The sequence below is a fragment of the Agelaius tricolor genome, unplaced genomic scaffold, assembly GCF_023055355.1.
Source record: "Agelaius tricolor isolate 1412-34295 unplaced genomic scaffold, bAgeTri1.0.p SCAF_6, whole genome shotgun sequence".
Lineage (NCBI taxonomy): Eukaryota > Metazoa > Chordata > Aves > Passeriformes > Icteridae > Agelaius > Agelaius tricolor.
The window spans coordinates 44,965,797-45,080,185 of NW_027269266.1; the positions used below are offsets into that span (position 1 = coordinate 44,965,797).

A 114,389-nucleotide genomic window follows, 5' to 3' on the forward strand; every position below is an offset into this window, starting at 1 on the left:
CAGCATTTGGGATTTGAAGTGGAAGGACCATTTATGGAGATCATTCTGCATCATCTCAGACCTCTTTTGTTATTAAAAAAGCCACATTGCTGTCTTTAATTCTATTTTGTGCAAATGTGAACAACCACCTCTTCAGCCTCTGGTTAATATATAAAATGGTGCTTGCAGTGTAAGCACCATTTTATGAATTAATCAGTGTAAGCTGAGCTGCAGTAAGGGAGAGAGTGGCAAACCCCCCCATTTCTCAAGAATGTTCTTAGAGGTATAAGAGTCATTAACTAAAAAAGCAAAATCAGTAGTTAAATGTGGGAACCAGTCTGTGAAAACTCGCTCAAATACATCATCCTGAGAAAACTGCTGCACTTTCTTTCAAATCCTAAGTATCTTCTTCTCTCAAAAACATATTCTCAGTTAAATCCATATCCAAGAAGGATACTGCAACACAGGCTTTGTATTTCATGGTCACCTCTTTGTATTTCACAGTCACTACTACAAAAAGTGCAGCAAATTGCTTCCTGTGCCCTCTCCTTGATTTGGTCACTTTAAGTGTTTACAAATCATTATCCTGCAAAATAATTGACTCAGTGCCATTAGGACTTGAAACTTTGAACAAATGCTGAAATTACAAACACTTGAGATGTATAAGAATAGTGACAATGGTCATTACCATCAACAAAAATAAAGGGAAGACAGATTTTACTGATTGAGCATTTTGCCTCAAGACTAAAGAAATAAGTGTGCTGTTGCAGAACAGAATGTTCTCTGGGCATTGAAAATGATGCATTTTAAATTAGAGGGGGGTGTATTCCCACTGTGTTTCGAAGTTAAAATTAATGCAATCTCTCATAAAATTCTTTTAGCATGATATGTATGTCTCCTTAAATACCATACTGTGTTCACCACACTGTTCTCCTATATTCTTTCCTGTCTTTTGCAGGGGAGAAGCCACCATGTGCAGTAAATTGTTCATGCAGTTTGGTGGCTGTTCCACGCATTTTGGTAGCTTCTGTGTGTACTCATCTGTGTATATGCTGGGTGGTCTTTTGTTGCTCAGGGAAATGGAAAATCACCCCAGCAGAAAAAAAAGCATTCTCCTTTGTGGGTCCTCTGTAAAGACACCAGTACTTTCTGTAGCAGGTGTTTGTGAGGTTGCAGGATCTTTATGTCTTGGACACATCCAGCACTCATGACTGCAGTTTGCTGGTGGACTCAAAAGGTAAGAATTGGAAAGATGTGCAGTGTGATTACAGGTTTTGGCTTTTTTTTCTTTCTTTTTTTTTTTTTTTTTTAGAAAATCAAGCTAAAAACCCTCTTAGTTTGTCTTACAAGTAACATTCAATTTAAAGTATTTTTAAGCAACATTTTGAGCCCATGGATTCCTGCCATGTTATGAAACACCTGTCTGCAACATAAAGTGATCTGAAGTACACATCCTGAAACAGAAATGAGCATAGGATAGCACCAAAGGAATAAGTGATGAAGCCTGCTAAGACAACAACAAAGACTCTCTGATGTGAACAGTGCCATGAGGAACCTCATGGTATTTTATTAAAAGGTCAGCTGTAACCATCGGGTTGTTTCTTCTACTGAAGCTTTATAAATGTCATTGGAAAAAAAAAGGATAAAGAGCAAAAATTGTATGAGCATATGCATTTCATCAGATGTGTATAGTGGTCACAGATAGTAGTCCTACTCTAAAATTTGGGCAATGGTAGCACAAAATTTTGTCTAACACACACATAAATTAAGAGAGACATTCTTTGCTCATAGAACAAAAATAATGACACCACAGAATCAATGTTAAACATAGCTGATCTTGAAAGTACAGTTAAAGAACTGAAATTTCTTCCAGTTTTAAGGTTTCATGAGCTTTATACAGAGACCTCAATGCTTTGAAAAAGAATCCAGCCAATGCATTGCAGATGAACCAAATCTCAAGAAGCAAGAAGTGACACTAAGTCTCTGACACTGCTCCTGGAAGGATGCAACTTGGATATATCAACTACCAAAACTTATTCTGCCTAGTCCAGCTATGTATGCATATGTTGCTGGCATTCAGTATTGTCTTTTTTGAGGGGTAAAAAAACTGAGCAAATAAAAAATATGTTGTATCAGGCTCCTTATTTTTTTTTCTATTAATTTCTCAAGTACATTTTCAGTTGCTAAAGTCTTGTTACTTGTGAAGTTTAAAAATAGTCAAAAGACCTGTAATATTTCCATTTTCATTTCCATCTGTTAGTTGAATGGGGACTGAACCTGAATCCATTAAATACGAATTAACTAAAATCTCTGCTAAACCTAAATAAGCATAAACCTGAACTCTTTCCTCCCTGTATTTACAATAATAGGATATCCCAGCCTCTGGATATCCTGGCTCAAGACACCCTGGCATTTATTGCTCTCCAGTGGAAAATGCTTGCATCCTTGACTTCGGTAGAGGTAAGAGGCTCCTGTGGCCTTCCCTTATGCAGTTCCACCATGCAAAGCTCTCAGAGCGTTTAACAAACCTTGCATAACTTTCACAAAGGTGTGTAAACAAGTCTTTTCATTGAAGCCAAATTAACTTTCTGTATTTTGCGATTCTACACGTAAGTCCTTTGCTTGATCATACCCAAAAGTGTATGTGTGTTTTGTGTCGTGGTTCAACCCCAGCCAGCAGCCAAGCCCCATGCAGCTGGTCACTCACTCCCCCACCAGTGGGATCAGGGGGAGAATGGAAAGTGTGAAAGCTACAAAAGCTTGGGGGTTGAGATAAAGGCAGCTTGATAGAGAAAGCAAAAGCTGCATGCACAAGCAAAGTGCTTCCCATGGGCAGGCAGGTGTTCAGCCATCTCCAAGGGAGCAGGGCCCCACCACATGTAGCAGTGACTTGGAAATACAAACACCATCACTCCAAATGTCCCCCCTTCCTCCTTCTTCCCTCCACTTTATGTACTGAGCATGATGCCATGGTCTGGAATGTCCCTTTGGTTGGTTTGGGTCACCTGTCCTGGCTTTCCTGGCCCCCAGCCTCCCATGCACCCCCAACTTCCCGACCAGTGAGCCAGTATGGAAAGCAAAAAAGGGTCTGTGTAGCCCCTGCAATAACAGCAATAAATAAACCCTCTCTATATTATCAACCTGTGTTCAGCACAAATCCAAAACACAGCCCCATGCCAGCTACTGTGAATTAAATTAACTACCCCAGCCAGAGCCAGCAGAGTGTGAAAGGGGTTTGCTTTTCCCTTTTCTTACTTTTTAATTTTTTTTTATTTTTAATCTGAGTTTGCTTGGAACCCTTAGAATGAAAAGAAGACATTCTGTCTGCTTCCCTTCAGCTTCATTGTATGCTGGGAACCACAGAGAGATTTTCTCACTGAGCATTGAGACTCAAAACTTTCACAGCCTTGTAAGCCTGGCCAGTTTGGTTGCTGGAAAAGGAAGGAAATTCTTGGAGGTCCTGACTTGAGGTTCAACCAGCTGATTAGGAAGCCACATGCCAAAACTTTGAACAGAGTGTAATAACTGTTGACTTAGTGTTAAAGAAATGATGACAGACCACTTAGTGTTAAAAGTTGCTGACAGACAGCAAATATTTTTGTCACATTCTTTTGCCCATACCTTGGTGGGAAGAGAAAGAAGTAGAGGAAAATAGGAAGGACAAAACAATATTCCATTGCAGATAAATGATGAAAACGTTATGTTTGCATCTTAGCAACTCATTTCAAGATTGATGCCTTGCTGGAGGGTAGCTGTTGACTTATGGCAGTATTTGACTGCAGCACTGAATTTATGTTACTTGGCAACAGTAACACACATTAAGTAGGAATGCAGCACACCTCCTTGGCTGGGCCCACCTGCATCCCTTTAATCATGCACACCAGCATATGAGACAGCTTGGATCTGTGGCTTCTGCCAAATTCTAGTAAAATTTAAGTGCAGATGCCTCTCACAAAATTAAAGGTTATTTTAACTATATTTATAAATACTTGTCATAACACAGGGAGGACCCTTACTTTTCTTTCAAGGACATGAAATGCTTAGCACATCTGAGCTTATAATGTTTCTCTGCAGGGCACAAGGCACTGAGCTACCCAAACTCTCAGGATACAGCTGACCTTTCATGTGCTTTTGCCACCTTAGAGGAATTTTTCCTTTCCACTGCAGCTGAGGAGGGAAATGTTTCTTCTACTGTTAAGGGACACTCACAGATGTATAAAGAAAGTCACATAAAAAAGAAAAATAACTCTAATTAAGAATAGCTGATGTTTACCAGTTTGTTCAATGAATTCTCCTATTTTTATGTTGGACCAATTTGCTTAGGTCCCATATTTTTTAATTTGTTGCTGTAATAAACAGCAAGCAAGTTAAAGTTTAGAACACCAACGATTAGCAGGTACTGCTCAGAGCAAAAAGGAGAAAATGAGTCCCATGCATCCCTGGATGAAAGCAGGTAGAGCAGGACCTCTCCACCCACCCTCCACTCATCTCTCTGCCTATGATGGGTTGACCTTGGCTGGCTGTCATTTGCCCACCAAGCTGCTCACTTGTCCCCATCCTCAGCAGAACAGAAGGAGAAAATAAGATGAAAAAACTCCTGGGTTGAGATAAGGACAAGGATGTCACTTATCAATCACTCTCATGGGTGACTCACCTTGGGGAATAGCAATGTAATTTACTTCCAGTTAATAACAAAGAAGGATAATGAGAAATTAAACATAATTACCTTCCCCCTACTCCCCACCTCAGTCTTCCCAGGCTCAACTTCAGTCCTGACTCTTCCACCTCCCCTTCACTCCCCAAGTGTCACATGGGAATGGGGAATGTGGTCTTTTAACAACTCTTTTCTCCTCTTCTCCTTCCTCCTCTCATATTTTCCGTATGTCATATAGGGTTCCACCTATGGGAGACAAACCTTCATCACTCTGGGTTCTTCCCACAGGCTGCAGTGCTTCAAGAAGTTCTCTAGCATGGAGAATTTCTAGATGTCCTGTTCTTTGGGAGTGGGCTGCTCCAGTGTGGTGGGTCCCCTATGGGCCACAAGTCCTGCCAGAATGGTCTCTGAGCAGTCTTAAAAAACAGTCCTGGGAGAGGTGTTGCAGCTGTGCACCCTTCTGGCTCCCTGCTATTGGTGGAAAAAAGCTGCCTGGAAGGACAAATAAGTTGCATCTGACACTTCAGATTGGTTCAGTGTGGCATTTAGGGCTGTATAAAAAGATGGCCTCTTGAAGAGAAGAGGAGATAAAATTCAGGAACTTTAAGCAATGACAATTTCAGCAGCTGAGTGTATCCACGTCAGAGATTTAAAATTAGTGGGCAGAGAAAATAGATACCAAAAAAACTTCCACATGTGGAAGAGAGGGGGAATCTTTCCTCTCAGACAAACCTCATTTGAAAACATTTGAAAACTATTTAGTAGAGTTGCAACCTAAAAGAGGAGGAGAACTGAAGTTGAAATGGAGCAAAGAGTGAAGAGCATTAACATTTCTCTCTTGTGCCATTGAACAAACATATAAATAAACTACATTCTGACAGATTGGCTTATAGCAGTGGATCTAGAGGAAATGGAAAATGAGAGAATCATGACAAAACATTTATTTTGCATTTGCTTTGCAAAATGAGAAAACTATGTAGCAGTTTAATAAAACATACTTTTATTAAATAAAACAATTTGATCAACTTAGCTTCATTTGCATTACAATGCAGTGCAGCTTGAACACTCTGCATATATCCTAAAGATTTCATGAGAAGATCAGCTTTTAATCAGCTAAGGTATAAAGCTCTACAGGTACACTGAACCAAAGTTACATTGCCAAAGCCACTCACTGGAAGTTTTCTGAATGTCATTTCTATTACTCATTCATTAAAAATCATTGGCTTTCATTAGAAGCAGGATTGAGCAAAGCACTTCAAAAACCAGAAACCTGATGATTCAATCTGAGGGATCAAAATATCAGAATTTCTTGAGCTTTGCTTGCATTATCTCAACAAAAGTTGAGTGTGTCAGTTTAGTTTAGAAAACCAATACTTTTTTATTTTCTTTTTTCAAATAAAGAAGAAATATTTGTGGTTAAATTCTGGGTGTTTGATCTTATGAAGAATCTGTGCAAATAAAATAATAGGAGCAAGACAACTGCTGTGACACACTAGATTTAAAAGAATTCCCACCTTGAACACAGTGAGAAAAAGAGGGGAAAACCAAAATGCCCCCCAAAATAAATATAATAGCAAAAACCCAATAATAAAAGGTGCTTCTTGAATACATTTTCAAGCTAACATAGCTGGTGGAAAAAATCTATTTGAAAAAATATTGGAAATCTGATGTGATTAGACAGAATCCATGTGGATATTTTTTGCTTCTTTTCTGCAGAAGGGTATTGCTATGTAGGTTTACCTTATCTTAAAATGATTTCCAGTTTGAAACTTCTAAACAAAAAGACTGCTTAGAAAAACTACTGGAAAGATGATGCTTCATGATGTTAGATTTAGATTCAATTTTGAAGTTATGACTAAATAGCTTTTAAATTAATGGAAAAAATGGCAATCTATTTTTAAAATATACTGCCTTTTTCTGACAATACTGTTTTCGCTGTGCTCTTTCTTATTCTCTGGCTGACTTCTCAGAAAAGAAGAGATTAGAAGAGGAGAATGGAAGCTGAATAACAGCACATCTTGTTCTTTGGGAAAGACCAGAGAGCAAACAGCTATAGACTAGCTACAAGGATGGGGAGAGAAAAACTGTCAGTATTGTGCAAAAATCTATAGCAAAATTAAAACTATTTAAGAAATGTTATAAAATTAATCAAACTTTTTATCTTCCTTTTTTTTAAAATTTCTGCTTGATAATAGCTTGTAATTGGAAAATTATTTATTATGGTGACAATTGGGCACCAACAAAAAGGAACACAATCTGCTGGTGAGGTGAGAATGCTGTTGTTGTGTTTCCAGGCAAATTAAAGGTCTTTGATTAAAAGTTCTGCAGCTTATGCAATTGGTGTGAGTTTTGGAAAAGCAAAATCATACTGAAGTTGTCTTTCCCTGCTCAAAACCCTGTACCTGCCTACTTGCAGGGCTCTTGTGGAACACTCTCTTTGGATGCTAGCAACTGTATAACAGTGGCATGGTGGCAGGGCAAGGGTTAAGAGGTAGGACTTTCTGATGTCCATGCTGAGATGCGTCACAGTTTCACATCTGAGATGCCTTTCACAGCTGTCCAAGAACAGAAAAGATTCCCTGTCTCATCAGAGGAGGTGTTATGTCAGAAATGTGCAGTAAATGGACTGAGTGGAGGTAGAGGAGAGAATCTATGACAGGCACAGTTTTATCTGTTAAGACTACATTAATTGGTGTTTACAAATATTTTAATGATGGGTTTTGTCGGATTTCTTGGATGGTTAATTAATATCTCTCTCTCTACAGTGCCTATTACTGTTTTAAATTCAAATAGTGTGTTGATTGTAGATGGAGACATTAAGGAAGATATACATGTGTAAAACCCAGTGAAAAAAATGTATCCATGTGTGTCTAAAACCATATCCATGGACCAGCACTAGAAAACATGCTGTTTTTTGCAGGATGGAATTGTCACCCTACTGGATTTATTGGGAAGTTTTCCGTACATTTCGGAAGGCCCTTTAGCTTTTTTTTTGTTGTTGTTAGAAGGTAATTAATATTTTAATTCTAGTTCTCCTGTGAGATGCAGGTTAAAAAAAAAAAGGCAAAAAGAAAAATATCCAGATCCTTACCCATGAAAAGATCCAGAAGAAGGATGAGGCAGTTTGCATAAAGAGAGAAGACCTAGATGGTGTCATGGATTAAAATAGCTCTTTTTTTGAAAGAAGGAAATGAAGTCATTATGAAAGTGATTCTGGGTAGCATAAAACACATGATCAAACATGGTGGATTTTCAAATAGAATTTACAGCTTGAATATGAACCTGGAAGTTTGCTCTATTTAGATTTTGACCCAGCATGTGAATGGAAACTCTCTAAATTGAGTAAATTTGAAGTGAATTGCTAAGACAGAAGAGGAATTATGAAAGCACATCCCTTTCAGTGCCAGACAGAGAAATTCAATAAATAAGGATTACTAGCCTGTCATATTTTTGCTATCAGCAACATTCCCTCTAAAAATCCAACAGTTCTATAATGATCTCTAATATCTCTGTGCTGCTTCTGGGTGAAAACTGTCTAATATGTACATAGGTTGCAACATTTAAATAAAATCACACCACATTTAAAATGTATCCTGAGGTACAGCTGAAGAAAATTACAATAATGTTCTTTGTATTGGAAAATGAAACACTATTTATTAAATTAAAATCAGATGCATAAGGGATGTCCTACTTGCAGGAAGGTCAACTGCTGAGAACAGTGTCGCTTCACCTAGATAATTTCAATCCTGTTAGGACTGCCAAGCACAGACCATTTTTACAGCTCTGTATGAATAATAAATGGGTGGTAAAAAGCCCCAGATGAGGGCACAGCAAATCTCATTGTCTTCTCTTTGCAGTGGGTTGTTTTGTGCAGCTGTTCAGAGCATGGAAAAATAGCTACCATGCCGTGTTCTGTTGTACATCACTTCTGCTGCGTCGCTGTAATGGGCTGATCAAAGCACCAACTGGTGGAGAGGTAATGTCTGATAGCTGAAGAGTGAACCTTTCTTTTCATTGCAAAAGCTCTTCAGAATACTGCACTGAGTTCTTTCCAGGGTTGCACACAAGGTTGTGGCCTTTGGTGGCCAAAGTCCTATAGATTCGCACACTGAATGAAGCAAATTTTGAGGAAATAATTTAAAAATTTGGCTTGTTGTAATTGCAGCTGGAATGAGTTAACTAGAGAAGTACCTAGCATTGAGAAAATGTGCAAAATTGCCCTGAATGTATTGGTCTTTAGCTAATTGTTCACAAAAATCCTGCAACTACTTGGTCTTTATTGTTCTTTAATATCAATATTAAGATCACTGATTTCAGCTGATATTGGAATAGTAGCCTAAAAACCTTCTGAAATGAATTTAATATAAAAGTATAAGAAAAGCTGCCAACAGAAATCTTACTTAGAGCCTAATTCTGCTCTGAAATACACCCGTTCTGGCATCCCTAGGTGTTGTGTCTTTGAGGGGAAAAGGTTGTTCATTTCATATTACTTACACAGAGCAGGATCATCTTTCCTTAACTGCAACCAAAACAGCGAGGTAATTGCAAACATTTTCAGGCAGGCTTGTGAAGAACATAATTTTTGTTCCCTTTTAAACTTCACTGAGTTTAAGGAATTCACATATACCTGTGTTCTTCAACTTCTAAGGGATCAGTGGGAGTATCAGGCAAAGCAAAGCTATCAGCAGAGGATGAAATTCACTGAAGACAGTACACAGCTTCACTGGGAAACTTTTATGGGGTCTTCAAACTGAAAAATACCAGTGACTTACATCAAAGACCAGAAAACATTTTCTCCTTCTGGCCATTTCTCATTTGATTCATAGAGTTCTGCTTTATTTCTGTGCGAAGGAGGCTGTGTGCTCAGATTCATTATATAACTGAGTCTGAAACTCATTTCATGACTCACACTTTGATACTGACCTCTGCAGCTGCTTGGATTCTCAGCATTTAAAGAGGGAGTATGAGTCAAAAGGCTTTCATTGCACAGATGCTGTCACATTATTATAGACTCAGGCTGAAACTAATTTAATGAATGAGGATGCTCTGTGTATCAAAGATTGCTTCCCACGGTCAGATACATCACCTTACATCACCAAAGACCAGCAGCAGCTGCTAGTTTTGCTAAGCTAAAACTTATATATGTATGTATATGAAAATGGCAAGGAAACCCCCATGGTCCCTCTTGAGCAGAGAGCAGGCCTCTAGTAACACACAGGAGGTGCTTTTGCATTTATCTCAACAAATGGAAATTACCAAGAGGCCTGTCAAGTAATCTGTGGGAGATATCTCAGCCTGTGCCAGCCCTGTGGGGTGTTTTGCAGACTCCAGGACATCTAGGCAGCTGATTCATACTGCTGAGGTGATAAAAATGTGTGCATCATTAAGGGGTACTCTGAAGAGCCACAACTCTCCAGAAACAAAGTAGCATCTGTCTCTTCAGTCTGGCATAAAGAAACTAGCATGATTTTTCCTCCATTTTCCTTTCTCTATTACTTTCTACTTAAATTTTACCCTGGAATTAGAAAAAAAAGGCTACAAAAAGTGGATGAACGACATGCCAAGAGACACGTCTCCTATCCTCATGGCAAGAAAAATTTATTCCTAAACCCTTCCTGATGGATGTTTCATTAGCTGAACTAGAAAAACCCCTGGGATGGGCTTACATTACATCCCCAGGCAACTTGTCTCAGAGATTTCCATTGCCTTATAACTTGAGAATTCTTTATGTCCCTAATGTCCACCTTAATTGTTGCTGCAGTTTGTGTCCCTCATGTCATATCCCTTCCCATGCTGATGGATTTGAAGACTGGTTCTGTGTCTTTCTTCACTCACTTCCTCTCCTGATTAAACTGTTCTTTTATGTTATTGTATAGGCTGCATGCCCTAAGATTCTGATCATTTTTACTATTACAGATTTTTGCCTTAAATCAGTGAAAAAGTAATTATTTGTATAAAATAATCATGCTAAATATTGTAAAGACCAGATCCTTATGGCTTAATGAACAAAGCTTTTTTAATGAAAGTGATGATTATGGAGAACTCCTAGAGAATCTAAGATTGATGCTTAAATGTTATTTAAGGCAATACAAATACATTCACATGCAGAATACACATGAAGGACTCCACACATATGAACATCACAGGCAGTCTGCAAAGATAGAGACTGAATGGATAAATTCAATGTTTCATTCCTGACTGTCTTGAATTGTTGCCCTAGAAAGGCATGAAAATCATGGGTAAAGGAGAACAGCTTATCTGTAACAGCTCTTAGATATATTTAAGTCTCCTAAAGCAGTTTTTCATGAGCAAAAGCACTTTACTGGAAGGTGAAAAATGAATGCTTACAGGAATGCCACTTACGCAATCTGAAAGGAATGCTAATAGAGTTTATTTTGTCAGTGATATTTGTTGTTATCAACTGAGATGTGCCTATGTGTTTGATGGCTTTATGAATTTCCCTGAAAACATTGTTTATCCTGTGGACCTAGAGGGAAGTCACCATAAATGTCATCCTCCTTTAGATCCTGACTCTGCATAGCATTTAAGAACATACTTAATTCTGAATAAAAGTTCACTACTTCAGTAAGAAACAAATATGTACTTAGCATTAAGCACATCTTAAAGGACTTTTGCTAAATCACAGTGTTATTTTCAGGTAGTTTCATTTTCTTTAGCGTTCAATGATTCAGTGCTGTATGATTTATTGCTTGTTACAACGCATCTTTCATCACTACCTTTCCCGCTCCTTTGTTGTTCAGATGTGCATTGCTGCTATAAATAATGCTGTTGTGTGAATATGAAAAAAGAGTTTCCTCCAGGAACTATCGTTGTATGCTGTCACAAAGTTTGTGAAGGTTAAAGATTAATGCTTAAATAAGGTACTTAATACTGTTCACATCATACATCATATATCTTCTATGCACTGGCATTATTTTTTCCTCTTTTGCTAAGGGAAGATGTGTTATTGAATAATGATGGTTGCAATAGCTATTTGAAAACACTGAACAGTTGTTTTATAGCTGCAAATGATGCAAACCTTTAAAGTTTGGACCATTTATTGAAGAGATGATGGGCTTGTCTTGCTTTGTTCCTATTACATCAATTTTCTGGATGGAGAATTCATCTTGCAGTGTGCTGGTGCTCTGATACTTACCTACACCTAAAGGAGCGGCTGCAAGTTTTAAGTTTCTTGCAGCTGAGAATACGTAAATGTAGATGAGGTTTAAGCAGCATGAAAAAGTGCGCAGTTAGCTCAAGTTTTCCGTCATTTTGTTTGTTGACTTTTAAGATCTTTGCTCTAAGCGCCCATGTCTTCTGCCACAAACCATGTGGATCTTACCTGCTGAAATCAGTGCTCTCTGCTCTCCTAGCTGGGTGTCACAAGGGCTGATGGAGAGCAGCAGTGCAAAGTTCTCTTGTGAGTTTGTAATTGCTCTGACAAATTGCTGTACTGAGTAGGATCTATAGATGAGAAGATGTTTCCAGCAAACCCCTGATAGGAGGTCTAGGAGACACTGCCTTTTATGGCATTGACATCTTATGGACAGTAAAAAGAATCATTACTGACTGACAGGCAGAACTTGACAAAACAACTGCTAGTAGAGTAGGAGGTACAATTCTCTTTTACTAAAAGACAGCGATTTATTTGAAGTACTGGATCTCACATACATCAGGCTTAGTGTGTGTTTTCTGAATCCCAGGCAGTTCCAGCAGAGCCACGCCAGAGCTTGCAGTGTCTTTGTTTGAGTTCAGGAAATCGAAAGCTCATTAACTTTTGGCTCTCAACAGACAGCTGCTCACTGAAGAGCCCTCTCAGATCTTTGGCTTGTCAATTTGTACAAGAGTTTGGAAACAGGAAGTGGAAGAATAGGTACTTGGGGAGTGAAGGGAAGAAAGTTTCCATGAGCTAGAAATTCTGCTTTTTATCTTCCATTTCTAGCTAGGATAATGAAACATGTCTGTGCAGCAGCTGGAAATACTTGAAGGTGTAGGTATGCCCACAGATACAAGACAGTGGAAAATTCAATGATGTGGGAGGATTAGGTGTGAGTAGTGTGACATACTGTGGTGAGCTTTATGTAATTTGTGAGCTGTGTCCTATGTAATTTGTGAGCTGTGTCCTTCTTTCAACTTTTGGCTGCAGCCATCTGGAACCACCAGGATCGATGTGTCAGTAACCTGTAATGACCTTGAGAAACTCACCCCACTGTCTCCTGCATCTCTGGGGTATTTTCTTCTGGTTCCAATAGGCAGCATGTAGGGCTTCTGTTTGAGATACTGAGGATGAGTGCTGCTGCTGATTTTTAAACATCAGCAGAGATTGTTGTCCTTAATCTTTTTCACAGGTAAAACTCATGGAGTACCTGCTCTTCCTGCTGTCACTGATGGTCTGTGAAGCCTCTATTTGCTTTTCAAAAGAACCCATCAATGTTTAGCTGCTTTTTATATGCTGGATTTGTCCTCAAAATTCCACCTGAGTCTGAAAACAAGCATGATGCCTCACACATAGGGAGCAGCTGATTTCTGCCTTTTAAAAGGTAGACCCTGTACTCTGCGCTTAATTTTCAGAGAATGCATGGAGTTAAAATGTAAAGCCATGGAGGGGCAAAAGTGTCACAATACTGCAAAATGCTAGAAACTGATCAGCCACTTGCAAGCTGCTGTCTCCAATGTTTCATATGCCTGATTGAGGTAGTAGGCTTCTGGGAAAGTTGGTTTTGGTAGCATCAATGTACTTTACAATAAAGGCAGACTGTAGGACAGCTGTGTCTATTGATTTTTTAAATGCAATCATGGCACAATGATTGTGCACAAATGAAATTTCATCTTGTTTCTTCAGGTTAAGGAACAAAGTTTTCACTGTGAAATGGGAAAAAAAATCACATTTGCTTTGGTCTCCAGAAAAAAGGTAGGTGTCAAGACGTGTGAAGCTTCATTTTAAAATCATGCTAGTCACAAGCAGCCTTTTTCCCACTGCACAGGTTTAGGGGATTCACCAGGACAAACTTGACAATTCCCCTCCTTCAGTGGATTTGGTTTGTTTGCTCCTGCAAGCAGGTTCCCTGTCCACAGAGAGTTTGTTCTGCTGCAGCTGAAACCCTGCCATCAGAAATCAAATGCAAATGTGTTAATTAACGAGGAGTCTTTATGAAGTGAAGTATATCACCAGAATGCTGCCACTCAGGCAGTGTGGTCACTTTATAAGCTGGCTCCACTAGCAGGTGTTACCTTGGGTGCCTTTCAGGTTGCTCCATGCTGTAAAATTAACTGTTGCTCACCTCTTTCTTTTTAATTGCTGGTGTCAAATTGTTGAGTTCACTCTTCCATTTGCGAGGCAGCAGTGAAGGTGCAGAAACCACTGATAGCTGAACTCATTATTTATCCACTTAATAGTGTTCAGGAGGGACATTCTGTGGTTTAATGGTCTCTGCAATAAAAAAGCATTTAAAAACTCAGTCACTGAGTTGATGCTGCAGGTAGTGGCCAGAAACCTTAACCTACATGCCATTGGAACTCTATCCCTAACTTTGCACGACTCTGTTCCCTCAGCTGGGAAACTTGAGGTTCCTGGGGGACACCCTGCACTGGAGGTGAGCTGTGTTTCCCTTGGGCAAAGGTGAGAAAGGCAGGAGAATGCTCCCTCTCTGTTACCCAGATCTTACCACCCACCAACTTCTTACCTGGCTGACACCAGGAACAGAGGAGAGAAGGAAAAATGTTCTGCCTCTGACCTGAACTGAAGGGTGCTGCTCTTAAATGATGACACACAGATAAGATCTGGGTTCATCTGCAGGCAAACCACCAAGAACCAGTAAGAGGCCAATGTGATAAAATCTTAATGGTGTTTTTGCTTTCACAAGCAGTGTTCAAATTAGCAAAGACTTTCAGCTAAAATAACAGGTAGGAGAAATTTCAACTTCAGCACTTTCTCTATGGAATACTTAATTTTCTTCATTTTACAAGTTTTGAAACATTATTGCTTCATCTACTTGTAATTAAAGTAAAAAAAGCTGTTACCTGACCTAAAGCAACACAGCTGAAATTTTTTATTTTCATTTCGAGTGAGGTCATACCTCCTGTCCTCATAATTTATTAGCACAGGTCCAAAAAGTAGTGCAGGAGAAAAGGTACAGAAGGTGAAATGCATACCTAGTCTCAGCTAGACAGAGCTAAGGATATGCTATGATGTGGTACAGGCTCAGGTTAATTTTGGGCAGGTAACACAAAGATTTCACTGTAACTTATTTAATGTAATTGCTGACCTAGTATTGAGTATCTAGAGAGTCTGGGATGAATTAATAATATATGGTTTTTTCTTTTTTTTTTTTTTCAATTACAAAAACGGAATGAGAAATTTTACACATGTATTATACCTATGTATAATTTACTGTTCTGTCTTTGAAGTCTAATCTATTTGATAGTCTGGAATAGTGATTTTAAATTCAGCTATACCTAATTATTTGATCTTCTCCTTTGACTCTCTCTTCTTCTCCAAACAGAAGAGATTTATCTTTGGACCATATTGGGATTTGAACAGAACAAATTAGATGTTGACTGGCCTTTTTTTAAGCATAATTAAAATGCAGGACCAAGTCACACTTCCATACCTTTAAGAAAACTTTCTATTACATTAAATATTTAATGCTCAGAGAGTTAATCCATACTAATCTTACAAGACCATGCAGTGACTGTAAAATTGCAGGCCATCAATCCTTTCCTGAGCTCCTTGGATCTATGATAAACATATGGGCTAAGACTGCCTTATAAAGTTCAGGCAAACACTCCTTGAAGTTGAGCCATGTTTAAATCAGTAGACCAGATCATCCAAGTCTGTTCCCTGCTCCATCCAAGAGATGCTGTTCCCTGCTGTACTGACTATTTGGTAATTGCTGGAGTGTGCTCATCAGGAGGAGGACCACCTGCTTTTTTGGCCTTACCCGTGCTCTGATGCAGGGCAGGAACCTTGACCACTTGAGCAGGGGACACTGATGCTCATCAAACAGGGCAGCAGAAGTGAACAAGCCTTTGCCTTAGACTTCCTGCATGTTGGGACTGAAGAAATGAGACAGATGAAAGACAAAAAAATCCACTTGAGGTCCCAGGTTTTTAAGGACAGAAGCTGTATAAAAAAAGAAGGTGTGAAGTTCTCCAGTAGAGCCTTTGTTTTTGTTTCTTTCTTTAGATCTTACTTTCAGTTTGTCACTTATTGCTTTTTACTTTGCTATACTTCTGGTATGAATTATGCACCTATTACACAGATTTTTGTGTGATTGGGGGTTTTTTTTGGTTTTATTTTGGTTTGGGTTTTTTGTTTGTTTGCTTGGCTGTGTTTAGGTTTCTTTAAGTTGTTTTTTTTGTTTTGTTTGGTTTTTTGGTTTGTTTTTTTTTTTAACTAACTATCCATTCATTGTGTCTCAATGATTTGCGGTACAGGAAGCTCTGAAATTTAGCCTGAGTAATTTAAATTCCTACTATATATCTATATATATAGATAGATATACATATGTGTGTGTAAATTTATGTAAATTTACCAGATATTTAGTTTTAAAAAATGGTACAGTTAAAGGATCACAGGTGTCAAACTCCTTATAAAAAGATAAGGACTCCTTGATAAAAAAGATAAGAATCATAGCCTTTTCACTCTTGATGGCTCAAAAAGAATATATTTAGCATTTTTTTAAAATTACATTTGTTCAGTAAAATATCTATTCCTTTCGTATCAGTGCTGGAGGGAATTCAGACATGTCTACTGGCATTTCTATCATGAAACAAATAATGCAAGATTTAAAATTCTTTTTTTCACCAAAACTGTCATGGATTGCTGCTTTATAAAGAGAAAGAGAATGGAGGGGGCCAACAGGTATCCTGTGAGATGCTCTAATTTGTGTCATTCCTTTCTCAAGGTGGTGAAAGACATTTCCAAACTTTCACACCCTGAGGCAGGGCCAGATTACTTGGATTTTAGTTCCCTAAAACACCAGCTGCTAAGGTCTGCAAATTAACAAAAACCAATTGTGTGTGTGCATGCTTCAGCTTTTTGATGACAATCAAGGCCTTTTGTGGAAAGAGAAGTAAAACTTTTTGCAGTATGATCATGAAATTAAAAATGCAGTTAGGTCTATCACTAGCCAGTAGACTTTCTAACCAATTTCACTGTTAAGCATGGTGAAATATGTACAAAAGGACAGATCCTTAGAGATGTTCAAGCAGTATTTCTTCAGCTCCTAACAGCAGATTTTCAAAGTTTTCTAAAGGAGACTCCCATGATTCAATTTTTTTTGACATTTTGGAAACATGTTAAAATCCCTTCAGCTAGTCCTATGAATAAAAATATAAAATTATTCCTTTTTTTGAAGAAAAAGATATGAAATGAGAAGTCACCAAATACATTTCATTTCTGTAGAGAAAAAACTCAAAAGCTCTGTATGCATATGAAATTATTTTGCTCATCACCTTCCCAAAGAAGACAGATTTTAATTAATCCTTTCTCTGAGAAAAATATTAAATCCTCATCTAATCCCCAAGCAGCAGTTCATATAAAGTCTGGAATCTTTTTTGCATGTTCGTAACCACAGAAAACATTATTTTCTCCTGAAGCAAATTGTGCTACAAAAGCTTTGAACGCTTTGAGTGTAGAGGCATTTTCTTTTTCCTTCATTTAATCTCTCACTGGCTTGATACATGTGGATGCATAACAATAATTTTTTTCCCTTCCAATTTTCTTTCTGTTCCAGAGATAAAACCTTAGGAACTCTTCAACAATTTTGGTCTTTTAAAAAGTTCTGAAAACTTAGCTCTGAGCAGCAGGTGCAACGAATGTCTCCCACACTGATTTCTGGTTTGCTTCTAATGACTTTAGCAAATTGGGTATTGTATTTGCTACTTCATATATTCCGCCCACACCACTGTTATGCACTTGAAACTTCTCGCACTCCTGCTTCCTAGATGATACTTATTATTTTATCCTGTATTCCTTTAGTACAAGAACAATATTACCTGTTTCAGAGGTATGTTTGGACAGGCACTGGAAATTTCTCAGCTAACTAAAGGAGATGTTGTTTTATCTGTATAGACAGTAAATCATCTCTGCTTATACATATACGCGTATGTGAAAAGAATCCACAGCTTACCTCCCAAAAGCAGCAGGCCAGATCAGCTGCTCACATGCTTGGGCACAACCTGTGAGCTGAAAAGGACTGAGCCCATTTATTTGCATGAAGATCTGATGCTGCAGGTCCTCAGCTTACTGCACATAAAGCAGCTGTCCTCATCTAGCTTGTGAGGGCTGCCTGTGTGCAATGCCATTGTGAGGGTAATCATGCCCACTCCGAAAACAACACCCTAGTTCCCATTTCTCTGAGCATTTGTATCATTATCCTCACATTTACAACAGTGAGAAAAGAATCATTAGCATGAGATATCCACATCATTGTCACCTTATTCAAATGCGGGTGATCTAAGAGGCACAACAGTCTCAAAATGTGGGAACATAAAAATGCTGGATTGAGTTTATTTGCCTAGTTAGAATTTGCCTGTTTGGTCACTGGGGATGTGAACACTTAGAGCAAAACTGTATCCACAACCTTAAACTGGTTGCTAAATTTTGTATTTTTCTTTAGACAATCTTGTTTCTTTGAACTGTGCTTTCTGTGTTCAAGTCAGCATGTGAGGCAGTCCTGTTTCACTTCTTCATTGGATTGGAACCATAATTGAGTGGTTTTATTGTGCAGAAATGGAAATGATAGCAGTTCGTTTCCACATTTTTAATGAAAATATATTTCACAGTGTGATCAGGAACATCAATGTACTGCTAAGGAATATCAGATAATATATGAAGAAGTATGCCTGAAAAATATATTAGCAAAGGACTATGTATTTGGGAAATGAAGGTTTGCATCACACCAGACTAATCTACATCTACATTATACTCTAAAAATAGCTGGCTTGCAGAAGATTACTTTTTTATATACAAACTATATTTTACAGAAATTTTATACATATTTTTTGCTCCTAGTGAATCTTTTTTTTTAAATTATTTGCCAAACACTAAAGAAAAAAAATTTAAAGAAATTTTTTTATAGCACTTGTTTTTCTGGCAAACGAAGTTATTAAGCACCCTGCTTGTGCCAATGTGCAGTGACAGATAAGCATGAACAAAGCCTTAGAGATTTGAGCCATGCTGAGACAGTTTCTTCAGTGGGTATTTCTTCACTTCTTTCTGGTTCCTCTTCCTTTCCACTGCTCTGCAGTTCAGGGAATTCAAAATAAGTGCTGGTACAAAGCTGCTGAGGTTTGAATAACTCATCCCTTTTGCTGCCTGAAAATATACATAATCTCTCTTCATGAAGATGACCTGGGATGCAATTGTATATTATGGCAAATGTTATCTTCTTCCCCCCACCCACTTAGTAATTCTGACTTGGGTCATGTAATTTCATGTGTTTATTTTCTGTCTACACACTGGTTTTGTATGAGTGAGCAGGGGGTAAAGTGTATATTCTTCTGGAGATGGTTAAAAACTGAGCCTCACTACTTGAGGGTGTTACCTTGTCCAAATTGCTCTTCAGGTGCAGTAATGATAGCAGTACAGTACATTTATTTTACTCTACCTTAGATTTTTTAAAGAGAAATTGGATATCACTTGTTCCCCTTCCATACAATGACTTTTTAAATTTCTCTCTCTCTCTGTGTGTATGTGTGTGCATCCAGGTGAAGGCAGTGAGAAAGAAGCCTGCTACTGCAGAGTACTTTTAGTCTGCTCTGTGTAATTTCTTCAGCCTTTTTATAAGTGGAATTAAGCCAAAGAGCAGTAAGAATTCAACTGGCTGCTCCTGTATTTAATAAATAATAACCCTGCCATGAAATTGCAATTGGTAATAAAGGGTCCTGCAATTCATCTAATGGCTTTCTACCTCTGTTGTAAATCTGTAATTCCACTCTGCTGCTCATCGCCACAAGACAGAGTGTATTCATTACTTCAGGTACAACTTCTTCCATAGAAAAGAAGAACTGGGATGCAGGAATTTAAATTTCTTTTCTCCCCATGCTTGCTTTTCTTCCCAGTACCTCTCTATGGGCACATTTTTTTACCTACATTGTGGTTTGTACTGGTCTTTTCCTAAGGTTTTAGTGTTGATGGATTAGACCAATTCCCTTTGTTGCCCCCTTCTATCTCTGTAGCATCTGAAGTACTATTTCCTCAGAGATTAAAGATGGCAGTGTAGTCTGAAAACATGTTCTTATGTATTAATTACAATCTTTTTGCTATGTTTGGAACTTTAATTTTAAACGTCACCTAGACTTGCAGTTTTTTAAAACCTTCTGCTCCTGTTCAGCACAGTTTTAGTTACTACTGATTTCACTGGCACTTGAGGACCAATGGTGTGGTCTAATGTGAATGAGGCCTTTTACTTAATTTGACAAACCTAGCTTCCCCAGCTAGCAAAGTGTTCCATGTACCACTTGAAGTTGCAGCGCCCACTTCCAGGAGCTGTTAGGCGAGATCACCATCCTTCAGGCTAACACGACACAGGTTGCCTGCTTATAGTTACAAGTCACAACTTAACTCTAAAAACAAGAAACCATTTAACCCTTAGAACTGTTAGAGAAAAACCCAACTACTAGAAAAACAATCTGTAAATAGAAAAACCAGCTTGTAAACAGGAAAAAATAATTTGTAAACAAATGAAGCCCTTATATGAACTGTCGCTTCAAGAGTCCCCATCCCCAGGTAATAAGATCCTAAGGACCCCCACCATGTATTGGTGAGGAAGTTTCTCACCATTACCTTGGGCAAGCTAAAATCACAGGATGATTGTAGTGATAAGAAGTGATTTAAAATAACTGGGTTCTGGGATTTTCTAATACTGTTAAATGGTTCAAAGTGTAAACAGCTTTTGTTACTCTACACTGTGGTGTTTCACTACACATTCCCCTTTTTTGTTGATCTAAGATATGTTTTAAAGTGCCATGTGCCCTTTCTAAAATGGCCTGTCCAGTTCCTAAGTGGGGAGTACCAGTTTGGTGCGACACACCCCAGAGTTGTAGAAACTGTCTAGTTTTCTGTGAAGTGTATGCAGGGCCATTGTATATTCTGATGACGTGAGGAATGCCCAAAATCACAAAAGCTGATCTCCCGTGTGCAATGGCATCCTGACCTTTTTCTCCTGTGTGTACTGTACCCCATATTGCTGATGAAAAGGTATCAATTGAGACATGTGCATGTTTTAAGCGGCCAAATTCAAGGATGTGTGTGACATCAGTTTGCCAGATTTGCAAAGCATGCAGTCCATGAGGGTTTACCACCACCTGCAGTGGGGCAGTGTGACCTTGACCGTCAGCACAGGTGCTAACAATATTACAACCCTCGGTGTTTGACAGCTGAAATTGCTGCTGTAAGGCTCAAACACCTTGGTGGAAAAAAATATGTGATGCCTTTGCTTGTGCTAGTGTATCTGGTTGTGGTACTGTTCAAGCAGAGCTAGCGTATATATCTGCTCTGGTGTTGCCCTCTGTGATAAAACCTGGTAAATTTGTGTGACTCCTGATCTGTAGGGTATAATAAGGGCAAGTTCTGGCTTGGATAATAAGGCTTAGAGTTTGTACTAAGTTAAATAGTTGTGCATTATCATTTTCCTTTAGTAGTGCTTGGTCTAATCTTTGTGTGATGTCAGCCACATATGCAGAATCAATTACAGCACTTAGCAGAGTGTGGGGAAAATGTTGGAAAGCCACAGCTACAGCCTGTAGCTCTACTGTTTGAGGTGATCCATTCTCATATCCCTCCAATGTTTGCCACTCACCTTCCTCTTTCACAATGGACTTTCCTGTTTTCCCAGAACCATAAATAAACACTGTAACACCTTTTAAGGGTGTTCAGCTGTTTAGAGGTTTCAGAGATAGTGCAGTTTAGCCACTTAACTTTAGTAATATATGGCTTGGTAAGTGGTAAGTGATTTGTCCTGAAAAATTTTGCAAGGCACTTTGCAAGGCTGTACAGTTAGCAAAACACCATTCAAACTGCTCTTGTGTCACAGGAATAATAATTTATGAAGGATCTCTAGCATTCAATTGTAAACACCTGTGACGGCATTTGATGATTAACTGTGCAATTAACTCAAAGATGGTGGGTCTTTTTTGGTTGGTGAGGTAAAAACACCCAGTCTAGAATGTGCAAAGGGTCAGGCCAGTGTGTATTCCACTATCCAATAGTACCAGTAGGATGAAAATTAACAATAAGAATAAACACAGTGGCATGAACACACCTCTGGGCTTATCCGGCAGACTTGTCTGTTTGTGATAGCTTGCTCTACTATTTCAAGAGCAGCTTTTGCCTCTGGGGTTAATTTTCTGGGGGAAGTTAATTCAGGATCACCTTTTAGGAGGTCAAATAAGGGTGCTAATTGTGAATTGGTTAAACCTAGATACAATCTGACCCAGCTGATAGTACCCAAAAATTTTTGTGCATCATTTAGAGTCTGAATTTTGGTTGAAAATTGAATTGCTTGTGGCTGAGCAGTTTGGTTCATTATTTTGAGGCCCAAATATTTCCAGGGTGCTTGCTGCTGCACCTTCTCTGGTGCTACCTGCAGCCCAAATGTTTTTAATGCTTGCAGCAAGCTTGGCTGAATCTGAGAGTTCCTTTTTTGTTCAGGTTGCAATCAAAATGTCATCCATGTAGTGATAACAGTAGGCCCCTGGAAACTGTTCTCTCAGTGATGAGAGTGCTTGTGCAACTCATCATTGACAGATTGCAGGGCTGTTTCTCATGCCTTGGGGAAGAACTTGCCTTTGGTAGCATTGCACTGGTGCAGCATTATTACTGGAAGGCAAACTTTGGGGTATCATCTGGGTGCGGTGAAATAGTGAAAAAACAATCCTTCAGGTCCACAATCAGGATGTCCAGGAGGCAGGTATCATTGTATGATAAGGCACACCAGCTTGCAAAGCACCCGTGCCCTCCATTACAAAATTGATTTTTCTTAGGTCATGAAGCAAACTCCATTTACCAGATTTCTTTTTCACAACAAATACAGGGGGCGTTCCAAGGGCTCATAGATAGCTCTATGTGTCCTTGAGCTAGCAGTTCTTGTACTAATGATTTTAGGGGATCTAGCTTCTCTTTCTCAAGAGGCCACAGTGGTATCAACGCAGGCTGAGTGGTAAGCTATTTCAGAGATGGTGTGGGACACCTTATTCACTTTAACACAGTGGCCTCTGTTAAAAGTCTCTTCCCATCTGAACTCCCCATGCAGAAAAAACATCCCTTCCCCACAGGTTCAGTGGTGCAGCAGTGATGTAAGGCTGGATTGTAGCTGTTTGGCCCTCAGGATTTTTCATCAACACAGGATTGCTGCTCAAGCAGCTCTGTGTGGTCCCTCTGAGGTGTTGTAGGCCATGATGAAGGCCATATGTTGGCACAGTGATGTCTGCCCCTGTGCCAATCATTCCATTGACCTTTATCTGCAAAGGCTTTGCCTTAGGCATCGTAACAGTGCAAACCATATTAGGTCTTTGATCACCCACGACCTGGGTCGTGGTTTATAGTATTAATGCCTTGTGTCATCACCAATGGCGGCTGTGGCAAGTATATCTCAGCCAGTCCTCTCCCAGGTTAATAAGTCCGAGGAGGTCTTTTCAGACACATCGAGTTTGTGGCTTTTGTACCACGTGAGCAGGACTAGCAGAGCCCACTTGTCATAATTAATTCCTCTCTTTTATTTAAGAAAGAAAGTCCATATCTTCAGAGAGGGGTCTTCTGGTGTAGAGGTCCATGCTCCCGTGGTCCTGATGGTGATCCCAATCCACAAAGTGGGGTTTGAAACCACATGGCACACTCTGCTGCCTACCATTGGGATTTCGCATTTCTGCTGCCCACAGCAATTCCCACTGCTTTTCTGCTGTCCCACTGCCTGGTTGCAGCAATTATTCTGCTGCCCACGGCATTATTCCACTGCAGTTCCTGTCTCCCTGCAATACTGTCATTGCTTGTTATAAATGGCTGAGTTGGATCCTCACATGGGGCATCAGGTGTTACATGGAGTCGGTGGTTGGAGACAGAGACAACACACACCCCAGGATTCTCATGCGACAGCAGCCTGTTTTATTGTCCTCACCCTCCTAAAATAGGAGGATTTGAATCTCCCAATCCAGACAGCTCATTGGTCTGGCTAAAACACCAGCCAATTCCTGTGCCAGTGAGATATCTGCAGCTTATGGTGGAACATGATGGAGTGAAGTCCCTGTATGTATTCAAATCCATGCTATCATAGCTCAACCCGGGGCCCAGTTTATGGATCTGGGCTGGGTTTCTTATTTATAACTGAATTAATTACTCAGCCACAGACCAGCTGTGAAATGTACCCAGAGCTGGGGATAACTATGCAGGCAGGAGCATCCAGGTGAATGGGGAATGAGATCCAGAAGGGCCTGAGTTTCTGTTACATGTTTGCTTTCCAGAGTTCTTTCTTATGGGACAGGAGAAAGGTCGGGGTCAGAATGGGAATGTGCAAAAGAGCAAGGTGCTTACTATCTTCCCTGAACTCCAAGCCTGAGTCTTAGCCATTGGATCATCCCCTGCAGAAGAAGAGAGAGTTTTATCAGATCCGGGCATCCTCTGAAATCTAACAGGGGAGTAATTCCTATATCAGTGCAGGCTTGAATGGTAATAATGGAAATGACCTCTTGGTGTACTCACCAGAGGTAGCAGAAAGAAAGGTAAGGAGTGGGAGAAGGGGAGTATTTCTCTCCCAAAGCAGATATGATGTGGTTATCCACACTCTGTAGATTAAGATGAATTAAGAATCGGTATAGAAGTGACCAGATGAGATTATTTTCAGTTGGAAGGGACCTACAATGATCATCTTGTCCAACAGCCTGTTAAATTGGTTTTGGTTCAATTAAAAATGGGAGAAGGAAAGAAAATTTCTTCTAAACAACAATGTGAAAACAGAATTGAAAAAGATTCTTATTAATGGATATTAAATACATTATGTGTCAGAAGTGGCTAAGTTGGCTTTTGGAAATCCTGAACCCAATTTTCCTCCAATGGCCTTCCTGTACTGTGGAAAACAGAGCTTTGGACTGCTGAGGCTCTGGCCTGTGGCTCAGGAGATTTTACAGCAAGCTGCTGATGCCAGCTGTAGACAAAATAGGATCTAGTACCCGTATTTGGACAGCCTCTTGGCCCCCCTCTCAAAGTACATTGATGCTCATTGTAGTTAAATGGGACCTTAAATAGAGGGAGGAGCAGGGCAGGACAAGCATATGGCTGGTGCTTTGTTCCCTGCAGTTGCCCTGTTAATGAGCATACGGTGTGCCGGGCGATGCAGTCGGAAGGGTTGGCTGCATTCCTGCCGGCTGTGCTGGGAGCTGGCCTGGGCTCACCTGAAGCCACCTTTCCCTTTTGGCAGCTTGGCTTTATTTCTGCGCTCTTTTCCCTTTCCAGCTGCAGTGCTTTGAGAAGGGCAGACAGTACCTTGGCAATTGGAAGTAGAAGATGTTGAAGGAAAAATCTTTCTGGTGGTGATGCGAGCTGTGAATTTATTCTACCTACGTACTGGCACCTGTACACATAACTACATGCCAGCACCTGATGGATGCCATACATTTTGGCCACCTGCTCAGCTCCTGAAAAGTTAGAACACTCCAAGTGACTATGTTGACTGTCTCAATATTTTCAGGAATGCACATTCATCAGGCATCTGTTTCAGTTCAAGGGGTTTGGCTCATTTTTTGTGGAAGCTACTTGCCATTCTAGTCACAGAACAAGAAGAAATTCTGCTCTGCAACACACTAAATGAATAGAGAATCAGGCCCTTGCAAAATATATGATTTCCTTGATGGTAATATTGAGAGGAACAGAGTGAAGGGATTTGAAATCTCAGGGTGTCTGACAGTTCCACTAACACAATATTCATATTTAATGACATTCATCTCCATGTTTTCTTTATCTGCTTGCTTCTTTTCAAAGATAATCCCTTAAGAATTCCTCATTCTTCTGCAAAAGTTTCTTAACAAGAAATAAGAAATGGCTGTGTATCCCTTTTGCAAAATGAACCAGTCTGGAATAAGACAACAAAGAGTAATAAAGATGAGGAAAAATCTCCTCTTTAAAAAAAAAAGTGTTTAAATTATATAAGAAAGAGAAACAACCAACTCGCATTTTATTATTTATTATAAAAATGCTCAGTGATTTTTGAAACGCTAGTGTTTTACTAAGGGTAAAATCTAAGCATGTGCAAAAGATCTGATTCAAAACTGACATTAGAGGAAAATTCAACTTTCTGTCAGTTTGGGGATCTGATTCAAAGCTGGATAGAGACTTGACAGGTGAGAAAGATCAGTCTGGAGCCCAGCAGAGAACAGTTATCTAATTCTGTGATGCTTTTAATATTTCAAAATTAAGTTTATGCAGATTGTGGATGAAAATCCAGCTCAAACTTTTCCATCAAAGAGAAGGGCTTTTCAGCTGTACTTACTGGACTCTAACTCCAAAACCAAGAAATTTGGGGCTGCAGTGAACACAGTGTGTTGTTAGTTGGCCCGGTGGCCCAAGGTGATCCATGTGCTGCAGATGGGACAGAGTCACATCCCTGGAGTCTCTGCAGAGTGTAGCTGAAATTCACACCTCACAAAGAGCATCCTGGGAATGGCTGAGTTTGGCAATGTCAACATGCTGCTACCAGGTCCTGCTTTGGGATGAAGATCCTGAAACTAAATGCTTGGGACGAGGTTATAACCAGCTTCTGAAATCTTACTTTGACTCCCAAATTTTTAAATCCTAGTAACAGCCACTTCATTCTGGAGGGTGGAGAATGGATATTAGGGGTTTCTGTCAAGAAAATCCAGTACCTTTTTATTTGGGCTATAAAATATCATTGCTGTTTCTAGTCTTGAAGATTTAGAAATTTGATGTCATTTCCACCTGGAGGGGCACAAAAATTGTATAAATGTGAGTGCAAATGTGTGGCAGAATACTTGCATCCTAAGTAAGGCACACATGAAACCCTCTGTTTCACACACAGCAATGACCTACAAGAGTCCAGAAACATGGGCATCCCTTCCCAGCCACATCCCAGGCATTGGGATCACATGGAGATGTTTTTGGTTCCAGATTTGAGGCAATCAATGCCTGTTTGGGTATTGCCTACCCAGGATGCCCAGGTCTGCATCCCTCTGGATGCACGGCGCCAAAGGAACCCACCACATGTGCTAAGCATCTTGTTAAGTCAAAGGAGAATGAGTTTCTGACAAACAACAGGAATTGTGTCACTAATGTGTCAGTTCTGCTCTCCTGTGCAGCCGGGATGAGGGCACACAGCTGCAAAGTGGTGCTGTGCCACCAGAGCCAGCAGCTGATTCCCTCTGAATTGCACCACATGTTCAGCTTTTGGGGAGGAGCTGAGCATTGGGAAGAGCAGGCTAAATTTCCTCTTCCAAAGCTGGCATATAAAGATTTGGATAAGGATGGGGTTTTTAACAGAAAAGCAATTAACTTGCTGCTCTTCTAGAAGTAAGAAATTTCTCATTCTCTTTCTTCCTACAGTCTGATACTGTTATTTGTTCTTTGCATTTAATATGATTATGCCTAACTACTCCAGGGTGCCAAAGCTCCAAAGAGCAGAAAACCAAATATTTTTTCAATTTTACTCTGAATGATGCCTAAATACAACAAAATGAAATCTAGTATAAAGTCTCAGTAAAAATAATATACTTGAGCAGATCTTTTTTCTGCCCATTTCAGATGTACCTAATCTTTTTTAAAATTTGACACATTAGAATATTTACACTGTCTGGCTTTTGGCAGGTTATCTACATCATGCACAAAAATACTGCCACACAACAGTTTCTGCCAGGGAAGTCAAGATACAGAAACAGATAGCAGAGGAGGAACCAGATATTCCTGCATAGTCCCTCCTCCTACTGCTGCTGAGTTTTGGAGTGTAACATCCTCTGTGATGGCACCTCTGCCTGCCATGGAGCATCCACACTGTGATGCACAAAATCAACCATCTCCACCTATTGCATTTCACAGGTGTTGTGCAAGAAAGACCAGAGTTTTTGCTTGAGGAATTTCAGGCTTAAATAATCAAAATGACTAATTTTTACCTGATCTTTAAAAACTTTGATTCATTGCTTCCTGTTTTTCCTTTTATTTTTTTACCTTTTCTTTCCAGAGTTACCTACCTACATCTACCACATCACATCATCACATCACACCACATCACATCACATCACATCACATCACATCACATCACATCACATCAGTCATATCACATCATCACATCAATCTCCTGGTTTCACTTTCTGCAGTTGCACAGGGTTTCCTCTTCTTTCCAGAGGGGAATGCCATGCCAGTATGGGGAGATAAAAGATGGGCATTGCACATCTGCCCCCATGTTTGTGCACACGTAGAATATCAGTTTTGCTGTGCACAGCAACCACAGAATACTCTCTTCACCTTTCAGTGGAACCATTTATGCTCTTGGGTTTTCTGGTCCTTTGCTTCAAGGCTTTATTTAAGAAAATGAAATGTGTGTAGCTTGCAAGACTGAGATAAAGGCAACAGCAAATGAGGAGGCCTCTAAAGCAAGTTCTCTCTATTCTTCTTTCAAATAATCCATTCTTATTCCTTATGGGTTTTTTAAATACCTTTCCAACTTAGGAAGCATGCTGTGGTGCAGTACTACAATACAGTAACTTTATAAAAAGCCACTCTAAAGGTTAAGAAGGAAGAAGCATATTTTATTATACATTAGATAAAAAACTGTCTTGCAATAATAATTGGACAGCATTTTACATTAAAGCAGAGAGAAGACTGAATTTCTCTCCCTGTAAAACTGTCTCCATCTCTTAAAACATTTAAAATTCTCGGAGACTTTTCAAGGTCCCAACTAAGGAAAAAACAAAGTGACTTTACTGGAATCAATCAGCTATTCCTTCAGCACAGAGGATTTCTAGGATTTGATCTTGCCTTTTGTAAGTTTTTGAGATTCAATCATAAAATATTTTATTTTGCCATTCATTTCAGAGTTTGCTTAACATCACCATGGAGAGTGGGTGAGGAAAAAAGTCTGAACACCAAATTTCAAAGAGTTGTTAATCACTTTTAGTGGTTTAAATCCAAAGCATTTTATTCTAGAGAATTAGCTTAATTCTAGATGTGGTACCACAGACAGCCCATGGCTTCAAATTCTGTGACTAAACAGCATTTTGACAACAAAACACGGCAGTGACAGTGACTGAGAAATACTCACTGGAGGAAAAGCTAATAATGATGGAAAATCTGAATTAGCCCTCTGTAGACTGGAGAGTGCTGGAGCAGGGCATGGTATAACCTTTTGCAGCACCATAAGCACTACTTAGAGAAAGTAGCTGGCAAAGCCACAAGGCAAGTCACTCTAAGTTAGCCCTGAGAGCTGCACATGATCTGGTGTGTGGGGTAGATACTGAGAAGCCTCTTAGTGCCTGTAATATGCTTGAGCTTAACAGCTCTGTAGGAATGAAAGTGCAAAAAACCCAAAAGCTCAGTGTAATAAATTTTGACTCTAGCTAAGAGAATTCTGTAAATATAAGAAAGAAACATTAGAAGAAGGAAGAAGAGTGGTAAAAAAAATGGTAAAATATTTTCAAGAAGGTTGGATGCTAAAGGTTGGATGCTACTTAAATACTGAGCAGACTTTCAAACTCAACCTGTACAATCAGTCAGAAAAAAATGCAAAAATGTTTCCCTTCTCTTTTATATAATATATATGAGCATTTCCCCAGTGGTTTTCAGCAAAAATGTGGTTCTATAATATTTCTTTTTATCTTTTTTCTTTATAATATTTCTTTTTTATCTATTTCATGTTTCCAACCCGTGAATCATTTGTCACTGTTAAATATTGATCGCTGGTGCATATTAGTCAGAGCTGATTGCCTCCTGACTGGTACTGATTATCTGTACTGGTCTAGACTGATTCCCTCCTCTAATGACTCCACTGAATTACTCTGATGGATCCAGCATCTTCTGGAGAGTCTGATTATTGCTCAGACACACAGAGGTTTCTGCAGTCTCTAGAACAGCCTGGTCCAAAGCCCTAGATCCAGGCATGTCCTAATTTGGGAGGATTCAGAGTCAAAATTTGGACCTGAATTTCCCTAAATTTCCTCTATTAATACAGAATCTGGGAGTTGGAGGGCCCTTTAGTGACCCCTCTCTTGCTGCTCATGTAGGCAGGGATAGGCACAGTCCCAAGAAGATCAGGGACATGGATGATGTGGGCATTTTGTGGAGACCCCTGCTCCAGCACCTGGGGAAAAGGTGTGTTGTGCTAGCAAGAGAGAGGGGTTTAAAGAGTCCTGAGCTTACCCATGGCCATCTGTACCTACAGAAAGGCAGGACTGGGTTTTGCCATGAGCAGGTAAGGAGAGATTGAATTGGTGGGGTGCGAGTGTGAAACACATCGAGTTCTACTTAGGATTACACTGTCATTGGGGCAGAGCATCCTCACAAAGCTGAACAAGTGCTGTATTTACAAGTGACTTTGAGCTCTGGTCAGGGAAGGTGAGTGCACTCTCATCTGTCACCTTGGTGTACGGCTAGAGTGACGCCACTGGAGATGGGCAAAAACATCTGAATACACAGAGGGTGTGTGGGATCGGTGCCCAGAAAATCTGTGAATAGAGAGATAATTGATTACCTCATTCTGAAGAGTCTTGAGTCTCTAAGTATTTAGGAGCTGTGCCTTTGCAGGCAGGTTTTCTGTATGGAGAAGAAAGCACTGCTTTCCTGTGTGGCAGCACACTCCAGCTCTTTGCAGAGGTGAGGGAGAGGTCTATTTATGAAGTCAGGTAGATATTGACATCCCTTAAGCCTACAAACTTAATAGGGTTTTGTTAATATAGGAGAGCATGTTGGTGTTTGTTTATGGATATACCATAAGACTAAAGGTAATCAACATCATAGTGAGCTCAGCTAAGGTAAGTAAGCAATGCTGCTGAGCAGAATACCCAGGCTCTTGGGCTCAGTGCAGGGAAGAGCTCCATGCTTTTACAGGTGTGCCTGACTCCAGAGCTAACAGCTTGGGGTGCAAGGTAATCCAGAGTCCACAAAGCACATGGCTGGGGCCATGTGTGCAGACTTTGCTACTGGCTGCTGCTGTTGGGAAGAGCATGTGAATGGCTGTTGTCAGAGTTGTACCAAAAGAAAGCTCAAAGGAATGCCAGCTTGGCTTTTTTTTTTTTTTTTCCTATCACTCAGCTGCACTGAAGCCCGACACCTCTGGTAGCCAGTGAGAAGCTGGTTTTGTGCTGCGCTCTTACAGGAGAAGCCTGGCTGCATTAACTCTTACTAAAACCAGCACCTGGACAACTTCAGCAAAATCCAGTGATGGAGGTCAACTCCACAGAAGCCAGCAGCAGCTCCCAGGGAGGCACCAGCTGTCTGGATCTTACCCTTGTCACTTTCACTGAAACGGTGACTTTCACAGAAGTGGTGGCAGAAGAGGAGTGGGGATCCTTTTACTATTCCTTTAAGGTATTACTTTAGGGGTGCATTACTTTTCTCAAATGCTTGCAGCTTTGGAGCATTTTCAGCACATATGTGGGGAGATAACTAAGATTCTTTAACTTTTTTTCCCAGATATTGGTAGGTTTTTTTTCCCAGCAAAGAAAACTGACAGCATGTGTGAGGCATTTACTGAAAAGCAAAATACTTGTAGAAATTAGACTTCAGATTTACATGTCTTAGCTAACTCTATCCCCTTCCAAGAGAGGACAGTACTGGTTTTCTGTAGAGGTATTGTAATTATACATGCATCTTTAGTCAAAAGCTTGCATTATTTTAACACATTTTTAATGTAATTTCTTAGATGCATCGCCTTGGCATAAGGGATTTCTTTTCAATTTTCCAGCTGTAACAAATATTGTACACAAGTGAGACGGGGTTTTTGTTGTTTGGGGTTTTTTTAATCGTGAGGGACAGGTTCTAATTTGTTTGTTTGTTTGTTTGTTTGTGAGTTGAGTGGGGGTTGCAGTGTCTTTAGAAATCTGTTGTTAAGAATGCATTAGATGAGTCATTCAGTAGTGAATGCTGTTCAATTGAATGAGAAGTGTATTCAGTCATCTCCAAAACTAAACATCACCCTAGCAATATGTAAATGGAGGAAAAAGATTCAGGAGAAGTCCTGAAGTTCATATTTCCTTCAGATTTCTCTGCCTGTTGCTACTGCTTAATTTTGTTCTGAATGCCATGTGTCTCTTTATTTTTATGGTACATTGTACAAGTTCAAGTCATTAAAAAGTCTGGCTAGGAGTGCCCTGCAGTTCCTTCTGGACCTCAGCACCAAAGAGATCAATTTCAGCAGGAAAGATCCAGGCATTTATACCATTTGATAACATGTGAGGTAAAAGGGGATATATTCAGGAGCAATTTTTGTATCTGTGAGATTGGTAGTGCTCTGACACAATCCTAGTGGAATTGGTGGAATTACAGCAGGTTCCCAGCCCTGATTAAGAAAGAGATGATCCATACTGCCAGTCTTAATTAGTGAGGGTCTCTTTTAACATGCTGCTTATAATTGCTAAGGTAATACTTGCTACCTAGGATTTCAAGGGTAAAAATTATTTTTTATTCCTTTTTTTTCCCTCTCCATCTTAGATTCCAAAATGCTCTTGAAAAAGAAATCACAAGGGACAAGAAAAATATTTTAACAACTTTCTCTTTATCTCCTGTCTTCTTTTCACAGTTAGGGCTGTAAATCTGAACAATGTCATGGGAGCAGTATTTTATAATAGTAGAAGTGACAATTAATTCCATGATTAGAAAGTCCCCAGGCAGAAAAATGCTCATTAATAGGAGAGATTGAGTAAATTGCAATAATTAGGGAACCAAGGATAGTCATGCATGCTCATCCATTGCTAAAGGAAACAATTCTGTAGCTGAGGACTTCTCATTAGATTTGCTCGAGTCTCTGCCGGATGCCTGGCTCTGGCACATGTAGCATGAACTTTGCAAGGAGACTCACTGATTTCACTTCAATTACTAGCTGTTGATAGGCATGGAAATATTTTGACTCTAGAGACGAGTGACAGCTGGTGCAGCTGTAGGAAAGGAAGGAGAAAGCACCTGCTCTGATGACTGCAGTGCAGGGAAGACAGGGCTCCCTGCCAGCAATTTCAGCACTCAGTAAAATCCACATGTGGAAGGTGCTGCTGATACCAGTTGACTCTGCTGGCCATCCTCCACCAGCTCTGCCCATGTTGTGGCAGCGTCCTTGTCCACTTCAGCAAGCCAAGCAGCATCATCTTCCTCTTTACAATGCTGTAGTTAAGCAGCTAAAACAATTCAAGTTTCAGTATGGAACAGGCTGAATGAATTTGAAAAACAGAGTTCAGTGTTCAAAATGTGGCTTACAAATAGGGTTTGGATTTTCAAACACACTGTAACCTGTGGCTGGCTGTGAAGGTAGTGTGGGTGAGAAGTCACTACACAGGTTGAGCCCAGAATCTGTGTGCAGACAGAGCACACAAGCTATTTCTGCTTGGAAAATGCAGGTGTAACCTACCTTAGCAAAGCAGTCATAGGAAAACATGATCTAAACTGATAAAAAGAGACTAGGGAGTGACACCTTGTAACTGTGTTGATGACTTTTTAATGATTTTACCCAATGACAGCTGCCAGGGTTATCTCACATGCTGCTCAAACTCCATGAGCATGTGCTGGTGTCTTCTTTTCCTCCCGAGCTGCAAAAGGATGGCCAGTACCCACCCCAGGTAGTGTCTGTGTTATACTGTGGTGGCAACATGACAAAAGTAAAATAATGTGCATTAGAGTATTTCAGTGCCAGAAAGGCTGAGCTGTGATTGCTTCTCTTCCGGAAAAATTTGCGCTTCTGTCTCTTCTTCTGCTTAACAACTAAACCCTGCAGAGTTTAGTTTAGATTAGAGAATGCTTTGCCAGTTCATGTTTTTGTTGTCTTTTTGGGGGGAAGGCTGAGGAGAATTTTATTGATTTATTTTATCTCAAAAATGGAACATTTCCTCCACTTAGAGGAATGCAGAATTTCTTCTGGTAGTCATTACTACAGAAGGACCAGCTGCTCATCAAAGCTTTGCTAATGATGTCTAATTTTGGGGCCATGTGGGCTAACTAAACTGACTCTTGGCATACCGAATGGCAGCTTTTGGGGCAGGACTGGGTGTATCCATGCATCACTCAGCATGCAAGATGAGCTGGTTCTTTCCATGGCAAAGGCACTGCCTCATTCCCACTGCCATTTAGGTCTTGCTGCTGTGTTATGGCAAATTGTCCCTGAAAACCCAGATCATCTTGCTTCCTGGGTGCCTTTCTATCCAGGTATGTTGCTGACTTAAACTATAAGGAATTCTGCTGGCTGTTTCAGCACCTAATTCAGAACAGATGTGCAAATTGGTATTAATTACAGCTCCAACCTTCCAAGCCAAAGGAAAGTTCATTACAATCCTTTACAATCTCCTCCATATGTGCTTAATCCATATGTAGAAGCATCAATAGCGCCTGCCAAATACAGTAGTCCAAAAAGAGCAGAAATCATCTAAATACCTGCAGCCTTCCTCTACTTTAGGACCTTCTTAACTCTGCAAACTTAACACGGTACAAACCAGAAACCTGCCTGGAGAAAAGGTGGAATCTCAGAATAGGTTTGGCCTGATTTTGTGCAGGGTTTGGGAGACTTTGTCAGGGCTGGAGGAAGCATCTCCTCCTGCCAGATACTAAACAGACCGGAAGTTTTCACAATGGTAGGAGCGCGTGCTTGTCCTCAGAAAGATTGGGTAGGGATCTGTTTTAAGAGCTCTGCTGAGAAAGAAGACGCTCTGCTTTTACGCAAGAAAGTAAAGGTTGGAGTGCTCAAAAAGAGAAAGGAAGAGCAACTGTGAGTTTTCTCAGTGGGACTGTGTTCCCACCATCATTTCCTACCTCTCAGCAGAGCTGGGAATCCATCAAGTTGTACTTTTTGTTTCCTGCTGTGTAGAGTCCCCGCCTGTACAGCAGGACACAAAGGTTTTGTTGTTTACATCCAAGGTTGTTGGGAATCCCAGTGTCCCCCGTGCCAAGTGGGAGCCCCAATCACTGGTCCAAATGTTGACACACCCTGCCTCTGGCCCCATGAGCCCTGGTCCCTGTGCCATGCAGCAATGCACAGCAGTGACACTGAAGTGTTACAGCTTTCAGGAGGAACTGTGTGCCTATCAAAACAATCACAAATTATTTTAAATGTATGTCTTTGACTGTACTCCCCCAGCACTGCAGCATTCCCTGTACCTGTGTGTTTTAGCCCATGTAGCTCAGATATTAAACAGGACAGGACAACCTAGCACAAGTAAGCACAACTCTAAGAACATGGGCTGCTTATCCATGGAGCTAATGCTCTTTACAAGGCTTGGGGTTTTTACCATCACCAGCAAAGAGCTGAGGAGACCAACATGTCAAGAGGTTTTGTAGGACTGTCCAGTTACATGGATTTGGCTCCAGGTGATCTCAGAGACTGCTGAAGTCACAGTCTAATGTCCCTACCCTTTCATCCAAATGTAGGAGTCACTTTATCTCCTGAAAAGTATTTGCTTATGCTATTGCTCATTCTGATTTTCAAGCAAATATCACAGAGCATCCCATCATTGAATACATAATAGGAAAATAATAATGGGTGCTGTCAAATTTCTGGAGTAATCTCTGCAAATGCAATCACACATTTTAGAAAATAGACATATCAAATAATTCAGAGGTAACTTTGCAATCTTTCGGTGGGGGAGAGGAGGAGGATTAAGTTTACACAAATAAGGTCTCAGGGACTCCTGAACACAGCCTCTGCAATATGCTGTAATGACTGTTGCTATTCCTGAGATGCTGTGCTGAGAATAATCTCCTTAGGAAACTGCTGCTGCCGTGCTGTTGGCCAGGCTGGCCTCATCCAGTGGCTTAAACACAGCACAGAAGGGTCTGGCAGTATGACAGCCCAGCAGGGAGCAGCTCTGAGCCAACTGGTTTGGGCTGTTCTGTACTAGCAAACCTCATACTATTGTCCCTGTGCTCCACACAGGCACATGGTTTGCACCTGTCTGCATCTCCTACATAAATGTGCCTAGGAAGTATAAATTTTTTCACATTTTTTGAGATATTTAAATTTTACAGTTAGGCATACATGATAATTTTAAGTGATTAAGAAAAACAACACTTTGTAGTTTTAAATAGGGCTGTCAGAAATCATAAAATTATGGATAGACCTTTGAGTGGTCTAATATTATCTTTCTACATTGAAAATATTCTACAAAAAAATAGATAGGTACACCATTAAAAATTTATGTTTCCTGATGACATTTAAATCAGGAATATCTGTCTAATTCTGTGGAATTTTCCTAGAGTGCAATGGGTAAAACATCCTGCAATAACTGAACAGTATACTGCCTGCCTTTGTTATCTGTCTTGTACCAAATCTCAACAGAATGGTAAATAAGAACTATTTGGTGATAGAATTGAATTAATCACATTTGTTACTGACTGTCACCATCATACCTATAGAGAATTTTGGGACAGAGTGGAGGCTCGTTCAGCGGTTGTGGTTGGAAAGATCATTGCAATTAGCATTCATTAGATTGTGTGCACTGAAGGGACCCTGCTTATCCATGATGATGAAGTCAGAGCTAATAAATAGGTTTTTTTAAAAAGCAGAGGTTCACAGAAAAAAAAATGCTAGATTTCAAAAAGATGAGAAATTAATCTTGATAACAAAATTGCCCCTTTCCATAAGGAAGTGTCCCGATTTAGTGAATAGACTTTCTCAGTCTATTTCTCAGCTTTTCTGTTTCCCTAAGTCTAAAAGGAAGAAAATATTGTAGATCTTTCCTCTATGTAACATATAAACATAACAGACTATGAGTGAAATACCATATCAACACAAACTCATACAAAACTGCTTCTCAAGTTCAACAGAACAGAAAAAATCAACTTGTGTTCCTTCCAGCTGTGTGTTTTTTCCAACGATAAGGACTCCTTGGGAAGTGACTGTTGTCAGAATATTTGATACGTTGGTGGAGGTTTCATGCGGCAATGCATCCCAGCTTTGCCAGAATGTTCCATAACCTTGGGCTGGGAGAATAACCCAAGTAATCAGTTAGAAGGCAGCCCCTGCACAGGGGATAGGAGGGCTATCAAGCACAACCAGTAGCATTTAAATGAGAAAGCAGCAGTCCCAGAGTCAAACCTGAGGCTGAACTGGTGTTTATGCACTTTGAATCAGGCTCCATTCCAGCCACACTAATTAAAAACAACAAAAAAAAATCAACTCCTAGAGGGCTTGTTGCCTGTTGAAATGTGTTTCTCTCAAATTCAATCATAATGGAAGCACTTTCAATGACAAAATATAAAACTTAGCTTGGAACTTTCTTTTCTCCCAGTCTTTCTTACCTTCACATGAGTTTTCCCTGGGTTTTTAAGTGTCAATCAAATTGTTTTCCCAAAGTTTTCAGGGATATCTTGTGTGAGATCTGAGTAGACACATCTTCTCAGTTTTGCCTTGCTGGATGGAGAACCTTCTTTCAAAACATATTTGTATTACAGGGGTGGACAGTACAACTTCCTGCTGCTTGTGACAGCCAAGGCTGCAGATTCCAGTGACCTTCCCAGTTTTATGTTTCTTTCTTATTAAGACACAGCCTATCAGCAAATGAATCAAGAGCTTTTCAGCCATTTTTCTTCAGCTTTTCTTTTCTTGAGCATTAGGAGATGAATTAGTGATCTGAATGTTCACAGTCAGGTCATTAGCATTTGCTGTGTGAAGCTTACTTCTAGCCCAAGTATTCTGTGTGTTGTGCCTCTTCTTGTAAGATGTTTGGTGTCCCTTACTTTTTTCCTTCTTGACCGTTAGAACTGTTATCTACAATGCAAGTATACACAATGCATCTACAGCTTTTCTTCAAGCAGATTGCTGTCCGTTGTGGGGTTTCTTCACAACCCAACTTGTGTAGAAAGTTTCAGCACAGGAGAAAATATGGATGTTTCCTTGGAATTTTAACCAAGTTTGTTCTTTTTTTTGTGTGTATTAAAGAACCTTTATTTTGTAGGTGGTAAGCATAACCATAGTCATGACCCCTTCAGTGTCATCACACTTCATTTCTGGAAGCCCACAGTTTAAGCTGATCACACCTGGCAGAAATTCTTCATCTCAGGACTTCAAGTAAATATTTAAAAAAAGGACTTTTAAAGTCCTTTTTCTTAAGACAATGGTGGTTTTGCCATTTCCATGCCAGTAGCCTTTACAGCCATACTCTTTACTTGTAGAGCAAATTTTAATTTACGTAAAGATTCCCAGAAAGATCTGAGCTATTCATATTTCTGTGATACAAAAAATAATATGCAACGTGTGCAAACCACTAATCTGATTATGTCTGTTTAAGTATCTTCTTGTTTTAAGAATATTTGTTAAGAAAATAGGTCTTATGCTTACTTGTGTGTGTGCATAGTAATTCAAGTAGAGAAGGATTTCTGGAGGTAGCCTGAACCAGCCACTTGAATGCAAATCCAAATGATTTTAGATTTTTCAGGGCAGTGTCTGTCTAATTTCTGAATATCTCTAGGGATGGAAATCTCACAACCTTTCTGGGTTCCCTTCCTGATGCTTGACCACCCTCATGAAAAAACTTTCCCTGTAATGTCACACCAAGATGTCCCATGTTGCAAGCCTTGTTTGTGGACTCTTGCCCTTTCGTGGTGCACATCTGAGAAGAATCTGGCTCCATCTTCTCTGCACCCTCCTGCCAGATAATTGTAGGCAGCACTTAGACCCCAGAAGGCTCCTCTAGGGTTTCTGCTGTGTAGGAATCTGGCCGTATGGAAAAGAGGCGTTCTATTATTTTTGCTTTGTTTATTTAATTAAAAATTCAATCAATTATATCAGAGGATTAGTCAGTACCTTTAAAACTCCCTAATTGGGTTAATGGGTGTATTCCTTTTATTCCCCTCAGTGTTACAGTCAAAAGTGCAATTTGCCTTAGAGATAACCTGATTATAAATCCCTGACAGAAATCAGTCAAACTGCATGGCACCTGTCTGCCTCTGGAAAATTAATTCTCCTGGTTTTTTGGTTTTTTTTTTTTTTTTTTGGTCTTTGTTTGGGGTTTTTTTGGGTTTCTTTTTAAGGGTTTTAAGTTTCCATCATAAATGAACATTTTCAGTTTTTAATGTTCAAGATTCCAAATCTTCTATAGTAGGATAAAAAAAATTGCTAATCTTGACTGCTCCATTTTTCTGCATGGTCTGCAATTAATGTGATTATTTTAGAGAATGAGAAAAGATTTTTCTCTTTTTTTCCCTCCTTCAAGAAAGTGCAATGCAATCTACTAGGGGTGAACTTGACCACAAGCATGACAGTTACCCAATTTAACAAGGGGATTTATATATTCTTCTTATGTGTTAAGAGCACTCTTGCAAAATTGCTTGGCTTGCTTCATGATTACAGCTCTCTTACAATCTCAATTGCTGCTATGCTAACCCCATAATTTTTAAAATATACCAAAGGCAAGATCATTTGTGTATTCCCAGAGTTTATCAACTGTCAAGAAAAAGCTGTTCAGAGACTTAAGCTGCTACTGGCTTGTGATATGAGGGATCATTCCTCTTCTTCACCCAGGAGACCAAGAAGATGGTGCAGAAAGATGCCAGGTCAGCAGGACCAAGAAGTTACCACAGGCCTGCAGTGCTCATATTAAGAGGCCAGTCAGCCACTCCAGGCATGGAGTATCTCTCCCTCTCTTTTTCTATTTGCTCATTTCTTACCTGTACCCAATTTTTTCCAGAGCAGCCTCAGCAGCCAAAGTGTTTTAGATTGGGTCCCTGTCCAAGTACAAATAATCTTTGTCCATTTCTAGTTGAACTCTCTTTCTATTAGGCAACTTCTCTAATATTAGACAAAGGCTTTTGCACCTCAAGACATAAGGAACAGCTCCTCCACTGGAATGGGCTATCAGATATATCCCCATTCTACAATCACAGCTTCTGCTCCCCAGCAAGAGAGATACAAATCCTGAGAGAAGACAGAGCAAGGAAGTTGGCTGGGGAGAACTGGAAGGAGGGATGGCATTGCAGTACCAAAATGCCACCCAACATCTCCAAAAGGATTTAAATATGGTCTTGATTAAAGGGGTTTGCAGGGGTGATCTCTGCCTCAAATGTAAAGCAGAATACACCTCTTGTTAGACTTATTCCAGCCTCTGGATTCAGAAATTTAATTAGAGATAGAAAGTGACAAGCCTTTTTTATAGCCAAAGGAAAATGCACACAATCTTCAGACAGGTTTTCTGGCTTACATTTCACCCATGAAGAGGCATTTTCTTCATTGACTAAACCTGGTTTTAATCTTGGAGCAACATAGCAAAACCTGAATACTCTTTCTGGATGTTGAGCACTTCCATGCTCCAAACACAGCAGCCTTGTGGAACAGCAGCATGTGCAATGGCTCGAGTCAAACCAAGGAAATCCTCTTGACTTTCATTTGTTGGTAACCTTAATAATGTCAACAGCATCTCGAGCTTTTCTAACTTGAAATAACTGCTGTATGACACTAGTCTCTCATGGCATTCTCATCTAGTGTAATTATTAATGCCCATTTCAAAAGAAGCCCTTGTCAAAAGAGGTTTGGGAGATATTATTATCTTCCTTTTTATCAGAATGCTTCTGATGTTTGCACAACATATTGTTGAAGCATGTTTTTTGTAAATTACCTTGTCTAGGACTCTTATTAAAAAAGTATTTTTGTTTGATGAATGAACAAGACATGAAACTAAACACTTCTATGTCTAAACAATCTGAAGATGATGAATAAAACTAAAGAAAGTTCAGCTGGAGTGAGATTCAAAGATCCATCAGCTATCTCTCTAATCTAATAACTATTTTTAAAGACTTCACAGATGGCTTCACTGGCTCAATCAATCTCTCTATCTATGATATATTTTAAAGCCTTCTTTTTCTTTTTAAATTTTCGTCCTGAATTCTGTACTGTAGTTTTGATTTTTTGTCCAGTCCACAGTGGATCTGAAGAAGAGATTAGTCCTTTACTTTTTTGCATTAGTCTTTTTGTGTCCTCAGTGCTGTGTTCATCTTTTCCTGCAGTCGGCTTTTCCTGGATTTAGCAACTTGATTCATTCAGTCGTTTTGCCTGACTACATCCTTTATGTCAACTCGTTTGTGTGTCTCTCTTGAAGCACTGTGCCCAGGAGTGGGCATGGCTCAGTGGGAAGATTAGAGCAGAGGCACATGAGCCTGGTGTTGATCCCAAAGTGGTGGTGGCTGTTGCCCTCCTGGTAGGGTGATTCCATGATGTTCTGGGGCCCTTTGCATGTGTGCTGCGTGTGAGGGTTGATGTTTGGAAGGCTGGTCTGACCAAGAGAGATTACACTCACTACACTGCAGTCCTGCACTTCTCCTTGTTGGACAGCATGCTGCTTTTTTCCCAGTACACGTTTCCAATTCATGAAGATAATTTTGAATTCTGATCCTAGCCTCTGCAAAGGCCTTTATCACAGTGGGCATCCCATTAATAACCATGGAAGTTTTCATTCTGCAAGTTAACACAGACTGAGAGAGGCTGCAGTGATTTAAGTTGCCTATTGTTACAACTTCTTAATCCTCAGGAATGAGATATTTTTCCTTTTAGTCAGAATGGCAGCTCCCACAAATAGATTAATAGAAATTTTGGCTTTCTTTCTTTGTCTATGGCCCTTCCAGACTTACCTCTATTTTCAGTGTTTGCATTTTTAAGTTATCTTTGCAGTCTGGTTTAAAGTCTGGAGTCTAACATTGCTTAATTGTTAGGCATTGCTTTGAAATTGGCAGAAGGGATTTAATCTGACCATTTGTACTGTGCTCTTATCCTTCTAACACAGCCTCTGATGCTCCATAGCTATTTCTTCTGTGGGAAACATAAGAAGGTTTGAGTGTCAGATCCTTCTTCTATTCCTATCTATATCAGTATAATACAGGAATATAATTCTGTTTGAGAAAATGCTCTTCTGATTTTATACCAAAGAAAACCAGAACAAGTCTAGTCCCTTAGTTTTCTTCATGTGAGAAATATGTTTTCTGAAATGGAAAAACCAAAACAAACCCTGAGGAGAAATCATTGATTTCAAGGACAAAAGTGATGTGAAATGTTATCTTTTATGATTTTATTGTCTTCCAAAAAAGACATTTCTTTCCAATTCCTGTGCTAAGAAAAGCATCCCCATAAAAATAGTTTCACCATATCTCTGCCACACATTTTTAAGGAAATTTGTTCCCAAGAAATTCAAGAGATTTGCAGGTAACCCAAAAAGATAGATTTTTGTTTTTGGAATCTAAAGGCTAACTATCTAGCCCACACAGGTTGTCTCATCTAGGTCACTCTATACTCAGTGGAGACAAGTCATCCCAAGGTAGGTGAGATGAGTGGTGACTCATCTCTGAGACACTGCTATTACCTAGACAATACTAAGACAATTTAGAACAGTTGTGTCTCTTTGGAACTTTAAAGTTAGGTGAGATGACACTATGTTGGTGAAAATCATCATGCTGGGAAAAGTGAAGTCCTCTCTACACAACTAACTGCTTAAATTAATCTCTGGGCTCAGGCACAGAGTGCAACATCAAATTTCTCCTCATCAGGTCTTGCTTTCCCTGCATGACCCTGTGATCCACAAGGTACGGTGGCTCCCTACCTGGAGCAAAGCTGAGGCTGGTTCCCAGGAGAGGCTGCTCAGGGGGGGTGATGGGAGGGACAAGGAGGGACAATGACTGCTGGCCAGGAGTGGGGCTAAGTGCTGAGAAGGCACTAAGGCTAATTATAAATCAGGAAGCTCCATGTCCCTGCTCCATTCCTTTCATTTTACCTTCCCTCCCCATGCTCACAGCGAGCTATTTTCTTTGCAAGCAGAAGGAGCTCTGGTTTCTGCTTACCCACAGTGGCTTACAAATGTTTTTAATGAGTGCTATCCCTGGTTTCTCCTCTACTATCAGCCTAGTCATGTATTACTGACAGCATCTTTCCCCCAGCCTGCTGAGGCCACGTCTGTAGGGCCAGCATCTGGCACCTCTCCTCAGCTGCAGCCCTCAGCTGCCTCCTCCATCTTCCTCTAACTCCCATCTTGTGGGTTTGCTGTCTTGAATGGAAAGATCCCAAACGACTGCATTGACAAAACGTAAAACGGTTGCTAGGATGTAAAGATTGGGAGTGCACTCACCAAACAAGCAAACGTGGACACACACATACGGTATTGATCCTGCAGCCAGAGCATCCTGATGCTTTGAGAGCACGAACAGCTTTCTTACCTTGTTTTCTTTGTATACACGCCACTAGGGGACGTTTTGTCATCACGTTTCAGTCGCTACACAAGCATACTTTTCTTTAGTGGGTCATGCTTCCTTTTCAGTCTTGGTGCACGTCTAGATCATGGACTGGATGTCTGAATTTCATTAGGGCTCGTGAATGACCCAGACTCACTGAAGTCGGGGAAGAGAGAAGTATTTATTTCCTCCATTTCTCCAAAGGAGCCCATCTATCAACATTCCTTATGAAGTGAGGCAGCTGGTTATTTCACAGCTTGCTGGAGCAGCACAAGAAAGCTGAGAGCTGCCTCTCATTTTAGCACTAAGTGCAGAATACAGACACTGCTAGTGGTTTTGTGAAGAGAGAAGTAATATACAGCCACTGCAAACCAAACTGGAAAGAACATCACTAGCAGTGATGCATGTTAAATACTTTCTGAAAACACCCAAGAATGTCTTTTAGACTAAATAGTTGAAATCAATTGGCAAAACTCAAATTTCACTCCTGTTTTCCATTCTCATCTCATTTGTCTGAGGATAAGTCACTGTCCATCCACCCATCAATACGTTTTTTCCCCTCCTTTGCATTGCAGACAGAGCAGCTGGTGACTCTTTGGATTCTCTTTATTGTCACAATTTCTGGAAATGCCATCGTGCTCTTCTCTACCTGGAGGAGGAAGCGGAAATCTCGAATGACCTACTTTGTTACTCAGCTGGCAATCACAGGTAGTGTATGGGAGGGGAAAGGGCACCTGACCTGCACAGGAATCACTATTAGAATGACAAATAAGGAAATGTGAGTTGAGTGGTGAAGAATTCAGTTGCCACCTAATGTCCAGTTGCAGTTTGCCATAAAGCAAATGGATGGCTACTTATCTTAGGGCTCAGTCTGACTCTGATCTAAAAAGATGTTGCTAGATGTAGTAGTATGCAGCAGCTGCAACTCATTGGTGTCACTAAATTTTATCTTCCAGTCTGAGTTTGCATCTGCATTTCCCAGAAGCTATGTCTCCAGCTGTTGTCATGGAACTGCTTAAATTAAACTAGTTTAAGATGAATCTCCTGTGTTTTTCTACTAAAACTACTCCATCAATCATTCTCCTGTGGTGAAGAGTGAAAATAACTTCATGTTGTCCAGTTTAATGAAGGGAAATATAACAATATAAAGGTGGAGAGCAATGCATTTAGATTTTTTTTTAATGGACAAAAGGATGCTGATCCAAGGACTTTGTAGTTTTTAAACAGAATGTGAAATGTACAGGAGCCTGGTTTGTAAAATGTCAGTCTCAGCAAGAAGGAAAGGAAATGAGCATAAGCAGCACATTGTTTCTCTGTGGTCTTGAATGGACTACATTTGTGGGGGTTTAAGTTTCCCAAGGGAAAATATGTGCTGTTTCTATAACAGTGTCCTGCTACTAATCCCTGCTTACAAGACATCTGTGTTGTACTGTTTGTGTATATAGGATATATTTATATGCTTCTACTGTTTTGGTTTTTTTTTTTTTTCTTCCCCTAAGCTATGGTAGGAATTATAGCATGTTTTCACTAAAGAACCATTTAATATATGATTTTCCAACAATACTGCTTCCTCCTTTGTTTCTGATGTACCTGTGTTTAAACTGGAAAAACAAAGCACTACACTGCCCAATTTCCAACATGCATTTTTGTAAATAAATGAACTCCATGGTCTTAGCCATGTCTGCTCAGGAGCATGTTCAGTTTGAAGAACTACTCTTAGCTGAAACAGACCAGGGTGTGCAAATAGATGCAAAGAGGCAAGCCTGTAACAGGTGATGGAAGAATCCTTGTAAGGTGAGGAGGTGAAGGTTTGCAGTGACTTCTTTTCTGAAGTGCTGACAGCTAGTTTTCCTGTTTGCCTGAGTCATCTGTAATAAATAGTTTTACTTCTTATCTCAGTTGTGACCTTTATTGCCACTTCCTTCATGAGGCAGCAGTATTATCCATCAGGTAAGGCAGGTCAATACAGCCTCACCCCACAGCCTGGAAGCATCAATCACAGATCAAGCATTACAGTGTTCACAGGAGTTTCAAAATAAACAGTTTCTGCTCAAAGAGCTCCCAATCCCAGATGAATGGAATGTACTCAGGCAGCCAAGCAGAAGCACAGGCAAAGAAAGAAGAACAGAGGAAGCTCCAGATGGACATCATCCATTTCATATTTAATGTCAGGTGTACTGGGAGGAGTCTACTGCTGTTTCTGTGCTGGAAAAGTGTCTGAGTGGGAATTTTTCCATTTTGTACCCATAGGAAAGAGGACTTTTTGTATTAGAATGGAGGTCTGTGAAGAACTGTTCACTAGGGATTTAAGTACTGTCAGCATGAAGGGAGAGGAAGGCATTGCAAGTGCAGTTTTGAGGGAGCTGAAAGAATCAGTGACAGTGGCAAAGACAACAGGGCAAATATACCATTAGATGTGGGCAGCAAATAGTGCTATACAGCTGATGCTATAATTTGACTGGGATTTGTGTGTTCCACTTGCTGATTCTTCTGACTTCCCCTTCCCTAAAATTATCCTTGACTTTTAAAATTGCCTGAGTTCAACAGTCTGTTCCATTTCATATTACAAAAATTCACATAGAAAACTCACTTGACATTCACATCTGCAACGTTAAAAGAAGTAACTTCAGCTCTAACAGCAAGGCTCCTTTCAAGCAATGTCGATTTCTTCTTTGTGATGCAGGAGTCAGAACTCTAATTTATCTTCCCGCACCAAGACTGCTTGTCAGTATTTTGGCACAAGGAAATTACTTAATTCCTGAAATGGAGCCATTTTACTTTCTTATCTTTAAAAACATTATTAAGAACAAAGCAAGCTGGCAACAGCCATCATCCTTTCACAACAAGTTATGAGGTAGACGCAGAACATTATGAAAACACCGACTCGTCACATTGCTTTGACATGCCAAGCATATTTAAATCCTTCCAACTAAGGCCTAATCTCCTGGCAAACAGTTTCTGCTTAGTCAATATTACTACTTCCATCTATTTTGAGGTCCTTAAAATATTTATTATTTCTGCCCAGTAGCAGAAAGAAGAATAATGGATATAGCTTTGTCAATGCAGACATTTCAAAGCCATTTAAAAACTTTTTGTCTATTGATCTGTGGCTCAATAGTTGAGAGGTGCCCTCAATTCTCACATTTTCCCACTGATGTAGTACCAAAAATGAAATTAAAATACAGCCTTTGTGTTAGAATAAATAAGGTATTCAAAGCAAAATTGTGCATAATACATGAATAGGAAGTGAGTGCTGTTGTTCTTCTTGACTGGTTGCCAAGCCAGATGCAGATGAGAAATAACTAACTGATTGAGGCTTATTTCAACACTGACAGAATTCAGTGGTTCAACCCACTCCACAAATCTAGAGAATATTCTTACTGATCCTTTACTACATCATAATTCAACATGGTGCTCAAGGTTGCGGGGATCTGTAGGAATGTGAGTAATCCCTTCAGCTTCAGAATGCTTAAGGATGTTGCTGAAGCCTGGATTCACAATATTTTACATTAAATATACACTTATACAATGCTTGTGTCAGTACAACGTTTAAGTCTATGTCTAACTCTCAGTTCATGCATAAATCTCTTTGAAATTATCTGGGAATTAAGCACTAGGAAATCAGCTAAGAGTTAACAGCTGAGCTGAACAATAGTACTAATCACTCAGCATCAGCTAATTTAATGAAGAGGAATATTGCCATATTTGCCTTGTGTTCAGTTTTCAGTTTGCCTTTGGGCATATTCCTCTTCTGTAAAAATGTTGTTCTTAGAAATAAGTTTGTCTGTGCAGACGGAAACTAAAACTAGGTTTCCTACAGATTTCTATCTCCAAGGTAATTTAGTTTCTCAGAAAGAGCAAGCTCTGAAGATTACCCTGTGAGGAGGGTATTTCTAAGCACTTTTCCCCAAACACTTTCCTTCTGAGCTTAGCACAAGTTATGCTCATGGCATAGCTATGTCTCCTGGCAGGAAATCTCTACATCTTCCCCTACCCGATGCCATTTCACATAACTTCAGTGTCTTAGTGTATTTAAGATGTTTGCCTCCGACTGAAATCACCAAGTGGTTCAAGATCAAAGACTGGGATGAGTTCACAGGAGCTGTATAAAGCTGGAAGTATTGAAGTGAAATATTGTTGTTTTCTGAAAAAATGGTTTGTCCACACATTTATATCTGTATAGCTCACATTTATATCTGTATAAATGAGCTCTGTATAGCTCATTTATATCTGTGTATCTACTAAATGAAGGTCTTCTTAAGTTTACTCTCAAAATGTAAAAGCAGTGGACATGAGGCATATATCAAAGTATTTGAGTAGCATAAGTGGATAAGAAATGTAATTTATGGGCCAAAGAGTTAGTACTTTGTAACAGCAAGAGCTGCTATTATTTGACCAATTCCAAAACCAATCAAGCAATACATTAAAAGTCTATATTTGAATGAAAAGAAATGAATTTAAGAGAATGAATAAAAAGAAAGAATTTTGCTTCTCATTATTTTCCATTCAACTTTAACTACCACTGACAGAGGAATGTATTTAAGTTCTTTTTATTGATGAAAAGTAGGTAGTTTATTTAGATCTTTTTCTCCAACATTACCATCCAGAAATTTGGAACTTGAAATGTCATGACCTTTAGCTCAGTGTGCTTCTATTCCACCATTTAACAGAAATCAGTAATTTAAGAACAGTGTTACATTTTGTCCATTGTTAGGGGTAGAAATACATGTAGGCACTTCACTGCATGCCAAATTTTAAGCTATAGCCTGACAATCTTGTTTGGAAATGTGTGCTCACATACATATTGCTGTGGCTGTAATGAAGAGAGAAAATAGAAAGAACACCACAAAACTTTTATGGTAGCTTACATATAAACAGGAAAACAAAAGATTTTCTGTAAACATATGCAGCTGTACAGTCCATATTATGGTATAAATACCAAATCCTAAGAGATGACTTGAGAATTACATTAAAAAGGTAAGGAGGTAATTTAAAAAGTGATATAAAGATATTTGTATCATTACCTTCCTCGGTTGCTCACAGAAAGTTGAAGGCCTTGGTCCTCACCAGCTGCACTCATTTTGTTCAGTGTTTGGTAAAAAGCTGATACACTGAGAGGGCAACACAAGCATATAGGTGGAAATGGACCCTGCTAAAGCAAAGAGTGATGCTTTATTTCTGTGCTGCTTCTGCCCAGAGAGAGCATGACTGTGAGACTAAAACCAGCTGGGCTCAATCACCAACTTCTAGGGGGACTTTGGATTAGATGACTGAAGGCAGAGACTAATTTTCCAGTTAAATGCACTAAATGAGTGCATCTAACTGTGCAGCTACAATAGCTAAACATCAACAAATTTTGTTCTTCTTTTCTTCTTTTTTTTTCCCCCTACACCAAAACCAGCAGGGTACTGGGTACTGACTGCTTTAATGCACTGTGCCTGTCCTTCAATAATTTTCTTTATTGTTCTACATGACTTGAAGGAATGAAGATGACTTGTTACTCCATGATCTGTAGAAAAGCTTAATATAATAACACCATTACCAAAATTGACATGTAGAACATTATTAACAGATAATGGTCTCTGTTCCAGCTTTTCATTGGGAAAATGATACTTGGAATATTTCTGCACTTTAGAGAAATCATACATACAATTTCATCAGTTTTACAAGTACCTTAGACATCACAGTGATTATGAGCATTGCAAGTTAATTGCACAGAGGCAATTAGCAGCTAAATCAGCAAGTCACCTTAATGGAGGTGGACTGTTGGCAGCCAAAAAGTCCATAGAGTTCCCAGTTATACTAGAAAACTTGCCTTTCTTGCCAGCTGGGTCTTGGCTGGAACCTACCAATATGATTTACATGATTGTCCACCTAAGACACAGAACCTTAATGCACAAAACTGAACTAATTCCCAGAAATCTGTCTTCCTCCTCTTTCCACACTAATTGTCTGCTATTTGTAGGAAAAATATGAAGGCTGAAGAAAGGTGAGAGATTTCATCATCGTACCTGAAGAAAAGAAAACTTAGAGGAAGTTACAATCATACTGCAGAATTCATTGCTGAAATTGAGAGAAGGACATGTGCATTTCTTATATTCATTATGATCTAAAAGCTCTTGAAAGTGTAATTAATGTAAGGAAACTGTCTCTGCTAATGGATCATCTGTGTTCTGCACTGCATGCTCCCATCACTGCTGAAAGAGGTTTGTCAAGATTGGGAAGAAAGAGTGTAATTTGTTAATATTTCCTCAGGCACAAACACTTAAATTTTACAGAATACCCAATGGCATCCAAATTCCCCACTTTTGCAAGCAGCTTGATTCCCAAACACCTATCTGGAAGTCTAAGAATTCTGCAAATCACCTGACTGCACACATTGCTTGATAAATAGGGAAAGAAATAGATTACATCCACCTTTCCTCTGTAGGCTATGAAAATGATAGCATTTAGTACAACTTTCATTTTGCATTTACAGAATAAATGTGCTTCAATTTACCAAGAGCAAAAATGGTCTCTGGGAGTAAACACAGCAATATTAGTATTGCTTATTCAATGCATCCCATGAAACTATGTGAATAAAAAAATTGTTTCATGGCTGCATTAGCTGCCTGGAAAAGCAGCAATCATTTTTCCATGCTGATTCTGCCAAGAAGATGAATTCAGTAAGAGGAAAGCAACATGGGACGTTAAGTGAGGTATGTATTAGCATGCCCCCACAAACTGAAACATAATGGAGGATAAGATAAATGTGATCACAGCCTGCAATACTCTGTGGCAGCACAAGACAAAACAGATTTGCTACCCATTGCCATTCCTTGTGATTCAATAACATCTAGGAGAGACTTGAATTCTCCTTTGAACTTTTACTCAGATTTGAAGATGAATCATAGTTCCCTAGTTTGTAATATGCAACTTGGACACTGGTGCTGCGCAATTCCAGCTTGATATTATGAATCATCTTTTACTATACTCTAATATTTCTTATGTAAAGAGCCATGAGTATTTCTGCATGTCTGTATGTATTCATTTATCTCTGCATAAATGGTTAGTCAAAATATAATTTCTGTTTTCACCAGGAAAATATCCAATACATTCATCCCTCTTAAAATTCATTTTCTCCCCAAGCAGTCCTGAAGTAGATGGGGTAAAAAGTGGAATATCCTCAGAAGGTAGGAAAGGAAACCAGAAGTGAACTTCAGGAGAGACAGAAAGAAGCTTTATGTGAAAGAGAGATGTTCTCTTTAGGGGTATCAGGGCCTCTATTTCACAGTGTTTGGTCAGCCAGCCAAAGGAAAATGCTCACAGAAAACAGAGTAGATTTTATGTTTTAGAGGTGAAATCATGAAGCAAGATGGTCTGACACAGAAGACTTGGCATCCTGAAAATACTTTGTTCCAGTCCGGTCTAGTAGTGTAGGAACATTGAATTTGGGACTAGTGCTCAAACAATCTATGGGGTTACCCTACTTCCCTGTGAGGTCTAAAGCAAAAGAAAAAGAAACTTATTTTGGTGCAATATTTACCTCCTTGAAAAGGTAAAGTTATGATACCACAAGATTGGGACTATAAGGAAAAAAGGTAGCCTTGGAGACTTGGCAGTAATCCTGGGGTCTAAGGCAGTTGGATCACCTTTGCCTTTCTTGTATGCGCCCAAAAGGATTGGAGCCAAGCAAGTATATGAGGAAAGACAAAGAAACAGCAATGGATCAAATCTTGATGCAGAAACCAGAGAGTTTTAGGCCAGAATGAGATACCCCAAAAACCTGGCTGGAAGCTATTGTAGAGATGGGACATTTGGAGAATGCAGAAATGAGCTGTAGGTTTGCTGACAACAACTTCTGCTTCAGAATTCAATTCCAAACCAAATCCTAGGAGTTTGTAACCAGCCCACAGATGGAAGCCTGTTATGCTATATTTTTCTTAATGCTCATGTAGTTTTAGATAATTAGATATTTTCTCAGGGGATCACTGGAAAGCCCAGGTATGGACACAGTATTTGTCTTTGCTTAGTTGCTTAGACTCTATCCACTGGAGCTCACTGCGGTAGGAAACAGCAGCACTAGCACAAAAAAAAAAAAAAAAAAAGCACTGATGTGCAGTAACTATAGGAGTAGAATGAGTAGAATGCAGTGTCCCTCCCATTAGTGGCAATATAAAGGTAATTTGCTACTGGAAGCAAGCATGATCATTCCCTTAAAAACCCTGTAATGACTTTTATTTACATAGCCTACTTTAATCTTACAAATGCAGGAACAAGATGTCCATGATTCATGATTTGTAATTAATGCAATCACAACCCACTAGGCAGACATCCTTAAACCAGTGGTTTTCTGTCTATTTTCTGTGAACAGTGGTCTTCAGATCCCTTTCAGGTAGCAAAAATCACTCTGCAGCTTAAAACCAAGTACAGAGCTGACGTTCACACAGGCAAGGAGAACTCATGAAAAAAGTATTTTCTTTCCTCAAAGTACCTAAATGCTGCACTAAATTGTTCTGGAAGGGGACAGTTTGTGTGCTCATCATACATAGGAACTCAGTGTGGAATTTTCAGAGTGCCTAGGGATAGAAACTGTATCTTCCTCTGCAAATGCAAAACAGCAGACACGGTCTGTCTGCTTGTCAGTAGTTCCAGTGTAGGATATGGTCATGTGGGGTTTTTTTCACATTCCAGTGGACCACCTGGGACCTAAGAATTTAGCAACAAAGATGATATGCCCTCATTTCATCTGCATCTCAATCACTTTAATTCTCTGAAGCCAGACATATCCTTCTTTAATCTGGATTGATTTTTTTTTTTTTGAGTAATGAAGTATATTCAATAGATGTGTTGATTCTTCTACAAAGATATTATTTCCTTATACAGCTTTTAGGGACTTAATAGGCTTCAGTTCATAAATCCTCTTGCTTCTAAAGCAGGGGAAAAACTAACTACAACATGCCTATAAATATGTAATACAGTGTCCAATGATTATTCCTTTGCAGTGTATGTGTATGTTTAAAATCACAAGCAGGCACCAGACTTCTGTACTAAGTCATCTGGGAGTGTTTCTGAATGCCATCTCTAAGGTTTGGGCCCCTGTACATCCCCTGAAAGGAAGTAAGAAATATCAGTGTAACATCTCAGTGACAAGCCTATCTTCCCAAATTCACCCTAGATCATGCAATTTTAAACTAAGATGGAATCAGTTCTTCTGTTTGCTTTTCCTGGCTAATAAGTCATTTCTGAAAGGATTAAAAGTGATGAATGAGCCTTATATGTCCTATCTTTGTCAAAGGCATTGTTTTCTCATTTCAACAGACACACACAGCCTAAACTTGATTCCACTTACCCACCTACAGATTTCTGCGCAGGAAGTCCACATTTACCATGTCTATTCTTTCAAAAGAAGCTGTCATTCCTTCAGATCTTTGCATACAAATGTTTTTCCTGACTAGACAGCTGTGTGACTAAAATGAAAGCATTTCCTTTCAGCTGGTTGTTTTGTTTTTTTTTTGCCAGTAGCTTTTTACTCTCCACTTTTACCTGCAATATAATTTCTCGAACCCTCTGCTGACACTTGCACTGTGCAGCTAAGTTCCTGCACTGTCACAGCTCTGCTGGTACCAGCAGGGCTCTGTGGAGTTTATAAAGGTTTGTACAGGCAACTAGAGCACTTTGAGGGCTGTAAGACAAAAATGTACTATGGTCTGGGCTCATATGCTAGAGCAGCTGTGTGGCATTTGAAAGAAACAGCAAAAAGAACAACAAAATTCTAATCTTGGTAACTTTTCCAGTCAGCCAAGTGAAATGCAGACTAGGCAAGTATCTTCAGATACCTTCCTTGTCTTACAGCTGGGTGGTGACTATTTACATTTGCAGGTCTTTGACCAAAGCAATTTTAATCTGTGACCTTCTCCACCTGAGGAAATTACTATTATTTGGAATATTACACCTTTTGTTTTATACAACATCATTAATACTGAGATTAGCACAGCCGGTAAGAGTTTGGTGCTAATAATGCCAATTTTGTGGGTTTGATCTCTGTATGAGGCCATTCATTTAAGAGCTGGACTTTGGTGATCCTTGAGAGTCCCTTCCAACTTAGAATATTCTGTGATTCTTTCTAATAGCAGGGAGGGTGAAGGGCAGATGCCCTGTTAGCCTCTTGCCATGTGTACAGAAGTAGGTCTGAAGAAAGCCCACACCTTGACATCAGTTCTGGGAAGAAAAATGAGACATAATTATCACAGAGATAATTGGATTAAATCTCATAACTGCATTCTTGCACACTGGTATTCATTTTAGGGATTATTCATGCCATCTATTTTAGATCTCACTGTGGGTATGTAAGATACAAAGTCACCCTTCCCATGCTCAATTTATAGCCAATAGAGCAAAACACTCCATGCAGCTCTATACTTGGGCTTAAGTTTCATTGACTTGCACAGAAGGACTCAATTCCTAATTTAGATCTCTAAAGTTGACTATATAAATCCCTCCAGTGTTCGTTCATCACCAAATATGTCAGGATTACTATTCATTTTTGACAACTAAGAACCCAATCTTCCTCCTTTTCAATCAGACCTCAGAAGGCTCTGACTCAAATCCCATCCCCAAACACCAAGTTTTACAGGGAAGGTATTTCTCAGAACCTTTCCATTTGTTTATTTTTAAGCACAGCAAGGCATAGCAATGTTACCTGATGGAAAGTGCAGGATTATTTCTTTTGAGCTCAGAATTGCTTCTTAATTGCCATGTGGAACTTGTCCCAGATTTTCTAGGTGCTGCCCAAAAGACAATTTTTTCATGAAATCACAGAATCGTTTAGGTTGGAAAAGATCAAGTCCAACCTAACACTGCCAAGTCCATCACTAAATCATGTCCTTGCATTTCACATCTACATCTCTTTTAAATACATCTAGGCATGGTGATTAACCCCCTTCCCTAGGCAGCCTGTTCCAATGCTTGAGCACCTTTTCTAAGAAGAAATCTTTCCAAGTATCCAAACTAATTTTCCCCTGGCACAACCTGAAGCCATTTTCTTGTCCTATTGCTTGATACTAGGGAGAATAGACTGCCCCCCAACTTTCTACAGTGTCCTTTCAGGTAGTTACAGAGATCTAAATGGGATATGGAACAAAAGTGACAAATTTAAGTGACAAATATTACTCCAAACCTGTGCATTAACACTACAGCTGCATGATTAGCCTTAAAGGAGAATCTTTAGGATCATAGAATAGATTAGGTTAGGAAAGAACTTCAAGATTGTTGAGTTCAGTGCATGTAAGTGCTGTGCTCCACTGTGTTGGTGGAAAGAACCACCTGAAATCACTGAAGGATGCAATGGGGATCTGGTTCTGTTTCTGCACACATGTAATACAGGCACAGCCACATCCACCCCCCCACACCATAGCCCTGAAATCCAGAAAAACTTGCAGGTAAGTCACACATTTCTCCACTCCTATTATGTTATGTTGCAAGCAGTAGCAAGCAAGAAAGAAGAGTGAAGACCTGCTTAACAAGAACACGATCAGTCAAAATATCATGGAAATTACATCTGGAAAAATCTCCAAACATTTCATTCACAAGTCAAATTTTTTGCTCGTTCCTAAGGAACAGGGATAACAGCAGTGAAAAGTGAAGTGTTTGATTATGCCAGTTTCTTAGAGGTTACTGATAACAAATGAAAGGAATTTTTTCTTGAAAGGCATTTTTTGCTTTCATTGTAAACTAGCAAAATAGAACAAGAGACAAAACGTAATTCAAATATGCCAGAAACCTGCACACTAGAAGTGGGGAATAAGGGGTTGTCTGCATGAGGAAACAGATTGCTTTGAAAGTCTGGGAATTTGAAGACGCATGACAAAAAAGAGATGTTTATTTGTTTCCTAAAAAAAACCTCCACAATCAAAAACCCATCTACATTTTGAGATGGTATTGGTTTTTTTGATGGACATTTTCTAGTCTTAAATAGAAGAATGATTTCTACACATCTTCATTTCCAGCTCCCATAGTCAGAGAGAAAATCAGGAGCTGATGTCACATCTGGAAAGGATGGAGAGCCCTCCTAGAAAAATGACTTTTCCATGCTGCAGTGATAGGGACTGTATAATCACTGTTTAATCTAATGTGTTACGGAAATGCTGGAGTTACTGCTATATTACTAGTAAGTCCAGAGAAAAGATTTAAGGTATATTAAGTATGGTAATTTCAATGCTCACTTTGAAACAATCTCTCCTGCTGATAAGCCAGTTGAAATACACGAAATGTCTTTTGCTGCTCAGTCATCTTTGTTTAATGAAACATGCAAAACTTTTAGAAATCAAGGGGACATTTTTATTTAAACCCTTTTCTTAAGAACTGCAAGGTAACAGCTGTTTGCTCATGGAAAAGTAGCAGATTCCCTCTAAAAGAGCTGAAAAGCAGAGTGGCATTTTCCGTCATCCTTGGCATGGAATCCAGTGTCACCACTCCTGAGGACAGCTTTGTACATAACCCTGGTAAAGTAAGGGTCTTTCAGTGTTTTGTTCATCTTTTTGAAAGGAGAATACCATAAACACTTCCATGTTTCATTCAGAGAATCAATTTAAATTTGGATTCCTTCTTATCCCTGTCAGAAGCACATGCAGGCACACAGCAAGCTTGACACATTTTAAGTACTGAACTTGTTAAATGGCACAATCCATTTGAATAATCCTCACAATACTGGGAGCATGAGACCCAAGAAGACTCTACTACAGTACCAGTACCAATCCACTCATGGAATCCGTGCATCTCCAATCTCTGACGATCTGCTCTGATGAGGTTTTATAGTGTTGTGTTACTCAAATAAAGAATAAGTTTCTTTGTGTCAAAGAGTTATTAGTGGCAAACCTCATTGCTCTAAGACAGAAACTCTAATGAAATTTTAACGCACAAAAGACAGCACAGTGATAAAACTATTCACCTGAAATCTTTGCTTTGCCAAGGTGTCTAATCTAATATTAATAAGTGACAACCACATCAGTTGCACATCAACCTAGTTTCTCTGAAGTGCCCTCTCATAATATGCTGTAAAATCTTTTCTCTCAAGCACTGAAACTTAGACAAACAAATCAGTAATGCATCCTGTGCCTTTGCAGTCTGGCTGTAAGTCTCCCTGCGTGGGTATTCTGGTACTCACAGTTTGCCTAGTTCAATGGGACACCACAACATGGTACTCAAGTGCCTCCCAAATTCCCAGTTTGCCTTCCACACAGTAAATAAACCAACTGGGTTTGTTCAAAATAGAGCACTTTTGGTATTTCTCAAAGGCAGTCACATGTCTACCAAATGCTTGTTAAGCCAGATATTTTTGAGTAGTGTGGGCATGTAGCACCGCAGCTTACTGGGACCAGGTTGTAGAATGAGTGAGACAAGATTCAGTGTTGGATGTCTTCTGAGGCCTTGGAGAAAATGGATGGTTAATGGAAATCAGCATGGAATTGTTTTGCACTGTGTCTAGGGCAGGGAAAAGTGTGTGTATATTGCCTCAAGTATGGATTTTCTGTCAGTAATGGCATTAAAAGCATGTTTTGCACTCTGAAGTTACCTTACTGTAAGTACATACCATGTCCAAAGGCATGGAGCATGAAACAACTTATATACTTAAAACTGAATGTCAGCCCTCTGCCTAACTTTTGTTAGTTTTTGTGGGTTATTTTTTGGTTTTGTTGTGGTGGAGGCATAAACTCCATCTCTGAAAGTAACTTTTAAGTGCTCTTTTTGGGCGGAGCTCCCACTATCTAGACCAGTTATGCAAATCAAATATCTCCATTCAGACCTGGAAGTGGAGAAAGGGGAGGGGAGCAGTGAAGAGGAGGAAATGAAGGCAGTACAGTTTACTCACTATTAAAGAGGAGTCCCTAATACACCAAAATACACCAGAAGGGAAAGTAATTTCCATTTTAGGGGAAGTTGTGAGCCAATAGAGAAATTGTTTTTTGGGATAAAGCTCTTGAGTCCAACTGAAAAAATAAATCCTATGTTGACAATTTGATACTGACTAGAATGGTGCCTATTGTTGGTGTGAAGGTTTTAGATGTTCCAACATATCTTGCATCCTTTTTGACTGCAATTTGCAGAAATACTTCTTAAGACCACAAAATCTGGATCCTGTAGACAGTATAAAGTTAATGCTTAGTTTACAAAAGAGCTAGGCAAGATAGAAAAAAAAGATGATGATAATAAAACAAACATTTACAGAAAATAATAAATGATAGAAGAATTCCCCAGCACACTGTAAGGATTAGCAATACTTATTCAGCTGTTGAGCTCTACAGCAAGTCTTGTTGCTCTTCTCTTTCTGGGGAAAGCTCCAGGTCACCTGCACAGGTTCTGATTTTGAGAGAAAGCACATCCTCAGATGTGGTGCCAGTTCATCAGGTAAAGGAGAAAACTCATATGTCTGAATGTTATGTCTGAACATAACATTAATGGATGTTGCTGGGTGAGGGATGACCTTAGGAGATGGGAAGATTGCTGTTTAATGCAGCCAGAAAATAAAGCACTATGCCACTTTCTTAGTGAACATCAGGATTATCTTTTAAAGGGTTCTTTTGTTATTCTACCTGGTAAAGCACACACAGCACATGGGCACAGAAATGCTCTTGTCCTCTGTGGCCTTTGCAGGTCTCCAGAACTCTCACCTTGGGAGCCAATTCACATTAGCAGGTGAGCCAAAGCCCCTTTGCAGGACTGGGCATCTCCAGAGCCTCCACGGTTTGAGAAAACACTCATCAGTAGAAGGGAAATAGTTCAGGATGCTCTGAAAAGGTTCCTTCTGTAGAAGATGAGATTACTCCAGAAAGGATGCATATGCCGCCTGCCAGCCACTGAGCTTCCCAGCAAACCACACTCAGACCCCTGACTTCTTGAACTGGAGGGAGAGCCAGAGTCAAACCAGACCACGGTGACTGGCAGGAGAGCACAAGCTGTCAGCAGGAAAGCCACGACACCAACTCCAAGAGAGCACATCTCAATATATTAAAATGCATTAGAAGTATTAAAGCACTTCAGCTTGTGTGCTTTAGGAGTTATGAGCACAAAGGGCATTTGCCTTTTAATAATGTTTTTTATGAGCTACCCGAGTGGCTTGCAAGCAGTTCAATATCCACTGCTGCATACCATTACTGCTGTAGTTTCTAGAAGACTGCTTGGGAGACTCAAGAAAGAAAATTACTGTGATCAAAGTCAAATTACAATACACAATTGCATTTCTGTGAATCTTCTACCCAGCTAATACAAATAGACTGGAAAAAATCAATTCAACAAGATTGTCGGAAAAACAAAGCCATGCTTCCAAAACCATGCCCCTTGAAGGTATACTTTTAAATAACTCTGTGCTCCACTTACAAGGTTTATAATGTCAATGTGAATTTGAAAGGATCTGTAAAAGGAAATGGTTTTGAATTCTTCTATCGGACCTCTTTGTATGCAGATACTATCACAAACAAAATGTTTTGCTCTTGCTCAAGACTAGTTTGATCATTCTGAAATGTTACAAATGAATGGACTCCTGTAAGATAGAGTTTTTCATTTTCAACTCTATTTCCAAATCCTTAAACACTCACTCATTAGTATACCAAATACATTTCAATATGAGTGCTTTGGTAGGTTAGCATTGTTTTCAGCTAACAATATTTCCACAATACATTTTTGTGCCTTGAGGAAAATGTTCTTGAAATGATAGTGGTTATAAATTCTTCATATTGCTGAATTTATGAAGTCTGTTGATTATGCCATTTATTCATCACAAAGATTGTTTTCAACCTAAATAATTCTATGATTCTAGCATGTTTGTAAAAATACTCACATCCCTTTCTTGACCATTCATTGCTTCAGATATAGATAAACATACTTGGATTTTCGTTATTTTTTTGCCACAGTTACATTTTCAGTGTGAATTTTAAATAAACACAAAACTTCACATTCATTCATCATTTGGGAAGACATTCCAATTTCAGAAGTACTTTGCTAGGTTGTTGACTGACAGGATGTGGAAAAGGCACAAATCAATTGATTTTAGCTTTCAAATTAGAGTTGTTTACAGTCTTTATAGTCAATCAATCTCAGTGAATTACCTCCAGGGAAAATCCAATATCTGGTTATTAATCTCAAAGATTCTCATGTGTTTTTGGTGGGGAAAAGAAGCCAGGCATTTTGAAAAAACTAATGTCTTTTATGATTTTAGCATGCTGGGGTTTCCACTTTGGGCTGTGATTGCAACCTTGACACAGCTTCTGGCTGGCTGGCTTAACCCTTAAACTAAAATTCAGATGCAATCCAAATACTTTTGACACTGGTGGGGGACTTTGACTCCATTAGAGCAAAGCTCTGTGTAGGTCTTGGAGGTTTTTTGTGCCCTCAAATTGGTCTCAGGTGGAACGCTTTGGGAACCCAGGGAAGGAGTCAGAGAGGTCTGAGTTGGCCACACTGACAACATCTGATACACCAGCTCCATGCAGTGCCACAGTCCAGATGTGCTGTGTGTAGGCACAGCCCTCATTCACATCAGTAACATAGTTTGGGAAAACAGAGCAGCAGCATCTCTAAGTCTGGCTGCAAAAACAATGGTCCTGTTTAATACCTCTTTTCATAAGTCACTTTCTTCAAAACACTGCATTTTTCGAACAAGGCAGAGTGCAAGAACAGGTGGGGTTTTATTCTTGTTGCATGTAATGAGGCACAGGGAAACATGAAGGGCAGGAGGTGAACTCAGGGTTTTCTATGGGGCTCCAGAGCAAAACCAGACATGAGGATAGTCTAGGAAGGTTGTTTTGATAACCTTAGGAAGGTAATTTTAATAGCCTTTCCTGTAGCCCAGTGGTGGCCTTGAATATGTTTTGTAGATACACTTGACAGTCAATGAAATGAACCATGCATTTTCTACATCAGCAGCAGTCAGCTTTTGCTGTGCCAATTTATGTCAGTTTATAGGAAGCCTTAATTCTTGTTTTGACAGCTACAGAATTGTTATGTGGTCCTGAAGGACTGATTATGGCTTTCCTATCTTCAGCCTGTTTCAGACATTCAAATCCTAATGACAGTTGTGTTATGTTTGTTTTTGGTTTTGTTTTTAATAAAAGGTGCTTGGCAGATAAATTGCATAATCCTCTGGGTCCAACATTTCAGCATTAAGGGGAGAAATGGATTTCTTTCTGAATTACTTGGAAAACATTACCTCTAAATTTTATGGATGCCTGTTTGATTCCCTGATGGCTATCCAGGCAGGTTTGTCACCTGGCATAGAGGATATTTATTTTACAGTTACTCTACATGAGAGTTTGACTTCCATTGTTAACTATAGGTAGGTGTGTGGAGTTTGCTACCTTTCTTCATGTGCAGCAGTAATTGCTGAGAAACAGGATTGCATGAGTGTGGTGCTGCCAACAGCATGGCTATAACGACTATGCTTTACCTGGAATCATCACTTAGGATCTCATTATCTCCCATTAAAAGACATGACTTTAAACTTTTGACATCAAAAGTACAAATACATCATTAGCACCTTTTAGTCCATCATCTGTACTGCAGCACATCTAGTTGCAATCAAACAGAAATTATTCTGGAAATAGCCTTTGCATACACTGAAATTACATTAAGAAGATCAGGGTTTTTCTATTCCCCTCTTGCATATTCAAGCAGTGATATTTATTTACTTATATTGTCTTTGTGTCACTAACAATAACACCGACACATTTCCTTTTACCCATCTTTGCAAAGGGCTGTAGGATGACACATCTAACATTTTCATGTGGTAGTTCATCACCTGCCAATATGTCCAACTCATGTTCACGTGTTTTACAGGTTTTCCCTGGAGAGTCACTCCCTTTAGCTCCATTGCCTAGATGCTTACCAAATGTTTACAAATGATTAACAGGATTTATGGAATTCAGGCCAAAGATATCATGTGGCACTGCAGACACCTAGTTGCTCTATTAAGACCAAATGCTTAGATGTCCGTTTTGGCCATGTTCAGCTCAATTACAGGACTGAGATCCAGACCACATGTAATGAATTTTCAGCCTCTTCTGGCACTGCAGCATATTTAATGGAAAACAGCTCAGTGAGGGTTTGCCTGATCTGCCTTTTCCACATGATGATTTTACATGGGAATTTGCCAATGAAACTAACCAGTGTGCTTTTGTTCATGCTATGAGCAAACACCAGGGGAGACAAAGCAGATACGAAAATGGGAAGGAACACTATTCTACTATTCTGTAAAGGAAAGCCTAAGCTTCAAGAAAAATTGAGCAGCAGCATGCATTGTCACTGCTTGAGCACCATGGGAGTCTGATTTACTGTTTGCTGTGAGGGGAGAAAGAAGGCTTCACCCTTACTACTCCTACTTAAACTAAAGTATCTGCATCAACAATATCTGAGCCAATTAAGGCAGTGTTGGAAGAAGTGTGGGTAATCAAAGACCCTAGTGACCTGGGTGCATGAATTACACCAACTGAAAGTTGATGGATGATCCACATTTTTAGATGACAATAGTCACACAGTTTCTGTTGTGACCAATATATAAACCTGCTGTCCTTCAAATACTTGAGGTAAAGAGTTGGCAAAATGATCAATACAGAGGATTCAGAAGAAATAGCAGAAGGTTGTATGTACAAGATGGTGGGGAAGCAAATAATTAAAAATAGAATTGTTTGGTACTTGCTATCTCAGAAGGTAATTTTTTTTCTGGAAAACACTACAAGTGTTTTCCAGAAAAAAAATTGAAATATATACAGCAGCAATGTTTTTGAAATATATACAGCAGCAATGAATTACAAACAGTGTGATTCCTTTGTCTTTTGAGGAGGCATATTCTTGTTTTTCTGTGTTTATGTAAGACAAATTGATCCACAGGAGTGTGTTTTCTGCATTTACACTGAGACACATTCACTTTACACAGAATGAACCACTGAATGAACCATTGAATGAATTTACACAAAATGAACTGCATGCAACAAAATAACATTTCATCTAGTAGAAAGTGGTCTCATCTACATGCAAGTAACACAAGATGGGATGAGGAAACTTTTCCCTAGGATTTAGAATTATCACCAACTTCATCTGCCCCTGCATATTCCCCCTAAGGGCAACTGCCATTCCCAAACCACAGTATCTGCAGAGGTCTGAAGAAGGGGGCATCTGAATGAAAATTACTTGCCTTTACTGTTCTGACTGGTTCATAATACATCCTGGTTTTACAAGGAAACCATTCTCCAGTAATTTCTTCAACTTTGTGGGAGGAACCAGTTTTTCTGAATAATGAGACAAAGCCCTCTGTTTTGCCCACCTCTCCCCACTGTATTTGATGTGCTGCTGCTGTTCCCATTATCCTGCCCTGTTTTGGTGGGTGCCATGCTCCTTCTTATCAGAACTGCTGGATCAGTCCAGCTCCCTCCAGCTCTGTCTCTAGAGCAATGGTGTGGTAGGAAGAGATATATTAATAAAGGTAAATTAAACATAACTTTAATGCCTTTCACAATGGCAGGACATATTAAATTTTAATTCTTGGAGGTCTGATCTCCTTGTAAGTGCTGTTTCTTAAGAGGTTGGTACTGTGCAGTATATTCTTTTCTCAGCCCTTCATCTTTCAGCCTGGATGAGCTATGGAGTGAGGCTGGGGCATCACTGAATCCATCCTTTACAACATCTAGCCTAACAGGGCCTGCCTCATCTCATGAGAAAGTGGACTTCAGAGCAGAAATATAAGAAATGCAACAAATAAATTAGGTGCTCACACAGTTCAACAAAATTTCCTGTCACTTCCAATGAGCCAGAAAGAGAAAGAAAGCACCACTTCTGCCACAAAAAAATCCACATAGCTTTAACAGGTCAATTGAGCAGGTTTTCTCTTGACAATTTTCAAGCGGGTTTTGCTTCATACATTACATTTGGAGTTCTGTTCCAGGCTGCCAGGCTTGAAGGATAAAATGCCCAAGAGCAGCATAGTACACATTGTTAGCACCTGTGGCAGAACTCCTGCTCCAATGCAAAATGTGTGCTCCAATGCAGGCACCACAATGGAACAAAGCACTTGTGGGTGTCCTTGCTGATTCCCCACAAAAACTTAGTGCACCCCACATTTTGGCTCACACTTACTGTCCCTCTGCCAGAGTTTCTCTGGCAGAAACCTGGGATCCTCACACTGCATTAGCACAATCACATCTGCTTCATATCAACACTTCTAAAATAGTTAAAATCAGGATTGGCAGATTCATGGCAGCTCCTGGGGTTGTCAACCATCCTCCCCATTGGCCCTGCCTCCAGCATGGTGCCCAGATGTTCTGCAGTGCTGGAGCAAGGGGTTGCAAACCACCATAAACTCAGATAAATGCACCTGGAGGGGTTGTGAAGAGGAGGAATCAGTTGTCAAAGCACGAGGGCAACTCTTGCACCCAGGCCCCCTGCACCCACCCTGCTCCACACGCAGCCCCTTGCTGCTCCATGACTGCACAGAGAGGCCACGCACCAGGCTCTCCTGGCTCAGTGTTTAAAGAGCTAAAATGTCATAATTTGAAAAGGCATCTTGTAAGTATCTTGTAAGTATCTTGTCCTACAGATGCCCAGAGCAGGGACACAACCTATTTCACTATCAGGTCCTGAATGAGAACAGAGTTCTGGGTACATTTTTTAGGACATGTGGTTACAAAATTATTTCTAGTTCAGTAAATACTTGCAAAGCCACCTGTGAAATTTACAGGGGAAAGCACAGGCTATGGGAAGAGTGGGAGAAAATGAGCTGCAGGGGTGTCTGCAAGAGGTAGGGCAGCTTCTCCTGCTCTCTCTGCCCTGTGCCTGAACTAAAGCCAACCTCCAGGACCCCTAAGAACACCTAATTTAAATATCTTGCACCCACAGGCCTGTAGAAATATCAGATATGAGTTTTGCTAACTGGCAAGGCCTATTCACAGCACTGACTCTGGTTAGCTGACAGCACATAAAGTGTGATACACAGCAGCAAGGTCAGAGAGCAGTGGCTGCCTCATCAGTTCAAAAATCATGGACAAGACCTTATTTTTGCCATAGGGCAATGAAGCCACTTTTGTTTTTATGGGTCTATCACTTAGTCACAGGCAGGTGTTGGTGAACTGCTGTTTCTGATGCTTCCAGAGGATACACTCCTTGAGGAGTGGTGGGTGATGGGAATGTACATCATGAGGTCCAAAAAAAATGAGCCATATGAAATGCTCAGCCCTGACCAGCAGCTTGCACCCTTTTGTCTTGCCTTACAAAATGTTGTGTTTCCTTGTGCAGCTTGGTGCTGTTTACAAAGCAGAACAAAATGTACCTTGTTAAAATGGAATCACTCTGTAAGTGACACGAAAAGAGAAAGGGTATTTTAGTAAGAGGCACAGCTTCACCAAGAAGTCATGGATCACCACATCCAACTTAATAGAACTGTTCTCATCAGGGGAAAATGAAACTGCAGCTGAGATGACACGTGGAGCTTTTTAACCCATCACAGCTTACCAGCAATCTGCTCTCCACTTCTGACAGAAAAGACTTTCATCCTCAGGGTGAGTGTCTTGAGGGAAGACTGGTGTCAGTAGTAATAATAAAATGATAGAGATATTTTCTTGTAGACTTGCTAGTGCAGATTTTTGATTGAACCTCCTTAGTTGCAATGAAGGGAATATCCTCAAGTCTGCACAGGTACATCCCTGTGGCAATACCATCAAGTCAATGAATTTCTATGAACATATTATCTGAGACAGTTGTAACCTGCCTGTTCCCAAGCCAGATTGCTAATTACCTCCATTTGCTTTCTATAATGAACTTCTTTCTCTGTGGAGGGCTTTTTGACAAAAAATCTGTTTCACTCACACCAACAGCAAGCTGACATTCAGATTTCTCCCTCCAAGGGCAGTGATTTCTTTTTTACACTTCTGAGATCAGTCATATGAGGCAGCACCCACTACCCAAGCTACTGCAATCACCTCCTGAACCAAGTGGTTCCTGGGCTCAAAACTATAGAGGCAATGCCTGCACTCACTCATGCCTGTAAAAAAATCCAAAGGCATTTTGCTAAAATGATGGAAACCTGGGTTATGTTGGCCTTTAGGACCCAGGATTTTCACAGGTTGTTTCAGTACCTGACATATTTCCCAATGACAGATGCTGCAGCTCTATATTCAGCATGTTTCAGTCTCCTCTGGGAACAACAGGGCGCTTCTCCTTCTCAGGCATTTTCTTGGCCTTTTTGATAAATGCTGTCTAAAAATGCTGCATTTTGAAATGCTGACAGGTTTGTAGAGGCAGACACTAATTCTGCCTTTGAGGACTGTCTGTGGCCATGGCGGCAACAGGGAGGAGGCCGATAAAGGTTTGCAGACCTGTCCAGTTGCACAAACCCCACAAAGCTGTTCTTCCCTCCCTCTGCCCAGGCAAAGCTTTCTTTACTCCCTTTCTCCCTCTACTTTTTCTTATTATTGAAATCTCATGGATTTTTTTCTTTTACATTTGTTTATAGAAAATCCACTCTCCCTCAGGAGCAAAGTTCTTCCATTGCTGTCACACTAGTACCATGTTCTCTCTTCGACAAGGAATTGTTTCATCTGTATCCTTCTTTGAATATACATTTGGCTTAAAAGTCACAAATTATCACTTGCTGGCATCTTTATTTTGTATCAGAAGAGAATATATTTCATTATTTGAATTTCTGCCTATTTTTCTGAGTAATTACATGGGTCTATAACCCCACTGTTGCCTAGCAATGCTGCCACAGTACCACAGTAAACACACTGCTGCTTAGTAAAAAAATTTAGAACACTGTTAAGAAGGCAGTGGGAATGACAAGCTTGTACACAGCTGTGAGTGAAGATTGTTTAGGAGAGTTTTCAGAAATTATCTTGGTGCTGTTTGGCCCAGGAGCATTTGTCAGTGAAAGAGCACAAGTATCTAACACTTGAGCCACCAGCTTTGTAAGGAGTGGTGAGCATAGTCAAAGTAATGAGGACACTGAGGTTTAGACATATTGGCTATGTCAGCTTTGTGTACCTGACATTCACCACTTAGGATGGCAATGATGCAATCCAGTGACACGGTTTGAGGTGCAAGCTTGCCAAAAGCAGCCAGGGAATGTGTGATCTGCTGAGATCATTGCTGAAACCAGCTGACTTCCATGCACTGACCTCTACCACAGCAATTCAAATTACACAGCAAATGAGGATTTCAGGATGCTGTGGTCATGGATATAATTGCATCTGAGATGATAGAAGGGTGAGAAGGATTCATCTACCAGTGGCAAAAGGTCTGCTGGCAATTCATTATCTCTGTACCAGGTTTATAGTGCTGGCATGTCAGGGCTTTGTGCAAAAAGAGGCTTGTAAGAAAAACTGCTGTGAAGGTGTGAAAAATATAAAGTCTAGTTATTGAAGGTGTGATGAGCATAAGAGAACAGATTAATGAGCAGCACATTTAGTGTCTAAATCACTAATAAAGGTTTGCACTAGGTACTTGTGTCTCTGGAGAGTATTGAGCAATTCTTTGTCATAATTTGTAGGCTTGTTGCATTTTCCCTTTATGCTGTCTGATGACCAGCACAAAGCAAATTATTTATTTGGTGGCCCTGTGTAAATTCTGCAGTACAAACCCTCGAGACATGTGTGTTCATACTGAGAGAGCCTGGTCCTTTGCAGAGATGGGATAAGAAACATTCTCTGGAGCAGGCAGCAGAGGACTGAAGGATCCTCTGAGAAAAGTTAGTCTGGTACATTTAGGATTGAAAAGACAAGAGATATTCCTAAAACCTGAGGAGGGCATGAGGGCATTGAGTGGGAGAATGTTTCTATAATTAAAGGGCATTGAGAAATCTGACTAAATTTGGCCCACAGAGGCAGCTGGGTGCATTGGCTTTGGTACACACGTGTGTGTTGTGTTCAGGGGCACGTGCTTGGAGGCTCATGCTGAGCCCTCCACAATTCTGAAATTCAGCACAAGGAGCTCTTAAAACATACTGCTGGGGGAGAGGAGCTGAGGCTGCCAGCACAAAAAAAGCTGTGAAGTTTAAGCCTCATTTAAAAGCCTCTGCAGTCACCTGAAAAACCTCACTCAACGGCTCTCAAGGGAATGACAATTCTGAGTTGTCTTTAAAGCTCCTGAAATACTTAAGGCTATAGATACATTTGTAGGTAATGACGCACAGTGGGTAGAGACCGGTAGCAAGAAAAGGACGGAGCTGATACCCACATTCCGTATTTCTGGAGAGGCATCTGCTTCTGCTGCATAAACTTTGCCATGGTTCCTGAGCCTGAGCACTGGCTGGTAGCTGCACGAGTGGGATGCATGGAGGGCAACCCTGGAGAGTATTTTCGGGCTGAGCATCAGCCAAACAAAGGCTCATTTCCCTATGGATCTCCATCACATCTCCAGTGAAGTGGGGGCCATCCACAGGTTAAAAATCACACTCCTGATGCAAAAAAGCTGAAAGGTGTAAGCTGAAAGTGTGTTGCCTGGGACTGCCGAATTGCTTACCTGAAGGAAACCACCAGGATGCTGTCCCATCTCCCAGCACAGCTGCAGGGTGCACCTCTAAAGCACTCTCCCATGCACTGAAAAGAGATAGGAAGATGGCCGTGAGGAGAGGGGAATGAGGAGATAACCCAGGTGCTGTCCTTTCTCCCTCCCTTTCCTCTTCAGAGCACCGAGATTGGCAGGAGGGAGGGCAGCCTCTGCGCCCTCCCCCTCCCGAGGAAAGCTGAGCCCTGATTTAGCACCTGCTTGGCAGATGCTCAGACCATCAAAAGCCGGAGGATGCCCTGAGGTGAAGCTCTATTGATGTGCAATACTTTGAACCAATATATATTTCATTACTGTAGAGAGAGAGAACATGAATCAATAATTCAGGGGTAAGGCAAGGGAAAGGGATCGGTTGGAACCACTGCTGGAGGATGCACTTCACTTTCTGAAACACTTAAACTGTGTGGTTTTTTCAAAGACCGCCTTAATTATATACCTACAGTCTTTTCAGTAAAGTCTTAAAGCCACTGTAGTCATCAGAGAAACAATCCTTCCTTGGCCCATCACCCTACTCAATGAACAATATTTAACATAATGTTTCAAACCACAGACTTCCTTCTGGAGATTGCCTCTGATCCAGCCTCTCTCTGGAGGCAGGGGAAGAGACAAGAGAGAGAAAATGGGGCTGGAAAAGGCTGCGAGAATAAAGAGCAAACCAGTATTAATTGAACAGTAGTCATAAGGAGGGAGGCAATGTAGTTACACTAATTTAATTTTGAACTGAGACTTGAAGAGGAAGATAAATGAAAGAAGAAAATGAGGAGATAAAGGACTACTGATACAGAAAAAATAACCCTGATTTTCCACTGAAGCATACCAGGTTGCTTTTTCTGAAGCATTAAGCTGAAATCTCAATTTCCAGCTAGAAATATCTGGAATTTCTGTAATTTCAAAGGGCTTCGAAGAAATCGATTTTGCAAAACACATGCCTGTTTGCTTGGAAATACTGACCCAAACTGTTTATTTCTCAAAAAAAAAATTAATTGCTGAAATAGCTTGTTTCCAAAGGCATACATTTCAAATCAAAATCTTCTGATGTGGGGATTAAAATATCTTTATCACTAAAATTTAGAGATGGTTTCTGAATGTGTAAAATGGTGGTAGCAAAATGAAACACTTTATTTTTTTTTAATATAGACTGAAGTTTTTTCTTCATATTGTTGATTTTGTCCTGAAAATTGCATGAAATGTTTTCCTAACCTGTTTTCTCACTTTGTGGTAATCTGTGCAAGAAGAGCAACACGACACGTTACTTGAAGTGGCAGGACACTGGACTGGTACACATTTTCTTCCATGGACTGCACTGAAAACATTTATCTTGTCCATGTGAGAGAAGTTGATTTTGAAGACAAAACTTAATATTACCTGTGTGTAAAACAGGAGTACCAGTTCTTGTGATTCATTTGTAAAACTTGCATCTCTCTGAGCACTCACTTGTTCAATAAGAAACAGAACAAAGGCTGGAATTTCTCTTTAGATTTTCTTGCAGGAGAAAAAAATGGAGAAGAAAAAAGAAGAAATAGCCTGAGGTGTATTTTATTTGGCAAATATAAAAGTAAAGGCATAAGTAGGTTAACTTCAAGCTGACAAGGCACAGTTAGTCATTAATTAATTAAGTTTGCAAATTAACTCCTGACAGAATTTCCACTAACTTTACCAGCATTTGGTTGCCACTCCAGGTGATTTCGCAGGAGACTTTTTAAAGTGAAATAACAGATAAAGAATAAAGGAGGTTTAGTGGTTCAGTATTTGTCACAGCTGTAATCAAGCTGACACACTTAAAAAATAATTATGGGGTGTTTTCTGAGGTTTTCCCAGCTCCTCTGGCATACTGGGCTGAGTGGTCATGGCTTGGATGCCCCTAGGACTGATACATCCCAAGGGTCCTACCTGCCTCTGGGATTCACCTGAAGTGATGTATTTGCCTCTTCCAATGCTTCTTCACTTAATTTCTTTGTAGATTCGTTCACAGGACTCATCAACATAATGACTGACATCATTTGGCGCTACACTGGAGATTTTATGGCCCCTGATATCGTTTGCAGGGTCGTTCGCTACTTCCAGGTACAAAAACCTCGTGCTCTGTGCTCCCATAGAGTAAACTCTGACAAAAACCCTGCGTAGAATTTTTTCTAGCAACAAAAGTGCTAAATGTTGAAAATGTTCATTTAAAGGTCAAACACATTAAAGCATATTAAATATTTTAAATTTTGTGGACAGGAAAAAGGAAAAATACCTGGGTGAATATACAAGGGAGTGGGAGGATTTCCTTTTCTTTTTTTTTTTTCCCAGTAAGCTTTGAAACATTCCTAGTTCAGAGTTCACACTGACATTACTTTCTGCAATAGATGTGTCTCAACTGTTGTCTTGTTATACTTTCTGCCCCAGGTGGTCCTTCTCTATGCCTCAACTTACGTCCTCGTGTCACTAAGCATAGACCGGTACCACGCCATAGTTTACCCCATGAAGTTCTTGCAAGGAGGTAGGAGAATTTCAGTACCTTGTTATTGCTGTAGACATTATTGGGTAATTTTTTAGTTCTCAAAATTCTAAACCTTGTTGCTATGAATTATTCATTCCTGCTCTAGCAGTTCTACATTTGAACTCTGTTACAGTTTTCCAAAGGATGAAGTAGCTGTGGTTTCAGGATTTATTAAACTCCACTTAGCCCTCAGCAGTTTTTATAAGTGTTGTGTTAGCAAAGAATGAAATGACATTTTTAAAAGTATAATGGTTTTCATTATATTCCAGCATTTTTAGAAGGTTTTAATGGACAAAAGCTATCCCTTGTTCCACTATACTGACTGTAAAAGCTGCAACATCTATAATGTCTATTTATTCACATTAAAAAATAACTTGGATGAAAGGTGTACTGAGAATTCACAAAATAATTTGATGTATGTTCAAAAGACTTAGCATATAAGTTTGGATATCTATTGTTTCTTATCATTTCCTCTGTTTGGTTTCAGTTTTTTTACAGCACTCGGATATATCCTGGCCTCTTAGCAGTACAGTTTAAACAAAATTATTTCTTCCCCACAGAGCCAAAGTGGGGTGTTAAGAATGTTGCACTGAGTGAAGAAACAGAAATTGCAGGTGTGGAGGAAGAAAAACATTACAAGAGCCGTGAGGTCTGGAGGCTGTGCTTTAATCAGATGCAAATATCATTCTTGTTTTGGAGTAATGATGGCTTTTGCCAGACGGGTCTATTCAGGGGATCAGATTAATGGTCCTTCCTGGCCTTAAAAACCTGTGAGTCTATCACAGCTCAGACAGTGTGCAGCTTTGGCAGATGTTAAGGTCTGAAAGCTTCAAAAACTTGTGTGAAATTTAGCTTTAGATTCCCCAGAGTGTGGATCAACTCTTTCAGAACAGGGAGATGGATATCAAGGTTTTCCCAGTGGGTTTTGGGAGGGGTGGCATTGCTCTACAGCTCCTTCAGGAGGGCTCATCAACCAGGCAGGGTGGGGGCTCATAAACCTGCTGGCTGAGCAGGATGAGCTGTGGGACAGACCTGCTGGCATTTCTTCTTCATGCATGGCACAGGAAAAGCGGTGCTTGTTAAATTACTGCCTGGGTATAGTAAAGAATTCGATGGGTAATCTTTGAAAAGCGCTTTGAAGTTGAAAAAGAACCCATGAAAAATCACTTCAAATCTTCATAAAAGCCTTTTTAAAATCCCATTTCCTATACCTAGACCATAAAGGTTTTTTTTGTTTGATTTTTTTTTTTAACTGGAGAAAAGCAGATGTTGCCTCAGTTGAGGGTAGCAAAACCATCAGCTGGGTGCAGCTCTGGTCAGGGGAAAAAGGTCACAAGCAGAGAGAACACTGACAAAACCCATCTGCCTCTTGCAAGGTCTGGCTACACACTGATGCACAAGCAAAGTCCATGTTCAAAGGAAAAAAGAAGAGAGCTGTAAATCCAAAAGAAGGCTCTAGAGAGTTATATTTAACATAGCAACTTTCTGGAGCGTACATAAAATAATCACCTTTTGCACCCAGGTATTCCTTGCAGAGGTGCTGTGTGGGACGCTTTTGAAATGCCCTCTTAGCTATTCTACAGATGGAGAACAAAGAGATTTACAAATCTTTGTCATTGGTGATGACACAGAGGAACTTCATGAATAGTTCTGAGTCAACCTGTGGCAAATTTCTTTGCAAAATGAAACACTCATCCCCCCAAAATCCTTCAATCAAGAAACAAAAGAGTTCTTTCTTCTTATTGATTTGAAAAATTATGTTTCCATGTAGCCTTGAAATATCATTTTAGAAAAAAAAAGAAGTCAAACATTCCACTTCGAAAATGTCAAACAATTTTTTAAAATTGTGGTTTAGTTACTAGCCTCAAGTCTTGTTAAAAAGTATTTGCAATGAGCTGTTCTTTGCATGGTTTTTAAGAAAACAAACTTCAACAGCTGAATATTTTATACATTTCAAATATATAAATGACCAGAGAAAGTGCAGTATGGGAAAGAAAAATGCCTTTTAATCATAAAGCTTTTACTATGAGACACCTAATTCTACAACCAAAAGGGTATTAAGAAAAACTTGTAAAATAAAGATCAAAAAGAAAAGAAACTGAGAAGTTATAGCAGAAAATATTTTATGAATACTTCATCATCTTGGAAAGGTATATGCAAACAACATGCAAACTAAACAGCAGGTGAAAAAAGAACTGCTGAAGAAAATGACAAAACCCAAAAAGGTGTAAACTGATCCCTGTGGGGCTTTGGGCTGAAAACAGTGCTGTCACTGAGATTCTGGAACAGCTCTGCTCTCTCTGGGTTTAAAACCTAATTTTAAGGTAACACTCAATTTATCAAAGGATTGCATAGCATTTTATATTCATTACATTTACATTACATTCTTGATGGCAGGAAGCAAAGTTCCTTCCAAGAGGTGACCCCCTGTCCCATATTGCTGGGAGCAGAGAGATGTTCTCAAAGCCATTGTGACAGTGCAGGGGTGGTGGGTGGTGGGAGCAGAGCAAAGGGGACAGTCACAAGGAAACATCTTTTAGGAGAGTCAGAGCCAGAGCTCACAGCTGAGGTTCCCACTCCAACCCTGGGAGTTAGTCTTGGCCACCACAGTTTGAAAAGCTCTAAAGGAAAATTCTCAGACTGGTTCAAGAGAATATTGTATTTCAAAAGTTATTTGTTTGATTTCATTTATAACTGATACAGCTCTAGTTATGTGATTTGCTGGCATTTTGAGCATATTAGAGCAATTATTAAAAATGCAGCATAAAAAAAGTCCTGCTGGTGAGGCAGAAAATTGACATTATTCTTATAAAACAAAAACCTGCTTACCTATCAGTGCTCTGTAACACCCTTTAGACTAGCAAGGCCATATTCTACCAAGTGCAAGGGACATTTAAAAATAAAAATAAATTAACATTGCAGGAAAAGTGTTATGAAACACAAAGAAATAGCTCTATTGCCCAACCCAAATTGCCCAGTTCTGTTCAATATACAGTACAAAAAAAAAAAGATTTCTTTTCTAGCTCTGATCGTTTTTAGTTAGAAAAACACTGAGGCTTGCATGACTGTAATTTAAGTAGTTAGCTCACATTTGAAATATCCTTTCTGTGAGGAAATATTTTGTGAAATTTATTCTTAATATTCCTTTTGCTAACTCTATTCCCTTATGCTTTGGGAAATTTCACAGTTCTCTTTTGCCTGTACAATATTTATAGCCTTAATCTAACCCTCTCACTTAGGCAGATGTCATCAGAGTTCCCTTAAGCCTTAGATTAGCAAGACCATACTTTCCTGAACGTGGGTAGCATTTAAAAATGAGCAGGATAACTGAGTATTTGCAACTGATGTTTTATAAAGCATAAAATTACTTTTTGAATGTTTCGCCCACATGCTTTTGTATTGCTCTTAGAGTTTCAAGGAGGAAAGACATTCTTCTTGATATGCATAATTTAAAGTGGTTTTCGATTTCACACACAACCTCGGGTATTTTTTAGGACAATAAAGTATTTGAACACTAAAGCTCCCAGATTAAAAAAAAAAAAAAAAAATCTGTCCCCATATGTTCCTCTTGCAATCTGGCTGAGGAGGAATAAGTGTCACTGAAAACCATGGGTACTCCACAGATAAGCCCTTTTTCCCCACACTTTTCAGCTAGAGCTAACTGGATTTTAGCCAGAAGATGCAGGTTTTTGAAAATTAAAGCCTTGGAACTTTCTGCTCCAACCCACTGATATTTACAAAATCTTGTGGGTGCCACCAGATGTCATCTCGTTTCCCACTTGCTTTTCCTCACTTGGCAGTGGCCAGAAATCAAGAGGATGCAGTAGCCCAAACCTGCTGGAGGTTTTGAGGTCCTTTGGCTCCTGCTCTTCACCATGAAGTCCAGGAGGATCTCCCAGTTCCTGTATTTTGCAGTAGATAAAAACAGGGCTGGGCACTTGAGCACCGTCATCTGCACTGTCTTGTGGTTAGCAGTCCACTCCTGGCATGGCTTGGGTTCATCAGCAGGAGCTAAATTTGATCCACACCCTCATACAGAGAAGGGCAGGAGATGCCCAGGTTCTTCAGGCCCTTGATTCCTTGGGTGAGTAAAGTTGCAGATGGAGTTAAAGGCAGCTGGTTGTGCAATCTTGTTCTGATTGTGAACTGAGGCATTTTCTTTTTCCTCATAGGAAATGTTTCGCAGTCTTTCTCACTTCAAGGTGCATCACTAGGCATGCAGTAGGGCAGGTCTGAGGTCCTTCACATCCATAAGTGATGTTCTCTCTGTGGCATAGAGGTGCCATTTGCATTTCATGTTTCTGACTTGCTGACCCTGACCAATGCCTTTCTCAGAGTGTTTCAGATTCAACAGGCCCAAAGCATCCTTAAATAAAACTTGCAAAATACAAGCTCCTAATGACATGACAATTTATCATGAGAAAGAGATGAAATCCTCTTTCTCCTTTGAAGTCGTTTCAGCACCAGCCAGCTGCAGCCTAAAATTCCCTTTCTTCACAGAATTTCCTCCTCCTCCCTGCCTTTCTGTCAATAGTGCTGCAAGGGTTCACTCTCACCAACAACCCCACTGACACTGTCTGTTTGACTCTGTTACACAGAAAGGCAGGCAAAAGTGCTTATAGGAGTGGCCTGGGGCCTCTCCTTCCTGTTTTCCATACCCACTCTGATTATTTTTGGGAAACGGCAGCTCTCCAATGGGGAAGTGCAGTGCTGGGCTCTCTGGCCTGATGACTCCTACTGGATCCCCTACATGACAGTTGTGGCTTTCCTGGTGTATTTCATTCCTCTGATCATAATCAGGTAAGTCCAAAGCCCAGTCAGCAAATGTGTGGTGAATGCTGTCAAGTGTGCAATCAGCTTAATGCTTTAATTTCTAGTCATTCATTACAATTTCATTTCCATACCTGCTGCATAGCTGTTTTGGTTTTTATCATATAATACATGGGTCCATGTACTTGCCCTGGGTGTTCTCTGTGTGGTATTAACAGCCAGAAACATTTTCTCTGAAAAAAGGAATGAATCTCTAAGTGTGTCCACTTATCTCCACAGCTTCAGGCTTGAAAGATATCTTTATAAAACCAGTATGAATATTTATCCATTATGACAAAAGATAATTTTAATAGAAGAACAGGAAACTGCACTTAACACTAATTAACTAAAATTAAATTGAAGTGCTCTCAAGCTTCACAATACTCAACAAGGGTTCCTTCACCAGGATGGGAAAGAAATCTCCAAGTGCTCCAAGTAGTTGCCAATTACTCCTAAAATAGGAACAAATGTACTTCTTCCTGTTTTGTAATAGGAAACCTAAGCTAGGAAACCTAAGCAGATATTTGAGACTGATTTGCCTCAAATCACAAAGACAATCTGCAGAAACTGTATAAAACTGAAGTCAATCAATATCGCAGACTTAGTGATCGGCCTTCCTCTAGAGCACTGCCTTCAGCTGCTGTGAAACAGAAGGTAACTAGCCACAAGGAGCCACCAATGCAAAAGAGCAGCCAAAATCAGATGTGGAAGGGGAGTGAGGCTTCCTAACTGCCTCAAAATGCTGCCAGTGTCAGTGACAGTTCTCAGAGCCATTACTGTTCTTTCTTTCACTAGCAAGGTTACAATTGTATTTCTTGGTGTCCATCTCTTCTTGTCAGCAGCAAGAAAGACTTGCTGGGACTCCTTTTTTCCCCCCATAATTTGCTGCTTGGACTCTGAGAGAAAAACTATTTTTGCAATGTCCCTTGGATTTATCTCTTGGTCCAGCTGCTTTTCCAACAAGTGATGAGCCATGAGCGTCCCTTAGCTTCCTGCTCATTAGTGCCCTGGGTGAGAGTAGGGTGCTCAGAGGCTGATCTCTTCTAGATGATGACAGGAGTGACTACATAACATTGATGTTTATTACTGTTTTATCACAGAGATTAATTTCTGCAGCTTTTAATGGCAACTAGTTTATCTCTGATAGAATCAAAACCATGTGGTGCTTGAACTCATCTAGCTGACTTTTTGATATGGATTCAAAATGGACCAGTGTTGCTCCCTAGAGAGAAGGGATGATTTTTACACATTTCTCATAACATGTCAGTTCACTAAACCTTCCATTTTTTGTACCAGATTGCATAGATATAATTAAAAAAATTAAGAAAGTTTTCCTTAAAGAAAAGTTTGAGAAGAAAGGAAAAACTACTCCCAAGTTATCCTTCCTAGGTGGGATAATTTCTCTGCATGTTTTCCTGCCTCTGAAAGCCAGCCTAGTTTTCAATATGCAAAAAAAAATATTCTTGGGAATATGTAAATAAAAATGTGGGTAGATCTGCAGCCCAGCAGTAGCAGCAAAATCAATAAACATACACTGCACAAACAGAAAGCAATTTAACAGTGAAAAGAAATGGCACTAGAAAATTTTGAGGCTGGCTGTTACTGTGAAAGGGGCTCTTTTATGAGCTTTCTCAAATAGGCAGCAGCTGGGAAATTCTAGCCAGCATCTTAAGTGTTTCAGGAAAAAAATCCCACAGCCTGCCCAGTTACCAGTCATTCCACAGGTGTGTGAAACATCTCTTTCACACTCTAACATACACATAGATTTGCATGGTTTCTGTTACAGACCAGCCACTCCTTTTACACACCATCTATACTTGTTTGGCAAGAAAAGGCAAGCTACAGAGCAATAAATATTTCAGAGCTGCTGACATTATGCTCCCCTCCTCCCTGCCAAAGAAAGATATTCAAACCAGATCAGCTCTGTGACTTGCTTTACAGTAAATCCCCAGAAGCAAGAAGGTGATGAAGACATGAGGGGAAAGAGAAAGGCAGTGAAACTGGCATTTCATGAGATTGCCCTGACATCTGACACATGAATAAAACATCCTAAATTTTTTGTGGCTTTAACCTTAAGCAACATTCTCACAAGAAGTTTATGGCAGGACAGGAGCTAAAACCACTGGTTTTGGAGCCAGGGGCAGCACAGTGTCCATCACCTGCCCAGAAACATTCCTGGTTTCAGTGTTTATTAACACAAATGCTCCTGTGTCCTTGCCAGCAGAAGAAGGATTTTTGACAGGTCCAAATTGGTGTCTGGCACTGGAAGGAAGGAAGGGGAGTGGTGCAGGGAAGGATTTATTTTGTGCTTATTTATTTCTAGTTGTCAGTGATACTATTTTCTTCAGAACAGAGAGGATTGTCTAAAACCACAGAAAAAGAGGATTAGCTACAGGGCAAGGTCAGCAGAGACATTATGAAAAAACGCCATGCAATTTGGAAGGAAATGGCTATTTTTTAGAACACTTTTTTAAGTCTCAAGCATAAAAGTGAAGGTTGCAGCTTCCCAGCTGATGTATCTGTAAAACATCTGGCAACATAGCCTGAAGGTGTGACATCTATTCCTTTAAAAATCATTGGGAGTCCAGGAGTTTAAAGCTAATCCACCTGATGTGGCTGCAGCATACAAATACTCTGGTAAGCAGTATGTGGCTCAAGAACAGCAGGAATGGCTGTTAATACCCCCTGGGACTCAGTTTCTCTGTAAAAGTTTTGTTCCACCCAATACTTTCAGATGCACAGGAGGTTTGATGATAAACGAGATGCTATTTCATAAGGGTGAGAGAGATCACGTATGTTCCAGTTGTGTGTTACTCTGACAAGAGATTATTTATAAAATGAAAAGTGTTATTTAATAAATTTTGGAAGGCTTTTTTTTTTTTTAATTTAATGACCTTTAGCCGAAGATGTTATTTAAAAAAGGCCACAACATAAAAATGGAGAGAAGATCCATAAATGTGTAACTGAAAGGTCAAGGATCAGTAGAAGAAGCCTTGAATACATATAAGCCAGAAGCTAAGCCATACACCACACTTAGTGAGGAAGCAAGGCAGGGTGCACACAAAGAAAAAAATTAAACCTTTTCTGCAAGAATTCATATTGTTTGCACAGCTACTTTATTTTCTCTGCTGAAGCACTCTGATTTAGCTGCATGGCAGGTGTCTGATGCAATGTGGGACACTGGCTGCCAGAGTTAATTCTTAATTAGTTCTGCTGCCTGAATCTGCTGAAAACCTAACCTCTAGAGCAAAGCAGTTCACTGATGACAGCACTTTTTCTGGTGCTGTTCATCTGAAGTGCATACAAAGGATAAAATCATACTTTTCAGGTGCAGGACTTAATTCCACACTAGATATGCTGCTTTGGCTGAGCTGTTTTCACTTGTTACAGTTCAGACACCATCATCTTTTAAGCTTCTCTCATGCAGCTCTCAGCTCTCTCTGTAGAGCTGATCTCACGTGTTCCTGACAGCCTTCAACTAACTCACAGGAGTTGTGTTATTCATAACACTGCAGCCCATGGAATGAATTATTTAGCTGATAACCTTATGCTCACCATGAAAAACCCTTCCACTGACAAGCTAAACCCCCAGATGTGGTGTGAGCAAACTCTACAGATTCCAAGCCAAAACATGAACCAGAAGAACGCAGCATTCTCTCCCCCTCACCCCCTGCTTTTTTAAAAATGTATGTATAGAAAGGTAATTTATGGAGAAAACTGCAACAGCCTGAAAGACCTTAATACTTCTGAGGTTTATTCCTACCACTTCTTCACAACTAGAGAATCAGCAATCAGTTATCAAAAAGCTTGTGGTCTTTCAGCAAGTTTTTTTTATCTGATTACAATACCAATGAACAAGACCTGAATAATGAAAAGAAAATGAAAAGCTATGATTGGTATTTTTAACCCCAGTGTGTGGATATCTTTGAGAGCTGAAAAAAGTGGAGAATATCTGTTCTTTTCATATTAAAACTTCCCTTGTCCCCACTGTCTCAGTATTGTGCAAGAAGAACCACAGATCCTGAGTCAGGCATTTCTATACAGCACTTAAAAATTTGGCCTGCTCCCTCTTATTTACATTATTCTACCACTTCTTCTGCAGTTGATATTATCAACCTATGAAACCGCAGAAGATTCAAAAAAAGTAATTAGGGAACCTGCAGTAATTAGCTCTCTCCTCTTCTGGGACAAGTGTCAGCAGCTATAACCAAAGCCTTTTCTTCTATCCCAAAACACACCAAGTAAAGCTGACATGGTAATTGTGATTGTTGAAAACCTCTGGGGCACTGTTGAACAGAGGTTAAATATGGCTCAAATCAAGATTACACCCTGCTCTCCTGCAAATATTTGCACCTGGGCCCCTCAGAACCTGCGATGGGGAAACAGAAGAGCTACTGTGTTTCTAGTCTGCATTGCTACTCTGTGCCAAAACATAATTATGTTCTGGCACTTGAGTATCCAGAAATTTAGAACTTTTTAGCTGTTATTCATGATTGCTAAATATATTTTTTATATTTTAAAATTATAAATATAATACATAGACATTTACCTAATATAATTGCAAACTCATGTTTTAAAAAAAAATGCTAAAGCTCCTTTTGAAGCACAGAGGAAAAAGATATCCATCTGCTGTTTAAAATCTGAACTCCAAAGAGAACATTTGCTTTGGAGAAGCCGAAAAATAATTAGAAGAGAAAAAAACCTAAAATCAGCTAAAAGGAAAAATATGGAATTAAACCCAAGGCATTGTAATGAAATAAAAAATAGATTAAATAAAAGGTATTTCTCTGAATTAAATCAAATAAAAGGACTAGAAATGCTATTAATAAAAATACCAAAGGTCATTTTTTGAACTTGATTCAGTGAGGCCATTCTTTTTTGCCTGCAATTTCCATTTCTAAATGAAGACCCTGGATCTTGCACATACGTTCTAGTATCTGTCCATCTCTTCACTTACCCATTACATGTGGCTGCAATGGTTTGTTCAGATGAGGTTACTTTTCTCTTTAGACAAATAGCGCTGTAAATTTGCTGCCATAGAACAAAGCAGCCACATCACTTTGCACAAATAAACTATAGGGAACAATAGGCAATACTGGATGATGAATAGAAGTAATTAACAGGGAGCTTAAGTGCACTTTTGCCATGGTGAAGGCTCATTTTACTAGAAAATACTGAGGCTGTGTGGGACGCCCTCATAGTGCAATTATTTATTTCCAAAAACTCTACATTTAAAGAGTGGGCAGATCAATAACACTTATGATTGTTAATATCAATACATAGCTTTACCAGAAGACATTTTATTTAAAAAAAAAAAGTGTTCTGTGAATTAAAAATACAGATGGGGTGTGATTATTCACAGTTGCATTTGTATGACTAACCATAAGTTACATATTTACATGGATAAAAAATGCTGTAATTACCAATGAGGCATATTAAACAACACCATTAACTAATAGCAGGCTATGATGAACATGTCTCTTAATCCTTTAAAATTTGGATCAAGCTTTTGGAGATGTAAAGAATTTCATTTCTGAGATACACCCTTAATGCGAGCCATGTTTTTGTATTTTTCTCCGACCTCTTGAGGTACCCATTTTATCAGTGTTAGAAAAATCATCACATTTTCAGATCAACAGCATGTCCTTTCTATCCTGTGGTCTTCAAAGCCTGAGCAGCTACTTTTCAGAATGCCTTGGATGAATTTTCCATCCAGGTTTGACTTTTCCACCTTAGTACCCTTTCATTAGTCTCTCACCTACAACCTGGGCTGGAAGATCAGTGTGCTGTGCACTTACAGACACAAAGAAGCCTGACAACACCTGGACCTCCAGAGCTGCACATCACACCTCCCTGTGCTTTCAGTGGAGACAAGGGCCAGCAGCATGCAAGCGTGTTACATGGGTTAAAAAAAGAGCTTTGTGGCAGTGTGTACCACATGCTTTTACATCTTGGTAGTGAAGGCTGAGCAGCTCAGAGTCCAGAGGAAGGGAACAGAAATTAGGATATGGTTGGAATAGTGCAGACTATTTCCAAACACTCCTCTGAATACCAGTTTGTCATCTGTTCCCTGTTACTCTTTGCTCATCTTCCACTTCATTTTTCAAGTGAGAATTTCTTTGACATTTGACCAACTTCAGGATCCTCCTCCAGCCACCTTTTACAAGAAAAAAGGGAGCTACAAATGTATTCTGAAAAAAGCTGATTTTCCCATGTAAGAAAAATACTTCTCCTTCATAAGAGCCCTCTTTTTACTTCTGTGGCTTTGAAATACACATGCAGTTGCCTGTTATAATCCTATGCTTTAGGTAACTCATTTCTGGAAAGTGCAGTTTCTCAGCTGTGTGTCGACATTGCTGGGGAAAAAATAAAGGAAAAGGGTCAGGTACTACTACAAATTGGAGTCCCAGAGAGATCAAATTATAAATGAATAACTGTGGCTGGCACAAGAACTGCTCAGAAATCTACCTAGCATGTAAACTTTCCTGACGTCCACCCTGAGCAGCTTTACACCACCTCTAGTCCACTCTTGATAAGGAAGACTCCATTGGCTTCAGCTACAGAGCAAAGAAAGATGAACAGAAGCAAAAATACTGACACAGATCCACTATGTTGGCAGCACTTTGTTAAGCTGCTAGATGAAAACAAGAATTCAACTTTCCTCTGGAGCTCTAAAAATTAAGGAGTCAAACGAATCAGCAAGTAATCTCATAGGTGAAATGCCAATGAGAAGACAGATGATGTAACTGTAGCTGGCAAAAGACATGCCCCTACCAGTCTTCAGCCAAGAGGGCAGAAATTCTGGGGTCAAAGCAAAGCAAGTGAGAAGCCTGGCTTCATAATTCAATCCTTATTTGGCATTTGGCCGAAAGTAAGGATATTTTGACTACAGAGTTAGACTCCTTTGTCCTGATGCTTAAGAAACTCTGAATATTTCCTGCTGGACAAAGGAAAATCTGCATCAGAAAGGACATTGTCTCAGCTGCAAATAAAGAGGTCAGGCTAGGGACAGCAGGCTAGGAAGAAAATAGAAACAGGACTTTTAAGAGTGAGCTGGTAAAATTTCTGAGATGACAACAATTATCATTGTAATACAGTCTGATTCATTGGAACAATCAAAGGAGAAATGTACATGAATTTTCCACCATTGTCTGTAAAAAGTGCAAAGAAACTCTCGAGTTTCAAGTGTATGAGCTGTTAAATAAACAGGTTCTTGAAAAGGCAGGAGATAAAAGGAAAATATCCAAATCAGCTGGGAGCCAAGCTGGACTTTTGAAGGCATTAAGGAGAGCAAGCTGTAGTCCAAGCTGTAGGCAGATGTGAGCAAACCCCTCGCTGGGGCAGGGACGCGACTGCTCCGCTGCACAGCCCAGACTGCACCTTGAATTTGTAGCTCTCACCTACTGAGCCTGGCAGCCAGATGGCTCAGACTGCCACAGAAAGGGAAACCTCCAAACCTTCATAGTTTTTTGAGCACAAATTCTGCCTTTGCAAGCGTGTCTAGCGATTGAGGGTGGTGTAGGAAAGGCTCATATATCAGTCTGAAAGGACTAATAAGTATAATGCCTCTTCTGATAACAAAAATAAGCTATATAACAGTAAGACACATTTTTCCTCTATAAAACACCCTGAAATTATGTCCTTTGTTGCACCTATTTCACATAAGGACCACTAAGGTTTATGACAATTAACATCCTCAAGCAGGAGGTGGGTTTAAACAGCTCTTCATCTTGAAGGAATTATTTTTATCTATTCTATATTAAATCAGTAGAAGTCCAGATTGGCTGTTGCACAGGGAAAGTCCATAACTATGCAGGGTCACTGTGTACTAGGACACTTTTCATCTTTCCTATTGAAAGTATATAAACCTCTCTAAATATGCAAATTGTGGTGGATCTGATTTTGAATCATCTAACTCTTCCCATTTATCTGACACTTCAGTTCTCCTTGATTTCCACCACTGGACACTGAGACCCAAAACTGAGCACTGTTGTATTTACTTGCATTTCTGATTGATCTTGCCCTTATCAAATTCCCCAGGGCGAAATTTTATTCACCAGCTTCATATCCAAAAAGTAACAGCAAAATTGAAGTGTACATACAGCAAAACCAGGTCCCTCCCATGCTTCCCTCATCAGAGCTAGTGCTGCAGGGCTGATACTCAGATGGATTTGGCATTGGCTGGCTCAAAATCACCAATGAGCTCTTGCCTGAAAGATTTTTTGGCTGAATTACTACATTCCTCTGAGCCTCAAATTTGACATCTACAAAGCCAGGACAACCATATGGACTTCCATAGTGAAAAGTCTTCACTTTTCTTTTCAGTACAGAAAAGTACTGTGGGAGAGTCATATCATATTTATTATTATTATTGTCATTTATTATTATTATTCCTATGCAGTCCCACCACCTCTGTGAACTCCTTACACATGGACAAGTATATTCTTAGAGCACAAGACTCAGATGTCTGTTAAATTTATTGTGCCTGATACCAGCAACTTTTCCCCTTCTGCAGTGTCATATACTCAATTGTGATTCGAACCATCTGGATGAAGAGCAAAGCTCAGGCTGTCATCATATCCAGCTGTCCTGGTGAGTCTCAGCATACCTGTGACTCCAGCTTTGTGATTCAATTCCAGCTGATCCTCACAAATCTGGGAGTGCTTGGACATGCACATGTCATGTTGGGCCGTCATTGCTGTGGTGGGAATGGGGTTTCTGTATTTGTTCATTCATAACTCATTTCTACATTATTTACCTTCTTTCCTTTGACACTAAATTCTCTTTAGAGGCATAATAGGAAACATCTGTGAGAAAATTAATAAAAAGTAAAACTACTTATTCTAGAAGTTAGAATTCCTATTCCTAGAACTTTGTTCATTTCCAGAATAGTTTTTTCCTAGCATATACTCAGCAACACTTTTTCTGTGTCTTCACAGGTCCTTGCAAGTCTACATTTTGCTCAGTATCAGAAATTCCTGGCCACAGAAAGTTATAAAATGATCAGAGTATTCCATCCCAAGACTGCACATGCCTCAATGCTTTGGGGAGATCTACTCTGCCTACTTTTTCCCTTTTATTTGGGTGGCTCAGGTTTTGATTGACTTGTGAAGGTCCAAATTTCAGGAACTACTGAGGTCCTAAGTGACACCAGGGAAAGATGAGATGTGTATTCCTGTCCTGCCTGTCAAGGTACACACTGACACATCCACACACCAGTCCTGTTCTTTCACTAGCTGAACTGTTCTTTTCCCAGGTGGCAAAACCTCCCGTGGCTACACCAGCCGTGGGTTCATATCCAGGGCGAAGGTGAAGGCGATCAAGTACAGCATTGTAATTATCCTTGGTAAGTGAAAAGCCCCAGAGCTGGGAGCTAGGGAGGATGCTGGCATTAGGAAGCTGCTTTTCCTCAGCAACCTCTGTCATCAGCAGTCAAAGTAGATAGCTTGGAGAAGGAGCTTTACTCAGACACCTGACTTGCCTTCTGATCTTGTCCTTCCCCTCTTTTCTGGCTGAGACGTTTCTATTTTAGGTATCTGACATAACCCTTGAATTAAATTAGATGCACAGCCCCTCGTGTACATAAAGAAAGTAAAGAGACAATGTCTAAAAGGAAGAAAGGAAGAGGACATCTCTTTCCTAACCAGAATGTCAAAAGATTTGGCAACTGAGTTGTATTTTAGGGTTAGAGACACTGTATGGCCTGTGAGCTGCTGGGGTGATGCAAGGGAGAGAAGAAAGGTGAGATGTGCAGCAATTGTATTTAATGTCACAGGTGTGTTGCCTGCCCAGATGGAAAGAATGAGCTCTCCTTTCCCAACTGGGCAGCAGATGACTTAGTGCAGGTGTTCTCTGTCTCCCAGGGAAATGACATTATTCTGATGCAATTAGGAGGCTGATATTCTATCTCAATAAATAAAGGCAGCATCACACAGAGCTTGTGATTAGCTGCCAGAGACATGCAGGAAAGGAACTAAAACTGTTTACTCCCAAGGGCTGACAGTCATCCCTTGACACTGAAAAAGAGATTGCTATTCTTTCCAACACTGCAAAATCCAGATTGGAGACTATTGTGATAACAGCCACTTGAGTAGCTTAGCTCACTGTCTAGTGGCAGCATCTGCAGACATGAGAGAGACCAGTGTGATTCATATTTTCCACAAGCCCAAGAACAGCTTCTCTGCATCTGAACTTTTCTGTGTGGCAATCAGAGAAAGCTATTGGCAGACACAATTACTACTGCAAGGCCATCAGATGCTGAGAGTTCACATGGATGCTCAAGTATTTCAGCAGACCTTGATAATATTAGGCACCCAGTATCTCTTGATGTGCAAACAGATTGACACCTAACATCCATGGATTTTCTTAAAGCCACATAAAGTTCTGCATAGTGAGTGCTATGATCCACACTCTGGCACTGTGTATTGTTATTTTGCATATATCTATGCACAGACATCTCCTGTTTGGTTGCTCTAGAAAACAGGAGGGAAGCTTACCTCTTCCTTGCACTTTTAGTGAGCACTCAGCTGACTGCCAGTGAAGAAATTCTGATTAATGAGACAAGAAAACAGGCACAGGGTTACTCTGCTGTCTCATCTGAGTCAGGATGTCATCCTGTGTCTGATTTCACAATTACCTGTATGTTTGCAACCCAGATACTTATGGCTTAGTTGAGTGAACTGCCTGTCCCAGCATTTCTATGCAAATCCTGAATCAAAGGCCTTTGTGAGAAGAGACAGCATAGAAATTTGTGAGACAGATTTATTCCCTATGCCTGCAAAGCTAGATCTGTGGCTAACCTTTTTTCCCTATCACCTCTGAACAAAAGCAGAGGCTATGAGCAGTACAGTCCTCTCTTCCCTTCCTCAAATTCATCTCTCAAATGGCAGTACAGGAAATCAGGAGAATCTTCCTGCACACTCCATGTACACAGTGTTTCCATCCAGCATGCCGAGTGACATGCTGGTTTGCCATAATGCAGTGTGAAAGGGTGTTATTCCTTGCTCCTGGGTGTCTGAGAACCTTATTTTAATAGGTGGCTGTGACAGGCAGCGCTGTCACGGAGCAGCACTTTGGCTGTGTGTACATTTAGATTGGCTGCTCACTCTGGGGACCATTAAAAGAGCACTTCACTATAACTGATGATGCTTTAACTGGCTACCTATTTACCCTTTATGTGTTGTGTAGTGTTCAGAAGTGTCTCAATATGTCTAGAGGGAGCACTCTAAACACTTAGAGAAACACACATAATATATTTTATAGGCATTAAAATAAAAATAAAGACAAATAAAAGCACAATCTAATAACTATTCTCTTAAATAAGATCCTGAATGGGGAGAGGTGTTTTTTTTGCATGAACAAATATTTATGTGTTATGACAGTTGCTTCATGAATGTGTAATTACTTCCCTAAATTGCTAAACTATCCAGTATCAAGCTCTTCCTCTCTCTGTCTCGTCTGCAGCATTTATTCTCTGTTGGAGCCCTTACTTTCTTTTTGATATCCTGGACAACTTCAACATACTGCCTGAGACCAAAGAGCGCTTCTACGCATCTGTGATTATTCAGAACCTGCCAGCCTTGAACAGTGCCGTCAACCCCCTCATCTACTGCTTCTTCAGCAACAGCCTCTGCCCCCCTTCTGAGTATTGCTCCTTTACTGTCACTCTGACTACCCCTAAGAAGGGAGGGAACACATAAACACAGTCCCTAAACTGATTAACTGCTTTTGACTCCTTTAATTCTGACCATTCTTTATTTTCTTTGTAGGGAAAGAAGAACTCAAAGGCTGGGGGGAACTTTCCGGGAAAGGAGCGATGGAGGGCAGCAGATGCAAGTCCTGTCAAAACCAGAATACATCTAGCACAGACAATGTTCTTCAAAGCCACACTGGCACCTGTACAGAGGAAAACAGAGGTCCCCCACAAGCCCTGTGCATGGTGAAGTGGATGGACATTGACTGGCAAGAGCCTGCACCTTGTGCTCCTGTGCACCTTGCAGCAAACGTGTTTTGGGTGGGCGATGCAGCCTCACCAAATGCACACTGCCAGTGCCAAGCTCAGTATGAGAGGTTTGCATGCCTCTGTTGTGAGGTTTCATCTTGACCCTCTGTTTAAAGCAAGCTGTAATCTATGTGCTCCAAACAGAAAAAAAAAATGTAAATGGTGTCTAGTCAGAGTCTTCTCTATTTTTCAGGAGTCACTAAAAGCCATCTACTGCACCATCTGGCTCTTATAACCAATAGAGTGTTTACAAGCAATTACAGAGCAAGGACCCCAGCTAAAATGAAAACACAAGCACTTTCCCAATGAGAAAAAACCATTGTCACTCTATGTAATTATATCTGGGTTTCATACGGAGCCACTTACAAAATTATAGCTAGAGAAGAGGGGAATGGATGGCTGGGATTGTGCCTGCCACATCACCTGGCCCAGCTTCTCAGATCACACCAGCAGCACTGTCCCTGTACCTCTTCCTCCCCTTCCAGTGTGTTATTTCCCTGCTGTCCTACCTTGGCACATCAGTGGCACCCCATTGTCCCGGCAGGACACACATGACACATCTGGACAACCATTTATTTCTGGGCTACTGAATGGTTCACCAGCCCTCCCCAGACCCCATGGTGCACCCCACATGCAGATCCTTCCACACTTCTGTGGCAAAGGCCCTGAGCAGCTTCTTCAGGATCCTATGGGGAGCTGCCATGCAGGGCACTTAGCCAGTGCAGATCTTTCTCACCACCCACATGGCAGCATTTCCCTATCCCATACCACTGTAAATCATCCTTGTCACTTAAATCATGCAGGGAACCACACACATCTTTGCACAAACTCAGAGCTGGAAAAAGACCCAAGCAAAACCACAAAACTCGAATTACATTTAGAAAAAACAATCTGTTGATTATTTTGGTCCAGTCTTGTGAACTCATTATAGATTTCACAGAGGACTAATGCTCAGGCAGAACTTTGCTGCTGAGTGCCCAAGCACCTGGGCATCCCCTTTCCCAGCCCTCTGGGTATCTTCCCACCACACTGCTCTCAAAAATAAGGAAAAATTTCTCATGCAGGTGTGTGTGGGGAGAGTGATATTAACTTCAATGTTCATTTTCCTACAAGGCAGCTTGAAGAGTTTGTATTAAAAATGCACTCCAACCAGCTGTATGGCAACTGAGTTTGTTTCTGCTCAGTGAAAAAAATTATTTTTACTTAAGTGGACTCAGTTTAAAAAGGAGTTTTTATTATTATGATCTTTTGCAATGAGTTTGTTCCCTGTAAAGCAAGAACTGAATAAAATTTATTTATAATTGCCTATATTACAAAAATACATTTTCCTAAGTAGGAGACATATAAAATCATGGGGCTTTATGTTCTCAGGAAAATAAATAAGGTATCTCTTTTTATTACCATGAAGTTCTGTTATTTAGACTCTATGTCTAAATTTTGCTACTGCTTAATTAAAACTATGAATCTGCAGCAGCCTTTACTGCAGTGACCTTGGATAGGCTGTATATAAGAACAAGACAATATTTTCTTCCCATGGGCATGTAATAACTTTCCTAAAATTGGACTGCTTTGTTTAAGCTTCATAGATTGTAGATTTTAGATTTTTCATCTGATAAATGTACACTCACTACCTACTTTTGAACAATTAATGGAGTTTTTAGACTCAATACCTGGAAATCAGATAACATTTCTGAGCAGTACTTTGATTTGCAAATTTAGTATGACTCAATCCCACTAAAATTTACATAATAGTCACTAGGGTCACCACATGAATTATCCCATCCATCTAAATTGAGCATTTGCATGAGTTATGTCGGACTCTGGACTGAAATAAAGTCATTATCAATCTATTTTCAAAGAAACAGCTTTTTGTTTCATTCATTATTCTACTATGTATCATTTACAAGTTGTTCTTAATCATTTTTCCTCTGGACATGATTGTGATGCCTTTCCTCATATGAGAATCCTTCAGTTTAAATGGCCTCACACTGCTTTTGTCTGCATCCCTTGCAAGTGCTTAAATACAGAAATAAATAATTCATCTTATTTTCCATGCTGCTTTCTTACTGTGCAGGAGATGGCATTTTACTACCTTTTTTCTATTCTCCACATCTTCTGTTGTAAAGCTGAGTTTTTCCATTAGTCTGGAAAACACTTGCACAGTCCTCCTTTGTCTCTGGGGAAGAGAAATTTAGGGAATTTCATCTGTCTCCAGTAGGTTTCTTATTCCTTGTCTGCAACTCACCCCACATTTGTTGGCTGTTTGGTTGCTTAAAGGTGCCAGAATTGCTCCAACAGACCCCACCCTTAGGAGGAGGCAGCAAAATTCAGTGTCGAGGTCTGATTGCACAGAGAGGGGAACTGAACACAACAAAAAGAGGGCACCCATCTGGCTTGTCCATGACAGCCCAGGAGCAGCTCTGCTTTTCAACAGCTTTAACACTTCAAGAGGCATCTGTGAGATCCCTCTGACATTCCCACAGTGAACAGAAATATTCATGCGCATGACTGCTAGGACATAAAGCCTTGTGTGATGATAAAGTCCTGTTTGACTGTAGATTCCTGAGAAGCATGAAAAATCAGATACTCATCTCTCAGAGAAGTCACATCAAACAGCATAGGACTAGGATACTTTCCAAACTAACATTAATCCAAGAAAACATGTATGCTTTCAGTGCAAGTTTCAAATAAAATCTGAATGAAAAAGCTATTTAATTCTCTTTTGGATATTTTTGATGTAATTTAAAGTTCAGTTCTCCTGGACCAGATTTCCATCTCTTGCTAAAAGTGTAAAGCTGCATTTTGTCTTTCAGTTTGGTTTTGCCTCGGAAATTTCTGTCTCCTCTTTTTGTTTTTACTTTGAAAAAACTAATGCAAAGCAGCAAAATTCAACATTGCCCATTGTGACCATTGTAGAACATCAAAGCAAAACTCTACCTAGAAACATGTTTCACCCTCCTGCACACTGCCAAACCAGTGCTAAGAGGTGCAGACATTATCAGTCCAAGAAAAGAAAAATTTAGCCATTAGTTTGTGGTTTGTAGGTTTGGGGCTCTTTTAGAAAGATATTTTTCATACAAATATAATTACACTTTTTGAGATGACACCAAATGATTTGACTTCCACAGAGTAACAAAAAAATAAAAATTATTCTTACACATCTCCAATTTTTGTGAGGCATAAATTAATGAAGGTTCATAGTCCACAAGTTACCTAAGCATTTAAATATGGATTGTTTTCATGAGACTCAAGCACCTGTCATTATAGAAGTATGTTTTGGAGTATAAGCTATTGCAAGCACCAGACCCCTCCTAACAGCAATCTCTAAAGACACAAAAGAGAAGTAAAAGCAAGTCTAATACTTATCTTAGTTCAAGCCCTGACATTTGAACAACAAAAATCTTTATGTCTATTCAGATTACGTACTTTCCTGACAATACAAGATGCAGGAAATCAGGAAAATCATCTTTTAAACCATAGGGCCCTATGAAAAAACAAAAGAAAAATAACCCAACTGAACACCCCACAACACTGGCAAGGAATTTCTCAAGATCTGAGCACTATAGGGTAATAATGAGCCAAGATAAGTGAGAATAGTCACTTGGCTCTCTTTACAATGAATACCCTTGCTGACAAGAGGCCTCAAGTTCAGTGTCTCAAGTCCAGAAGTCCTCATTCCTTGTTTGTGCAGATATGTTTCAAACAAGAACACAGAAGGCATCACACTCCCTGCCACTTCATTTTACCCTTCACAAGGACTGCACTTACTTTTCATAAACACTTGATGGAAAAAGAACAATGGAATAAAGAAATGGTAGAAAGTACACTAAAAAAAATAACTGTATACATATATGCTGTGGTCAGAAGTGCCTTTTGTCATCAAGAAAGGAATCATTCCACAAATTAAAATAAACTGGTGTAGAAGCTATCTGTGTGTACCTTCCAACACAGAGCCTTGGTGCTTACAGGAGAAGGGATTTCACTTTATTCATCAATCTTGAGAAATGTGATTAATTTGTGGAGTAAATGCAATATTTAGTGAAAGGTAAAATATGCTTCATTTTCTTTAGCAAACTAATTTATTTTACACAGTGTTTAATTTAGATAAGCATTATAGCTGAATGGCTCATTAAATAATCTTTTGTCATTTTTGATGGCATCTTATTCTGAGTATGCATAAAATATGGAGGTAGAGGGTTAGGCATACAAACATATGCATGAATTTACAAATAGACATTGCTGATTCCTCAGGCTGAGTTGGTTACAGTGGTACATAATTAGAATCTTAGTTGTTGATTTAGTCTCAAGCAAGGCAAATGAAAATGGGTTAAAATTCAGCAATTTTAATAAACTCAGTAAAAATGAACAGAGTCTGAAGCATCACATAGAAGGATGACCCTCAGGACCCAAATAGCAGAAATGTGATAACTACAACACAATGTTAACAATCAATTACATCAATTACAAGAAATTCTGTTGTAAATTGGGAACTCTTCAGCTGGAAATGTCTGAAGAGAAGAAAGCCTTGAGCATCCTCAGCCAGAGGATGCCTGGTTACCAACACCACCATAACCAGTGGGGTCAGGGGGCTAATATGATCTCCCCTGGTATCTGGTGAAGCATTTGTCAGAAGAGCTCTAAGACCCCGTGAGTGTCACTGTTGTTCTCTGATGAGACCACTGGGTGTTAAACAAGAGAAAGAGGGAACATGGAAAAGAACAGTCTGAGCTTTTGGTTTGTTGGGGCTGGTAAAATGGAAAGCTGAAAAAGGGATATTTCTGCTGCCTATTAAGACAATAATGACAGTGGGAAAAGGAGGAAAAGGAAAAAAAAACTACTTAAAAACATAAGTCTGCAACAAACTCTGCCCTCTGGAATAATCTCACTATGAATCAATTCCTCTAATACAGTGATCAGCCTACCCAGACCTTGTTGTATGGGCTGGAAACAAGCTTTTGGGTTATAAGAGAGCCCTTCTAGTTTCTGCTATGGCTGTTTATTGAGATCTATAACCACAGCAAGGCAAGGCAAGGCAAAGCTTTCTCTACAAGCTTTTCAAAGGGACCAGGAGTTGTTCCTCTAATTTTGGATCTTTCTAATGGTCATACCTCTGTAATGGTGCAGCGAGGAGACCTAATATGAACAGTATCAAAGGGGACTTCTGTTTGGAGGGATAATATCCTCTTAAGTCAAGCTGAGAGAGCTGGAAAAGCCAATGACCTTTCAGGCATGAGCATGCCCTCCCCATTGCTGCCCTGCCAACTCACATCACAGATTTCAGGAAAGTACAAGGTAGCACCTGGCCTTTTTGATTTTGTTCAGGCTTCCAGGCTGAGATCAATACTGATGAGAGCAGAGTTATACAAGCAGTGCTCTTTGAAGCTTAATCCTCTGTCCTCTCTGCCCAAGACACTCACTCTCTTCTCACACAACAACCTTGTGCTGGAGCAGCAGCCCATGGCTACACTGATGGCTTGCAGACAGCCTGGATCCACTCACCACTGTCTGGGTTCCCACTCTCCCTCCTTCACACATGGTTTTACAAAGAGGTGACTAAATGCCTGTAATTGCAGAAGTTATATATGGACTGACAGCAGAATTCAGCCTCCAGGGCAGGAAAGACTAATGCCAAAGGGAAAAATTCTTGCAACTATAAATTGATAAAGTGCCCTTAACTTGAAGGATTTGGGCGCCTTAAATGCTTTACACAGAAAATTGAAGATAAGTCAGACTCCCTTGATCATGCTAAAAGCTAAAAGGCACTTCAAGTAGCTTCTAGGGAGTGAAAGGAGACTTTAAAGTGATCAAGTAGCAAAATATCACCAAGTCTCATTTGGACCTCTTGGCTTAATCTTCTCCTTGGGAGGATTATTCCAAGAGAGTTTTTAAAAACCTAGACAGAGGAATTACAGATTTGTATATATGTAATGTAGGTGGAAGAAGCACGCTCAGTTTTAATATAGGACCAAAATAGCAATTTAAAAGTGACTCAGCATTATGGTGTTTATGAGATGCTGTGGGTGTCAGATAATTCATAGTAGAAATTCAAATGTCATCGAACACTTGGCAATTCCCAGAACATTCCCCAAAGAATGGACTAGTAATGTGGGATAAGGTGTAGGGTCATCTGGAAATCATTACTTTCAATCAAGCTCTTCTAGGAAATTATTATTTTTGAGAGAACTTTGAAGTTTTTTGATGCAGAGAACATTTTCTGAATCAAATGGAGAAGAGAGGCACTTCAGCATCACCATGGCCTTGGCTACTGGGTTAAGCAACGTGCTTAAGCGTGCTAAGCTTAATGTAGCTTCTCAGATCCAAAATCCCCAGGGCTAGAAATAAAGAGATATTTCCTGACTTCCACTCCCCTGTAATGTCCAGCATCCACTCTGTGGTATTGAACCCCTCAGACTCATCTCATGACTTCCCATTCTAGGGAAAAGACCCTCACAGAGGAGTACCCTGGAGCTGTGTGGTGATTTAACCCCAGCTGGCAGCTAAACACTACACAGCTGCTTGCTCACTCCCCTGCCACAAAAACTTGTAGGCTAAGAAGAGCTCAATGTCTGAAACAAAGTAAAATATAATATTAATAGTAAATTGAAAAAGAAAGAGAGGAAAAGAGAATGCCCAAAAAAAACCAGGTGATGCACAATAGAGTTGATCACCATGTGCTGACCAATGCCAAATTCTCATCCCCACAACCAGTAATCCTGTCCAGGTAACTCCCCCAGTTTAAATTCTGGGTATGACATTCTATGGTACAGAGTAACTCTTTGGCCAGCTGGGGTCAGCTGCCCTGGCCATGCTCCCTCCTAGCTTCTTGTGCACCTGCTCAGTGGTCAAGCATGAGACACTGAGAAGTCTCAGGGTAAGCACCACTCATCCACAGCCAAAACATCAGTATGCTATCAACATTATCCTCATACTAAATCCAAACCACATCACTCTACCAGCTACTTAGAAGAAATTAACTTTATCTCAGGCAAAACCAGGACAAGCTGCCTCTGCTTTCACACCCCTCTGCAGCTCCTCCCCGCCTTCTTAGCCTATCTTCCCTCCTACACCAAGATTTTCATGTGGCTTGGGCTTTCTTGTTGAGTCTGGAAAAATGTCTTCATTCTTACCAAAAATGAAATAAAGAGAGAAATTTCATGAAAATGGGTCTAACCTGATTCAAGAGGGGGCAAATGGCTCTGCCTCAGTTTTCTTAAAGAGGAGAAATGGCCAGGAAGAATCACTGCAAGGCACCATACTGCATGCTTACAGTAAACGCTCATTTCAAATTCCAAAGCCGTGGGTGAGATACCTAATTAACAATATATGGAGGCAAGCTGTTGATATGGCTCACAAAGGGACTCAGATATCAGAAAGGGCCTGGTGGGAATTCAGCATTACACATTTGGACCTGTTTAATATTTGGAGCCAGGTTCTCTGTTTATGTATCTCAGCAGGTCTTTATCACCTTCCATTGAAGATATGGTGGGTTCATTAGATCAGGCCTACATCCATATATTGAGGAACTCCAGTGTGAGCCATTCTGAACCATAATCAATCATCAGAAAACAGGCATAATTTTAATTTTATAATTATGAGAATAATTGCAAAAGATTAGTAGTCTAGCCAGCTGGAGACTTTGCAAAAGCCTGAAGGCAATTAAGCTGCTATATTTTGAAAGTATCTAATCAATTTAATTTCTTTTCTTAGATAAAGCAGCATGAACTTCAGTTTGCATTGTTGGAGGAGGCCTGTTGGGTGATGAATAAATATTTCTGGTAGATTAACCCAGCCGTATCACAAGTCAGGAAGATTCTTTTTGCTGGTTTCAGTAGGAGTTGATCGGGCTCTGTTCAGGAAGAGCACAAGACCTGTTTAATGTGTTTACATTTACTATTTCAGGCAGGACTGAACTGATTTAACTGCCACCTCAAAACAAACTGACATTTAAAAAACAGGTTGCAGGTTTTCTTCAGGTCGGCCAAGCAAAATGCTAGGAGAAAAATAGTGCACACTGACATAGAATTATCTAACAAAACACCTAAGAAATGGGATGGGAGGAACTACTGAAATGGTGACAGTGGTGAAATAAGTAATGCTTGCTTCCTCTTTCACGGGTCATTCCTATTTCTTGAAAGAATGCCCTGATACTCTGCTGAAATTCAGTGGATTCAGATTACACCACAGACAGGAGAGACAGGAATATCATAGAATACCAGCAGTCTTGAAACAGCATGTATTTGATGACACTATGGGACACAGATCTTTCCAGAATTTTTGCACAAACCTCATACACCTTCTTGACATTTGCATGGGTTTGGCAGTGGTATAACATAATTCTTGGATCACCAAGAATGCTCAGAGTCACATCTATAGGAACTAAAGGCAATCTCAGGGAAAATACAATCCTTTCCCTAGTCAAGATCAGAATTCTCATGGATTTTACTCCTTCCCACCACAAACTGGGATTAAGCAGCAAAAAGTCCATGCTTTAAAGGTCCCAATAGACAAAAAGTCTTAAACTCAATGAAATGTACTACCCTGCCCCCAGACTGTGACAAAAGTCATAGACAGGCTTTCAAAAGTGGGCTTGGAGTATTTCACAGGTGTCACTCTGTTGGAGAAGATGAAACAGGAAAGCCTTATAAATATGATTGTCTGGCAAATGATTTTGAGACTATTGAAACTATAAGCGAGATTGAAATGAAAGCAAGCTTTGAGATTCCTTAGTTACTGAACAATGGGAAAACAATAGTATGGCCACTGAAGGTAATCCCCTTTTGATGAAACAAGACCCTCTTCTTGCAGGCAGGTCCAAGGGTCCAAGCAGACCCTACCAGATTGGCAGAAGGGGTCCCAAGAGTAATTTTTAGGGTTTAAAATGTAACACAGTATGGTAATATAGTGATTCTTATAGGCTGTATGTAAATGCTATAAGATTTGTATATTGTACTAGATTGGCTAGTGAGAATCAGAATATTCAACACAGAAGAAGATTTATTGTGTTGTAATGGGAACTTCGCCCTCTTACCCCTTTTACTCTCTTACGTTTTTGCTCTCTTACCCTTTTATGCTCCTACCCCTTTTACTCTCTTATGCCTTTGCTCTCTTACCCTCTCATCCTCTCTCCCCCTCTCTTCTCTCGGGCCTGCTCCGAGCTGTGGCTGGCAGCTCCCAGCAGGGCCCTGCACCCACACTCTTTGCAATAAACCCCAAGTTCCACGACCTGGCTTCAGAGATCTCTCATCTCCATCCGTTCCGACCGTGCTACCCCTCGATGCTCCTACACACTCTCTTCATGGACAGTTCGGGGATTCATTGTTAACTTCTCTTTCATCTTCTTTCTCATCTTCTCACCCTGGGGAAACCCTGGTTTCTGTGGGGTTACTTGTACCATGCACTTGCATCTGCAGCCTGAACACCAGACTGCAGAGAGAAGGAATCAGACTGGAAAAAGCCCAGGAAATATTTAGTCATGGTCAAAAGCCATGTCCAAGCCCATCATTTGAGTAGCCCTCAGGATGGCAATCTTGTGCATGCATGAGGTTACAGGTAAAAAGTCTGGGGCCATGGTACCCTGGAGCCAGTTTGGATACCTCTGCATGCTGCTGCAGCCAGCTGCATCCTTAGACACTGCCTCTGCAGATACACCACCCTTCTGTCTAGGAGACAGTCACACCAACTCTGACATCTGTCTTTTTTAGTAAAGTAAAAGCTTTTGGATAAAAGCCTCAGCATGCCTGATTGCTTTGCTGTTTGTTCAAGGAGAAGGTGAGCTCCAGGGTGAAAGTGCCCTAAGTGCTTGTCTCTGCCAAGACATTCTCATTTAAGATTAACAGTACAGCAGTCTGATTTTAATATTTCTATGGTGTAATAAAAGCCGCCCACCACTCCATTTCTGCCTCACAAAGCTAATATGACTCAGATAATTAACTGAAAGACAAATGATTATCAAGCTACAGGACATTCACCAGTGGAGTCATTAAATCGTTTAAACACAGAACCGCTGCTCTATTGACTGACAATCTTTATATGATTAGCTGAAGTCATCTCATGATCTTTTCAGCCAGCAGCACAAAATTCAACTGCAGTTTCCCAGTTTTCCTCTTCTGAATTGCAGCATTAGCTGTCTCTGAAGTTTGAATCACAAAGATTTTTGAAGTTTCTGCTGTTATCTATTAAAGCAATTTATGGTTCATACTATTTCAGGTGGCATACCTGCAAGCAGAGACAGAAGTAGCACTTTTGCTCTAAAGCTGCTTTTAAGTTCTTTAAAGCATTGCTGAAAAGCAGAGGGGGAAAAAAAAGGCTTTTCAAGTAGAGTGACTATCAGGAAACTTGTTTACTACAACCCACAGCTACAATCAGAACTGCAGCATGACATTTTGGCATACCAAACCCCCCCATTTAGGGCTTTCACCTGCCACCCCATTGCAGCTTCATAAATCCCTTACAGTGCATCAGAAATTCCCCTGTTACCATGTTGCAATGTGTCAAAATCCAGAGCAATCCCCACACAATCCCTGATGGCAGGGGTCTCTTTCTATCTAATCTTCCAGCTGCACTTGCTATACAGAAAAGGGACAGGAGGAAATGCAGGGGATTAATGGGGGACAGGCAGAGCTGGCTGCAGGTGCCCTCTGCCAGGACTGTGCAGGCAAAGAGGGCATTAAGAAATCACCTTCCACTGAAAGTCCTTTCCCCAGGGCTCTTGCAATTGCTTTGCTACCAAGTGTTATGCAATCTGAACCCTGTAGGCAGATCAAAAAAGAAAGTGGAGAAATATCATATTGATCTGATTCAGTATACTTATCAGTGATTTGAAAATATAAAGGAAATCCCTTCTGCTAAGCTATGCAGATGTCAAACAGATAAACACTGATGGGGGCTGAGTGTTCACAAAAGCAGGACAAGGACATTCAGTAAATTAGACCTATACAAAAGGTGTATGAGTACAATCAAGCACCAAACTATGAATCAAGGGGAAAAGAATGTCCCCTCTATCTAAAGAAAGTGGTGCTGTGGATGCAAAGCCCAAGAGTAGAAAGGGACTAGAGATAATAATAATGAACAACAAAGCATGAGTGTTATCAGGGCATCAAAGGAGTTCAGGGACAAAAAACAAGGGGTCATTCAATACCCTTCCACACACAATGGGAAGGACAGACATAAAAATCACACCCTTTTCAAAAAGCTTTTACAGATTTTGGATGTTTTTAACTAGTGAAGGGAATCACCATAAGGAAGAAATACTGAATTCCTCATCGTGGTTGTTTTCTTATCAAAGCTGAAGAACTTGTCTTTTATAAGTGCAGTTCAGCAAGCCTTCTTCAGTTTATGGGATTTGTAAAGCAGAGTTATATTCTGCATGGCTTTGCCTCTTCCCTTCAAGCCATAGTTAGCCATAATGGGTAATGGAAGAAACAGAGGTAAAATGGTTGTCCAGCTTCCAACATGATTTTTGCATCCTTGGTTTGGGATAGAAACAAAATAATGATTATTAATGTAGAATCAAAATCAGCCAAGTGCCCTGGTATCTTCTAGGACCTGTTGAAGTGGCACAGGGAAACCAGTGGCTGGGTGATGTCAGGGTAAAGCAAACTCCTAACCTCATCCCAGCAGGACACAGAGTAAACTGAGCATCTTAACAGAGGGGATGAACAAGACCATGGTTGGGTGGCAGGAAGAAACTCACAGGATAATGAAGGAGATTTCCTGTTCCTATTGTTGTCAATGGAAATTCTGACATCGAAATCAAAAGGAACACAAAAACATAGTTTAGTTTATCTGGGAGAAAGTCAGAATTTGGACAACATCGTGATAATATTTAAGCACTGTTGAGACAGTTGTCTTATGAGAACAGGAATGAAATATAAGAAAGAGAGATAAACAACAGACTGTGAAACCAGGCACCTGAAAAATTGATGCTCTTCTTGACACTAAATTGGTATAAAGGAGTAAAATTCCAGTTTTCAGAGATTTGGTGACACTGCTATCTATTTTGTCACATGACCAAGGAACAAAGAGAACCAGATTCAGTGAGAAAGGCTATTACACTTGTAAGCAAATCACTATAAATGCATTATTGTAATTAGCATATCAGTATTTGGAATTCATCACTCCTCTCTAACACTTAATCAGTTTTAATCTTTGTAAACTCGACTGAAATGATCAGCACCTGCAGTAGCTCTGGGTGGATTTCAGATTAAAAATATCATGATTGCTATCTTTGGAAGTAAAAAAATGTCACAGAAAAGTGGTGAAATACCACTCCCTGCAATATTCATCTGAATGAGTGCCCTGTCATATATTGCTTTTGAGTCTGTCTCCTTTCTCCCTTTCAGATAAACCCAGCCAAGATCACAGTACTGGTAAAACAGGGCACTGGGGGAGATGGTTTCTAACCCCTCTGAGGATGTCAGTTTCTCCTTTTCCTCTTCTAGCAACTGTTCTGGCTTGATGTAAATCTTTGCATGTAGCAAGTAGGAAAAGAGTGATTTTACATTTTCACAGTACTGCACAATGATATTACCAATTGCAAATTTAATCTGCAGTGTGGACTGCTTATGGCTCTACAGCTGAGTCACTGTGTCTGCTTGGATCTGCTTTTCTAATTTTGAGAAGGATTTATTTAAAAAAAAAAAAGAAGCGCAGGGAGGGAGGAAAGGACTAAACTGGCTCATTGGTGCTTGGCAAACACCTGAGTCTTTTTCTCTTGAATAGAGGATTAGTGGGCATTAATCCTTCCTTAAAGGCAGTGTATTCAGCTGATCCCCATGGGGAGCATGGTCCACTGTGACTATTGAGATGTATTGCCTCAGAAAAACTTGACAACTGGCCTTGTCTAAGTGCCAGGATGCTTGTAGCCAAGCAGCAATGGGCCAGGCTTCCCCTTGAGAGAACCCTGGCACCTGGACCAGCAAGGAAAAATCTATTCCCTCCAGAAACAATACTGGGGCTCCAGCATGCTTGAGCTATCCTCAGAAAACAGGCTCTCTTTGGAAGGACAGGTATATTTATCAGCATCTCATGTGGCAGTGCAAGCACAGGGCCTACAAGCACCAGGCAAGCCTGGTAAGGATTTGCACAAGAGTTAACCTATAGTAATATTTCATGTAATTTTCATCTCAGTTTTTTTAAGGTCTGAAATTGGAATCACACCAACTAATGGCAAAGTTGTAGTAGCAGCAAAATACAGAATTGAGCCTGTTTTCATTTTTTTTGTAATTGGAACAGGGAAGCAATATTGTGTATGTTCAGGGTTTTTTAAAAATAATCTCTCTGTGTTCAACTGCATCCAGGTTTTATTTAAATATATTGCTCCCTCTTCTCCTTCAAGCTCAGATGGTGGTATTTTTTGTTCAATAAGACAGCTGTGAAAATAATTCATTACCTGGTGTAATACTGGAGGCTGAGGAAATGCATTTATGAATGCTTTAGGGAATTTGTTTACATGCACTCACTTATTGTCTGTTTTACCCAGACTGAATGTCCTTTTTTTTTTCCCTAAACAAGACATTTGGAGACATTTTGAAGGTTAATTTAGCATATCTCAAATGTCACCTAAACTCTGACTGATAAAATTGATCTAATTTCTTTTTCACCCTCCACCACCACAAACTCTTAGCAACTTATTCACTTAAAAATTCTTTGGGCCACAGTGTCTGCAAACTGCAGACATCTAGAAGCATGAGCAGAACCCTTGGTTCTGATGGAGTAAATCCCACTTCCTTGTTTTCCTTTGGTTTCTTCTTCATGATTTCCACAGAAGATGATAGCAGGGCAGACAGTTCCACCTACATCTCCATGCACTTACAGACAAGGGTGCTGAGAAAGAAGGGATGGGCATCCTGTAACAGCATTTAGGCTGACAGCTTCAAAGACCATTGGGCAGCAACTCTCGGTGGGGTTTGAAGACAATGGGTTTTCTCACAGCTGTTGAAGCCCTTCTAATCTAAGGTGCCATGTCCATCAGGCTGTCTGAAAGCAAGCTTTATTCTTGTTAGGGTTGTTTTCAGCCAGATAATTTCTGAGAACCACTAGCATGCTGGGAAGTGGTGGGGACCTGCTTGTGGAGGACAGTTGGAGGTCAAACTGCAGCAGCCCTGACAGATCAAATCTGCACCAGGGTCATTGAAAGGGTGCACATATCCATGTGCAAAAATTGCCTGGACACTGCCAAGCCTGATGAGACACCTTTAACTGAGAGAAAACTGGAGGCACCAGTCTTCACTCTACACAAATTCCTGCCTCTCTCTCACACAGGGTAGTCCTGCAAAGGTATTAACCCTGTAGACAGACCAAATGAACAAAGATATGGGTGCTCCAGGTAAGACCTGTCTCTGGCTAGCCTGCACATTAACATTTTCATATTATTTGAAAGTAGACATAAACACCTAGATTTGTTAGGCTGCAAGTTGAACTTTAGCTGAACTCTATGATTATGTTGTGTAAGTCAAAGATGGATTAAAGTGAAATCTGGAGCTAATAGTCTAAACATTAATAATGGTTAGAATAGACAAGGCTAGCAGCTTAAATATTGTTTAAAATTTAATAGCTAGAGTGGAGAGCCCCTAGGTCATGGTATATGAACTATAACAGACACATTACAACATTGACTGCAGAATCAGCTGAAACTCTCACCAAATCTGACCGAAGGGAGTATGAAGACAACAACATTGCAACATTTGGTAACAAAACAGGGAACAAACAAAGAGTGATAACACGCAAGACTGTAATTTGTCTGATTGTCCATATGGCCACATGAAGGATGAGGATTTCAAATTGTAAGGGTGTATTGCCCAGGGATTTCTCTTTTTGGGGTCCCTCTTTAGAGGCACCTGGCTTGAGCTACCAGAGACTGTGATTGGTCTGTGTCCAAAAAGTATTTAGTAGATGAGAGCCTGGTGACAAAATTTCTCCAACACTGCAAGACAAAGGTAGAGTCAGGCCCCAGTGACACTTCAGACTTCCCCAAAGTGAACCTCTCACTTTGTACAGGGTGCAGACCAGTGCATGAGACAGACACCAGCTGGTAGATGTATTGCTCTGACCTAACCAGAACTTCCCACCACACCTCCTGAAGAACAGATTCATTGTTGACAATGGTTTGGTCCAAAGACTTGTGAAACTGCTGATCCCCACAATTCAGCCATTTATGCTTGCCATAGTACATCTTCAGTAGTCCAACAACAGCAGGTCATCACCATTGCAAGAAAAGAGTCAGACCTACCAGGGTACACAGTGACCTCCAGATGACTTCTTTGTCAGTCAGTACAGAGCGGCAGGAAAGATGAAATGAAGTTGCCTTCCCAATATGTCAGCATCCATCCAAAGGTGTACTCAAGTAAGCTGGCCTGAAACAGATGCGGGCAGATGGTCAAACTCCAAGTTTCAGTTATTTACACATTTATCAGAAAAACTCAATTCTCACAACTGCTCCTACAACAAAATCCCAGAGAATATTTCTTTTGCTACTGAATGTGACTTTGTTTTATTTGGAAATATCAAGCACAATGAGCAAGAGCTGAAATACCAGAGTGAAACAATAGCAGGCTGAAGGGAAGGAAGGCATTCAAAGTTACTAGAAGGAAAACTGCAATTTTCCAATCAGCTCACGAACAAGGGTTCACTGACACTCTGACAACTAGAGCTCCAATCAGTCTGCCAAGTCTATTTAATCTAATTTGCTGATGAGATCAGGCCAAGCCTTCCTATTCGTTCTGTTCCTTGATCTAATGCTAACCACACATATTGCTGTAGCTCGTGCCATCCACCCCTGTACCCTTGGGACTCTCCAAGAACAAGTGTGCATACACTGCCTGGTTACCCTTTGGTGATAGCACAGAAAAATCCTCCTTTTTACAAGTCAGTGCTAGTCTAAGCACACCAAATTAATTACCCAAAAGGCAATAGTGCTAAAAGAGCCTTACCATGGTGCAACTTTAGAGAGAAGGAGGCTGATATTGTCTCTGTAACTATAATTACATAAGAGGCATGTAAAGCAGCAACATAATTACTCAGCCCACACTGTAACTGCACCTTGGAATTGCACAAAATTGATAGTAGGAAAACAACAAATAAAGGCACACAGCAACACAATGTTGTTTCCAGGTGAGTTACAGTCAGTTACTATGTAAAAGACTAACAAGAAAGGCCAAGAAAGAGAATTTGCCATGAGGAGGTCAGACTCTGGAAGATTTGGATCTGCAACACATTCCCCTCCCAGATGGGAAACTCTGAGTTTGAGGTCGGTAGCTCAAAATTCTCACAACCCTTGTTTAACCCAGTACAAATGATGGCAATGTGGTATATCCCCTGCTCAACTGCTCTCCTCATCTGCCAGGCAGGGAGGGAGAGGAGGAAGGATCATGAGCACATTTCCAAGAGGACAACATTGCTCCTTGCTGGCTGCATTTTTCAAAGTGAGCCAGACACTGCACTTCCATACATTGGATCAATGTAGCACCAGCAGAACTCTAATGGAGATGGGTACTTCAATATGCAACTTTATCCCACTGATTATTCTTTCTGCAAAAGGTCATGCTACCATCTCTCCAACCCATCTTCCTGCATTCCCTGGGACATTTGCCTCAGGAGGATAAGATTTAAGAGTAGGGAAAATCCTTTGATACGATGGTATGAAATGACCTCTGTTGTCTGTAACACCACTGAGACCAAAAACACATTTAGGTGTGTATTTGAATGGAGACAGGCTGAGCACCAAAATGCAAGTTCAGTCCATTGGTTCCAGGTACTCGATACTGAGTTGCCTGTACTGAGGTAGCCCGTACTTCTCCCTCACCCTTCCGGCACCCCATCCACACCACACTCTATGCCCATGGCTAAACATCTCCCAGAAAGTAAGGAAGCCCCTAATCTTGCTAATCTGAGAGCAGAAGCACAAAAGCAAAGAGCAGGGACATTTCAGGCAGCTCACTAAGAGTCTCCGTGCAGGGCTGAAGGAAAACGGTGCCAACCACACATTGACAGAAAATCCTATCAGCCCCCTCTGCCAGCTACAGCAGCTATTTTTGCTTTGCCATGTAGACTGTGATTTGCACAGAATGCTCAGAATTTCCCTCTCAGCTTTCTTTGGGACAGGGATGGACTTTACCTAGAGGTTTGTTGAGCTTGCACAGCCACCAGCATTAATGAAAAGCATCTAGAAAGGGCCACTGTCCAGACTGATACACCTTAATCCACAGACAAAGAGGGTCAGTTGCACCACAGCTCAGATTTCTCACTTCCAGCTGGAAGTGAGTCCATAGCAACATGAGCAGAAGCATGGCTGTAAGAAGCAGATTTCTTTACTGAACTTTAAAGATTAGATGCCTTTCTGAAGCAATTTTTGACCTTCTAAAAATGCCATTTTTATTCATTCAAGCAATTCACAACATGAAAGTTTAAATATTATTCAGGGGAATCCTTTGTCCTTTTCAAAATGCTGTTATACTCATCAAGACATGCATATTTGTTATTTATATGTCTCTTTTTAATTCTATTTTGCTGTAGTACTGAAAGCAAAGTTCATGACCTTTAACTACACTTTGAATTCCTCTTTACTCGCATTGCCTCAAGAATTTACACTACACTGAGCTTGCTGCAAGGCTCTGAGGCTGTTTCCTTGCCTTCTTTGAAATATGCTTGTCTGGAGGTAGGAACCAGGGCTGTGCTTCCCAGCCCCCTCGCAGTTCAGACAAGAGCCGCACGCTCCTGCAATGTTGCCAGCTGTTCTCTGGGCTGCAGGAGGTGAGGGTCCCTTAGCGATGCCTGGGCACCTCTCTGCTCTCCCTCACACTGGCAGAGCAATAATTGGGATCTCTGCTCTCCCTCAGACTGGCAGAGCAGTGTTAGGGATGCAAACACTGCTGTACAGATGCACATGAGGTGGTTTTCATCAGACCAGGCAGGATACCAAGACTGCAGCAACTCAGAGGCATTTCTGCCTAAACACTCAGGGCCAGCGCTGCTGCAGCCACTTTGCCTTTGTCATTGGAGCTACTGAGATGAAAGCTTTATGCCTCTGCTTTTATGCCAGCAACAATCTTTAAATCCCTGCCTGCAGAGTCGATATGCTCCCAGCCCTTCACCCGTCCCGTCCTTGTTTGTACACAGGCAGCAGCACCATGTCAAGAAACATCAGTGCTGCAGGTTTCAGACTCACTTCTTGTTCTCAGCTGTAAGCCAGTACTTGCAAAAAGATCATTTAAATCAACCTAAATCCCAAGGAAAACAACTATTTCCAGAATGGCAAAATTCCATTATTTTTGCATTTCCATTTAAAGTGAGAATTCTTTTCTGGGTTATGTATTAGCATCTCATCTAGTTATACAGCTTACAAAGGGTAAAATATTGACACAAGAAATTTTACACTGAAATGAGCTATGTTTCTGCAGTTACCTGAGCAAAAACATATGGAGAATATGAACAGGCAAGAAAAGCAATTTTCTAGAGCTCTGACATACTGATTTTATACAGATAACAGCATATGAAACATTGAACTGAAAGCAAACCCCAGCCACTTTGGACCATGACTGAGTACCCTTGAATTCAAGTTGATGATGTGCATTTCTTCAGTTCAGTGTTTCCAAATTCCTTGTTGCTGCTGAGCTTCATTCCCAATCAATTAGCAGATGCTACACTGTGCTGCCAGGTAACAAACTGATCTCAGTTAGCAAATAAACAAACAGTCTTTCAACCAGACAACTGTAATTCAGGTCTTCTTGGTGTCAGGTATTTTGGATGTGCAAGATTCCAGAAACTCCTTCAGGCCTTTGTGTAATAGGAGGGCACTGAATCTGTCCCACTCCATATGGGCTGCTACTGGGTACTGAGTCATGTTTAACACATCAGTCATTATTTTTTCAGCACTTTAGTGTCTGGGACAACAACCACTAAAATCTTACAGCTCTGTACTAGGGAGGTTTAGCTTGCGTACTACAAAAATTTCTCCACCAAAAGAGTTGTCAAGTGCTGGAAGAGGCAGCCCAAGGGAGTGGTTGAGTCATCATCCCCAGAGATGTTTAGAAAAGGCTATGAAAATGTGGTGCTTAAGGACATGCTTTAGAGGTGGACCTGGCAGTGCTAGATTAGTGATTGGACTCAATGATATTAAAGTTCTTTTTCAACCTAAAAATGATTCTATGATTCTAAAACACTTTTGCCCCAGGATAGGCACAGCTGACCCATGCCAGGGTGGGCAGTCTGTATCCAGTACCTGTCCTTCTGGGAGACACAGGTGTCACCTACCTACAGCACTACAAAGCCTGCTTGCTTTGCTCAACACAACCAAAAACCATAACCAAAAGACTTATTCCCATACTTCCTAAAAGTTATCTCCTGACCTCTCTCTAAATCTCTGGCTATTTTGTGCGGTTCAATCACTTTACATTTTGTTCTGGATTTTCATACCTGTATCAGAGTTAGCTGTTGACAATGCCAGAAATGCCATAATGTTGTTCTCCCCCTTTTTAGGCATTTCTGGAGCCTGAGGCTTTCCTTTACATATCATATAGTTGTCTTCTTTTCTTTATACCTGAGGAAGAGTAGGGGGGATGCTAAATAAAAATAACAAAACCTTTACCTTAGACAGGGTATCTCAGATACAGCTCCACCCTACAATCAAAGCTCATGCCCTCCACCTGTGCATGCACACTCAGGCTGCTGACAGCTCAGGTGATGACTGCTATGTACCTTATTTATCATCCGCCTCCCTGTCCCCTCTTAATCAAAACAATCTCAATATAAGCTTGAACCATTGTCAGGAAACATCCAAAATGTTATAAATTATGGAAAAAACTATCTGCAGCTTTAGTATGGAGTTCCCTTGCAACAGGAGAGCTCTCAAGCAGAGCTGGTGAGGTATTCAGCTGTGGTCAGTTCTCTACCCAGGACACATTCACAACCTCATAAGGCGAATCTTCACAGATACTCAACTTTGACATCAAAACCAGTCCCCGCTTTTCACAATTTCAGGCTTTAGGGTGTGACTTTGTAACATACAGCAAGTATCAGAGAGGGTTTGCTAAAAGTTTTCCAGCATGCATATTTCCTTCACCTTCATCTCTCAGCTGTTGGCTACACGTCTACACACAGTTTGCACAAGCGCTTTAAATTGGCTTTAATTTCAGCAACACCAAGTATAACCTTGACCTGTTTCCCATATCCTGTTCCCCATAAAGCTGCAGGAATGCCTCAGCTAACCAAAGGAGAGGATGGAGGCGGAGAGCCAGCAGACCATGCTTTCTGGCAGCAACAGCAGTTTGTGGAGTGCTGACATTGGCTTTGTGCTCAGAAAGCAGGCAGCCTTTTGAGCTGTCAAAGCTTTCCAAAACACTGTCTGGTAAAATGTGCTCTGAGGACAAAGCACTGTGAGGTGCCATAGATGAAAACTCTGGTCCAGCATTGTGCCTAACAGAGACCCACTATTCTCATACCCTTGGACCACACAGCTCACGTGTGCGTGCCTAGACCCTGGAAAACCCACAAATGTGTCAAAGTTAATCCCTCCCAAACTAGCACAAGCTAAAATTAAGGTTGGGTGTGACAGTTAATTTATTCATTCTTTCTACATGTGGACATATATTATAGGAGAGAATTGCTACCACAAAGTATATTTGATTTATACACCACATGAAATAGGCTACCCTGATTAATTCTATTTCTTTAGTTTACTTTATCCCAAATGTTCAGTGCATGGCCACACACCTTCTTTACTCCACGCTTTTCAGATGTGCTGCCTTAGATTTCTATTTCATAGCCATTATCACACCACAAGTTTGCATTAGACACATCAAGGAAATTATGTCCCCAACACCCTTGTGAGGAAGCCCATCCTTCCATCTATATGGACACAGAAGAGGAGTCTTGCATCACCTGGTCTAAGTTGATACTTTCCAGTCAAATTTCCTAGTGGCTTCATGGACAGCTGAAAGTGCTCAGCCCTTTGCAGCAGATTCCACTTGCATTGGTGAAGGGGCCCAAACTAGGAAGCCTTGCTCACCCTTAAATTTGGTTGACTTAGTTAAACTATCAGCAGATAATAAAGGGGATAAACATGACTCAACCATGCCTTAGGAAATAACCCACTGTATTAGAGAAGCACATATCACTGTCTCCTCCAGAGCTGTGGGAGTCTGCAGGTCAAATGCAGACACAAACACCCACTCCACGTCCTTGCTGTCCCCAAGCCAGTTCCCTTGAACCTGTGCACCTCACAAGACCCACAGAAATGCCTCAGCTCCACAGGCTGCCTTCCAAGCCTGTGCTGATATTTATTCCTGCAAGCCTACAGGACCTTGGCTTGGACCTACCTGCAGCCCCCTCTGGCTTTTTGTTGTGCCCTTGGAAACAGGACTGTAGTCCCTCTAGGCCACAGGGGGATTTACTGGAGTATCCACAGCTCTTCAAACAACATTCAGACAGCCTCTTTTTCTTGGTCCTCCCTGCAGCAGGTGCTGGTCCCACCTGTGCTGACTCAGGAAGGGCTGGGAGTGCTCCATAGGCGCGGCACCTGGAGCCACTGCTTCCAAGCCCTGGAGCTATGGGGCTGCCACAAAAGGGGCAGGGATGTGCATACACTCCTTGAGCACAACCTGCAGATATGAGGCAGTGGAGGAGCTTTTCTGTCTGGGGGATGAGGATGGAAATAATATCTTAAAATCAGGCTGATGCAACTAATATGCCTTATAGATACCTTGTAGGCATCTTGATCCTTCCAGTGAAAAGTCTCTCTCTCTCGCTCTTATGTGTAGAGCTGTGGGGAAAAGTTCTGAAATATAAGCATTTTCCAAGGGGAAAAAACCCCTAATTAATAGCCCTATGAACAGTAAAGCCTGCTCTCCTTAGCTTTCCCTCCTTTACCATAATAAGTCCCTTTTCCCATGTCCTCACTACACCTGCACAGAGACACCAGTGTTTTGGGGCAGAGCTACTCAGGCAGCTGGGTTCTGCTGCTTTTGCAGGGCAGAAGGAAACTCTGACCTCTCTTGCCTTCCTCCTGTGCACCAGTTTCACCAAAACCTGTACCAAATATCCTATTAGAGCTCTACCTCCCCATTAATTTTTATTGAACTTTGGTAAGAGTTCAGAAGTTTTTCAGTAGGGCCTGACAGAGCAGGGCTGTTCTGAAGGTGAGTCTTGTTTGACCCAGCCACTGAAAAAAGCTGGTTGACTGTCTGTGTATTCTCCATGATGCTTTTTCTCCTTGGTCATTTGAAGGTTCCTGTAGCTGTGTGATAAATGAGACTACAAATTAATTCAAATAAATTTATTTTCCCAGATGAGTTTCATCTGGACCAATTCCTGATCTGGTTTATGGCCCTGACATGAAATTTCATGCTGGCATGCAAGCTGGCTGGGGGACAATGAATTCATCAGTGGCACTCATGTTTATGCTGTCATGTATGTGGAAATACAGCTTTAGCCAGACTAAATCTTTCCACCATTTCAATATCACTTACCTTAGGAAGGTTTAGAAAAAGATTGTATTTAACATTCTCATAACTGTGTTTTGCATTAGCCAATCTCTCAATGTCAAATCAGCTTTTCTTTCTTCAAATGTTCATCCTTCATTTTATTTTTAATTCAATGAAAAAGAATAATTTATTGATTTTTTTCTCTAATTGAATGTGATTGCTGTGTCTCCCCTCAGCCTTTCAATCTTTCTCAGCCACAGAACAGTTCTGGGAGGTGGTATTACAGCTTGTACAAATTGTGTGTTTAGACTTCAGTAATCCTGAGGAAGTAGAAAATCTCTACCTCAGGGAAAGTTTAGTTTATCCTTCTCTAAATCCTTCCAAAATCAAACACACATGCTAGTAAATGGATAGGGAAGTTTCATCCCGTGATGAGACTGAACCCAACCACTCAAGAAGCAAAGCCTGAGTAAATGGGTCCCTGGATACAGGAAATGTAGATTAAAACCAAGGCAACCTCCCTAAAGTTCCTGGAGTAGCACTTGAAAGGCATCTCAGCTGGCAGAGATACCTGCTACAGAGGAAACCCACCTGAACTCTGGCATGCCAGCTGTGCAGGTCAGCACGCTCCGTGGTGACAGCCCATGGCACAGAATGTGACCTTCACAGCTCTGAGTGCTGGGAAGGACCTTGCTGGTCACTGCTGTTCTCACAGTTATGATTCAGGCACTCACAAAGGAGTCAGTGAAACTCATTTATGGGGTCTGTGTCCAAGGGTGCAAGTAATATCCAGACAGATTCCCTGCAATGGACCTCTGCCACTGACTGTGCAGAAACAACAGATGCAGAGAACTCAATAAGCTGAGACAGCAAGATGTTTGGTTCCTTTGCTTTTTACCTTGAGATTCTGCTCACATACCCTCTGCTATCAGCTCAGATGGCAACAGAGAAGGGTGCCCACAGTCATGCAGTCACCTAACGTGAAAAAGTACAAAGGGCTATCAGGAGACCAGAAACTGATTAAATGTGTCTGTACTGTTTGCCCTCAATTCTATCTCAAAATTGTGTGCTTCCTTCATCCTTGGTTCTTAACAAATAACTTGACCCAACAAAACAGATCAGTGTGATCTGAAACACTGTCAGAGAATATCTTCTGACATTTTGGCCACTCTATCAGAGGAAATTGCCCTGATTTATAAAATGAACAGTAAAATTTTTATGTGTATTTACTGTAATTTCCTGCCACAAATTTGAAGAAGAAAGTTCCATAAGGAACTGTAAGCATTTACAGAGTGGTAGCAACATTAAAAGGTTTATCACTGTTGCTACTTGTGGAATTTAAACACGGGAACATAGAAACAGATAACACTCCATCGTAGTTGCCTGCTCTGCACAGACAGCATTTAAATCCCTTTAGTCACAGAGTGGAATATGACCTTTAACACAAAGGCATTAGGTGAAACACAGTGGTAGTAAGGGTAAAAATGTGGTAAAAAGGTGGGGAAAGAAGGAGAAAGCACAGTGAGACAATAGGGAACAGAGGTCCTGTGCCTTACCTCACTGACAGCAAAGGTAACAGTAACCATGTGCTGCCTAAGAGTCTAGATGATTTGAAACAATTCAGAAAACATAGCTGTACAAAGATAAACTAAGTAGTTAAGCTGGTAAACAATAGTGCTATGAAGTGACATCACCAACCACAGGCCATTCAAATTTTGTGGTTTTAAACACACTGGACATACCCTCTTCTGTTTCAAAAACTCTGACAGCAGGAGTGGGCATTGTACAGGTCACATGTTCATTAAGCGCAGCTCTCCACAAAAGCTTTCCAACTGAACTGCTTAGCGCAGCAGAGCAACATCCTCCTGTGGCTTCTTCAGTGGCTTGTCTTAATGTGTTTTAACATCAGTCTTGGAAAGAGAACAAAAAAAGGAGCCTTGGACTGGAAGGACTCTGCAACTCTTCATGTGGCAGCAAAAAACAATGAACAAACTCTAGTCCTACACCCAAAGCAAAAGGGCACCTTGAAGCAGTGATCGTTGAAGATCACGCTATCTTTTTAAAATAAAAACTTATTTCTTTTTTGAAAAACTTTCAGGATTTACTGTTATTACTACTATTACTGCTCTTTATAACAATTATTACACACACAGCAACTTGTGTGTTCAAGAGCAAGCTACTTGTAGGATATCAGTTTCTCTCCCTTCTTCCTGGGGTGAAAGTTTCAGTTTAAGTAGCCAGTTCTGAGTGACTGACTTGACCGATAATTTTTTTCTGGAAGCTGGGCCAGGACTGTACACCTTAGAATGAAGGCACACAAAATAATTCATGACTTTGGAAAAGCCATTCCTTCACCTCTTTTGTAAGCTTTGTGCATTATGTTCCCAGTGATTAAGAATCCCAGCAATCCCTCAATTTGTCCAGAGTGCCTCCTCTGTACATTGACTCTGCCACATTCATCAGTCAGACCAAGTTATATTCCTTTCAAAGGACTGCACCATGACACAGTATGTAACATTTGTCCAAAGTGCTCTTAAGATGAAATCAAAGTCCTTGACAAACTTGGTTTCCACTATGACCCAGAAAAAGATGTCATGCAGATTTCCAGCAGCCTGAAGAAATGCCTCAGGAAAGCCTACGTCTGGATGGGCTGCTTAGGGCAGTAGCAACATAGTCCTCCCTAAGAACAAACCCAGCTCCTACTAACTCACCAGTTCATGACCTGCTCTGATCATTGGCATAAGCCAGGCATTTTGGCAAGATTTACTAAAACCAGGTCATTTTTGGAAGACACAAACATCTTCTCAGTTTCAGCTATACAATTTTTCTTAAGTCTGTTCTGTTCAGTTTTATCCCATTTCCCAGCACTGAAGAGAAACAGAAAAAAGCAAAATGGAACACAGGAAAAAGAAAAAAAAAAAAAAAACAACCCAGAAAGAGACATTCCAAATAAAGTCTGACTTTATTGAAACCATGTTTCCTTTCGACAGTCCGGCTGCCCCTTGACATTGCAAATATTTACGCTTTTCAATTTATTTCAATTGGAACTTTATTGCTTCACTACTTCCTTATGTGGAAGGGCAACTTTACAAAACAAGCCATCAGTGCTGACAGGTTTCCTTCTAAAGTCAAATATTAATTCAGTTGCACATCGAGGTTCAAAGAAAGACAGTAAGACAATACATGTCACAAGCTCCTAATTCAAAAGCTTTTTTACAGTATCTTTTTATTTCAGGCAAAACCTCACAGATGAAACAAACCTGTAGTTCTTCAAGTAAATAGGCAAGATGTCATTAGCTTAAAACTAGTTACAGATTCTGTAAGCACCACTTCCTAAGTAAAGTTTCATTGGTTTTAAGCATTGAAGGTAGTAAATTCTAAAATTAAAGTTTTGAATAAAGAAGTTGTGGAATACAATTTCTTTTGATCATCTTGCTACACCCCCTATTCTTTCTCAAATTAACTGTTCCTTTCACTTTTCAAGGTCAGGCTGGATGAGGCTTTGAGCAACCTGGACAAGTGGGAGGTATCCCTGCTCATGCAGGGGGTTGGAGCTGGATGATCTTTAAGGACCATTCCAACACGAACCATTTTATGATCAAATTATGTAGTAACACAAAAATAGCCAAAGTGTATCGAATCAAAGATTCTTTATGCAGCAGCCAGTAGCATGATAGCTGCAGCTAAATCCAGCAAGGATCTAGAACAAAGAAAATTAAGGTTAAGGAAAACATCTACACCTAGTGCCTTTATACAATTCGTGTTTTTAGTCGAATGGCCTTTGAAATACTCCAGGAATGTAAATGCATTTACTAAGCTAGATTCTAACTTTAGCTTTTTGAAAAAAATTTTAATAAGCAGTGGAAGGTAAATTTCTCCAAGTATAGATGCATTACATTTTACATTCCAAATAAAAGCAAGACAGCAATTCATACATCATCATAAAGCTAATTTAGGAAAAAAAATAGGCGGCATCCTACTCTTGGCTATTTTCAGGCATTGCTACGTTGTTTGAGCCAAGAAAAAAGCAGATTTTTCAGAAATAGGTAAACTATAAAAGCCAATACTTCAGAAGAGGTTAGAATTTATTTTGCAGAGCTCAGACAGAGATACCTACACCAAAACACTAACTGCCTGCAAATAATGTTTGCTAACAGCATCTCAAGACACTCCAGGGACTTGTAGTCAGAGAAGCTGAGCAACCGGTTGCTCAGTAACATGAAGATGATACTGCTCAGGTGCTCAAACACAGGGATTGTTAGTAGTGGAAGTAAGAATTTGGTGCACTGGCTGTGAAAAATAAGCTTGGTCTAGCCTAAAGAATGAACCAGAGTGATTTGTCTCCTTTCATGTAAACATTTAAAGGAGAGAAGTTTTCCTGTTGCAGGCTCAGTTTCACCTTTAAATGCAATCTAGTCAGTGTTTTCATATTCTTCAGGCTAAAAACTGGACCTCATCCTTCCTACCAAGCAGGCGAAACAAATGCTGCTTGCACTCAGGACTCACTTTAAACATTAATAACCTTGACAGGGTGGAAGACTGGCCACAGGGATCCTCCCTGAGTCCTCAGCCAGATATGAAATCAATATTATTCATTCACTGTGTTTTCTATCCATATCTCTTGATCTATTGGCAATAAGTGGTCTATATATGCTGTAGCAGGAAGTAATAAAGTTGTTGAACTATTACATGATGAACCCACTCAAACAACTGATGCTTTCAGACATTATATGAATTACATCAATAATGGAGAATTACAGCATGAGATCAGGAGCAAGCCAGTTTGCTGAAAAGGAGATTCTGCCTACCCCTGTAAATCCTCTTATTACTCTGCTGCAACCCAAAAGGTCAGCTTAAAGCTCCACTACAAACAGTTCATCACAACACTTGACTTTGATTTTGTACTGAAATAAAAGTGCTTATATTGTACAGCTACAGCTGAGAACTTACTGCAGCACTGACAGGTTTCACTACCCAAGCAAATTCTACACAGCTGACCAGCTCTCATATTTAGAATTCTGCGTGCCATGCAGAAAAACAATGCTGATTTCTGACAATCCTATGTTTATACTCTTCCTTACATATCTGCTTTTGCTGAAGGAGTTTTCTTCACTTGGAGCAAGTCCTGCATTTTGGAACTCCATGTCTTAATCATAAAAATTCAAGAGTTTGATTCAAGTCACTGTTTGAACTAAACT

At 40.3% G+C, this 114,389-nt stretch overlaps 1 protein-coding gene across 2 annotated transcripts; it reads left to right on the plus strand.

The window, feature by feature from the left end:
• The first annotated feature begins 940 nt into the window (after nt 1–940).
• Nucleotides 941–89,486, plus strand: NPSR1 (neuropeptide S receptor 1). 2 transcript variants are annotated; one of them, XM_071429638.1, is made up of 10 exons: nt 941–2,439; nt 8,491–8,609; nt 30,879–31,154; nt 43,541–43,673; nt 69,445–69,548; nt 69,873–69,966; nt 74,565–74,766; nt 83,291–83,367; nt 84,032–84,121; nt 86,544–89,486. In XM_071429638.1, the coding sequence occupies exons 3-10, from the start codon at nt 31,008–31,010 to the stop codon at nt 86,876–86,878; spliced, it is 1,182 nt and encodes a 393-aa protein (XP_071285739.1). In that variant the 5' UTR covers nt 941–2,439; nt 8,491–8,609; nt 30,879–31,007; the 3' UTR covers nt 86,879–89,486. The 2 variants fall into 2 exon arrangements, with proteins under 2 accessions (XP_071285739.1, XP_071285740.1); XM_071429639.1 differs by lacking the exons at nt 941–2,439; nt 8,491–8,609 and adding an exon at nt 86,239–86,419 and having other exon boundaries at nt 30,748–31,154; nt 86,544–86,780.
• Nucleotides 89,487–114,389: the final 24,903 nt, after the last annotated feature.

Excerpts from the sequence above, each read along its gene's own strand:
- NPSR1 (XM_071429638.1), top strand. The coding sequence starts at position 31,008 with ATGGAGGTCAACTCCACAGAAGCCAGCAGCAGCTCCCAGGGAGGCACC. Across the intron at positions 69,967-74,564 it reads CATGAAGTTCTTGCAAGGAG|AAAGGCAGGCAAAAGTGCTT; the intron begins GTAGGAGAATTT and ends TCTGTTACACAG. Across the intron at positions 83,368-84,031 it reads CATCATATCCAGCTGTCCTG|GTGGCAAAACCTCCCGTGGC; the intron begins GTGAGTCTCAGC and ends TTCTTTTCCCAG.